The sequence below is a fragment of the Vicugna pacos genome, chromosome 18 (genome assembly GCF_048564905.1).
Source record: "Vicugna pacos chromosome 18, VicPac4, whole genome shotgun sequence".
Lineage (NCBI taxonomy): Eukaryota > Metazoa > Chordata > Mammalia > Artiodactyla > Camelidae > Vicugna > Vicugna pacos.
The window spans coordinates 22,187,392-22,304,308 of record NC_133004.1 but is presented as its reverse complement, the minus strand read 5'-3'; the positions used below and the strand labels follow the sequence as shown (position 1 = coordinate 22,304,308).

At 56.1% G+C, this 116,917-nt stretch overlaps 4 protein-coding genes and 1 non-coding gene across 8 annotated transcripts; 2 read left to right on the top strand and 3 right to left on the bottom strand.

Annotated features, from left to right (window-relative positions):
- Positions 1–8,665: 8,665 nt before the first annotated feature.
- CORO7 (coronin 7) lies at positions 8,666–63,342 on the top strand. Of its 4 annotated transcripts, none has more exons than XM_072942589.1 (29): positions 8,666–8,829; positions 11,182–11,278; positions 12,074–12,148; positions 15,627–15,697; positions 16,133–16,316; positions 18,953–19,029; positions 29,148–29,198; positions 34,868–34,954; positions 35,396–35,478; positions 54,465–54,593; positions 55,470–55,524; positions 56,061–56,118; positions 56,197–56,342; positions 56,428–56,520; positions 56,666–56,797; positions 57,237–57,363; positions 57,728–57,903; positions 58,414–58,522; positions 58,632–58,718; positions 58,799–58,941; positions 59,015–59,119; positions 59,199–59,284; positions 60,019–60,160; positions 60,251–60,340; positions 60,937–61,053; positions 61,317–61,452; positions 61,859–61,950; positions 62,483–62,569; positions 63,117–63,342. In XM_072942589.1, the coding sequence occupies exons 1-29, from the start codon at positions 8,770–8,772 to the stop codon at positions 63,132–63,134; spliced, it is 2,913 nt and encodes a 970-aa protein (XP_072798690.1). In that variant the 5' UTR covers positions 8,666–8,769; the 3' UTR covers positions 63,135–63,342. The 4 variants fall into 4 exon arrangements, with proteins under 4 accessions (XP_072798690.1, XP_072798691.1, XP_015094801.1 ...); XM_072942590.1 differs by lacking the exon at positions 63,117–63,342 and adding an exon at positions 62,690–62,820; XM_015239315.3 differs by lacking the exon at positions 54,465–54,593.
- Positions 39,775–50,597, bottom strand: VASN (vasorin). The gene is made up of 2 exons (XM_072942592.1): positions 50,460–50,597; positions 39,775–42,432 (listed from the first exon to the last, which is right to left on the bottom strand). Exon 2 carries the CDS (start codon positions 42,420–42,422, stop codon positions 40,389–40,391), a length of 2,034 nt encoding a protein of 677 aa, XP_072798693.1. The 5' UTR covers positions 42,423–42,432; positions 50,460–50,597; the 3' UTR covers positions 39,775–40,388.
- A 1,416-nt stretch (positions 63,343–64,758) lies between the features above and the next one.
- PAM16 (presequence translocase associated motor 16) lies at positions 64,759–71,968 on the top strand. The gene is made up of 5 exons (XM_006204321.4): positions 64,759–64,910; positions 69,976–70,060; positions 70,814–70,950; positions 71,308–71,373; positions 71,811–71,968. The coding sequence occupies exons 1-5, from the start codon at positions 64,908–64,910 to the stop codon at positions 71,895–71,897; spliced, it is 378 nt and encodes a 125-aa protein (XP_006204383.1). The 5' UTR covers positions 64,759–64,907; the 3' UTR covers positions 71,898–71,968.
- A 737-nt stretch (positions 71,969–72,705) lies between these two features.
- On the bottom strand, positions 72,706–92,798 carry GLIS2 (GLIS family zinc finger 2). Its single transcript, XM_072942593.1, has 7 exons — positions 92,722–92,798; positions 78,768–79,010; positions 77,753–77,925; positions 77,008–77,184; positions 76,793–76,926; positions 76,583–76,701; positions 72,706–75,617 (listed from the first exon to the last, which is right to left on the bottom strand). The coding sequence occupies exons 2-7, from the start codon at positions 78,937–78,939 to the stop codon at positions 74,818–74,820; spliced, it is 1,575 nt and encodes a 524-aa protein (XP_072798694.1). The 5' UTR covers positions 78,940–79,010; positions 92,722–92,798; the 3' UTR covers positions 72,706–74,817.
- A 2,498-nt stretch (positions 92,799–95,296) lies between these two features.
- On the bottom strand, positions 95,297–95,403 carry LOC116284153 (U6 spliceosomal RNA). Its single transcript, XR_004193914.1, has one exon. It is a non-coding gene; the product is annotated as a U6 spliceosomal RNA (small nuclear RNA).
- Positions 95,404–116,917: the final 21,514 nt, after the last annotated feature.

The following is a 116,917-nucleotide window of genomic DNA, read 5'->3' as shown; positions in this document are numbered from 1 at the left end:
ACCCAAAAACGAACTTAATAAATGTTGTGAGCACCTACTAGGTGTAACGCATGTTCTAGAATGTCGGGGATACAATGATGGATGACATACCATCCCTGCTTTGGAGGAGTGCACGATGAGTCGAGAGGGACAGGCTACTTAGCAACTAGATGACATGATCAGTGCTATCGTAGGTATAAACAATTACAGGCACACAGGTAAGAGTTTCTCAGACAGAGGTTGGGGCATTGGGGTGTCAGGGAAGGCATCTGAAAGGTTAATAACATTCAAGTTGGACTTTGGTGAAAAGTGCACCAGGTAGGAGTGGAGGGGGAAAGTATTCTAAGTAGCAAGAACTTCAAAAGCAGATGTCTAAAGATGTGAAAGTGCTTGCCCTGTTTCCTTATGCTTTAAACTTGACGCGTGTGACTAAGGATGAGGCTAGAAATGTAAACCTGGCCTAGTAAGTCCTGCGAAGAAGTTTCCACTTTCACACTCCCATCACCACCATCCCTAACAATAGGAAGGGAACCTGAAGGCTACAGGATGAGTTTAAGATGATCTGTGCTTCTTGCCCCCTCCCCCATTATGCAGGAAACTTTTATGTATGTGGATTTTAATCTGGGGTAATATCCATAGTGTTCATCAGTCAAATTCTCCACAGGCTGTGAGATTGAAAGGTTGAAAATCACTGGTCCGGTGAAGAACAGTTATGAAGCTGTTGTAAACTGCAAGGAATAGTTTAGAGTTTGGGCTAGGGAATTTAGAGGACTGAGATGAGCAAGGGGCATTTTAGAGAAACAAGGAAATGTCATAGGATGGGAAGTAGAAAAAGTTTTTTGTTTTTTGTTTTTATAGTCAACAAATATTTAAATGTCTCCAGCATAGTGGTTAAGAATAAGAGTATGGACTCTGGAGTCAGACTGCCTGGGATTGAATCCCAGCTCTGCTACTTAATAGCTGTGTGTCCTTGGGCAACTTACTTTACCTCTCGGTTTCCTTTCTCTAAAATGGGAGACATAATAGTAACTACTTAAAAGAATCATCTGAGGGGAGTGAGATAATCCATGTGAAGTCTTCATACTATACTTGGCACATAGTAAGTGCTCAATGTATGTTAGTCCTATGCTCCAGGCTCTGTGCTAAACACTGGGAATACCAAGCCGAATTCACACAGTTACTTGCCCATGGGAAGCCCAAAACCTAAGGGGAGGAGAGGAGGGAGCTGGTTGAGAAGTACAGCTTTCAGGAATAAAAGCTGAGAACAAGAGCCAAAGGGACTTTCATTTACCATCTCAGAGTGAGTTAGCAAGTAGAGGAGGGCTCACTAATATGAAAACTCTGTCAGCTTCCTAACTTCCTCATTTTGGGGTATTTTAGTCCCCCCAATTTATTTCCCCAAAGTGATTAACAGTGAAAATCCTCCACATTGAAAGGGGGTGTGTGTGTCCTTATTTTAGGGGATAGCAGGAAAGTTGATTGTTAGAGAGCCCATATTTCCTCTTATGAAGCAGAGAACCCCAAGGGAATCGAGTGTGTGACGGTGGCTACCAAAGGCAGGAAAACAGAACCCAGGACAGAACCCAGGAAGCCTCTGGCCAGACTCCCTGTCTCGGCCTGTGTGTGGTTTCTCTCACTGCTAGTCACCATAGAAAAATAGGAGATGACACAATTACTGAACATGGGTAGCTTACAACGCTTGAGAAGTCCTCACAGTAGTGGTCCTTGGTTTTCGCTTCCTGAATCATCTTGAGTTGATGGTTGTTTGAATATACTTTTTTGTGAAATGAATATCCTTTTTTAAAATGATCTCCAGGCCACAGTGATGCCAAGTAGGAAAGTAGCAGTTTTGGAGAAGATAATGAGTTACTGTTATTTGGACGTCTATGGGGCCAATTTCAGGCAATTGGTGGCCATGGAAAGATCTGAAAACCTTAGCTATGCTAAGAACGGTCTCCTTCTAGTTCCCAAAGAACTTTCTCGTGTTTTTTGTTTTGATACAATTACAACCCTGTGGGTAAGTAGGGCAGAGGCTATTCGCATTTTCACAAATGGCGCCGCCCTCCCAGCCCTGCAAAACAACCCCAAAATAAGCTCTGAAAAATCAGAAGACTTGTCCAAGGTCACACAGCTAGTGAGTCAGTCAACTAAGATCTAACAGCAAGACCAGATTCCTTTCAACTGTGTGCTTTCATAAATTGTGGTCGGTAGTTCTCAGTCATATATCCCTTGATAGTTTACAGAGCACTTTCTCATGCAGAATTTCATTTGCTTCTCACAACAAGGGGAGGCAGGGCAAGTATTTATTACCACCATCACCTGCAGACTTTCACTGCCATCCAAGGACTTCAGCTGTGAAGGAACACAAACGATCCATCCCCGTCTTGTTGCCATAAACGGGGATGAACACATGGGCCACACCTACCCACACTTTTAGACAGAATATGTCATGGGTCCCCTTCTCCTCCCGCCCCCTGACACTGCCCCCTTCTCCAATCTAAAGCCAAAAACTTTAGCTTTAAGGAGAAACAGATGTTACTTACAAAAGGCACACAAGTTTCGCAAGCATCTCCCCTTCTGCATTTCTCATTTTACTATTCCACTGGGCCCTTTCCAGCTTTCCTGAAGCGGGGAGATCTGTGAGACCCAGCAGGGAATTTAAGTATGGTCCTCCAGTGTGCCGGGCTGAAGGCAGAGGGAGACAAGAAGGTCTAATCCACGACTTCCAGTGGAAACTGACCATCTGAGGTACAGTGGGGCTGGCCAAGTCCATGGCTACGTGATGGATGGCTGTTCCTTCCCCACATGATTTAGGAACCCCTCCAGGGAGGGAGGAAGGGCCTAAGCCTTCAGAGGCAATAAAAGCTAGCTCAGGATTTCTCTAGTCATTTCCTTTCCTCCCCAAGAGAATATGGGACAATTCCAAGGGGCTGTGGAATGTGGGACCCAGATGTTCCCACATACGACCTCGGCAGTGGGTACGGTTCCCTGCAGAAGGAGGAGATGAACTATGTTCTCGCCTGGCTCCCCTGGGTATTCCCCAGTGGGACCTCCGTGCTAATGATTTCCCTTTAAATAAACCACAAATGGCCCCAGCTGCCAGCCAAATACTCTTCTGCCCAAACTAGGCTTAAACTTAAGCAATGTTTCACAAACCTGAGAAATGAAAGGAACTCTTATAAGGGGAAAAAACAAAATCACAGATGCTGAGAATAAACCTCTGGTTCCCCTGGTGATCAGTAGACTCCAATGTGAAAGATGTCACCTTAGAAAAGGACAGTCTTTTTTTATGAAAACATTCTGTAGTTGTGAATTATCATCACATAAGTTAAAGTTTGTGTTTCTGTTAAAATATTTTGCAAGTTCTTGTAAAAAAAAATCAAAAACAAATCACTGGTTGGAGTAAGACTTCATAGTCCCAAGAACACATGGGTACACCTCCATAAACAACAAAAGAATAACACAAGGTGCACTGTTAATGTTCTTCCCCATTTTTGAAATGTATTTTGTTGCTTCACTGTTCGTTCCTGTGCTGAAATAACTAGTTACCTTTCTGTGCTGTTCCTAAAATGAACAAGGCAGGGCTTGTGTATAAAAATGTTTTTAATGTGTATTTTAATAAACAACCATTTCAGGGGCAGATAACTAGCTTTAAATACTCTGTTGTTGGCACTGAAGGTGTCCTCATCCACCCCTCTCTTGCAAAAATTCTAATTTATGGGAACTACTGACTTCACAGAAGATTAAGGGAACATTATGGTGGAAACTTGTTTCTTTGGCATCACGGTTTAAAATAAAGATGCATCCTAAGGCTCTTTAATACTTTGGTGTGGATTTTTTGCTTTCTTCTTGCTTGTTCCTTTTCTTTCTGCTAATATCCCTTCCTTCGGTTACATGAAGTATTTTGAGTTTTCTAGGATGAGGACTTCACTACAATTCACTACAATTCCCAAATTCTTGTTCGTTATTAATTATTCTTGGAAATAGGACCTATGAAATTTAAATCATTCTGCCAGGTGCCAAGCTAACCAGACATCCTCCCCCTGCTGGAATTTGATCTGCCCTTTGATAGATTGCCTTTTATGGTAGAGTGGTGTCTTCTAGCATTCTTCTAGACAGACAGTGAAGTGGAGTTTCTAGGAGTGCAAAGAGACAAAGCTGATGACTTGCAGGCTTGAAGGACTGGAAGGTTCTTGCAGGCTGTCAGTTCAACTTTGCAATCCATGAAGTTATTTATTCTGCTCAAGTTTGCAGCAGCCTTAGGGCTCTGAACTCTACTAGAGTAATTTTCTCCAGCCATAATGGACCTGGGAACATGTGAGTTGCTCCCTCATCCTTTGATAATGTCCCTCTGGCTCTTCCCTCTCCCTTGCTGTGGCACTCAGGTTGGTCACCATGGCAACGGAAAAGTGGACATTCTCCTACTTTGCTTCCACCAGACCCCAGTTTGTGGAAATAGTCACATGACCCAGTACAGCCAGGGTTATGGCCTCTTTCTCTCCTGAGAGAGAAAAGGTCAGGGGTCACAAACCCAGGTGCCAGGGCCAGGCAGTTGCAGTAAAATAAGAGGAAGGTGGCTGTGTTTAAGACCACAGGGGCCAGAGGGACTGTGGTGAATTGGAAAACATGCTTCAAAAGTAGCAAGTGCTCCTCAGCTCCAGCCCATGTTAGCCATGTGGGCATGTGGCCCTAGTGTTGCCAGATCTTTCAGTGATTTTTCGCTTGTTTGTTTTTGTTTGAGGAGGGGAGGGTAATTAGGTTTATTTATTTTTAAAGGAGAGACTGGGGATTGAACCCAGGAACCCATGTGTGCTAAGCATATGCTCTAACACTCGAGCTATCCCCTCCCCCTAGATTTTTCAGTTTTTCAAGAGATACTGAAATCCAAGCTTTTTTTTTTAAAGCTTCCCAATTTTGTGGGGGGAGGCAGGGGCAGTAATTAAGTTTACTTATTTGTTGTAATGTAGATACGGGGGAGACTGAACCCAGGACCTCATGCGTGGTAAGCACACACTCTACCACTGAGCTATACCCTTCCCATCTGCCGAAGCTTCCCAATTTTTAAAATACTGTATGAACCAACTAAAACATATCAGTAGACCAGATTTAGCCCATGGCATGTCCATTACCTCTGGGGAGTAAAGTCTTTCACACTTTCTGGCTGCCCATTTAGGCCCATCTGACATAATGGTACATTCAAAAAATATGTAATTCAGGGATAACAATGAAGTGACATCAAGTGACAACAATTTTGGGAGGTTTGCAATGAACCTTTCCAATAGGTGTACAGTTGATTTATATATACTTTTTCTTGTGGGAAAACACACATTACATAAAATGTATCATCTTAACCATTTTGAGTGCACAGTTCAGTTGTATTAGATATATTAATAATTTTGTGCAACAGTCACCACCATCCATCTGCAGAACTCTTTCCATCTTATAAAACTGAAACACTATACCCATTAAACTCCCCACTTTCTCCTCTCCCAGACCCTGGCAACCACCATTCTACTTTCTGTCTCTATGATTTTGATGACTCTAAGTACCTCATGTAAGTGGAATCATACAGAATTTGTCTTTTTATTACTGGCTTCACTTAGCATAATGCCCTCAAGGTTTATCTATGTTGTAGCATCTTGCATATTTTCTTGCCTTTTAAAAGCTAATTATTTTATATAATATTCCATTAGAATGTATATCCCACATTTTGCTTATCCAATCATCCATCAGTGTACTTTTGGGTTTCTTCCATGTTTTAGCTATTGTGAGTAATGCTGCTATGAACATAGGTGTGCAAATATCTCTCCTGACCCTGCTTTCAATTCTTCTGGGTATATACCCAGAAGTGACATTGTTGGATCATGTGGCAGTTTTGTTCTTAAATTTCTGAGGAACTGTCATACTGTTTGCTCCAGTATACCATTGTACATTCCCAACAATGGTGTACAAGGGTTCCAACTACTGGTTCCAACTACTCTACATTCTCATCAACACTTGTAATTTTCTGTGTTTCTGTGTTTTGTTTTTTTCTTTTTTTGATAGCAGCCATCCTATTGGGTGTGAGGTGGCATCTTGTTGTAGTTTGGATTTGCATTTCCCTGATTAGTAGTGACATTGAGCATCCTTTCATGTGCTATTGGCCATGTGTATATCTTCTTTGGAGCAATATCTATCAAGTCCTTTGCCCATTTTTTAATTAAGTGGGGTTTTTTTGTTGTTAAGTTGTAGGAGTTCCTCTTTATTCTGGATACTAATCCCTTATTAGATGTACAATTTGCAGATAATTTCTCCCATTTTTGGGTTGCCTTTTTATTCTGTTCATAGTGTCTTTTGATGCATAAAAATTTAAAACATTTTCATGAAGTCCAATTTGTCTATTTTTCCCCTTTTGCCTGTACCTTTGGTGTCTTAGCCAAAAAAACCATTGCCAAATCCAAAGTTGTGAAGCTTTTGCCCCATGTTTTCTTCTAAGAATTTATAGTTTTAGGTCTATAGTTGATTTATATTTGAACCACAATATATAATGTCTGAATGTTCTCTTACCAGAAAGTTATAAATCAAATACTGTTGCTGAAAATAGGGGTTGCTGCATACTGTAGAATTAACCAAACAACCAACAGTAACTAAAGGATGGCTCTAAATGTTTAGTTTTTAGTAACCCAATTCTAAAAGTAATATCTGGTATAGAGATCACTCAAAAAATTAAAAATAGAACTACCATATGATACAACAATCCCACTTCTGGGTATATATCCAAAAGTATTGGGGTAGGGTATAGCTCAAGTGGTAGACCGCATGCTCGGCACCCAAGAGGTCCCGGGTTCAATCCCCAGTACCTCCTCCAAGCAGAAATCAATGAATAAACCTAATTACCTCCTCCTCAGAAAACAAACAATATAAGCAAAAGTACTGAAAGCAGAATCGCAAAGAGATATTTGCACACTCATAATCTTAGCAGCATTATTCATAATAGCCAAGAAGCAGGTGAACCCAAGTGACCATTGATGGACAAATGAATAAACAAATTATGTTTATATATATATATATATACACACACACACACACACACACCAAAATATTACCCTGCCTTAAAAAGGCTAGAAAGTCTGCCACAAGCTCCAGCATGGATGAATCTTGAGGACGTTACACCAAATGAAATAAGCCAGTCCCAAAAGGACAAATGGTGTATGATTCCACTTGTATTTGGTATTTAAAGTAGTCAGATTCATAGAAGCATAAAGTGGAATGGTGACTACCAGGGGTTGAGGAAGAGGGGGAAATGGGAGCTGTTGTTTAATGGGTATAGTTCCAGCTTTGCATGGAAAAGTTCTGGATATCGGTCACACAACACTGTGAATGTCTTTAATACTACTGAACTGTACACATAAAAATGTTAAATTTTATGTTTTTTGCCACAGTTTAAAAAAAAGCAATAGAAATAGCTATAGTGATTGAATATCTCAACCAACTCAAGGCAGGAATTCCAGAGTCTAAAGAGTATGTACCATGGGAAAGCTGTACTCCAGTGGCTGCCAGACTGCTTAGAATTCCAAATCCTAGGCCTCAGTCAACTCTACTGACATCCTATCTTTAGTTGATGGAGATCAAGGTTGTTCTTAACTCAGTAAGTGGCCTCTGAGTCACCACAGTTTACTTGTGAGAACTGAAAAAAAGAACTTGCATCTTTTGGCAATGGGTCCCTTCATGCCCTTCTCCAGGCCAAGCTTTCAGAATTACCCTTGGTTAAGGCCGCTGACTGCTGCAGGCTGCGGAGGGTGAATGCAGAGGGTGAATTTTCACAGCACTGTTGCGACCAATCACTTTCATTCCTCAGGTCAAAGTCCCTTTTCCAGACACGCCTGAGCAGGTGTTCTGTCTGTTCTCAAGCAGAAAGCGTATTCTGGAATCACGGAGTCGATTTTCAAAGCAAAGAGAAAGGCTTGTGGAATGAATGGCCCCAGGTGCTGCTCTCTTTTTCTCCAGAGTTGTCCGGGGGCTAAGCAGGTTAGGCACATTTGCTATTTAAGGGATTCCCCTTTGCCCTTATCTTCTGCCCTTTCAGCTTATCTGTAATTGATTGATTTCCTTCTAGGAACTTGCCCCACCGCGCCCAAGGCCTGAAGCCAAGACTTAGTCAAATAAGGAACGCTGAGGGCCCCATCTCCCCTCCTACCGAGTCCACCTGACCTAAGCAGGGTGGGTGGGATGCGGAGTCTTTAGAGTAGGCCCCACGGCTAGGGATTTGCATCAGACTTGGGCTCCCCTCCGCTGCCACTATCTGTGTGACCCGGGCCAGCGGTGCCTCTCTCCCTGAGAGCATTCCCTGTGTCCGTATTGGAGCTAGTTCATTTCTGCTCTCTCTCCTCCCCGAGAAGGGCGTGTCCTGCAGACTGGATAGACTCCCAGGGCAAATCCCTGCACACAAAATCACAGCTGTTGCCCCTCGTCCCACACGCCTGGCCGGGCCGGGGGCGGGCAGCGCGCTGCACGTGACCTCCAGGCCGCCTCTGCCAGCCCGTCGGCATCGGGGCGTGGCCTCGTGGGGCGGCCGAGCGGCAATTGGCCAGGGGGCGTGGCCTACCGCGCGCGCGCGCGGAGGAAGAGGGGCTGGGGGCGTGACTCGACGGGCCGGAGCCGGCTGCGATTGGCCGGGGGTGCGCCGGGGCGTGGCTGCAGGCGGCGGGCCGCGGGTGGGGCCGGAGGCGGCGGGAGTCGCGGCTTCTCGCGGTGCACCTGAGAGCCGACGCCCGGGTCTTCGAAGCTGCGCCCGTCGCAGTCCTCGCCGCCATGAACCGCTTTAAGGTGTCCAAGTTCCGGCACACGGAGGCTCGGCCGTCCCGCCGAGAGGTGAGCCCGGCCACGGTCGCCCCTTGCCCGGCGGCCACCCCTCCCCTTCCTCTTGCCCCGAGCGGAGACCCCCGAGCCCGCCTGCCCCGGGGCGCCCCCTTCAGGATTGGGCCCGGCGTCTGGTTCGCCCCGCCGCCTCATGGTGGTAAGAGTCTGGCGCTCCCGGTACATTCTCTGGCCTCCGGATGAGCCCCGCGGTCCGCTGGCCCGGCCGCCTCGCCCTGGGACCCCCAAGGCGGCGCAAACCGCCTGACGGGGCCGAGGCCTGAGGCCTGCTAGGCTGCCTGCCTTCCAGGCTTCCGGTCGGCTTTGCCTGAGAGCCGGGACTCCTCCTCCCTGCCGCTCCGATCGCCCCTGCCCGGGGCTGGGGAATAAGAGAGATGTCCCTCTTTGCCCTGGCCTCAGCAAGTCCGGGTGTGTCAGCTGGAGTGGGAGAGCTTCTGGCCAAAGGCGCGCCCCTCCCTCGGGTTTCCGCCGGTGCTTCCTCTCGTGGCTGGCTCTAGTGCTTCTGTTACTCAGGGTGATGCTGCCAGAGGCTGATGGGGCCTGGGGAAGCCCGAGCAGGTGGAGCCCAGACGAAAGGCTGAACCAGGTGGTGGGGGGCTCCTCGGACCTCCGGAAGGGCAGCAGGCCTGATGAGGAATATGTTTCAGAACTGATGCCAGCTCTGGTCTGCAGGGAAAACATTATTTGTAAGGCCTGGGAGTGTCTTCCAATCATTGGGCCTAGAAAGTGACCTCTGGTGACCCCAATCAGGGGCCATCGCACATCAGGGCAGCCTGGAGCAGAAGCCAGGTTTTCATCCTCTAGATGTTATCTTCTGGGCACATCCCTGCTGGAGCCACAATGGTGAACAAGACAGCGTTTTTCCGTCCTCTGGTGCTTACAGTCTCATGAGGGAGACAGCCAGCAAGCAGACAGGCATGCAAGTGTAACACATATTTTAATAAGTGCACTGAAGAACACACTTAGGGGCCAGGATAAAGATGGAGATGGGCCTAGAGGTGAGGTTAATCTCACTAGGATGGTCCAGGAAGGCTACTGGGAGGAAGTGACATTTAAGCTGAGGTGGAAAGGGTGGGAAGCAGCCAGCCATGGGAAGAATAGGGTAGGAAAGAGCCTGGTGGAAGAAGGAAAGTGGCCCAGGCTGGATGGAGGGCAGTGACAGGGAAGCATGGTGTCAGATGAGTCCAGAGTGGTCCTGCAGAGCCTGAGGACCACAGGAAGAAGTTGGGTTTTATCCTCAGTGCAGTGCGGAACCACTGAAAGTTTGAAGGGGGTGTTGGTGGTGGAGAGGTTCTCACATTTGCATCAAGACTGTCTCTCTGAGTGCAGTAAGTACTGCTTGGAGGGGTCTGGAGTGTACTTGAGGGGCCCTGGGGCTTGTTCCTGGGTGGGCCGCAGTCCAGCAAGGTAAACAGGCATGGAGCTAGGGATTACAGGGATAACTTACAACAGTTTATGTTAGGGAGATGGGAGAACAGGTGATCTGTTCTCCTTTTCAGAGATATTTCCTGCCACTGTATTTGTACAGTAAACATGAATCTGGAGGGAAGAATAATGCAAGATGATAACGTTCTACCTGTGGTGGGTGAACATTGAAATAGAAACTTGGGTAGTGGGTGTGGTTTCCGGGGTGCTGTGGGTGAGTGGGCTGGGAAAGGTGGGCAGGGAGGAGTGTCAGACGGCAGGGAGGAGTGCTGCACGGTGCTCTGACGCCAACAGAAAACAGAAAACGTTGGGACCTTGCTGATCTCAGTTTCAGGAAAAGTGTTCCTCTGCTCCTCGTCATGTGGGGGTGTTAACATCACTGCCTTTTCATGGGATGTGTTGTTCACCCATCTATGGGACTTTGTGGAAAGGCCTTGATTTCCCCCTATCTGAGCTTGGATGTTTCTCCTGGGGCTTGGAGGAGACCCTATGCTTGGTGAAGGCAGGCCTTCAGCAATTCATTTGAGGAAGTCAAGTCTGTCTTCCTAGGTGTTTACTTCCTCCTTTTTCTGTTTCTCTTTCTCGCTTTTAATAGAATAATCACCCCTCCCCCTCCCCACCCCAACACACACACTGCCCAGTTAGCCTCTTGACTTTGTCCAGCCTGATCTTTCTGACGGCTTCCTCCCACTTATTGGAGAACTTACTTAATAAGCAAAATCGACCCCTTTATGACAGGTTATGGTTTTAAGGACGTTTTGCATTTTCTAAAGAACTGTGTGAGTGGGGTCAGGTTTGATCCAAAGAAATGCATCTCCAGTGGTGCAGCTTTATGGTGGAGTTCCCTGGATTATGCTCTATGCCCTACCCCTTGCTTTAGGCAGAGCCCCAACCAGCATGTTTACTGTTCTTTATTTTCAGGCCTGGATCAATGACATTCGAGCAGGAACTACCCCCTCCTGTGGGAACCATATCAAGTCCAGCTGCCGCTTGATTGCATTCATTTCTGACCGTCCAGGTAGGGAGGTGAACATGGATGTGGAGATTTGGACATTGTCACCCTAGGTCGAGTGGAGCAGACGGGCAGACTTGTTATAGGCCAGAAGCTTGGAGGGGCCTCTCTGGGTTCAGAGGTCAGCACCATAAAGGGGCTTAGACCTCCACAGACTGGTCAGCGTGCAGTGGGCAGGTCAACTTCACTGCGCGCATGGTATAAACCATGTTGGCTATGGTCTTTAGGCTTGGCCAGAAAGGTGGGGAGGGGGCTGTCACTTTTGTTTCCAGCTGTTCCCACATGCGCTCATCTGGGGGCAACTGTAGTCAGTAGGAACACAAAATCTCCTTGTGTTAGTTGGGACTCTTGGTTGCTAGTGATAACTCAGGCCTCACATTGACTTAAGCAAAAGGGGATACCTTTTTGACTTGTATAACTAAGAATGCCAGAGACTTCGGGCAGAGCTGTATTTTACTGTATCCTGACCTCTCTCCCTGTTCCTCTGCTCTGCTGCCTTTGGGCGATAGCTTCTTTCTCAGGTATAGCTAAGAAAAGTGGCAGCTAGTAGCCCCAAACTGTCCTCTTTTGACCCACAGGGCCATAAAGAGACAACCTTTGTCCTTAGTGTCTTTGCACAGTCAGTGTCACGGAAGGCTCTTGCATGATGCAGAACCTAACCTTGGGCCAATCGCTCTGTCCGGAGGGGTGTGGTCTTACGCTTGGTGGAGGCTGTGGGAAAGTCCAGTGCTAAGCTTTTGGGTCTTGTGGCCTCTGGAAACCCTGGGCAGTGGAGTCAGAGCCCCCGTGTTTGTTTGACAGGTGTGCTGGGCATTGTGCCTCTGGAAGGCCAGGAAGAGGACAAGAGACATGTGACCCACTTGGGCTGCCATTCAGGTGAGTGGGGACTGGAGGAAACCTGGAACTCTTCCCCTCCCTCCCTGGGGCCAGGATTCATTCTTATCTGGTCCTGCAGCTCTGTGGCTTCCCTGGTCCCTCCTACTATCCTCACTTCACCTCCTGACAGATGAGGTCCAGATTGGAAGGCTGGTTCCTGGTTGCGAATTCCAGCCTGGGCAGAGAGGAGGGAAGCTTGGTGCTCCAGGTGGTCAGGCCAGAAGGAAGGGGATATACATTGGCCAGGGCCAGGCTCCAGGCTCCCTCAGAGGACTCAGCTCTGTGTGGTTCTTAGCCCTGTCTGCTCGCCTGGAGCCCAGCAGACCACCTCTCACCGCCAGGCATCCTCCCCAGCCAGGCTGCTTAGGGCTGTCCAGGGAGGGGGCTGGTTGTGCTGTAGGGTCAGAGATGGGCCCTCACAAAGAGAGCTTTTGTTCACCACTGCAGCTGCTTCTGGGGGCGCCCAGTAGCCCTCCTGGCAGCCCGCCTGTTTGAGGGAACAGTTTGCTCTCCTTGGGCTGCAACAGTACCGGCCCGGCTGCCTCCTCTCTCCCTGTCCAGCTGCGGTGGCCGTGAGCCCAGACCCTCTGGCCTGCATTCCCGGCTGCCTTTTGGGCAGCCCTGGGTGAGGGAAAGGGGCTGATCCTTGGTCCCTGGTCTGGGTGTGCAGCCCAGTGTAGTGGTCCTGACGATGATGGTGGCGGTGAATAAAATGACCATAGTGAAGATTGATGGAGAGCTCCCTGGGTGCTAAGTGTGTTATCTGTGTTTTGTCATCTAGTCCTATTTTAAAACTTAAAACAACTTTATTGAGGTCTCATTTACATACTATGAACATTACTTGTTTGAAGTGAAGAATTTGATGATTTTTATTAAAGTTACTGGGCTGCGTATCCCACCCCACGGCGTTAGAACATTTCCATCATCCCGGGAAGACCCCTTGCGCCTCTTGGCAGTTAGTATATGTCTCCCTGAAGCCCTGCAGCCTCAGATGTCCGTTGATCTTCCAGCCTCTGCAGCGGGGGCTGAAGCTACCGTGTGGCCAAATCTGGCCCGCTGCCGGGCTTTGTAAATAGTTTTATTGGAACACAGCCACACCTCTTCATTGACTTACAGGCTGTGGCTGCTTTTTCCAACAACTGCTTTCCAACAGTTGAGGAGACAGAGACCGTATGTCCCTCAAAAACTAAAACATTTCCTACCTCACCCTTCACAGAAAACGTTTGCTCTATAGACTGGCCTTTTCTGGGCATAAACGGACTCATACCATACACGGTCTTTCTAATCTGGTCTCTTTCGTTTGCTGTAATGTTTTTGCGATCATTTGTGTCCTCCAACGGAGACAAAGTCTGCTTTCTCATCCATTCTCATACATTTTTGAAGTAGGTTTTTAAGTAACCCATTTTTCAGCTAAGGAAACTGAGGCTCAAAGAGATGAAGAACTTAGCAGTGTGGGCACTGCTGCTGGCAGAGCCAGAATCGGAACCCGGGTTAGGCACCATGCTGTTTGCTTCTTGTTGCTTATTTCTCCTGGGGATGCTGCCCATGTTGGTGTTACCTATAAGATGGTGAGCTCCCTGTTACTGGGGGGCTCCAACTAGAAGCTGGATCAAGCTTCTATCAGCGGACTGTAGCCTCACTGTGGCTATCTGGAGCCTCTCCTTGCAGGAGCAGCCTTGCCAGGAAGCTGCTCTAGGGGAAACTGAGCTCCAGCTCCTCAGAACCTGCTTTCCAGGCACCAGGCACCATTCTGCCCTCTTAGGTGCTGATGCGGGGGGAGACTGTGGTGGTCTGGGTTCTGGCTGCCGCCCCACCTTCAGGAGCACCTTCTGCCCCTTGGCTCAGGGCCAAGCAGCCCTTTGGTCCGTGGAAGCAGAGTGCTAGGAAGCATCTTGAGAGTGTTTCTGCACGTCTGGGCTGTGGGATGGTGGCGGGGGCCCTGCTCTGACTCGGGAAAGGCCACGTGTTGTGCTGAGGTTGTAGGTTCTGAAGCTGGACTGCCTGCCTGACCCTCAGCCTTGCCCCTTCTTAACTGTGCAGCTCTGGGAAAATTAATTAACCTCTCTGTCCTCGTGTCCTCATCCTTCAGTTGGGGATGATGCTACAGTGCCACCCTGATGTGTTGTTGTGAGCATTTGGTGAGATAAGTGCATGCGAAGGACACAGGCCTGCTGTCACCGCTGAGCACTCAGAGCATTCTCATTGATGCCAGGCTCTGTCCAGTGAGGAGCCTGCAGGGTGGGGTGTCAGGGGGTCTAGGCTGGGGCTGTCCCAAGGAGTGCTTGTCCCCGTCTACCCCTTCTCCTCTTTGTTTCCTCTGGCCCGGATGCCCAGGGTCCAGCTCTGGCCTGGGAGGAAAGTGTACCTTCTCGGCCCCACTGGGGAGGCAGGCAGTAAGATGGTGACGCAGGCCTAGCTGTCCTGCTCACATCCTCTGCTGCCCCTCACACCTGAACCCTGGCCTGGCCCTGCCCCCTGAAACCATCAGTCTCATTTCCCCTCTGGGCTCTGGCTCACTCTGTGTGCCCCACCTCCCATCCTGGTCCCCCAGAGCTGAGGAGTTCAGGTTGTTTGGTTGCAAAGAACTGAGACCAACTCTAGCTTGCTTAAGCTAAAAAGGGATTTATTGGGAGACTCTTGGGGAGCTTCCAGAACTGAAGGAGCAGCTGGACACACAGGCCTTAGACAGCTCCCTCCCAGCTGGCTGACCTCCACCCAGGCCAGTCCCTAAGGCACCCTGTCACTTGACCTTCCCATTCCTGGCTTAATTCCCTCAAGAGACAACCTGGCTGCCAGGCTTGGGTCAGGTGCACTCCTACAGATGGGCCAGCCTTGGCTCCTGGGGTTGTCAGGGGGCAGAGAACTCCTAGGTCAGGCATGTCACCCCAGCCCCCTGCCTGCCTGATGTCCTAACCTGTTCCACCCTCTGTATTCTGGGTCCATTGTGCCTCCTCCAGGAAGTCTATCCTGACCTCTAACCTTGGGGTCTCTCCTGCGTGCACAGCCCACCTCTTGCTGCATTTTCAGAGACGTGTGTGTCTTCCCTGTGGATGTGATGAGGGTCTGTTAGGGTTAGGTGGCCTCTAGTCTGTCCTGTTTGTGAATCCCCTGTGGGCCCAGACTGGGGTCCGGCGCTTGTGTTCATTCACCTGAGCTGGGTATTGGGTGAATGCAGGTACCTGGTGATCCGAGGAGCTTCCTGCCTATCCTGCCAACCTCCCGATGCTGGGCACTTGGCCACCCTGGGCCGCAGGGCTCTTGGGGATGCCTGTTGCAGGCAGAGGCCTGTAGCATTTGCCCGCAGTTTCCAGAGGTGTCCTCCTCTTGAGGACTTTCAGCCTGCCACCACGTGGGCAGAGGTGTCAGCTCAGAAACCCTGGGCTGTGATTCCCAGCCTTGGGAGAGGTCATTTTGAGCTGGAAGCAGGACATTCTGGCTGGTACCCATCCAGCCTGTGTCAGCTGTTTCTCTCCCACAGACGTGGTCACGGATGTGGACTTCTCTCCTTTTGATGACTTCCTCCTGGCCACAGCTTCAGCTGATAGGACGGTGAGTGGAGCAGCTGAAAGAGCAGTTTGAGGCCCCTCCCACCCCTCGTCGGGTGCCTCTGAGCCCCCAAGGCCCTGCTGGTTCCCATCCAGCCCCTACTGCTAGGTTCCTCAACCCTCGCCCGCTCCCGTGCACTCCTTTGCGCTTGCCCTGAGCCGTGGCCACAACCTGTGTTCTGCTGCTGCCTGAAGGTAGCAAGGCTAGGGTGATGGGGGAGGCTCAGAGGAGACGGAGTACAGCCCCTGGATTCCCCCCAACTCCTGTGTCTTTCTCTCAGCCTCTAACCACACCCTGTGACACTGAGCCCCTTCTCCTCCCTCCCCTGACACAGAGACCAGCCCCTTGCCCCTGGGGTTAGGGAGCTGCTGGCAAGGCTGGCTGGAGGCAGGGAGGCCCCTCCCAGCCCTGAGCTCACGGACTCGCTCTTTCCTGCAGGTGAAACTGTGGCGACTGCCAGCCCCTGGCCAGGCACTGCCCTTGGGGCCTGGGCTGTTGCTGGGCCCTGAGGACGCCCAGGTGGAGGTGCTGCAGTTCCACCCAACTGCGGATGGCGTCCTGGTGAGCGCAGCGGGCAGGGCCGTGAAGGTCTGGGATGCAGCCAAGCAGCAGCCCTTCACAGGTACAGGCCGCACTGACTGTCCCTGCTGGGCAGCCCCACCTGCACAGCACTTTGTTTCTTTGTTCGTGGTTTTGGTAAATACATACCAAAGTTTCACATGTACCTGATGTGCATTTATGTACTCATGTGTATATGTGTGTGTACGTACATATATGCACGTATACAGACATATATATATGTGCTTCTAACTTGCTGCAAATACCCCATCCCTCCCCACTTCCCATAGACATCTGTTTTCATCTCACTTAGCTGTTTTTTCAGCTTTTTCCTTCATATGTCCAAATAACTTTCTTATACTGTTATTTCTTGAATTGTGTGTCATTTCAGTTCTGAAAACACACTACTGACTTCTGCCCTCGTCTGCCCTGGGAGATGAGGATTTTGCTCTCTTCACCCCCCCCCATGGTGCTTCTCTCATTTTCCCCATATGCATCGTCCTGGTCTGTTCGGGCAGCTATAACAAAATCCCACAGACTGGCTTATGAACAACAGGCATTTATTTCTCACAGTTCTGAAGGCTGGACATCTAAGATCAAGCCACCAGCAGGTTCAGTGTCTAAAGAGGACTTGCTTCCTGGTTTGCCGTGTTCTCTGGGTGTCATCTCCTAGAGGCAGGGGCGAGGGAGCTCTCAGATGTCTCTTTTATAAGAGCACTAAACTCTCATGAGACTCCACCCTCGTGAGCTTATCACCTCGCAGAGGCCCTGCCTCTGGATTCCATCACATCCGGAATCAGGTTTCAACATGTGAATTTTGGGTAAAGGGAACACAAACATTCAGACCAGGCATAGCTGTTGATAACTTTGGGTCCGATTCCTCAGTATTTGAATGGTTGTGCCCCTGCGCTGTGACCCATAGTGGAGCTCGGCATCACCAAATCCTGTCTGCAGAATCCTCTGTGTCATACTCATCCCCTTTTAGGGTAAAGACGAGAGGAGAGTTGAAGGACGGACTTGCCCCACAGGGGTGTGCAGAGTGTCCAAGTGGACTAAGCCTTCCATAATGATGTCCCCATCTCTGGGGCTGGGACCAGGGGCCATCAGCCTAATGGGGTGTCTCAGGGATTACCCCCTGACAGCATCAATTACTCAGAAGTCAGCCAATGCCTACCATGGAGTTGTCTTGTGCCACAAAGGACGTGACATTCAAGGTGTAGGCCTCGTCCCCAAGGAGCTCCTGGTGTAGTAAAAAAGTCCAGGCCAACCTTTGAAGCAGAGGTGAAGGTCACCAGGCAGTGTGTCATCCAGGAGTCACCCCAGCTGTAACGGCCATCTCTCAAGCTTTCCTCATGTGCCTGGCACTGTGCTGAGGGCTTCACACTGGGAGTGTTGCCATTCCCATGTTTCAGATGTGGTTAAATAACTTGACCAAGGTCATAGTGCAAGCAGGTGACAGGACTGGGATTAACCTCTGGGAAGTAAACTTGGCATAGTAGTTACCTATTGCTGTAGAACAAATTACCCCAAAACCTAGAGACTTAAAACAACTATAAACATTTTCTCATTTCACAGTTTCTGATCGTCAGGGATTTGCGAGCAGCTTAGCTTGGTGGTTCTGGCTCAGGGTTGTAAGTTGAGGTTGCAAGTCAAGATGTCAGCTGGGGCTGCCATCATCTGAAGGCTTGATTGGGGCGGAAGGATCAGCTTCCAGGATGGTTCACTCACACAGTCCCAGCTGTGGACAGAAGGCCTCGGTTCTCCCCCATGGGCCTCTGGATGGGCTGCTCACTGCATGGCAGCCACTTCTGGTGCACAGTCCAAGAGAGAGCAAGGAGGAAGGCACATGCTCTCCATTAGAAGCAAGTCACTGGGTCCTACTTACACTCAGAAGGAAAGGAATTGAGCTCCACATTTTGAAGGGAGGATGTGTTAGTTTCCTAGAGCCACTGTAACAAAGTACCACAAATTGGGTGGCTTAAAATAACAGAAATTTGTTACCTCGCAATCCTGGAGATTGGAAGTCCAAAATGCAAGTGTCAGCAGGTTGATTCCTTCTGAGGCCGCGGGGGGCAGTCTGTCCAGGCCTCCTCCCAGCTTCTGTGCCTGCTGGTACTCCGTGGCTTGTGGATGGCTATCTTCTCTCTGTTCACCTCGTTTTCTCTCTGTGCATGTCTCTCTCTGTCTGATTTCCTTTTTCACAGGGATGCTAGTCATATTGGCTTAGGGTCCATTCTAGTGACATCAGCTTAACTCGATTATCTGCCAAGACTGTTTCCAAATAAAGTCCCGTTCACAGGTGCTGAGGGTGAGGGCTTCAGCATCTTTTGGAAGGGGACACGATTCAACCTCTAACAGGAAGGGTATCAAATAATTTGTGGACAGGTTTTAAAACTGTCACACTGGGGGAGGAACAGGGCCAGAGTGTGTGTGACATGTCCAGAGCAAGCCTGGGCGGGAAGAGAGGCGGGCCCAGGAGCTGGGATCCTTGGAAGGGAAGGGAGTGGAGGCGTGGCCTGAGAGGGCAGGGCTGAAGGCAGCAGCCCCGGGGTGCTGTGCAGTGCCTTCTGGGAGGAGCTGCTGCCCCTGCCCCTGCAATTACCCCCAAGCCAGGCCAACCTGCACCCGCTTCCCTGTTGTCCTCATGCTTGGGATGGGGGGGACCCTGAACCCCTCCTGACCTTGGCTGCTTCTCTGCAGAGCTGGTGACCCATGGGGACCTGGTGCAGGGTGCCGTCTGGAGCCGGGACGGAGCCCTGCTGGCCACGACATGCAAGGTAAGGGTGAGACTTGAGTAAGTGCCTGCAGGGGCCTGAGGCCATCATGTTGCAGAGCACATGTCCCGGGCTGTACCTGCCAGGCTCAGCAGTACTTAAGAGGCAGCAGAAAACCAAGGCCAGGGTAGGCGGTTGTGAGCCCCTCCCCCACCTCAGCTGCCCTCATACCTTCTAGCTCATACCTGTCTCTCAAAGCTCCCACTCCACCAGAGGAAGCCCCACACTGGCCCTCTGGGGCTCCCATCTCAGCCTCCCCTGGCTGCCTGGCTGCTCTGTCTGCCTGCCTATCTGTGAGGGTCGTGTTAGACAGCGTCCATATGCAGTGCACTTTGCCAGCCCCCACATCCAGTGAGCAGGCCTCAGGGTCCTCGATGATGCCAGGCCCCATGCCAGTGGGGGCGGCTGGTGTGGGTTCAGGGATCATATGGATAAAAGAATAATTGTGACCCATGACAGTGACCCAAGCTGTGGAAGAGGGACATGAGATGCTTTGAGTGGTTGGAGAGGCTAGGGGAGGCATGCTGGTGTCGGGCAGGGGCAGGGTGAGTGTGCTGGGTGGAAGGAGTTACAGCTGCAGATGGGGAATGAGAGGGTGCAGGGACTGGGTGCAGGGCTGGGCCGGGCTGGGGGCAGAGAGCAGAGCTGCATGCAGAGGGTCACGCTGATTACTGTAGAAGCAACAGGAAAGCACTGGGGTGTTTAAAGCCAGAGGTGGGTGGCCGTGGTGTCAGGTGAGCAGATCTGCATTTCGAGGCTCCCCAGCTGCAGTGTGGACAGAGCATTTTCTTGGTGGGGTGATGCGGCGGCCAAAAGTAAAGGAGGAACAACCTCTGAGAGAGAGAGGAGCCTCTCGGGCCAGGGGTGGTGCAGATGTGGGATGTGACAGATATGGGAGACAGGAGACAGGAGGAGAGAGCTGTGGGGTTGGCTGTGGGCTGGCTGTGTGGTTGGGGGTTGTGAGGCTGGCTCCTGGGTTATGGGCTGGAGGAGGGCCCTGCCACTGAGACAAGGACAAGACGGGGTGCTCCTGGTGTGGCTGGGGGCCGGTGGGATTGGAGGCACCTGGGACCTCTGAATGGAGGTGTCAGTTGAATCTGTGGACTGGGCTCTGCCCTGCGCTGAGGCTGGAAGGGTGGGCGTCGTCTGTGTGTATGTGGTACCTCTAGAGGGACGCTAGGGTCCCCATGGGGAGAGGAAGAAGTGAGAAGAGGTGGCCCAAGGAGCCGAGGAAGGATCAGAACCTGCAAGAGAGACAGAAGGAGCCTCCTGGTGGGAGGAAGGAAGCCAAGAAGGACCAGCTCTCTGTTTCCTGAGACCCAGGGCTTCCCCGGGAGGTGGCCAGGGGCACTGGGAACAGTGAGTGATACCTACGGATCTGGGGTCGTGGGCAACCTTTGGGACCTTTTGAGGTATGCTGCTGCCTGAAGCCGTATGTGAAGGAAGGCAGGAGGTGAGGAAAGATCTGGCAAGGAAGGGTTTATCTGGGAAGTGTGGCTGGCCAAGGGGATAGGGCGACAGGAGCTGGTTGTTGGGAGGCAGGGTTGGGGACTCCTCTGAAAGAGAAAATGTGGGATCTGCATACTCAGGAGGATCCCATTTCCAACTTTCCCTTCTTTTCTCTGCTTTCTTGGAAGCCCCATTTCCCAGTCTTTATCGACTTTTCCCCATTTGATTTATTAAACTGTAGGTCCAGACACTGGCCTGAGCTCCAGGGGTTGAGGGGTAAATATGACAGGGCTACTGTTTCTCCAAGACCCTAAGGAGCTGCTGCTTTAGGCCGAGGCAGTCACACCATGTGGTTTGCTTGCTCAAGTTAAATGCTGGTGAGCACTGTGTTTCCACGTGTGTATGTGAGACAGACAAACACAGAATGAGACAGAGGGAGGAAGGAAAAAGCTGGGAGGAGAGCGGATTGTCACAGCAGATTTTTTTCTTGTGATCACCCAAGTATAGTAGTTTGTGCTTGTTTTACAAATTTTGGAGAGCAGTTAAAAAGTAAAGAAGCAAAAAAAAAAAAGTAATCCTCTCAGGGACAGTACCTGTCACCATTTTGACATCGTTCTGTATTTTTCCTGTATGTGTTGAAATCATACTCTCTACGTTTTTTTTTTTCTCAGCATAATAAAATTGTCTCCAGTCCATCAAAAACTTAACAAATGTCACAGGAAATATTTTACCATGTAGATTTACAGTTTACTCATTGGAGCTCCTGCTTGCAGAAGTCTGGGTTGCTTCTACTTGGCATCACTGCGTGACAAGTTGTCAGGTTTGAATGCATTTGTATATAGGGGTTTTTCTCTACCTTTATATGATTTTCTTAGCCTAGAGCAGTGGAGGGCAAACTTTTTCTGTAAAGGGCCAGATAGTAAATACTTCGGGGTTTGCAGGCCAAGCTATCTCTGTCAGTATCACTTTGTAACAAAGAGGCAGCTGTGGACACTACATAAATGATGGGTGTGGCCATGTTCCAGGAAAACTGCATTTGTAGAACCAGGTGGTAGGTTGGATTTGGCCCGCTGGGCCTTACAGCTTGCCCACCCCGACCTAGATTCCTGCCAGGAATGTTGCTGGCTCTAGGCTGTGAAGAGTTTTAAGATGGATAACATTTTCACCAGCTGCTTCCCCCAGGAGTAACGCTGGCTGCCCTGGGGCTGTTCTGCAGGTGTTGTGGGCTCCAGCTTGGGTTTGGGAGGAGACGTGTGTCTGTGGGCTAGCAGTCCGGCCCTCTGAGCCTGGAGAATGGATGGAGCAGAGACGCTTGTCCCACAGCTGAGCCCACAAGGAGGTGTGCGGAAAGCACTAGCCCCTGAGGTCGGGCCGGGCTCTGGGCTGCCTGCTTTTCCTCCCGCCTCACAGCTCCAGTGGTGCCTCAAGGGAGCAGGGCTGCAGCCCTGTGGCAGCTGGGTGGCTTGACAGAAGGGTGGCAGAAAGATGCCTTGGTTTCTCCAGTGATGGAGCAGCCCTGGGGCAGACACGTGTGGTTTCCACACCCCGTGAATATTCTGTAGCTGCCGCACAGATCAGCTGCCTAGGGCATGGCCCTGGAGAGGGAGGAAGGAAGCTGTGGGGCCCAGGGCAAGCTGGGGCCACTTCTGTCAGAGCTCACCCAGGCTGCTCCACCAGCACTCCACCCTGGGCTGCGGTACCGTTGCCTAGACCACCCTTCCCCTGAGACCTGCAGCCCACAAGGCTGGTCTAGCCTGTGGCCTGGAGGGAGGTGACGCCACTGGGCCTTGTGTTCTCTGCCTCCTGTCCCCTCATCTCCAGTCCCTCGCACCCCCTCTCCAGCCCCAGGCAAGCTGTCGGAGGTGCAGATGTCTGAGGTTTGATGTGGGTCATTTCCTGTGGAGCAGCCAGAGGCACCACCCCTCCCCAGAGCTCACGGCCCAGCCGGAGCCCCTGGCGTGGTTGAATCTGGTTCTGACGGGGCTTCGAAGGGACAGATCAGGAGTTGGGCATGTCTCCTGGGGTCCTGCCATGTTCCATGTTCAGAGGCAGCCAGGTGAGGAGTGCGGGCTGGGGGGAGAGTGGGGTGGGCTGCGGCTGAGCATGAGGCCGCGTGAGGGGTTTGTTCTGAGGGCAGTGGGCACCCTGTGGCTAGGGTGACGGTGGGGAGCAGGCCGGCCTCCAGGAGATGGGGCAGTGCAGGCCTTAGTGATGGGACGTGGGCAGGGAGAAGTGACTTCCCAGGGAAGGCCTGGCAGAGCCTGGGAGGACCTAGAGAGCCCTGGAGACGGGGAGGAGGGCGTGGAGTCCAGAGATTGCATGCAGGGGGTTTGTGGAGGTGCATAGGAACTGTCCTGTTGAGGCAAGGGGGCTGGGCACTGTCCCCACACAGACCAGTCCCTGGACATGCATGTGGCCGTGAGCAGCAGTGCCAGGAGGGGTGGGACCAGCTGTGAGCCCTGAGCACCCAGGGACGGAGGGTCTCACCACAAACCCCGCACCTGCTGCAGTCCCTGCAGTGCTGCTGGGACTGCTTGCTCCTTTTCGTAAGTTCACCCTGGGAACAGCTTTCCCAGGGTCTGGCTGGAATCTTGCAAGAGGAAAGGTAGGAGGAGGAGACCCCTCATGACACTGGTCTCATCCTCTCCCTCCCCACCACCCATGCTGAGCTCTGGAACTCTTGACTGGCCCCTCCTGGTCACTGAGGGGGGATTCACTGGTGTGGGAGTCTAGCCCCTTCTCCCCAGGGGTCTGAGCTCTACTTACCATCAAAACTGGGCCTGGTGCAGGGCAGGTGGAGAATGAGCACCCCATCCCATCGCATCCTGCTATCTCCTCTGGTGTGGTGACTCTGTGCCTGCTGCTGTCTTGGGAAGAAGACTTGGTGGAACAGGCTACAACTCAGAGCCCAGTGAGACTCTCCTGTCCCCTCTCCCCTCAGCGTAAAGTTGCAGGGATAAAGTGCACAGGTTTCTCAAGTGGGTCACTGGAGTCCTGCCATGTTAAGCTTCCCCAGTTCCTGGACCTCATTGCTCTACCTGTGAGGACACAGCACCTTGTGATGCTGTTGATCTGGGTGCAGCATCGCGGAGGAGGATGCTGTCCTCTCAGGCCATCCCCTGTGAGGAGTGCTGGGTGTCACCACGGTCCTGTATCCAGTGCCCCCTCCTTGGCTGTAAAGGGAGCCTAGGGGTCCTGAATGTGTGCATCAAAAGCTGGAAAACCTTGGGGAGTGATGGAGGGGTTGCATGTCAGGTGGAGGTGCCCATGGGCTTGTTCTGAATGCATGGGGGGAGCCGGTGAGTGGGCCAACTCTCAGCAGGAGGGAGACTGATCCCCTCCCAGGCCAGGCTCTGGGTTTGTTCACGGGACTGCCTGATTTGGGCGGGATGCGGGGAACACTCTGCTTCCATCAGAGCCTCCCTGGTCTCCACACCGTGCACCCCCCCAACCCCACGGGGAAGATCTCCCTGGCCACCTGGTTGGGACTCCCATCCTCCCATGGAGCAGTTCTGCCTCTGGGGCAGGGCCCAGGCCACCGAAGACCCTTCCTGCTCCCCTTCCAGCTCCTGCAGCCAAGGGAGGGGCAAGCGGCCGCTAGGGGGCGCGCCGGCCTCGTGGATGGCTAGGCTTGGCTGGCTGGGCCCCTACTCCACGTGGTGGGTTGTACCTGTGAGCTGAATGAGGATATTCTCCTCAGCAGCCCAGTGCCACCCCTGCTGCCTGGCCCTGCGGGCCCCACCAGTGCCATGCCAGCCTCCAGTGCCTCAAATGCTGAAATTCTGCGCTTGATGGCCCAGCTCCCTTTAGGGAGGTGCCCAGGTGCCAAGACTGTGACTCTGACCTGTGAGAAGTAGTGGGATTGGCATCCTGACCTAGACCATCTGGTCCCCACTGCTGGGAGTGGCCCTTGCTGCTAGGAGGCCTTCCCTCTTGCCCATCTTCTGTCCGGATCCTCTGTCTCCCACTGCATGCACCCCCCCTTCTGTCTGTCTCTTGCTGCCCTGTCTCTGTCCTCCATTTCTAGTTGTTCTTTCTCTGTCGCTTGCTGTCTTTTCTGTATCTACCTAGCTGTCGTCCCCTCTCTGTCCTCGCTCTCTGTCGTCTCTTGTTCTGTCTTTGTCTCAATCTCTCTCTGTCCCTCTCTGTTTTCCTCCATTCTCTCTATCTCTTACTGTTCTTTCTACCTGTCTCTGTCCTGAATCCTTCACTGTCCTTGTCTGTCTGATTTCTGTCTGTCTCTAAACAGCTTCTTCCTGAACCCGAGGCTATGGAGTGGACGGTGCTTCAGAGCTAATCCGTGGGCTGTGCCTGGAGCCCACCTGGCACATAGCAAGTCCTCAGTGAACTGCAGCTGGTCTGCATTTCCAGGGTGACCCTGGCATGAAGGGAGGCCTCTCCGGGCTGACCCCCCTCTCTTGTCTAGCTGTGCACTTGCCCACTGCCCCCCTCCACCCCATTCCCACCATTTGCCCTTGTCTTCCTTCCACATCACATCTCAACATCTTTGCTCATGCTATTTGTCCTCACTTAAATGCCTTTCCCTTCCCAGGGCAAGCTTGGCTTATCCTGGGCTTAACTCAGATCCACGTTCCTCTCTGAAGTTGCCTGTGACCACCTCTGGGTAACAGACACCAGCACTCGGTGCAGACGGTTTCTGCATCCCAAGCACCCAGGCAGGGTGGGCAGAAACATTGAGCAGATAGCGCTGAGTCTCCATACCCCCATCCCCGTTCCATCTGGCATCTGGGTGGGTTACATTTGTTACAGTTAAACCAACGTTGCTGCATTAACTGAAGCCCACAGTTTACATTAGGGTTCACTCTTGATGTGAGTTCTGTGGGTTCCCACAGATGCATGATTTCACGTATCCATCATTACAGCATCACACAGGATAGTTCCACCACCCTAAAAGTGCCCTGTGCTTCACCCGTTCATCCCTGCTTCTTCCCAAACCCTCAGCAACCACGGATCTTTTTGCTGTTTCTGTAAGATTTGCCTTTTCTCAAATGTCGACTGGAATGTCGTATAGTTGGAATCATATAATACGTAGCTTTTCCAGATTGGCTTCCTTCACTTAGTAACAGACATTTATGGGTCCTCTCTTTTTGTAGACTGATGAGTGTTTTTTTTTTAATTTGTGGTATAAAAACACGTATCACAAAATTTACCATCTTAACCATTTTAAGTACATAGTTCCAATATTAAGTATATTTGCATAGTGGTGAAACAGATCTGCGGAACTGAAACTATGCTCATTAAGCAACAACTTCCCTGGGCCCTCTCGCCCAGCCCCTGGTCATCATTCTCCTTTCCATATCTAGGAATTTGACTGCTGTAAATGCCTCATGTAAGTGAAATCGTACACTGCTTGTCCTTCTGTAACTGGCTCATTTCATTTGCATAATGTCCTCAAGGTTCATCCATGTTGTAGCATGTGACAGGATTTCCTTTTTCAGGCTGAATAGTATTTCACTGAATGTATACCATGTTTTTTTTAACCCATTCTGTCGGTGGACACTTGGGTGGCCTCTACCTCTTGGGCTATTGTGAATAATGCTGCTATGAACACGGGTGTTTAAATATTTGTGACCTTGTTTTCAATTCTTTTGGGTTTATACCCAGACGTGGAATTACTGGATCATATGGTAATTCTATTTTTAATTTTTTTGAGGAACTTCCAGTCTATTTTCCATAGCAGCGAAACCATTTTACATTCCCATCAGTAGTGCACAAGGTTTCCAACTTCACACATCCTCACCAACACTTACTTTCTGGGTTTTTTTGATAGCAGTCATCCTATTGAGTGTGAGGTGATATCTTACTGTGATTTTGATTTGCATTTCTCTGATGATTAGTGATAGTAAACATCTTTTCACATGCTTGTTGGCCATTTGTGTATCTTTTGAGAAACGTCTGTTCAAGTCTTTTGCTCATCTTAAAATTGAGTTATTTGATTTTGTTGTTGTTGTTGCTTAGTTATATGAGTTCTTTATAATGTTCTGGATGTCTACTTCTTATAAGATTGTTGATACGAAAATATTTTCTCATTCTATAGGTTGTCTTTTTACAATGTTGATTGTGTCCTGTGATGAACGAAAGTTAAGTTTTATGTAGTCTCATTTGCCTATTTTTGCTTTTGTTTGCTGTACTTTCAATGTTGCATCCAAGAAATCAGTAGCAAATACAGTGTCATGAAGTTTTTCCCCCTGTGTTTTCTTCTAGGAGTTTCATGGTTTGGGGTCCTTTTTATCACTGAATAATATTCCATTGTATGAGTTTGCCATCATGGCTGCTTCCGGTTCTGTGCAACTATGGTAAAACTACTATAAACATTTACGTGGATATAAATTTTTGACTCATATGGGTAAATAGTTGGCAGCGCAGTTGCTGGATCATATTGTAAAAGGATTTTTTTTGGTTTTGTAAGAAGCTACCAGACTGTCTTCCAAAGTGGCCTTACCATTTGCATTCCCACCAGCAATGGTTGAGAGTTCCTGTTGCCCTACACCCTCACCAGCATTTGTCAGTTCTTTTTAACGTGTCCATGTGTAGTGTGTAGTGGAGGCTCATTGCTGTTTTTGTTTACAGTTCTCTAATGGGATATGATGTTAAACATCTTTTCATGTGTTTGTTTTCCATCCATGTATCTTTTTTGGTGAGGTATCCATTCTGGTCTTTTGCCCATGTTTCAGTTGGGTTGTTTGTTTTTTTATTTTTGAGTTTTAAGTGTTCTTTGTATATTTTGGATATAAGTGCTTTCTCAGATATGTGCTTTGCAAATATTTTCTTCCAGTCTGTGGCATGTCTTGTTATTTTCTTAACAGACCAGACTTTCTTTTGCAGACCAGAAGTTTATAATTTTAGTAAAGTCCAACTTATCAGTTTTTTCTTTCATAGGTCATGTTTTTGGTGTTGTATCTAAAAAGTCATTGCCAGACCCAAGGTTACCTAGATTTTCCCCTGTGCTGTCTGCTAGAGGTTTTATAATAAAGGTTTACATTTTACATTTAGGTCTGTGATCCTTTTTTAGTTGATATTTGTGAGAGATGTAAAGACTACGTCTAGATTCATCCCTTTACATGAGGATGCCCAGTTGTTCCAGCACCATTTGTTGAAAAGCCTGTCTTTGCTCCATCGAATTCCCTTTGCTCCGTTGTTAAAGATCAGGTGCCTGTAGTTAAGGGGGTCTCTCTCTGGGCTCTCTGTTCTGTTCCGTTGATCTGTTTGTCTATCCTCTTGCCGATCACACAGTCCTAGTTACTGTGGCTTTGGAGTATAGCTGGGAAGCATCAGTCCTCCAGCTTTGTTCTTCTTCTTTAATATTTCATTGACAATTCTGAGCCTTCTGCTTCTCCATATAAACTTCATAGTCAGTTTGTCAATATCCATAAGATAACTTGTTGGGATTTTCATTGGGATCATATTGAATCTCTAGGACAGGTTGGGAAGAATGGACCTCTTGACAATATTGAGTTTCCCTATCCATGAACATGGAATATATCTCCATTTGTTCAGGTTTTTTTTAATTTCTTTCCTCAGAATTTTATAGTATTCCCCATGTAAATCCATGTATCTTGTTGGGTTTATAGCTAAGTGGTTCAGTTTTTTGGGTGCTAGTGTAAATGATACTGTGTTTTCAATGTCAAGTTCCAGTTGTTCATTGCTGGTTCATTGTTTTTCAAAATATGAAATTATGAATCTGTGCTGATTGAAACAAAATGGAGCCATGCTAAGGTGTGAAAAGGAAAAGCTGGTCACCCCTCACCTGCCTCTCTCCTGGTATCCAGCGTTAACACACGCCCCGGGCCGGTCAAGACCCTTCTCCTTGTTCAGCAGACTTGGAAAACGTACAGGAGTGTGGTCAGACAGATGGGGATTTCTGTTTGCTTTTACCGCAGCAGAATCATATCATGCTGTGTCGTTCTGTATCTTCCTTTTAGCACTTAACAGTTTATAGAGGCCAAGCCAATTAATCATCAATGGATACAGATTGTGCTTCCCTCCCCCAGTTCTTTATTCAAGTACCTTTGTGTACACTCACACACAGATTATTCCACAGATATAAAGCTCTTACACCAGCTATGGGAGGTGTTTTTTCCTTTTTTTTTTTTTTTCGGTTTGTTCCCACCCCCCCACCCCCGCCTAGGGTGTTCTGAACCAGTAATTGAGTGCTGAGTGATGGATGGATGTGTAAGCTTGCCATCCTGGTGAGATGCAAAGTTAAGTGTAGAAGTGATATCCCATGAACCCCTCTGGGCTGGGCCAAGCACAGGCCCGGACACACATACAGCAGCTGGGTAACCTAGAGTTTGGTTCTGAGCCTCAGTTTCTCCGTCTGCAAAGGGGTCATGGTGATAGCACACTTCATAAGGTAGTTGGAAAGATGGGGCAAGGTCATGCGTGTCACATGCCCAGCACCTAGTAGGTGCTCAGGAAATGTGAACTCTTGTCCCTGAGTTCTCTGTGTGGGTGACTGGGGCAGGAAAGGGGGCCTGCCCTTTGCTGTGAGAAGAGGAACTGGTCTGGGGAGGGATCACCCTGGTGTGTGTTGCCTGCCCTAGGTACTGGGGGAGGGAGATGGGACCATTAGTGCCTAGGGATGGGGGAGACAGGCAGGCCCCAGATACCCTCCCTGCCCTAAATGTGCTCTCTGTTTCCTGCTTTTCCAGGACAAGCAGCTGCGGATCTTTGACCCCAGAGCTAAGCCTGAGGCCTCCCAGGTGAGTTGTGTGGGCAGCAGGGCTGGGTTGAGGCCCCAGTGGCTCCAGTAGGTGTGGGTGGGGGCAGGCACCGCTGGTACACAGGTTCTGCCATACCCTGTGCCCCTGGCCAAGGCCTGCCGGGGACATGGGGGGTCACCTGGGAGGTGGCTCCCACTGCTGGAAGCTCTTTCTGGGAAGCGTGTGTTGGGTCCTGGGAGGGTCCAGCTTTGATCACAGGGTGGGGTGCAGCCAGGCTGCCCACAGGCCTTCAGTGGAAGCATCCTGTGGCTTCAGGAAGCTAATTTGAGATTCCAACTTCCTCTCCTTCTTTGAGACCCTCATCCCCACCCACTCTTCCTGGTACGGTTAGCAGAGGCCAGTTATGGAGGAGCCAAAGAAAGCACGGCCCCCACCTTCTGCACCCCTCCAATCTCACAGCTGGTGTTGGGGGCCCTGCCAGAACTGTGGGCCTCAGGCACCGAGTGTGTTTGGTTTGTGTGTGCGGCTGTGCATGGGGTGCATGTGGCCCTTCAAGTGGAGAGGCCAGGCCATGGGTTCACGCTACAGGCACGGAGCCCCCGGGGAATCGTTCATTCATTTGAGAGCAGCTTGATGCCAAGCACAGAATGTTCTATGGTGAACAAGACAGACATGGGACCATTGCTAGGGGGTTTCTCTTGCTGGAGTGGTTTAGTGCTTCCCTGAGGAGCTGAGGCCTGAGTGATGCGGACGGCCTGGGGTGGGACAAGCTTGTCCCAGGATCCCGAATAAGGGACCTGTCACCTGCGCTGTGGGAAGCCATTAGAGTTAATAAGCAAGCAGTGAGATGAACAGATTTACATTTATTTACTGATTTTTTGAAGAGTGATTTATTTATTTAGTTTTTTTGGGGGGAAGGGTAATTAGATTTATTTATTTATTTTTAGAGAAGGCATTGGGGATTGAACCCAAGACCTTGTGCATACTAAGCATATGCTCTACCACTTGAGCTATACCCTCCCACCCAGATACACATTTAAAAAAATTTTTTCTAGAAGCTGAGGAGCCTTCTTTTCTGAGGAAGTTCAGTTCAGGGCCCTGCTGCCAGCTCAGGTGAAGAGCTCCCCAGAGATGCCCCAGGCCCCGCACAGGTGCCCCCATCTCTATTTCTAGGACTTGTTCCTCACCTGGGATTGAGGGTAATCCACCAGTCTAAACCCAGCCAGGAGACAGAGAGCCTCACCCCCCCTTACCCACGTGCGCGTGCGTGCACACACGCAAACACACACGAGCCCCTTCACGCAGCCAACAGCTACTTTTTGCCCAAGACAGTGTGGTCTGTTCCAATTCTGGCTGGAAACTAACGGGAGGCCCATCTTGACAGGTGAACCCAGCCCAGCGGAAGTGGTTTCAGCCCCAGCCTGGCTGTGCTTCTGGTGAGGCTGGCTCTGGGTCCGTTGCCCTGTGGCTGGTGGTGGAGCTGTTTTGAGCCTCACGGCAGTGTAGGTATAAGCAGTGGGCTTCACTGTAGCCTTCTGCAGCCCTCCTCCAGTCTTTGCCTGGAAGAGGGATCCCAGGCTCAGCTGGAGGAGGGAGACTGAGGCCCCCTCTCCCAGCTTTCTCAGGTGGCCCTTTCCTACCCAGGCTTCAGGGCACAGTGCCTGGCACCTCCATCCCTGCCCCAGCTTGGCCTTGCCTGAGGCCAGCTCCCCTAGCCTGAGCCTTTTCCTCCTTCCTCCCCTCCTCCTCCTCCTCCAGCAAGAGGGACAGTGATGGTGCTGAGGTGGAGACGGCAGTGGCTGCCATCCAAGGGGCTCCACGTTCAGAGAAGAGGGAGGGAGAGGATCTGGTTCTGGAGGGAGCCCCCCTGAAGGGGTTTTCTGGACTGAGGCGACCTGGGAAGAGCGTGGGTGGCTCCCACCCCCTCCCTACTCCTGGGACTGTGCCTGTGCTCCGCTTGCTGGTGCGGGGGCAGCGGGGCCTGGAATGCTGCCCTCCGCCTGGCCCTGCCCCCCACTTCCGCCAGGGCATCTGGCCCACACCTGGCTTCTATTAGTAAAACCGCTGCTGGCGGCCTGGGTCGGTGTGAGCCCAGGGGCCAAATCGGGGGAGAGGCCTTCTGGGAGTGCCTCCTCTTGAGATCCTCCTTCCCAACTAGATGGGGCGCTGCCCTCCCTCCAGCCTCTGCCCTCCCTGCCCCAGGGTCTGTCCCCATAGCCTGGAGGCTGGGCAGAGGGCCTGAGGCGTCCTCCCTTGGCTGTTTTTGGCCCCGCCTCTGGTGACCTGAGCACACAGCAGGGGATGCTTGGGTGGCTCCCTCCTGTTCACACCCTTGCTTTCTTTTTAGGTTGCATTTATGTTGGGTTATTGTGTCCCAGGCCCTTGGCACACATGACTTCCTTCCACCCTCATGACCGTCCTATAAACTCAGCCCTTTGGTCATTTTTGCCCCAGGGTCACATGGCTGGGTGGCAGAGGTGGGTTCAGTCCATTGGACTCCAGAGCCCCCGGCCTCTCTGCTGCCCCTTTGCTGTGCCAGGGCCCCGGTGGGAGTGGCACCCCTGAGCCTGCAGCCATGGCTGTGCCTGAGAAGTAGCAGCCACAGCTAAGGGGGCACCCAGGGACAGTGAGGCTTCTGGACGCCCGTCTGGTGGCCAGTGGGGGCTGGAGGGCCTCTGGCATGGGCAGGCGGAACTGTGCCTTCCGACCACCCCGTGTGTCAGGCAGGCCTGGTGGGGGCCAGCATCTGGAGCCCAGAACTGGGCCTGGCTTAGGAGGGGTGTGGATGAGTGGTAAGGGTCTTACCACTGGGGAAGGTCCCCTCACCCCTCTTACCCAAGGAAGGAGCCCAGGGCCCCTCCTTCAGCCTTCCTGCCCCACACAGGAAGTGTTGCCGTGGCGACAAAGAGGGGGATTTGGCTGCACCGCGGCTGGAATGCCGGGTATGTGCCTGTTCCTGGCGCCCCTGTGCTGGGCAAGCTCTGCCTGGCCTCAGCCCCTCCTGTTCCCTCCTTGGGGCCAGGTGTTGGGGAGGGGGGGGGCACTGAGCAGGATACCCAGCTCCTTGTGAGCGGGAGACCCCAAGGCCTGGCCTGCAGGCTTGGGGATCACCACCAGCGCTTCCTGTGACAGGGTGTCAAGGTGCCTGCAGCCTCCCCTTTGCCCCAGAAGGATGAGAATCTGGGGATCTCCTCCTTTCCAAGTCCCAGTGAGGTCAGCTTGCCATTGTTTGAAAATGAAAGTCACTCTAATGATCTAATGACAGAGGGTGGTCGGAGGGGGGTCCTTAGCCACCCCTCCCCCATTGCTAGGGCTTCCTGTGACTCCTGGGCAGAATGAGCTAGGTGTGCCCACAGCGGGTGCACTGGGATAAGCCTACGCTCTGACCTTGTCTCCACTTCCTTGGGGCCATGCCCTCCAAGACCCAAGGCCAGGGTAGAGAGCTGTGGGGTGAGCAGGACACACCAGCCCACACCGCCCTGCCCAGCAGCCTGGTTCCCCCATGGGACCTCATCTAGGGCTCCTCCAGGGATGACTGCTGGGAAACACACGGTGCTTGGGGGCAGCCGGCTTCCTGGGCTCCTCCTGGTCTAGGCTCTGCTGCCTTCTGGCTGTGCCTCTGTCTCCTCTCCTGTCCTCGCCTCAGCTCCCCTTGTGCAGATAGAGAACAGTGGCAGTTAGCAGTGGCTATCTTGCTGGGCAATTTGGGGAAGATGGCTTCCTCTCTCTGGGCCTCTGGTTTCTCTGTTTCTCCACGTGTGAAGTAGAAAGGTGGGAGACGTGGGCCAAGGAGTGTGCCATCCCCAGCCAGTGCCTCTGGATGAAAATGCTCTTGCTGCCTGCAGGCTCTGCAGGCCCTGGACACCTCCGCCTCTCCCTTGACCCCAGTGCTGGCTCTGCTGGGCTCTTTGCTCTCCGAGGCCCCGACTCTTCACAGGTGCTGGTCCCTCTGCTGGCTCACGCCTGTCAATCCTTCACATCTTAACTCGAATGTTACGTCAGATCACTTCCCTCAATTATACTCTTATTGTACCCCATTACCATGCTTTAAAAAATGCCTGTTGACGTGTTCCAAACACAACCCTGGGTGCTTCACCAGTGTAAACTAGCCCTGGCACAGCCTCCACAGTGGGTCCATTATAGTGCTCTTTGTACAGATCAGGAAACTGAGGCACAGGGATGTTGCATAACTCATCCTGGGATGAGGCTGATAGTGGCAGGGCCTTCACCAAGGCGGTCTGACTCCAAAGCTTGAGCTCTTAAGCTCCACTGGTGACAACCTGGTGACATTGTTATTTCTGTTTGGTTCACATCTGCCTTTCAACTCACATGCTTTGTGAGTTTGGCATCCCTTTCTGTGCCGTTGACCATGTCCCCAGCGCCTCGTGTCGTATGTAGCTCAAATGTTCATATCACGAAAGACCAAATGAATAAGCAGCCCCGCTTCACCCAGTGGATGACCCTCCGTTTGAGAGGGGTGTGTCAGGCCCTACCTCCAGATCCTGGCACAGCGCCTCGCCAGGGGGAGGCCTGCACGTCTATTGAGTGCATGAATGCTGTGGGGGTGTGGCAGGAGCCATCTGGTCTGCTGCTCACGTGGGACATTTGCACACTGAAGAGAGGGCAAGAGCCCTTCTGACACTTCTGACTGACTCTGGGGCTTTGGGGGCGGGGCTGATCCTCGCCCCTGACCCCACAGCCCCTCTTGCATGGAGACAGGGATGTCAGGCCCAGGTTCTCAGGCTCCAGCCCTGGCTTCCTGTGCTGACTGCAGTGGGTGGGAAGGGAGTAGTGAGAAAAGCCCCTTGAAGGACACACGGGGCCGTTTCCGATGGTCTCCCACGCTGGGGTCGGCCTCCACGGGCTGGGGCGGGGGCGCTGGGCCAGCTCTTCACAGCCACCCCCCTCCCTCATTCATTCCCAAGGAGAACGTGGGAAGCTTGGAGGAAGCTGGCCACAGTTTGGGGTGAGCTATTTTTGGTAACAGGGTCTTTCGTCTCAGGCTCCAGGGGCCAGGGTGACTGGGAGGGAGCTGTTTGCATTTCCTCTGGCCCCCTCAGCTCCCTGCTGCCTGGGCCCAGGGGACAGGGCCGCCCGCGGTGTGAACTCGCCTCTCCTCCCCGGGGCCCAGGAAGCCTTCCTGCTGGCAGCTCCAGCGCTGCAGGAGGGCGATGAGGGGCACTTCTCTGCCCTCCCCGGGACTGTTCCCTAAGTTTGGCACCAGTGCCTCTCCTGGGCCCCCTGGCAGCGTCGGAAGGCAGCAGTAATACTTGTAATCCCTCGATTTGCACGGTGCTTTGTGGCAGGCCTGCTCCTGTCACATGTGGTCTCAGTCGATCCTCACAACAGCCCTAAGAAGCAGGCAGCCTGGGCCACGAGCAAGGAAAATGAAGTTCCAAGAGGGCACTGGGGTCCCTGGGGACAGTGACTGGCAGCCAAGTGCCTCCCCTAGGACACCTGCAGGGGCAAGGACGCACCACCGTCCTGAGCCCCGTCACTGTGGAAAGAGGGCATCCAGACAGGCCCTGTGGGAGGAGGGAGACTGAGCGCAAGCTGGCTGGCCAGGTCGGCCCTCTGGGTGCAGAGCTGTTCCCCCCTGGCTTCTGGGGGGCACTGACCTGGCCCTTCCTATCCTCCGTGGGGCTCTCAGGTGGGTGGCTCCCCCAAGGAGGCCTCTGTTGTTTAGCACCATCTCTTGCCTCCTCCAGAGCACACAAGCCCATGAGAACAGCAGGGATGGCCGGCTAGTGTGGACGGGCACCCAGGAGCACCTTGTGTCCACCGGCTTCAACCAGGTAGGGCTCCTCCCAGATGAGCAGGGCCCCTGCACTAAGGATTGGGGTGAGGCCGGCTCCTGGCCTGTCCATATACGGCCCTGCGTGCAGCCGGGTCTCAGAGCCCCAGGGGACCGACGGCTGCTGAAAACTGGCAGATTCCATTTGCAGTAGCTAAGCCTGACCCTGGGAACTGTGGTGGGCCCCCCCACCAGGGACCAGAGTCCATGGAGGGAACCGCCCCTTGTCCCTTGTCACCTAAGGGTTCTTAAAGGGGCAGGACATGAAAACCCAAGCTCTCCCTCCCTGGCATGACTCACCCCCACCCCCGACTGCTCTCCCAGCTCTGCTCTGGGGAAAGTGCCCCTGTGCCAGGCTCTGTCCTCAGTCCCTGGATTCCTGGGGAGCCCTGGGGCCTGAAGGACAGGCCCCTCTGAGCCTCTCTCTATCCCCTCCATGCAGATGCGTGAGCGTGAAGTGAAGCTCTGGGATACCCGGCTCTTCTCTAGTGCCCTCACCTCGCTCACCCTGGACACCTCTCCCAGGTAGGAGTGTCTGACATGTTGGGACGGCTGCAGGATATTAAGGGCCCAGATGGTGTCTAGGAACGCACACTGCTGGTGGTGGGGCAGGCTACCGCCCAGGGGTGTGTTTTGGCATTTGGGGAGGGGACTGAGACTCAGCAGGTGCTGGGGGCAGGCAGGGCGGGGATGCACATGATTTTGCTGTATTTTGGACCAAGCTGAGGACCAAGAAAGCTGAGGCTGTGATGGTGGGGTGGATGCAGGGTGACGTGGGGACAGGTGGGCTGGTAGGTTTGGAGGCTCCAGTGGCAGATGGAAGCAGGCCTTGGACCCGCAGCCTCTATGAGACCTCCTCCACCCAGGCCATGTGCTTCTCCCTGGTTGTCCTGAATGGGTTGAGGTGAGGGCGGTGTAAGCAGCCTAGAGGTACAAATGTACCTCATCCTTCCGTGATCCTGGAAGTGTGTGCATGAGGGTTTATGGTGGTGCCCTTGGGGTCCTGGCTTGAGCCAGCTCTGTGCAGGGACAGCCCAGGCACCTGGGGGACCACCCTGGCTGGGGCCAGAGAGGCGGGGCCTGGTCCCTGTTCACCTGTGACTCTTGGGGTGCCTTGCTGAGACCTGTACCCAGGCAGGGACCGTAAGGTCAGGGCCAGGACAGGGTCCTTGGATATCCATCTAGCCCCTTCCTCTTCTGTTTTACAACTAGGGAAACTGAGTCACAGGGGGCTCAGTGACCTGTCCAAGCTTCAGGAGCACCGAGGGCCGTGTCCAGGGCAGGGAAGACTGTTGTAAGTGCGCCTGCCAGGGCAACCCCAGCTGAGAGCCCCCAGAGAAGGGGTAACAGTCAGGGCGGCAGTGATCCTCCATTTCCATCCTCTCTCATAGCCCAGGGAGAGGCTGGGGAGCTGGAAAGGCCTATTTTGCAGATGAGGGAGGTGAAACTGAGATCCCCTACCTTCCTTAAAAGCACACAGTAGGTGGCCTCTGTCTGCTCTTGGCCCTGGGGACTTAAGGGGATGTTACCAGGACCCTCTGCACTGGAGGAATCAGAGTTCCCAGGCTTCCTGGCTTCATGTCTAGCAACCCCTCCCCTAGCTCTTATGCTATACTGGTATCTCATCCTCCACGCTTCCCCTACCAGGCCAGATAGCCCCCTTCCCTACAGGCCACCCCCACTGCAGAGAGGGAGCTGGCCCAGCCTGGAAAAGGGACCAAGGCACTAGCCATGAAGTGCTTCTCACCCCACCACTTCCTGTCTCCCAGGCTCCACCCCTGGTCTGTGTTGGTCTCCCTCCCCTCACGAGCAGTCCCTGCCCAGCCCCAGCGTGGCCCCTGGGGGAGTTAATGATGCCCAGACCCCATGGTGCCACTGGCCAAGGCTGACCCTGTAATTATAGCAGTTAAGAATAGCTTCGCAGGGCCAGCGAGGCCTGGAATTTCTCAAATCACTCCCAGATGGGCGGCCAGGCCAGTGTCCCGCCCCCTCCGTCCCCCAGTCCTGGCCGTTGCCCCACTGGGCCCACGCCCTTGGCGGAGGAGCCGGGACTCTCCAGCCCTCTACAAAGCTGGTGGACGCCAGGGATGCATGCCAGCCTCTAGGCTGGCCTGAGAGGTGGCGGGTCCCCTGATCTCCCTGGCTCCCTGGAAGGCAGAGCCCCTCTTGAGCCCCCTGGGGTTCTGGGGACTGCTGTGTGAACTGGACTAAAAGTGGAAAGTGCAGGGTGTCAGCTGTGGTTATGGTATGGGTCTCCACCACACCCTCTCAGTTTCTTCTCTGTTTTACAGATTTTCCGACTCAATTTGGGTAGAACAGTATGAGCTCTTGGAAGAGCTAGAGGGGGCGGGGGGGGGGGTCAGACACATGGCCCTCCTTATCCTCTCCCAGGATAGGACCCAGGGCCCCACCCTCCCAGGGGCCTTCGTCTCTGCTCCCACCTATGGCCTCCCTGGCTCATCCCTGTTGTTCATGGAGTGCACCTCCCCAGGAGGAGACGGGCCAGGGTGGGAAGAGCAGGGCGTCAGGTCCTCTCTGTAAGGCCGGGCTCAGGGGGCAGGTCCACAGATGGCTTCTCTGCACTTCCTGTGTGCTGGGCCCTGGGCAGTTTGGAGGCAGGGGTTACCGGCAGGGCCTGGGCTGATGGAGCAGCTCATGTCCTGGACATGCAGAAACACCACCTGTCTCAGGTACCCTGCTCCTGGGCTGGGTGAAGGGTCAGCAGTATCGAAGGCAGAAGGGGATTTTTCTCCATATGTTACCAAAGAGGCAGCTGAAGCCAGAGAAGTTGAGCCTCTGTTGAGGTCCCCCAGCAGCAAGCCTGTGCAGGGTGGAGGCTGGGACTCGGGCTCTGCTTCTTCATACTGAGGTGTCTGCCTCTGGCCAGAGGCACTGGCCCCACATCCCAGTGTGTTCCCTGGAGATTGGGAGCCCCTCTCCCCGCCTGGTAGCTTCTGCTGCTCATAGCAGCCCCTCCAACCCAAGGCTGGCAGTTTCCCCCGGGCCAGGGAGCAGGTGCTGGGATCCGTCCCTGCCACCTCTCCTGGCCTGAGATTCTCTTTTGTATAGGGTTTGTTGGGCCTGCAATGGGAGCAAGTGTAGCTTGGGTGACACAGGGCCTGTGGCAGCGAGGACCCAGCAGTTGGGGCTGGCATTTCCCCACATCTGCCCCAGTCCCTCGGCTGGGGCCATCAGGATCACCTGGGTAGTAGCAGCATCTTGGCTTGGTCCCCCACTCCTCCTGGCCCTCCTTTCATCCCCCAGCCCCTCATCTGATGGGACCCCCAGATACCTTTTCTGAGAGGACTGGCATGAGTGCCCAGCCCCCTTCCTTTGGGCCCCGCTACCCACCCCTGCTGTCCCACTAGCCAGGTTTAGCTTTGCAGCAAAAACATTCATTCAGCAGCCTCTGTGTTTAGCAGCAGCCCACAGGCCCACAATGGCCCCTTTGACGGGGCCGCTAAAGGGGAGGGCATGCCTCGCCAGAGCCGTTCCTCTAATGGGACCCAGGCCCACAGGAAATCCACCTGGGCTGCTGCCGCCACTGCCTCAGGAAGAAGGGGCCCCACCCAGGCCCACTGCCACCACCCTCTGCCCGCTGTGACCCACCACTCGCCTCCTCCCTTCTCGTGCCAAAACCCTTAGCAGCCGATAATTGAATCCAGAGCTTCGCGTGGCCGGGCCTGACTCTGCGCTGACATCAACGCCCAGAGCCACAGGGCCTGTTCCCCAGGCCTGGCTGGGCTGCCTCCTTCCCGCTGGGGTGAGGCTGGGGGCCAGGGACCATGACCCACGGAGGGACATGGGCATGGGGCCTCAGGGAGGCTCACTCCAGCCTTTGCAGGGCCACTTCCCTTCCTGCCCAAGGGTAACAGGAAAAGGTGCCATGTATCTGTCACTGTTCCGCAGCTCTCAGCACCTGATCCAGGCCAGGGCTGAGCGCAGTATCCCTGGCCCTGCCCCCACCTTAGCCTGTGGCTTCCTGGAAAACACTCCCAGTTCCGGGGTTTCTGGAAAGCCTGGGTACATCCCAAGTGCAGAGAAGGAAGGGGGCATCACAGGGATACCAGGCCTCCGCAAGCTGGACTCAGACCTTTGGTCCCTTCCCAGGGCTACCTACCCCTAACAGCCCTGGCTCGGCCCCTCCCTCCCCGCCCACCAGAGGGTTCTTGTTATTCAGAATCTGTGCTGCCCCTCCACCCAAGCCCCTTCCTGTAGCTAGAGCAGGAGGCTGGGAGCAAGGTCTCCCAGCCTGGGCCATGCGTGTTGCCTGGTCCAGGACCACCCACAAGGTCCTGGTTGGACATGGCTAGAGGCACCCCCTCCACAGATGAAGGCAGGCAGTGAACTGCTGGTCAGACCTGTCCCTGAGGGGGGACCTTTGAGGGTCCTCTTGGCCAGTGTCTGCCACAAGCATCTCCCCAGTCTCTCCTAGGAGCCCTGCAGCTCCTGTTGGCAGAAGGCTAGGCCTGGATAGGGTAAGGTTGCCCTAACTATTTCTCTGCCCTGCGGTTGGAAGTGGTCCTGCTCCCATCCCTGCTCCCACCTGGGATGCTGACTAGGGCTTGGTGCCTGCTGAGGAGAGGGGTCCTGGACCCCAGCTTCCCCACAGAAACAGCTGTCCCTTTATTTTATTTTTGTAAACTTTTTTTTTAATGGCAGTACTGGAAATTGAACCCAGGACCTCATGCATGCTAAGTATGCACTTGACTACTGAGCTGTACTCTCCCCTCAAGGGCTGCCCCTTTATGCCTATTCTGCGAGCCACCCTCCCTCCACCCAGTCCAGGTACAGTGGGGCCGTGCCGAAGAAACACACTCATTTCTTTTCATCCTTTATTTTTCTTACAAAAGGCCTTCATATTGTTTGTCTTACAAAAACCAAAGTCCTTGTCTCTGAGTTTGAAAACATTTTCCCATAATAAATGGGAAAGGATCTTTTATAAATATATTTTAAAAAACAAAAGCAAAACTTGTTCCTAAAGCATCTTGCTTTCCAGTTTCTTTTGTTCCTTCACTCCCTGGAGCCGAGGCAGGGCCACACACCCCATCCCTAACCTCACTCTCCCTCTGCTCTCTTTTCCGGGGGCTTCCTTCACTGGCCACCCAGAGCCTCCCTGGGGTGTGGGGCTTCGCAGCCCCGGGCCTGTGTTACCAGCACACGGCAGGGCCCGCCCCACCCCGGGGGTTGCATGTTGCAGAGGACGGGCTGATGCCATCCTTTAGGCACTCGAGTTGGGTCACACCTCAGAGGTCATCACCTGGGTCTCAGCATCTTACAGACTAGGAGACCAAGGTCCAGAGAGGGGTCACACGGCCCCAGTCCTGACGTGTCCTCGTTGTTCAGATCTGAGAACTTCCTTGGTCTGGCAGCAGGAGACTGGCCAGTCCCAGTGGGGCTGAGCACCTGGCCTCGGTGGTCCATCACTCCCAGGCTTAGATGTAGGGTTTAGCAGGGAGGGGCCCCTGTGGGCTGGGCCCCGAGTAGCCCATGAGCGGCACCTCACACTCAGGCCCTCCTGGTGGGGCTTCCCCACCACCCTCAGTTGCCTTGGGGCTTGGCTCCAAGGGGGTCTTCACCCCCTCCAACTCCAGGGGCCCGGCCCCCGGCCCCACCTGCCCTTTGCCCTGAGCCACAGCTGCTGCGGCCCGTCCCCGCCGCACACAGATGGCCGCCCCCACGGCGGCCAGCACGGCCAGGAGCACGGCGGCCAGGGCAGGCGCGATGAGGAGTGGCAGGTTGCCCTCGCGCGCCTGGGTGACTGGGGAGTGGTTGGAACGGACAGCTGGGGGTGTGCGGGCCTCCCCACAGGCCTCCTCGCCCTCAGGCACCCTCCCGGCCCCCAGGGGCCTGACACAGATGGAGTAGGTGGCGTTGGGCCGCAGCTGGGTGACTGTGTACTCAGCGAGTGAGGCGGGCAGCCGCAGTGTCACTGGCCGCTTGTCGGGACCAGACAGGTTGCGGTAGGTGAGGCGGAGGCTCCTGAGCTGCACAGGGCTGCCCTGCAGGTAGCGCTGCAGCCCCACCCGCAGGGAGGTGGGGCTTGCAGGCTCGATGCCGAGGGGCAGGGGCTGGGGTGGCCGTGGCGTGGCCGGGGCAGGACTGGACCTTGGCCCTTGCCTTACCCGGCTGTCACAGTACAGGCCGGTGAAGCCCTCGGGGCACAGGCACTCCAGGTGGCCCCGAGGCCCCAGGTGGCAGGTGCCCCCGTTGAGGCAGATGGATGCCGGGCAGTCCTGGGGCCAGGGGGCAAGCCCCACAGTTGGTGGAACATCAGATGGCAGGCTCTGGGCCTCGGTGGCAGGCTCTGTGGGGCTAAACCAGGTGGGAGCTGGGCTAGAAGGTGGGAATGTGGGCTCCCACACCGTGGGCCTCGTGGTGGGCACCGTGGGCCTCGTGGTGGTGGTGGCCGGGCAGCCAAAGTCAGCATAGTCAAGGTCCAGGAGCAGCTGGCCCGCGTTCTTGGGTGGGAAGTGGCAGCGCGTCTCCTCGGGGCTGGCCAGCGCCACACGGCTCTCTCGCACCCAGGGGCCAAACCAGCTCAGGGGGCACACACAGTTGAAGGGGTTACGGGCAGCCGCCAAGAGCCGTAGGCGGGGGAAGAGGCCTGAGAGCTCGTGCGGCAGGGCCTGCAGGCTCAGGTTGCTCAGGTCCAGCTCCTGGAGGGCCACCAGGCCAGCCAGGTCCTCGGGCCGCAGCTGGGCGATGCGCGTGTTGCCGGCCAGCCGCAGGCGCGTCAGGCCCCGCAGGCCACGGATGGCAGGCGGCACACGCTCCAGCTGGTTGTCGGCTACGTCCAGGTCGTGGAGGTTGCGCAGGCGGCCAAAGAGCCCCTCGTCCAGCCGCCGCAGCCCCAAGCCGGCCAGCCGCAGCGCCTCAACATTGGCGGTGTCCAGGCTGTCGGGCTCCAGGGCTGGGAGGCTGTTGTGACTGAGGTCGAGCAGCAGCAGGCGTGGCAGGCGCAGCGGGGGCAGCACCCGCAGCTCGTTGTCCTGCAGCTTGAGCTCCAGGAGGTGGTCAAGTGCATCGAAAGCACCGGGCTGGATGTGGTGGATGCGGTTCTTGCCCAGGTAGAGGCGCTCCAGGCGCCGCAGGCCACGGAAGGTGTCATTGGTGATTTCTCGCAGCCTGTTGGCTGTCAGGTCCAGGTTGCTGAGGTTGGCTAGAGGCTGGAAGACCCCACCCGGCAGGCTGGTGATCTGGTTCTGCGACAGGTCCAGGAGCTGCAGGCCCGGCAGGCTGGCAAAGCTGCCCACATCAAGTGTGGTGATGCCGTTCTCAAAGATGTACAGGCCCACTGTGTCGGGCGGCACATCATGAGGCACCGTGGTCCCCTGGCGGGCAGTGCAGAAGACTGTCTGTGGCTGGTTGCACTGGCAGCCTGATGGGCAGCCCTGCACCCTGGACCCCAGGGCTGGCAGCAGCAGCAGCAGTGGCAGCAACAGGCGTTGGGGGATCTTGGAGCTCATCTTCTGGTCCCTGGGAGCAGAGAGGAGAGGGGATACCATGAGTCAGGAGCCCTAGGGGATAGCCGCTCCAGGAAGGATGAAGGGAATTCCCAGCCCCCTTCAGCATTCCCTGCCTCCAAATCCAACAGCACACAGTAGTTGTGAGTCAGGTCCCCAGTGTCCTGGCTGGGTTCCTGTCCCAGACCCGTCACTCCATCGCTATGTGACTTTGAGCAGTCACATGACCTCGTTATGATATCAGTTGCTACTTCCTGTGCTGTCACCAGGGTTCGGTGGGCTGGTGCACACAGAGGGGGGCTGGCCCCCAAACACTCAGTGACCATGAATAACCTCCCTTCTTAGCCCCAGCCTTCTCACCTCTCTATGGCTGAGAGAGAACACATGGTCAAAAAGCATCAGATTCTGCCCCAACTCCACCCACCCCCCTCGCCAAATTCCCCCCAAAATCTCTGCAGAAGTGGGTAAGGAAGGAGTGAGAATGGTGGAGCAGCAGCCCCTCCCGCAGCATCTGGGAGAGACAGACGGGCGGGCAGGAGGCCGCGCCTGAGCGCGTAAGTAGAGAAGCAGGCTGCCCCAGGCCGCCGGCCCCTGCTGCCACGCTCGGCATCCTCCAAGTGAGGAGACCGCAGCGGGAAGACTTCACATGGAAACTATGGGATTGGTGTTTTTCCACTTGTGAAGTCAGACCTGCCCAGGACAGGAGCTGTGGGCCTGCGAGGATGTGGCCAGCAGGAAAGTTCCTGGGGGAGAGGGCAGAGGAGGGCTGGAGCCATTGGCAGGTGTCCCCTGTGGGAAGGGGGGAGGCACGGAATCTGGTCTCCAGATCCCCTGCCTCTCAGCTATGATGACAGAACTAGAGGTGAGGGGGGTCCAGCCTCCCTGGGTAGACCCAGTGCTCAGGTTGGGGGACGTTGGTTAGGTGGTGGCCCCAGAAGCAGTGCCAAGCCTCGAAATGCTCCACAGATTGGATCCTCTGTTGTTTCTCAGGGTCTGCCCTGGGCCAACCATTGAGCAAGAGGAGCAGCCCTCCCCATGTGCCAGGGGCACTGAGCATCTGCTGTCCCCTCGTTCAGTCCCCAGCAGCCACTCCAGGTGGAAGCTATTCTCCCCACACTCAGATGACAGGAGAAAGGGGGCTCCTAGAGGTGCAGTGACTTGCTGTTGTCACACTGCCGGCAAATCTGAGCTGGAGCCCAGGTCCTTAACCACATCCAGGTGCAGCTGGGCCTGCCTTCCTGACGTGGGCCCCAGTCCTGCCTGGGGTGGGGGTGGCTCCCCCAGCTGCTGCAGGCTCCCACTCATAGCTGGAACTGCCTAAGACATGGGCCCCCCTTCACTCAGGCTCCTGGGGGGAGCCCAGGGGGCCACTGCAGCAGCAGTGCCCACATTCTGGGCCCCTAGAGTCCCTGAGAGGCCGACACCCCTCCCCTCCAGGTGCCTCCTGCAAGCACAAGGGCCTTTTGTGCTGGGGCTCAGCCTCCCCTTCCCCCACACTGGCCAGCCATCCAGCCACAGCAGGTAGCACAGCCCCCAGCCCAGCCTGCCTTATACCCGCTGCGGTTGATCAGACTGCCCCTCCCCAGGTATGCGGGCTCCTGGAACGTGAGGCAGAGGAGGGAAGGTGGTCCCTGGAAGGCCACTGTGGTCTGGGGCCACCTCTGAGTAAAAGCCTGTCACCAGGCTGGGCCTCCCTAGGCCCTGCCTGCCTGCAGAGTCTTCTCTGCCTCTCAGTAGTTAAAACACTGATGACTACCCTTCGAGGCCAGCCAGAGAGGCCTTCCCTGACTCCCAGGCAGCGCCACCTCCTGTGCTCTCCAGATTGTACTGTCCCCTCCCTGAGGGGAGGCCCTGTCTGTTTTCGCTCCTGTGCACCCTAGAGCACATCTTTGTTGAGTCAACGGTGGGGCAGGGTCTCACACTCAGCCTCAGATGAAGCTCAGCCAGAACCCGGGAGGCCTCATGTGCCCCTGGCCCTGCTGGCAGTCCCGTCCCGAGGGGACTCTGTGTGCCGCACCCAGCCTCCTCCCCCGCGTGGACCCGCTCCACCCTCACTGACTCAGAAGGCGGCGGGTGGCGGGTGCAGCCTGGCCTCCAGATGTGGGCTGTGAGCGACCCCCGCCCCCTCATCCACGTAGGGGGTGAGCTGCCTCCCCTTGAATCAGCCCTCCTGGCAGGGGGTGGGGCAGGCAGGGTCAAGAAGGGAGCAGCCAGTCTCTGGAGTGGGAGGGGGTCCTACACGTGGCCAGACTGGCCACCCCTGCGGCTTCAACTCCCCCTGGGCCTCATATAAGGTCACGGTTAAAAGCTCACGTTCCAGTCAGGAAGCCCTGGGCCAGGGGTGTCCAAGCTGTGAGGCCACAGACAGCAGCCTTCTCTCAGTACCTCAGTTTCCTCATCTGTCCACAAGGGCATTTCAGAATTGACACCTCCCAAGACCGGGAGCACGGAACATCGAGCTGCCAGGCGTGGTCCCATTCTGCATTGAGGAAGGGATCAGCCTGGGCTCTGGGTTTCACTCCTGGCCCTTTAATCAGTAAAGCCACCATGGGGGAGGGAGGCAGGGAAGCTGAGGGTCTCTGGCTGCAGGGTGGCAATCTGGCTGAGCTGGTGGAGAGCAGGGGCTGGATCAGAACAAGAGCAACTGGCATTCTGGGCTGGGGAGACCCCAACAGGCAGCAGCTACTCTGCTTCCCACCCCCTGTGCTGCAGGGATGAGTGCTGCTGCCCACTCTACCCATCCAGCAAGGAGCTGGCACCAGGGCCTGGGAAAATAGCAGGCTGAGGGCTGTCAGCTCCAGGAGCTCTGCCACCAAGAGGGGACCCAGAGGGCGAAGACTGACGGTGGAGGGGACAGTTGGGGCAGCAGGAGACAAGTTCTACTCCTAAATAGCTTTCTAGATCCCTTCTCAACCATTGGCTTGTTTCTCACCAGCCTTGCTTCAGCCTCTGGAGTTGTTCCGAGCACCCAGGGGTTGTAGTTCTGGGTTGTTCTGTTTGTTTTAAATGGGGAAGTTCTTTTAACAAGTTCTGGGAGTGATCCCGCCTGTCTGGGCGCGTGCTGGTGTGTGTGTGTGCATTGGGGGTGGGGGTGTCTCTCTGGGGTCACGGCTGCCCTGGCCCTTGCAATTTCAGCAGCTCTGAAGGACCAGGGGCCTGGGCTTTGATATCTGATCTGCTGACTCGAGGCAGGGAGGTGGGACCTTTCCTGCTGCAAAGGGTGTGGGGAGAATTCTGGAGGCAGCCTGGGATTTGGCCGGGGGGGGGGACCAGGAGGTCAAAGTGTCCAGGGCCTCCAGCTGGACCCACCTTGGCCTGGCCCCACCTTGGGGTCCTCCAGGGAACAGTGCTGGGATGGGGTTTGGGGTCTGACATGACAACCTGGCCACAGCCCTTCACCTCAGTTCCCGTCTGTGAAGTAGGGGGGCTGGGTATAGCATCTGAGTCTCAGGGCTGTTTAGTTTGTACCTGGAGAACATTCTAAGTGGTCGGTAAACATTAGCTACCAAGAGTGTCACCCATAAAACCTAAGTCCTGCCTTCCACATACGGGGTGAGGGTGCCATGGTGCGAGAGGGGTTCCACGCATATTTCAGCACAGACAGGAGGCCCCAGGGCCGAGGGTGAGGCCTCCACCCTCGGGTGTGGGAGAGCCGGAGAAGCTGGGGAGAGCAGCCTGAAGAGGGGTATCTTTAGTTCTGGAAGGGGGTGGGGGGAGTGAGCTGTCCTTTGGCCGGCACCTTCAGCATATGACCTGGGGGGGCAGGGCGGAGCAGAAGGAGGAACTCTATGAGTAAAGACATCGTCATCTCAGCTCTGAGGAGGACCCAGAGTGTCCTCACCCACCCCCAAGTGTGGGACACACCTGGAGGCACCCACTCACACACAGGCCCTGGGTCAGGGAGGGAATGGCCAGTATGTAGAACCCTGGCTTTTGAGTGACCACATCAGACCTTAGGCTGGAGCATCTCAGCCTGGCTGGTGGGGAAAGAGGTACAAGCAGAGAAAGGCACACCCACCCCCTATACCCGACACTAAAGAGTGGGTACAGGGGTCTGGTGCTGCAGATCTGACCCCACGGGTCTGGGCTGTGGCTCTAGTGCCGGCCTGCCGGCCAGGCCTGGCAGCAGCCCAGCCCAGGAGTCTGCCAACCCCCCAGGCAGGCGGGACCATGCCGGCGGCCAGAATGGCTGGCTCCGGTTTCGCTGACGTGTCTGAGGAGGCTCCGGGCCTGAGCCAGGTCCACCAGTCTCCCCATCCCTGGGGAGCAGCAGCCCCTGGTCTAGCAGGTTGGGTTCTCTGTCCTAGACCCTCATGGAACGGGCCGAGGGGGCTGAGCCTCCAGTTCCTCAGAGACAGCCCTCTCTGTGTGGGGGTCCTAGCCCCGCCCTATGATCAAGCTGGGGGTCCCCACCAGTCTTGGCATCTCTGCCTTACTTAACTCCATCACCACTAGTGGTTGGTTCTGCTCATGCTACAGATAAGGTCCGACACTCCACGACCTCATCTAGGTCCCTTCTCTTCTGTCTCCCACCTATAGGGCTTCTCAGTCCCAGCTGCACATCAAAATCACCAGGAAGCTTTAGAAAGTTCCTAATGCCTGGGCCCCCCTACACCACCCCCAAGCCCAACCAATTAATTAAGAATTTCTGGAGTGAGAGTCAGGCAGAGTTGTGTTTTAGAGAAGCTCCTTGGGTGGGTCTCCCATATAGCCAGGTCTCAGATCCTGGGGCAGAGGGTTGCAGAGGGGGACAGTGTGTCAGCCCATCTCCCTGCCCAGGGAAGAGTGGATTCCTGAGCAGGCATGGCCAGCTGGCAGCACTAGAAGAGCAGGAACTGGGCTTTCTGCCTCCCCTTCCCCCATAGCAGGAGCTGCCTGGCCCCAGGTGGGTGCCTTCTGTGGCACCGTGGGTGACTTGCTGGCCGCCAGACCTGTCAGCCCAGGACAGGAAGACCGGTGACTAAGGCCAGTCCCTGACTTGAGCCCTGAGGGCAGCAGAACATGCCTTCTCACTCGGGAGAGGTGCCACTCTACTGAGAGGACACCTGCTGCCCCAGGAGCTATACTGGTGGCTGTGGCCCAACTTGAAATGGGCTGATCCAGATGCCAGTTGGCACACGCAGGTGTGATGCCGCTGGGACTGGCCTCAGACATGGGGCCTCATCAATGCCCTGTCCACACCCAGAGCCAAGCACATATCAAGTAAGGCTCTAACCCTGCAATTAACCTTGAATTTGCCAGAGGAAGACTGTAGTCACCAAGGGAGGCCGCCAGTCCCAAGTCAGCTAGGCCCAGGCTGTCTGGGTCTTGCAGGGTCCGAGAAGAAATGGCCCCAGAAGGGGTCTTACCCTTCTCATTCTCATCATGCCCAGGGTTCTCGGTCACCCTGAGGCAGAAGAGGCCCTTCCTGGGGTCTGTGAGCTGATCAGCGGGCAAGTGGGATTGATTAGGGGAGCCGCAACCTTATCTCTCAGCTCTCACTGCTGCCCATCCAGGCCCAGGGCCAGTGGGGCCCCAGTGGCCACCCCAGCCTCAGCCCCAGCCTCTTCTCAATGCAAGCCAGCTCTCTCCTTCCTCCTTAATTAAATCTCTCTGGCAGCCTCTGAGGAATGTCAGAGCCTTATTGCATTCCCCGGGAGGAGACCGGTGGGGGGTCGTCCCCAACCTTGGAGAGGAACTGGCCCCTCGCCTGCCCCCACCCCACCTGCCCCCACCCCCCAAACCCGAGGTGGCCCAAGGGAGCTTGCTCCAGCCTCTCCATACCCAGGGAGGCTGGAATGAGGAAAAGCGGGGGAGGCCCACAGGCCTAGCCGGCCAGGCAGCCCAGCCAGCTGAGGGAAAGCAATCTGGCTGACTCTGGAATGTGGAAACCGATAAAAGGAAGAGGGCTGAGCCCCCGCCCACCCTCGCTGCACCCCTGCCTGCCCCCAAACACAGCCCTGCTCTAGTCACGCGCGCGCAGACACATGCCCACGCCAGACACACGCCCACTGGGCTGTGCTCTGAGACACACACACACCCTCCCCCTTCTCCAAGAACTCTCAAATTCCACAGCAGTGAGGGGAGCTGGTTTTCTTGGCAGTACAGAGCCTTGGGCTCTCTGGCCCAGAGAGGGGACTATGAGGGGGGCTCTGGGAAGAATCACTAACCCTGTTAGGTGGCACTGCTGTCCTTCCCACAAGCTGCCAATGGTCAGGGATGCTTCTGTGGACAGAGGCTCACCCAGCCTTCTCTCTGGTCATCAGGGGCACTGAATGGCTGGCCAGCGCACTGAGGTGGGAGCTGCCTCCTGGGCCCAGCTGAGACCCTTGTCCTGATGCCAGGAGCTGCCTAGCCCAGGGGTGGGATCCACTTAACCCCCACAAGGCCTCAACTCTTTACCTGGGACTTGTCCCAACTGCCCTAGGGCTGTAGTGGGGATGTCAGGAATGGGAGCCAGGAACTGGACCCATCTCCTGCCCAGGGCATCTCCCTGGCCCCAGGGCTGCCTGGGCAGAGCACAGGTCTGGGCACTGTCTGAGAGACTTCAGACAGTTGAACTCCTCCTCCACGTTCAGAGTCTGGAGAGAGTGGTGCCATTCCAGCAAATTCCCTAAGACTTCAGCCCCCACCTGCCCCATCTGACCCTCTGGACCCACAAGTCCTCGAGTAGTTTTAGTCTGACGCCATGAGCCTGGGGGAGGTAGGAACAGGCAGTGCCCAGGCCCCCAGCCTGGCACGTGTGTGCTCATCCTCCCTCCCTGGGCCCGGGAGAGGCCAGATAATGGTCTGGAGGGAATCCAGCTGGGCTGCTCATTACCAGAGCCCTCTTCCTGCCTCTGACACTCTGTTTACAGAAGCTCCAGGGGCTGATTCCCCTGGGAGAAGACAGCAAACTCAGGGGAATGCTCTCCCATCCCCCCACCCACCCGCCTTAGCCTTGTTGGGCCCAGCTGGGCTCATACTGGACGTCATGGCCTGCTGGGCCCCCTGACCTCACTTGGAGGTCACCTGCCCAGCCACCCTTCTATGCCCCCAATGCCCGATAGTACAGCCTAGTGGGAAGGGACCTTTCAGACTTAGTCCAGTCCATCAGCTCTAGAAGCTCTTGGTTTGGGGAGGGGGACTCTGGGTCCTGGTGCCTCTTTCCAGAGCCTCACCTGGCCTCAGTGCAAAAGGTAAGCAGAGGGACATTCAGGGCCACTTCCTCCTTACCACTTTTCAGACTCCACCCCTCAGCCCCAGTGGGAGAGGTTGTCAGCGACCCTGGTGTGGTAATCGTTAACGAATAGGGGGAGGCAGAACGGTTGGCACCAATCCGCTGGCTTGCCAGTGACCACAGGGGACCTCAGCAGCCCTCAGGCCTCAGTGCTGCCAGCCCAGGGACACAAAAGACTAGGCTGGCTCCAGGCCATTGGGTTCACAGCCTAAGCAAAGCCCCTTCCCTGGCAGAGGCAGAGATGGGGCAGCCTGATGCCTGGAGTATGACCCAGCCTGCCAAGGTCTGTACCCACCTCCCCAGGGTTTCATCCGTGTGGCCCACCTGCTTCGACCCGAGTGATAGGGGCCCTGAGGACCCTAGGCCTTTGATCTGCACAGGGGCATGGGGGCGGGGACGCGGGTTGGGGGTGTCCATGCCCAGAACCAGACTGTATCACTCCAGGAGTAAAAGTAACCCAAGACTATGGCTTGGCCATCCCCTCAAAGGGATTTGATTCATAAAACTGGTCATGCCGGAGGGCCCAGCCGTGGGAGGAGGAAGCGGGGGGGTTTTATTTTGTCTGCTCACAGCCCCGCGGGCCCATGAGCCGCGTACACGCGCGCGCGCACTCCGGCGGTGGGGCTGTCGGCGCCCAGGGACTGCCAGAGGAGGGGGCGGGCCCTGTGCGCCCCTGGGTTGGCCCAGGTGATCGTGTCGGACTGGGGGCACAATCTGCCTGAGTGCGTGTGCACGCGGCGGAGGTGGAGGAGGGTCTTCGCGCGTGATCGGCGCGTGTGCACAGCCCGCTCCGTGGCGTCCCCGGTTCCCGCCCGCAGTACCCTAGCCCGGCAGACACTCACCGGGCGGCAGCGGCAGTGGCGGGAGCCGGGCGGGGCGGGCCGCAGCCTCAGTGCTTCCCAGCCCGGCGGCCGGAGGGGTCCGAGGTCCAGAGGTCCTGAGGCAGCCGCGTCCGCGTCTCCCGGCCCCAGGCTTGGGCTGCGGAGTCGGCTCGCGGGAGGCGGGTCGCACCTTAAGAGTAGGGGGCGGGGCCGCCTCGGGCTGGGGGCGGGGCTGTTCCCCATTGGCCGGGGCGGAGCGGACAGAGACCCGCCTTCCCTCTCCGCAGAAAGGGTCATTCCGCGGAGCAGCCAGGTCCTCACCTCGCCACCTCCCGACCAGGCGGGCGGGAAAGATCCCTTCAGGAGTCAAGAGTCCCGCAGCACAGTCTGGTCTGCCACTAGTTTGCAGTATAGCCTTGGGCAGATCCCTGTGTTTCGTGGAAAAAAAAGAGCGACTATTGAGTGAGATCAAGCGTCCCAAATCTGGATGCCTGTAACACACCAGGAAGGTGATAAAAACTCGAGGAATGGACCCCAGAGTCTGTGGAGACCTGGAATGGGGAACCTGGTGTAAGGGTCAGCCCCTATGACCTGTCCCAATCTGCCAGAGTTTTCAGGAGATACTGGAAGTCTGGATTTTTTTTTAGGTGAAATCTCTCAATGTGTTGTTGGTAGTTAATACCAATTTCAAAAACTCCTGGATAGGCCACACACACAGATCCCTTCTGACAGCCTGCAAAGTACAGTCTCCAATGCCAGATCCGAGTCCTGGGGTCCTTTTAGCTATGACAGCTTTCAGGACCTTGAGCATCCCTGGACACCTTCCCCATGTGTTAGATGAAGGGACTGAGACAGGAAAGGGACGTGACCGACTACCCACGGTTTCTGACAGCTTCAAGGCTAGAATGTGCTGGCGGTTGCTAGGCTGAAGTGGGAGGTTGGGTCTCGCCATCAGTAGGTGGCCCTTGATGAGGCAGAAGGGGCAGGGTGCCAGGGGCTGGACCAGTCCAGAAAAATCCCCTGCCTTGGAGGATTCCCGGAAAACGTTTTGCTCCCCTCCCCCCTCTGCACTTGTGGTCAGACTCATGTCTCAGGACCTTTGGGGACCCAACTCCACACCTGACTTTCAGACAGCCCCTGGACACCCACCACTCCCTCCAGCCCATCCTGCAGCCAGGGCCTTTGGCTGGGCCAGCTCGAGTCTCAGGGGGCCTGAAAGCTTGTCCTGGCAGGCTGAGCCACACCAGCTCGGGGGGTGGTGCGTGGATTTTGAAGGACTCAATCACCTCCAGAAGGCAGGATGCTTTCTGTATCCAGTCTCTAACAGGGATAAGCAGGGTCCAGCTGCAATAGCTACCTCCCAAACTTTCCCTGTCAGCTGTTTGCCTCCTCATGATTTCTCCCCCACGGGGCCCCTTCCAGGATGGGCAGGGGTCTGCATCTCATGCTTTTCATGTTATACATGGGTGTGGGATACTCCTTGTGAACTTCTGAACATCCCCTCTTTGGCCAGTGCTGGCCCTCAGGTGTGTTTCATTTGGCCTGTGTGGGAGTTTTTTAAAATTTGAAGCCATTGCCAGCATTAAAAAATCCAGTGGCTTCACATTAAAGAGGGACTTTCCAGCGTACCTTGAACAGGAACTCTCGGCCAGGGCTAAATGGCAGCTACCCTCTCTGACCAGAGCCCAGACTCACAGATTGCCCCAGTCCCCACCACTCCCAGTTGTCTCACAGCAGTCTGCTTAACTCGCTCGATTTCCTGAAGCATTTGAGTTTTGCAGTCAGTACTATGTGACTCCAGTCAGGCTGTCCTTGTGCCTCTGCCCTTGGGCCCTGTGTCCCTTGAGGCCCTCAGGAGGATCCACCCTGATTCTCCTCAAGGAACAGGACTTCCTGAAGCTCTCACCTCTGGGGCCCATACTTGCTGATAGGGAGATCTCACCTGTCTCAAGGGTCCATCCCTCACCCCTATCTTGTGCCTGGACTCACACAGGCCATGCTCCTATCCATCCAGTTCAAGGGCAGTTTCCAGGAGACCCCCTTCCCAGTTTGTCCATCCTTTCCTCATATGGCTTCAAAGCACCCCCCCTTAGAACCTGCTTCTAAGGGAGCAAGGGAGTAGGGGCAGGGCTTGGTCCGAGGGGGTCCCCACTGCCCAGCCTGGATGACAGGCACAGATCCAGGGGACCTGGTCTACTTTGGACCCATGGCAGGATGTCTAGGTGGTGGGTCTGAGTGGGAGGGATGCACTGGCAGGGGAACCAGAGGAAGTCTCTTGAAGCAGCTTTTCCTAACAGGCACACACAGTGGTACTTCCCGTGCTAATTGCAGCAGTATCCGGCAAGCTGATGGAATTAACAGGGGCTGACTCCTCCCCGACCTGACCCACCTGATATCACATTGTTCTGCATCTTCTGGGATGTGGGCTCTAGACCTCCCATGGCTTTGAGACCCCTAGACTCAGGTCAGAGCACTTCCCAGTGGCAGGCCCAGAGGCCAGCCCTCCCCACCACCATGCCATGGCAGCAGGAGAGGTGCCTATGCCAGCTCTCACCACCCCTGGCCCTGCGCCAGGTCAAAGCTTGGTTCTTCATTCCAGACCCAGACCTGGCTTGGCTCTCTTTACGAGGCCTGGGGTCAGGCCCGGGCCAGCTCTTGGCCAACCCTTGGGGCTGGGTGCCATGACCCCATTTCCTGGCCCGTGGCAGGCAGGATGCTTGGCGGAGCTGCTCAGGTAGTTCTGCCTGAGGCAAGGAAGACTGGCCTGACCTGTCAGAGAGGCTAGCCCTGCCCTCTGTGACTTCCTGTCCCCGCACCCCCAGTGCCTGAGTCAGTGGGCCAGCCAGCTAGGGCTGATGGGGCAGGGGTGCAGGGAGGCCAGGTCCAGCCTCTTCAGGAGGTTGGTTTAGAGCATGAGTGAGCCATCAATACCGTGATGAAACCCACAGGCCCATTCCCCAGTTCTTGCCAAGGCAGAAGCAGGGTAACAGGAGTTCCTTCCCAGCCCACTTGCTCTCAGACCCTTGTTTTCACTCTTCCTGCCTGTCTCCACATGGTGACCTCTACTCAGCACAAATCTGACCCTGTCTCTCTTCACCTAAGATGTGCGATTTTTTCATTGCTCATCCGATAGAGGAAGGCAGAACTCCCCTTCTGATATACTAGGCCCCATTTTGTGTGGCCTCTACTCACCCCATCCTGAGCCTCAGCCCCTTACCCTCACTGCCCAGGTCACCAGCCATGTCATCCACTCCTGTTCCTCCAGCAGGCGGTGTACACAGCGCCTTTGCACATGCTGCTGTTTTTGCCTGGAACACACTCCCCTTGACATGGTTTATTTCTCCTTAATCTTTGTGTCATAAGGAACACCCCTCCCCTGCGGCCAGCCAAAGTCAGTTTCTTCTGCCCCTTGCTATGTGTCCTCAGAGAACTTTTCCTTCATATGTTTATCTGTGGAATTGTCTCTTCCTCCCACACTAGGCCGTGAGCTTCTGAGAACAGAGGTGGGGTCTGTTCACTCATCTTTGGTCATACCTGCAGGTCTTGCTGAGGGCGGGGCACAGACCAGCTCACCAAAGGAATGAATGATTGTGGATGAAAGAGTGAGTGAGTGAAAGCCTGGTCAGAGCTGTGAAAGGACCTGCAACTGGCCCCACTGGATCCAGCGTCAGTGTGGGGGACACCTGGGGTCACAGGCCCACTTTGTACCCCTGCCTGTCCCCTCACCCATAGCAAGCAGTGGTCAGACCAGGTCAAGAGGGGCAGTTCTGAGCCCAGCTCATCCTACCGGGCCCCAGGTAATTAGAGGCTATGTTACTCACAGGTGACCGGCCCAGGGCACTCCAGGAAGCTGTGGAAACACCCGGGTCCCCACCCAGCTTCCCAGTCCACTCTGTGGCTCCCTTCCAGCAGGGTAGGGAGGGGAGGTGGGCAGCTAGCTGGGCAGGGGATGGGGTGGGCTGGGCCCTCTGTTGCCTGGAAGAGGGATGGAGGCAGCTGCCACAGCTGGGTCACTTCTGACCACAGGGACCACAGTGAGGACGGGGTTCTGTTTGAGGGTGAGTGTCAGCGTTGGAATGGGGTTCCTGGCCCACTGGTCCCCAGGGATGTAAGACCAAGACCAGAAGACCAGGAGCAGGAGACAAACAGATCAAGGCACGTGTCCAAGTTCTCCTGGGTGCCCCACTCCCCCCACCTCTGGGCCTGGAAGGCAGTACTTACAGGTCTGGGGGCTGCCAAGGGGCCCTGCTGGGCCTGGGAGGAGAAGGAGGAGTAAGTCCCTGGGCAGTGACTGGCTGTTGGCTGAGGCAGAAACCACAAAGCAACAGAGGCACTGGGGTCTTCCAGCCTGGGCTCTTGCTGCCAGCCTCCGCCCCTCCCCAGGGCCCCACCTCGGGAACAGGGGGTCAGAGAACCAACCTGGAGACCAGGCAAGCACAGCAGCAAAGGAGCCCAGGCTCCCGGCCCCTGACCCAGGCTGGGGCATGGGGCTCAAAGACAGCACTGAGGGGAGTTCTGAGCCTCATGTGCTGTCAAGACACAGGAGCAGGGTAACTGAGGAGACGGCCCCCAAGGGCGCCCGGGCTGACTGTGTTGGGTGGGGATGGAGGGAGTCCCCGGTTCCAGCACCCTGCTTGCCTTCCCGGGCCTGGTAGGCTGGCTGAGGAGGGACCAGGGACAGAGCATATGTGGGGGCTTCCTGGAGCTACTGAGTCTGGGGAGGAGATCAGGGCTAAGCTGCAGAAAGAGGGGGAGGCTTGGCTGTGCCCGGGGTCCTGCACTGTCCTGCAGTGAAGCAGCTGGGCAGACAGAGGACCCTGGGAAAGGAAGAGTGGGACGTGGGGTGTGCTCAGCATGTCAGTAGCACAGGGAGAAGGGATAGAGGGCTGTGGGGGACGAGGCTGCAGGCACCTGGAGGAGCCACGTCGCTCCTGGCCACTGCTGTGTCAGCCTGAGGCCCTATCTGGGGTCATGAGGCTCACAGCCCACAATGGCTGCCTTCATCCCACAACTGGCCCTCTTTCCCCCCAGGTCTCTGATGCCCCTACTGGACCTAGACTCCGGGCTCCTGGTCCTGGCAGGAGAGGTGAGCCCCTACACATGTAGTGTCCCCAGGGCTGGTGCCCTCATTTGCCAGACCGGACCCTGACCTCTGACCTGGCCAGCCAGCTAGGAAAGTGGGGCTTGCAGGTTGCTATCCAGCCCCCAAGAAGGAGGAGCTAGAACAGGGTTGCTTGGGCTCCACCATCATCAGGGGCTCCTGATGTCAAAGGCATGTGGGCCTCTAAGTCTCCATCCATGCAGTCAGGGTGAACGTAACTCTGTAGAACGTCAGCTTCCTGAGAACAAGGCTGAGAACAGAGCAGAGTTTGCACACAAAAGGCACTTTGTAATACTAAATATATACCCCTGGTGCTCACTCTGTGCACAGTGATGATGAACTGGAGGGGCAGAGTCAGCCAAGGGCTCAGCTCAGTGCCCAGCACACGTCAGCACCCAACTGATGTCTGCCATGGCTCTGTGCCTCTGTCCTTGGGGAGGGAGGGGCAGCTGGAGCTAGAGCTGGGCAGCCCAGGCCACCAGCACGGTCAGTCAGGAGCACGTTTTTTGGGCTTGTTTCAGGGCGAGAGTCAGCTGTACTGCTACGAGGTGGCCGCCCAGCAGCCGGCACTGATCCCAGGTAAGTCCTGCTTTTCCGCCCCGTTGCCCCCTCCACTCCCACACCCACCCTGACTGTCCTCCACGGTGTCCCCAACAGTTACCCAGTGCCTCCTGGAGAGCGCACTGCGAGGGGCAGCCCTTGTGCCCCGGCGGGCACTGGCTGTCATGGGCTGCGAGGTGCTCCGAGTCCTGCAGCTGAGTGACACGGCCATCGTGCCCATCAGCTACCACGTGCCCCGCAAGGTAAGGGGTCCTGGGCGAGGGGCTGCGAGGGCCTGGAGGGCCTGGAGGACCCGACCTCACCAGCCATGTGCCTGTTTTCCCCTAGGCTGTGGAGTTCCACGAGGACCTGTTCCCGGACACTGCAGGCTGTGTGCCTGCCTCCGACCCCCATGCCTGGTGGGCTGGGGACAACCAGCAGGTAGGACCAAGGCCTGGCTGACCACTCCCAGCCTCCACCACCGGCAGCACCGCATGCAGTCCAGTTGTGTGCCAACTCAGCTGCCGCATGTCCCCCATCCCCACCCCCCACTCCACCTGCCTTAACTGCTGGCCTCTCCTCACAGGTGCAGAGGGTCAGTCTCCACCCAGCCCGCCGGCCCCACCCCAGCTTCACTTCCTGCCTGGTGCCCCCTGCAGAGCCCACCCCTGATGCAGCCCAGCCTGCAGAGACGCCTGTGGGTGACTCGGACCCCAGCGTGAGTGCCAGCGTGGCCCCCCCAGCCTCCCCATTGTGGGGACCCCAAGTTAGGGCAGGAGTGTGTGGCCTGCTCAATGGTTTCCAGAAACACAAGAAGCATGAGTGAAGAAACTCAGTGTTCTCTAAATTGAGCAGACAGTTAGAAAGGGAGACTATTACATGAAAATCTAGATTTCTAGCTTCCCTTGAAAAATTGTAATCGCTCTGAGCCCAACCTCCCACAAAATCAGAAGCCAGCAGCTGTCACCTGCTGTCCCCTATACTGAAGCTCAGCTGCCCTCTATGTTACCACTGGCCTGTCGGCCTCTGCAACTGCGTCCCCACCCCACGTCCCACAATGGGGCTTCATGCCTGGCCCAATGTCCCAAAGCAGTGGCTCCAGCACCCCCTTTTCTCTTTGGCCAACCACCCCCAACCTCAAAGGTGCTTCTCCACAGGAGGGCTTCTCCTCCCCGCCCAGCTCGCTGACCTCACCCCCCACGCCCTCCAGCCTGGGGCCCTCGCTCTCCAGCACCAGCGGCATTGGCACTAGCCCCAGCCAGAGGTCCCTGCAGAGCCTGCTGGGTAAGCGCATGGTGGGGGACTAACCCCCTGCCACAGAAGCCCCGTTGGTCCCCACCCCAGCCAGCTTCCTCTGTACTGCAGTCCTGCCTCCCCTCCTGGAGGAGCCACTTCCTTGTGAGATAAGGTGAGTCTCCTCTGTAAAAAGATGGCCTAGACATTCTGAGATACCTCCAGTCTCGTTCCCAGGCACCATTCTGGGCGAGTTGTTTTGGCTGGACCAGCAGACGCCCGGGCACACATCCTGCACGATCCTTTCCAGGGAGGAACAGGCAGCCCAGACACAGGGTCCTCCTGCAGGACAGCCCAGGGTAGGCAGGTAGGGCATTCTCACCTCACATGGCCTTGTGTCCCTACTGCCTGCCAGGCCCCAGTTCCAAGTTCCGGCATGCTCAGGGCACTGTCCTGCACCGAGACAGCCACATCACCAACCTCAAGGGGCTCAACCTCACCACGCCTGGCGAGAGCGACGGCTTCTGTGCCAACCGGCTGCGTGTGGCTGTGCCCCTGCTCAGCAGCGGAGGACAGGTGGCCGTGCTCGAGGTGAGGGCCCCCCTCCATATCCCTGCAGGATGCTGAGGGCATCAGGGCCCCCAACAGCTCACATTCTCAAAGCACAAACTGCTTGCCCAGCAACCCCCTCATCCTTCCAGCTGCCCCATGCGGGGTGGGTGTGTGTGTGTGCATGCGTGTGTGCGCCACTCTTATCCCCATTTTACAGATGGGAGCAGTGAGGCACAGAGAGGCTCAGTAACTTAACAGGTCACATGCTGAGTAGGTGGTGGAGCTGGGATTTGAACCCAGGCCACCTGAACCCCAAGCTTGAGCTCTTCCCACCACTCCATGCTGCCCCCCTCACTTTCTGGGGGCCTCACAGTTGGCAATTGGGGCTCAGAGCACGAGGTAGCCGAGGCAGAGAGCTTGGGCCACCCAGTAGTGCGTCATTGGCTGCATAGGGCATGGGCCCAGTCATGCTGCTTACCCTGCAGCCCCTGGGGACCGGGCTCTTCTGCCTGTTTTTGATGGGCCTCGGGGTGGGGACACCTCCTACAGCTGCGGAAGCCTGGCCGTCTGCCGGACACAGCACTGCCCACGCTGCAGAATGGTGCAGCCGTGTCTGATCTGGCCTGGGACCCTTTTGACCCCCATCGCCTTGCCGTGGGTAAGGAAGCTGGGCGCTAGGCTTGAGGGAGGGTCCCGGGATCCTGAGTGGGGGCCAGGGAAGCCTAGGGGCCTTGGGTCCAGCAGTGATGAGCCTGCGCTTTCTGCAGCCGGGGAGGACGCCAGGATCCGGCTGTGGCGGGTGCCCCTAGAGGGCCTGAAGGAGGTGCTCACCATGCCTGAGGCTGTGCTCACAGGTTAGGTGGGCCCAGGTGGTGGCCAAGGGGTGGGCAGTGGCTCCTGAGGGGCTCAGCGTCACCCCATGCCTCACCCCCAGGCCACACAGAGAAGATCTATTCTCTGCGCTTTCACCCGCTGGCAGCTGACGTGCTGGCCTCCTCTTCCTATGACCTCACTGTTCGGATCTGGGACCTTCAGGCTGGAGCCGAGCGGCTGAGACTACAGGGCCACAGGGATCAGGTAGAACAGCTTTAGGGGCAGCCCACCAGGCACGGGGCTATAGGCTGCTTCTCACGTCCCCACCTGCCTCCAGATCTTTGGCCTGGCCTGGAGTCCCAATGGGCAGCAGCTGGCCACTGTCTGCAAGGATGGGCACTTGCGGATCTACGAGCCCCGGAGTGGCCCTGAGCCTCTGCAGGTGAGCAGGGTGGGCTGGGGATGGCCCTCAGACCTGGCGGGCGGCTCAGGGTTGGGCCTCATGTGCTGTATCCCGACAGGAAGGCCCAGGGCCCGAGGGGGCCCGTGGAGCCCGCATTGTCTGGGTGTGTGATGGTCACTGTCTCCTGGTGTCTGGCTTTGACAGGTGAGGACTTGGGGACCACCATTCCCATCCCCGGACTTGAGTAGCCACCTGTGTCCCCTCCCCCACATATACATACACCTGTCAGGCATGCAGAAGCTGTCCCCACCCCTCACTTGGATGGGTGGGTGGGTGCATGGATAGGTGGGTACGAGGGAGGGAGATGGGGAGGAATGCGTCAGCTGGGAGCCCAGTGGGATGAGAGCCATGCCTGCTGCAAGAAGCCCATGCCTGGTGGGGACCAGGTGAAACACACAAAACACAGAACCAAGCCTACTGGAGAGGTCTAATTGATGGACATCTGGGGCTCTGGAAGAAGGATCAGGGAGGCCGCCCAAGAAAAGTGTCATCTGAGCTGAGTCACAAAGGGGCTAGTAACCAGAGATGTGGGGGAGAGGGCGTTCAACTCTGGGTGGAATGACTCCAAGCCTGGCTGGAGTGCAGGGTGTGGAGCAGAAGGTGGGGAGTAAAGACCAGACTTAGCCGTAGTGGCCACAGGGCAGGTGCTGGGGCCAGGAGTGAGAAGGCAGAGGTCAGGGAAGAGGCAGGGCAGCAAGTGATGAGGAGGTTGCATTAGGCCAGGGCGGTGGTTCTGAGGCTGGGTCAGGAAGGAGGGTGGGCAGAGGCCTCTCCCACCTGGCGGCCCTCAGGCCCCTGCCCCACAAGATCAGGGTTCTTGCCCTGCTCTAAGGACCTGCTTCTGCCCGCCTTCCCCCCTCTCCCCTCCACCCCCGTAGTCGAAGTGAGCGTCAGCTACTCCTGTATTCGGCTGAGGCTCTGGCCGGTGGTCCCTTGGCAGTGCTGGGGCTGGATGTGGCTCCCTCGACCCTGCTGCCCTGCTACGACCCGGATACCAGCCTGGTGCTGCTCACAGGCAAGGTGGGTCGGGGTGCACAGGCAGGGGTGTTGGGCAAGTGAGGTTGGGGAGAGGAGCTAGAGCTGGCTACCTCACTGTTGCCATCCCCCCAGGGTGACACCCGCGTGTTCCTGTATGAGCTGCTACCCGAGGCTCCCTTCTTCCTGGAGTGCAACAGCTTCACGTCTCCCGACCCCCATAAGGTGAGCTCCCTGGTCCGCCTTCCCTTGGTGAGACCACGGGCTCCTCGCCCTCTCATGGCCATGTGGGGAAGTGCAGGGGCCTGTGGGGTCAGCCGGTCCCTGGGCTGAGGTGTGCCCAGCAGCCCGCGGGAACTGGTTGTTAAACTCAACCATCATTAAAAATTAAACTATGAAAAGGTTAGGTTTTATGAACCTGCAAATAAGTTACATTAAAGACCAAGCCAATAGATACTTAATTTATCACTTCCTAATTATTTTACTTAATTTTACTATTGTCTGTACTGTTGAGGTTATTTACATGTGCGGGCAGAAATACCATATGGCGGGCTGCTACTGCATGTCTCTTCCCAAATCTGCATTCACCTGGTCACGCTGGTGTGAAATTGACAACGGTGGGAGTTTTCATACCATGGAAATAGGCAAATGCTCCAAGTCAGGATGTTTTTCTCAAAGCTGGTGGTTAAACATCACACCACTGTCCAGGGATAGGCCCTGGTCTGGTGGTCCTAAGTGAGGGGTCCTGGCACCCTGGGGGCCCGGGTGCCCAGCGTGAGCTCTGGACTCCAGCCCCAGCTCAGACTCCCCTGCTACCCCAGGGCTTCATCCTTCTGCCCAAGACAGAGTGCGAAGTACAGGAAGTGGAGTTTGCCCGATGCCTGCGACTTCGCCAGACCTCCCTGGAGCCTGTTGCCTTCCGGCTGCCCCGAGTCAGGGTGAGGCTGGGGCCCCAGCACACCAACACCCAGCCCCATTCCCGGCCCCTGTCAGGGGCTTTGGAGCCTGACTTACCTTGTCACCAAACTGCCCTGCTCACTGCTCTTTGGGTCACCTGTCCTCCTTACTCTGCTGACATTCTGAAACACAAGGAAGCCCCAGATGGGGTCTGGGGTCTTGCCATGCCCCCCCTCCCTATGGATGCCTCTGCCCTGGGTCTCTGGTTGGTTCCTCAGGGCAGCCCCTTCCTCCCTCTCTGCAGAAAGAATTCTTCCAGGATGACGTGTTCCCAGACACAGCCGTGAGCTGGGAGCCGGTGCTCAGTGCTGAGGCCTGGCTGGGAGGTGCTAACGGGCAGCCCCGGCTTCTCAGCCTGCAGCCGCCAAGCATGACTCCAGGTAGGATGGGGTGGGTGTGGCCAATTATGAAGCAGGGGAGTGGGCAGGGGGTAGAGAAAGGGGCAGAAGGCCCAAGTCTGACCCTCCTTTCCTGCTGGCACACAGAAACCTCTAGTGCTCCCAGGGATGAGATGGCTGCACTCTGGGCTCAGTCTGAGGCCCTGGAGTTCAGGGCCCAGGCTCTGTCTTTCCATTACAAGCCCCCAACCGCAACACATATGCACAAGTGCACACTCACACAGCCTGGTGCCCAGGACAGGCCTTGTGAACCAAGGGTGGAGTGGTGTTAATGCCACCTCTAGAGTCTCTGCCACAGAATCCCCTAGGGGCTAGTACCAAAGGGTTGGGCTAGGAGCCCCCCTCACAGGGACTCTGATGCTTGGCGCTTGTTCCTGTCCCGCTGCAGTGAGCCAGGCCCCGCGTGAAGCTCCTGCCCGGCGGGCCCCACCCTCAGCACTCTACTTAGAGGAGAAGTCGGACCAGCAGAAGAAGGAAGAGGTAGGTGTGGGAGAGGGCTAGCTGCTGGGGACACGGGGTCCTGGCTGCACCTGGTGATTGCCCTTCAGTTCTCTAGTCCAACCCAGATTGGGACAGGAGCTGGTGTCACCCACCTCTCAGTTAGACAGCTTAATGGGGAGACATTCCAAAGCCCTGAGCTGACTACAGCTACCCCCAGGACACAGGGCTTGGGAAGCCAGACAAAGGCAGAGAGGGACCCCAACCTGGCCTGGCCCAACCCAACCAGATCCAAGTGCGCTTGGGATCCTGGTGCATATTTGAGCCTCTGAAGCAATATGCAGAGACAGCTGCCCTGTGACTCTGATGCTCCATGTTCCAGTCTCTCTGTCTCTGGCTCCCCCATCTCTGTTGAGATGTCTTTTGTAACAAAAACCATCAACTTTGTTGGGGCTCTTCCACAACCTTTAACCTTGTTCCACATTCTTGAACCCTGTGGTTCAAACCGGGATCTGACATTCTTGGGGTCGCAAGTCTTCTTTCCTTCCGACTTCTTCCCTGCCCACTCTCCCAGCTGCTGAGTGCCATGGTGGCGAAGCTGGGGAACCGGGAGGACCCTCTCCCACAGGATTCCTTCGAAGGTGTGGACGAGGATGAGTGGGTGAGTGCCCAAGTGGGCCGCAGCATCCCATCCATCCCTCCCTCACTCACCTCTGCAGCATGCACCACCCCTTCCCCAGGCCCTCTCAGCTCCCTCCCACATCTTGGTTTATCTCCCCAGGACTAGCCTGCCCACCAGCCACCTCTAGCCTCACCTGCTGCCACCTCCTAGAACCACCTGGTGCCCCTTGTACACCTCACGTCTCACCTTCAAACTGGAAGATGCCTCTTGGCCCTGGCACACCTCATCCTGGAAGCCCTGGCTTCATTTGGGTCTTGGGCACCTCCATGGCCTCTGGGCTGGGCCCTGCTGCAACTCCCATGGATTGTCCGCATCTTTGCTTTTTCTGGGACTGACTGCTTCTCCGCTGCCTGCTAGCATGTGGAGCCAGGGGCGTATGGGTGCGGATGGGGGCTTAGTGGCATGTCCCTGGGCAGGCGCTGGGCTCTCTGTCCCCTCACTCTGACCTGGGCTGGTCCCAGCTTGAGCTGGCTTCGCCCAGCACCTTCAAATATTACATGCCGTCTCATCTTGCCTGCTGTTCCAGTTCCGGTCAAGGGCTTAGGGGGCTGGCCCCCCGCCAGGCCGCTTGGAGCAGCACCAGCCTCAGGGGCCTGGGACCAGTCACTCTGCTCCCCAAGCTTGAAGCCAGGAGGAATATAGGCATCACAGGAGTGATAGCCCAATTGGCAGGGTGGTGTGAGCCCTGCAGGGACCACCAGCCTGCATGTGCCCTTGATGTTTTCAGCAATTAAACTTTTCTAAGCTGGCCACCTCTTGTGCTGTTGTAGTCTCTGGGCTGGCTGGAAGGGGAAGAGGACAGGAGTATGGGTGAGGGTGGTTTGGCCCTGGGCTCCCCTTTGTCCCAGGCCTCATCACTTTGCTCCTGCTGGGAGTTCATTCATTCATCCAACACATTCGTATCCAGCAGGGCTCTGGATGGTAGCTACTGTAATTAACAAGACTTCTCAAGGCGCTGAGTATAGTCTTACAATGCAGTGGGGAGCCAGACCGTGTGCAAATAAGCAAATAGTGTGAGGTGAGCTGTAAAGTAGATAAATTGCGTGAAAGGGCAACTGGGATGTGGGGGGAAACAGTAGTCAGGGTCTGAGAACCAACATTTAAGCTGAGAGCTACGACCTGAAGGCCACGAAGCCATGGAGAGACCCCTGAGAACACCTAAGACAAAAGGAAGGATAGCCTGGGCGCTGAGGGAAGGAAGAATTTGGAGTTGAAGGAAAGGAAAGAAGGCCAGTGATCCAGAGCATAGTACGAGGCAGCCCGACTTTCATTAATTTAACAAATGTTTGTTGAGTGCCTTCTGTACCAGCCACTCTTCCAGGTGCTGATGTCCAGGAATGGAGAAGAGGTGAAAGTCCTGCCCACCAGGAATCCACATTCTAGTAGGAAGGAAGATATAATAAACATAAAAATGAATGAATGATATAATGTAGAATATGATAAGAGCTTTAGAAAAAAAATTAGGAGGGATCAAGAATAGAGGTTTAAACCACGAAAGGCCATCTATAGTATGATTCCCATTTCTGTGAACATCCAGAGCAGACAAATCCAGAGACAGGAGGCCAGTTGGTTGCCAGGGGCTGGGGGTGGAGGAAATGGGCATGGAATTTGTTTTAGGGGGGACGAAGATGTTCTGGAACTAGTGATGGTTGCACAACTATGAATACACTAAAAAGCACTGAACTGTGTGCATTTCAAAAGTGAATTGTATGGTGTGTGAATTCTCTCTCAATAAAGCTGGTATTAGAAAAGCAAAGAAATGGAGCGTTGGTGGGTCAGGGTGGGCCTCCCTGAGAAGGTGACATTTGAACAAAGACTTGGCGGAGGGAGAGAGCCCTCCTTTCCAGACAGAAGGAAGCTGGACTGAAACCTATTTTGAAATTTTCTGTTTTCTTAAATATTTGTGAGAGTTTGGCACCTTACTTCTTACGTTTGTGAGGTGTTGTATGTTTATTGCATATCTTTTAGTCCCAAATATTTTGGCAAAATGAAGAGAATTCTCTGCCCTACCTGTGATCGAGGTTATCTTGCAGCTCCTAGCGCCCCAGGAAAAGCATTGTGACCGCCCATCACCAGCTCCCCTCGGTCTTCGAGCGCCGGAGGCTGACAGGCCCCGCCTCCGGAGGCCACGCCCCAACACCGCCCAGGCCCCATATTTCACCGCCCACACCCCGCCCTCCATGGTTGAGGCAACGCGCATGCCCTGCGCACGCGCTTTTTGCAGCCTTCCTTGACCTCTGACCCACCGGCAGGCCTTGAGTCGGGGCTGCTGGACCAGGAAGCCGGAGCCCGGGCCCCCAGAGGCAGAACGGCCGCCATGGTGAGGCCCGAGTGAGGGAGGGGACGGGGGCCGTTTCGGGACGGGGGCGAGGAGTTCCGGCCAGGCTGCGGGAGCTGTGCGCCCTCTGCTCGCCTGGCGGGAAATGGGGACCGAGGCGGGCGCTGGCGGCCGCGGGGTCAGGGAGAGCTATCTGGCTGGAAGGCAGGGCGGGCCTGGCAGGCCGGAAAATGCGCAGCAGGTGATGTGGCCGTGTGCTCCAGACACGTGCGAGCAGCCCAAGGTGGAGGCTAGTCCGGCCCGCGAGCCCCTGCTCTGTCCCAGACCATTTGGTGATTTATGGTGTCACCCATTACTGTCCCCATTTAAAAGCTGGTGAAACGGGCTCCGGGACTTTCACAGGAAAGTGGCAGAACTGGGACTTGAACCAGGCCCCGCGACACCGAAAACTGAGCGTTCCTGGGGTACCATTGGTGCCCAGAGCCAGCCCACAGATCTGGGCCACACTGGCTGGGTCAGGTCACCTGGGGACCTTTAAAAGTGCAGGGTCCTGAGCTCTATGGCTGGAGGTTCTCTCTCTTTGTGTAAGTTCCCCAAGTGATTTGGGACAGCTGGTTTGGGCAGCCACTTCTTAACTGATAGTGATGAGGTGAGAACTTACAAAATGCCAGGCCCTGAGCTGAGGCTTTTGTAGATTCCTGTTTAATTCTGATGATGTCAGTGCTTTCATTGTCCCCATTTTACAGATAAGCAACCCGAAGCTCAGAGCATCTGACTCCTCCAGGGTCGCTCATCCCATTTTGAGCCCAGCTCCTTCTGTGTCCTGAGACTACTTACTTAGCACCACATTGTTCCTGCCTTGAAATAGTCGCTGCCATTTTCTCAGGACCCTCCCTGATGTGGGTCTTTCACACACATTCACACGTTGTGTAACGCAGAGTCACCCCTGAGGGCTGAGTAAAATGTGGCTCTGGAGGAGTTTGTACCTTTAAGGAGAAAGACTAGTCTTTAAAATAGGACAGTGTGACAGTGTATTAATAGGACAAGAAAGAGTGCTATGGGAGGGTAAAAGTGGGAGGAGCCTGGGAAGATTTCACTCGGGAAGGGGGTGACATGAGCTAAGTCTTGAAGGATGTTGGTCTTTGACCGAGTATCAGAGTAGGAAGGACAAGGGTCAGGGTTAGTGGGTATGGAGTTTTTTGGAAGGATAATGAAAATGTTCTGGAATTACTGATAGTCATTACACAGCTCTGTGAATATTCTAAAGCACTGGATTGTTCACCTGAGAAAAGTGACCTGTATGGTGTATGAATTCAGAACTACAGGACTTTGGGGTAAAGAAGGAGTGCTGATCTGGGAGTTGATGGTGTGGCTGCATGACTTGTGAAGAGTGGTGAGGGGAGAGGAAGCTGAAGTCATTTGTAGCCAGACAGCTTGCGATGATGAGCTGGGGGGAGCGCGGACTTCACTGGTGGTGGCTGTGGCATTGGTGGAGAATTGTGTGTGTTGTGGGGGATGGCCAGAGCCCTCCTTCAGCAGAGGGAGTGGGAGGCACTTGGAAACCTCGTCAGACCTTGTCCCCTTCATTCAAACGTGTATTGGGCACCTGCTGTGCTAGCCACTGGTCCCTGGGTATATCATGGCACATGTGACAGTTGTGGTCCTAACCTCCCTTCTGCCTAGTTATGATGCCAGCAGCTGTTTTCAGGGGCCCTGGGTGGAAAGAGCCCCCTTTCTGTCTCCATGCGTCCTTGAGAAGGGGTTGAGTCAGTGGCCATGACTCTGAGCTCAAGGAACTGTGCCTCGAAGGGAACGTTGCACATCTGTCTGTCCAAAGCCAGGCTCCCTTCCTGATGCACTTGATGTGGGATAAACTGCATTCCTGAGTGCTTCCCAACCTCCCCTCACCCCCACTGCCTGTGGTCCTTTGCCCCAGCTGCAGGGCTTTGGTCCTGCTTTGGGCCACACTGCTCCCCAGACAGGAAAGCATGTGCCGTCCTCAGTGTCCAAGTCCTGTGGCTCTGACCTCTGCTCCTTGACCATCCGCTTGGCCTGAATTGGATGCCCTGTCAGCCAGTTGCTCTTGCCAAGGGTCTTCAAGCCCAAGTGTCAGTCAGTGGGCTGTGGGGTGTTTTAGGGCTTTCTGGGAGAGGCCTCAGCTGGTGGCTGTCTTCATCTCCTGTGGTAGCTGCAGCTGGCAGAACTGTGCCCCTCTGAATCATCAGCTCTGAGCACAGCAGACCCACAGCTGGCACTCAGCAGGCATCTGGGTGTTGAGTAGGTGGGTGAGAGACTTGGCTGCGCCTCTGATCTCCACACCATTCAGCACCAGGCAGGATCTGGTCTGGAAGCAGAGCAGCTGTTGAGCTGCTCTGGACCTGCCACTATCAGTCTGTCCACTTAGTTTAATTTGCCTTGCCTTCTGAGTCCTCGCAGCCCTCCTGTGAGGAGGGTATTATTCTGAAGAAAACTGAAGATCAGAGAAGTTGAGTGATCTGCCCAGGGCCACACAGCTGGCAAGAAGCGAAGCTAGGATCCAGGTTATATCAGCCTGACTAAAGCAGCCTTCTCACTCCTCGCCCACACGGCCTCTATCTAGCTCCTTGGGAATGTAGCCCAGTGTTGTGATTCCTCAGCCTCTCCCCTGAGGAGTCAGAGGACCTATCAAATGAGCAGCTGTGTTGGGAGCAGCTTTGTTCCTCCATGATGCCTGGCCATTGCCGGCTTTGTGAAAAACAGAGCAGTTGTAAATGAAAACCAACATTTATTAAGCACCTATTGTTTCATCATGCTCTGTGTCTGACACTTTAAAAGCATTATCTCATTTAATACCTGTGGCAGCCCTATTGTTGGGCCCATTTTACAGGAGAGGAAACTGAGGCTCGGGGAAACTGAGAGCTTGTCCAGGGCGCACAGCTAGGATTTGCACACGGATGATCTCAAAGTTTGCCTGTGTACCCACTACATCACTGCCTCCCCCAAGAGATGCCTTCCAGGGACCCTTGGTGGCTGCAGTGGGCCAACAGACAGCTCCCTTGGATGGCTGGGGTAGTCTCTGAAGCGTTGCAGGATAGCCTAGCCTGCCCCGCAGCCATGGAGCTCTGGCAGCAGGAACCACAGGCTGTTGTGCAGGGGGTGTTGAGGGAGCTGTCCAATGACAGCTTCTGCTCCTGGTGTTCATTATGTAGCAACAGTCACGCCTGAGTACAAGGCATTGTGTGACGATGGGGCTCCGCACAGGTGTTGCAGCAGAAGGAGGTGCTCTGAGGCCTGACAGGAGGTCCAGAACGAGGGAACCCTTGGAGTCACCTGCTGGCCAGTCAGACTGTCTGTCCCTCAGGAGGACCAGCTGTCCATCTCAGAGCCTCCTGTCCCACTTGGGAGAGGCTTTAGGCAAGGAGGGGGTTTGGGGGGAAGAAGCCAGGTGAGACTTCCAATGTGCAAAGGATCCTCATTTGTCTACACCACAGCCCACCTGGCTGCGGCCCCGCCCCTCCCTCTGATCTCTGGAGAGTCTTCACAGAAAGCAGCTTTGCTTTCTGTTGTGAAATACAAGGCTTATGAAATCTAAGCCCACTTCCCATGTATTAATTCCCACTAATGGCACAGAACCACATCCTGCCCTGCCCATTAGAGAGGCCAGAAAGGCCAGGTCTGGAGTCTGGATTCCACTGGAATCTGATGAGTCCCTCTTCAGCCTCAGGATTGGGTTCTGATCCTTGTCATGTTCAGTCGCCCTCCCTGCAGACCCTGGGATCCTGTGTGAGGCGGGCAGCCTGGGGGTGCCATGGCTGATAGCACTGGCTGTGGGTTTTCTGCCCACCTTCTCCCAGGTTCTAGCTGTGTGTCCTCAGGTTGGTCACTAAACTCCTCTGTGTTTCAGTGTCGAGTTGTTGGGATTAAAGTGCACAATGAATAGAGTATGTTTGGCACAGCACTTGGTACCTTGGCTAAATCAGTACTTGTTGACGGATAGGAAATCTTAACTATAAAAGAGTATGAAGAAGAAGGGAAACCACCTAGATGTGCCACGTGAGCAGTGGTGACCTGCAGTGAGCGCTCTCCCAGTGTCCTTTCTGCGCACATTTCACACACACGTGCTGTCTGTTTGTAATACTTGTAATCTTTGATCGCTGTAAGATCTGTATGTCTCCCATGTCAGCCGCCTCCCTCGTCTTACCTCTTACTATTTACAAGTCCCTGGGCTCCTGGCTGCTCCCAGGCATCCCTTACACTCTCCCCCAGTTTGGACTCACCCTTGTCCCTCTGCCTAGGAAGTGCCTGTATTCCCGTCATAATTCCACCTGCCCAGGAGAAGTGCTGTTGCCTCCCAGAGTCTCCATCTTGTTCCTGGGGTGTCCCTCTGTTGCCTTTCCGCGCCTCTGGTCACACCTGATGAGATGCCCCACTTTCCTCCCTGGTGCATTGGGTCATGTAGTCTTGGGGTAGAAGACCCTGTGCTGTGCTGTGGTGGAGGACTTCCCACAGAGCTGGGTCCTGTGTATCTTCGTGGTCCCAGTGCCAACTCTCAGGAAGCCTCTGAGTGAAGGAGTGAGCTGGTAACAGGGGAGGGACCTGGTCTCCCTCATCACTTGGTCCCTGCCGAGTTTGTCTAAATGCCTGCCTAGTGGGCTTTGCTCCTTGAAGACGGTGGTTGTTTTACTCTTGTTGTGTTGAATAGAATGGATTTGAATAGTGTTGGGAGTGTTAGAATGGCACTGCCTTTCTCCACCAGTAAAGTGAAGGCCAGACCAGCCAAGCTCCGACGCACAGGCATTGGCCTGCAGTGGCAAGGTGAGTGGTGAGTCTGGGGCCAGCCCCAAGTTCTGGCTCCCGGGCCACTTTGCCTTGGCTCCTGTCCACCTCTTCTGAAGGCCGAGGGAGAGTCCCATCTGCTTCCTGGGACTCTCAGGTTTACCCCTAGCCTGCTGTCCTGTGAGCCACCCAGAGCAGCAGCTTATCGGAGTGCTTTGGAGAAAGTGGCCTATGGTCTGAGTTTCCTTCCCTCAGCTCTTCAGAAGCCTGGCCACTCAGCCACCATGTCCAGGGTCCATCTCTGGGGGCCCTGAGAATGCGGCCTGCTAACAGGTGCCTGCTCTGCCCACAGGCCAAGTACCTGGCCCAGATCATTGTGATGGGCATGCAGGTGGTGGGCAGGGCCTTCGCTCGGGCCCTGCGGCAGGAGTTTGCAGGTAAGTGTGGACCCTGATTCCTTGGGCTGGGAGCTCCTGCCTGGGTCAGATTTTCCCCGTAGCTATAGGCCCTTTATACTGGGCCGGCTGTGAATGCAGGGACCCTCTAGGGTGGGGTTCAGGCAGCTTGCGGGGCCTGGGGCACTTCCTATTGGGGGCAGTACTGGACTTTGGGACCTTCCCATGAAAGGGAGACCTGGTGGAGCATTTAGCCAGGAGTCGGCACACTGGTCACCTGTTCTTGTAAATAAAGTTTTATTGGAACACAGACACACCCTCCAGCTGCTTTCAAGGCAGAGTTCAGTAATTGCAACACAGACTAATTGGCCAGCAAAGCTAAAATACTGATTTATTCTTTGACCCTTTAAGAAAAGTGTACTGGCTCCTGAATCTAAGATTGTTGAAAGGGAAGAGGTCATCTGAGGCAGCCTCCCTGGTGGCTTAGGCAACCGTAGGGCAGCTGGGGCTCAACAGCTATGCCACCCCTCCCATGATGTCACTCTGCTCCCCAACTTACTATACGCCCAGGATGAGGGGGCACAGGAGAGACGAGGGCAGGATCATCCTGTGGTCTGATGCTGGGTGTGACCAGACCCTGCCCCTGCCCTCCAGGAGGCGGAAAATCTGTCCTCACTTCACCACCCCCAACCTCGTACCCTAACAGTCCACTCCTGGAGAGGAGATGCCCCCTTGAAAGGCCCGGGGGAGCTCCAGGCTACTGAGGGCTGAGTGCTCACCCATATGTCCCCATAGCCAGCCGGGCAGCAGCTGATGCCCGAGGCCGCGCCGGACACCAGTCTGCAGCTGCCTCCAACCTCTCGGGCCTCAGCCTCCAGGAAGCACAGCAGATTCTCAACGTCTCCAAGCTGAGCCCTGAGGAGATCCAGAAGGTGAGACCTCCAGGCCAGCTCTGAGACAGGGAGAACAGAGAGAGGGGTGGGGAGGAGGGGAGGAGGCTGTCTGAAGGGCCAGCAGTGCAGGCTCTGCTGCAGCCAGCTGGGACTTGAACTTGCGGAGCCACTGTCACTTGGTGTTTAAGCCCAAGGCAGCAGTGGCAGAGATGGGGAGCCCCTCCCTCAGTGGGCACCTGTCCCCTTCTCTGTCCTTAGCCATCGCAGCAGCTTCCTGTGTTGTAGCGGGGCAGGGAGGTTGAGCCCTTTTGCTTTCCTCCTTTCTCATCTCCTAGCTTCCCCTGCCTCTGTAACCCAGAGACTGCACACCCTCTCACCGTCTCCCCTCCTCTGCAGAACTACGAACACCTGTTCAAGGTGAACGATAAATCCGTGGGTGGCTCCTTCTACCTACAGTCAAAGGTGAGTGCTGGGAGAAGGGCCTCTTCTCATGGTTGGGGACCCTCATTTCTAGGCAGTTCAGAGCTTGGCAGGGAGAGAGGTGTTCCAGGCTCAGGGAGGCCCCCCTAAACTGCTAGTCCCTCAGGCTGCCTGCTCCACAGGGCTTTGTTGGCCAGAGCCCTGTGTCATCCTGGACTGTGGTCCTCCCAGCAGCCGTGGCTTTGAAGGAACAGGACCACTAGCTGGTGGGGTGCTAGAACCAGCTCAGCTCCCTGGTGTCACTATGCCCTGGGTGCTGTCTCCCTGGAGAGGAGGCCCCTAGAACCCCCTCTCTGTTTATATTCCACTCAAGCTGTTACCTCTGACCTGCCCACTACTCTCCAGGGACTCCCAGCCGGAGCTGGACCTGGGAAGGGAAGGGGCCACCCTCCCTAACTTACTTGTGACTCCCTCCCCAGGTGGTCCGAGCGAAGGAGCGCCTTGATGAGGAACTCAGGATCCAGGCCCAGGAGGACAGAGAGAAAGAGCAGCCGCCCAAAACGTGACCACTCGGCTTCTCCCACCCACCCCGCCACTGCCTCTAATTTATAGCTCGATAATAAATGTCTTTTCCGCATTTCTTGAGTGCACACATCCAGATTCCAGAAGGCAGGCTGCTCTTCCATTCAGTTGTGGGGCTGTGTGTGCAGGGGAGGGGGAGGCAGTGATGTCCACCTCCCTGTTATTGAACCTTTGACACCCAGCGAAGCCAGGGTGGGCGAAGTTGGTGAAAAGCTGGCCAGCCTGTTCCTGCTGATCTGAGGAGAGCTGGCTGCATTCTGTCACATACAGACGCAGTCACTCCTGCTGTCACAGCGCCAGGGCCAGGCCCTCCCTCAGCATCACCGTCCTCAGGTCTGCCCCTGCCCGTCCAGCTGGTGAATGGAGCCCCCGGCCCCAAGCTCTGGAACAGGCTGTCTTTCCCTGAGCTGGGTTTGGCACTACCATCTCAGTAATCTCGGGGGAGAACCCCTGGGTGTGGCTGAGGAAGAGAAGCCTTCACCAGCCTCTCTGCATTGAGGCCAGGGAGCTGGCCTCCCCCAGAGCTAAGCTCCTCACCAAAGTCACAGTAGGGAGTGGCGGGTAAGGGCCTGAACCCACAATGTGTTCTGTCTCAGCACCCACCCCGCTCCTGCCCTTCCCTTCCAGCTCCCAGCAGCAGACATGTTGTGGCGCCCCTGGGGTCAGGAGGAAACCTCAGAACAGGGCCTCAGTGTTGCACTCTGGGTGGGTGACCCCAGAGCCAGGCACGGGGCTGTGAGAGGTGGTCTCCTGTCTTGTCACCCAGCTCCTGCACATCCAAGACAAACCATGTTTGTAACTCACTTTTATTGTTTCTTTATAAACTTCCTCTCACATGGAGGAATATATTGTTATAGTCATTAGCTTATCTCTCTTTTTTTTTAAACTCTATGCTAACAGCAATGGAGCCAAGAGGAGGAAAAACATAAGCTACGATAGAAAGGCACTTAGAACCTGTTAAAATACTGATATCCTGGAATGTGCAACAACAAACTGACAACAACACATACACCGGCCCCTTTGAGCCTGGTCTATCACCGAGTCACATGCTGAGCTAATGTCACTTTCCAGTGCCCTGTTCCTCTGCTCCCTGGGCTCGAGTCTCAAACCCCTCACCCCAACGGGGACTTAAGGCCTGAGGCCCTTAGTTGGGGTGGGGGTGCCTGGGTCCTGGGTGGGGCGTGAAGGAAGGAGACCAGCTCCCTCCAGCTTTTTTCACAGCCCCTTCGAAGGGCAGAGCCAGCACTGCCAGGCCCTGACAGTGGGCCGGGTCAGGGTGACCCCTCTGGGACAGAAGGGCGGTCCAGGAAAGGGTAGGGTCAGCAGAGCTGCTCAGAGGAATGGAGGGGACCCTGGAACCGCAAGGCTGCCAGGGACCCCACTGCTGTCTGGCAGCTCCCTTGTTCTGCAGATGGGGAAACAGAGGGCTTGGTTACTGCAGCCAAGCACAGGGCAGGCCTACGAGCCAGAGCTCCCTACGGCCAGGCCCACACCTCCCAGGACGCACCAGGCCACCTCCGGGGAGGGAGCAGCAAGGGCTCAGGGTTGGGGTACATACTGCCTCTCCAGGGCCTCTGGGAGAGCCCAGCTCCCTGGGACTGGACAGTGGATGGACTGTGGGTCAGGAACACCAGCATCCTTAGCTCATTCTGGCCCCCTGCACTGGGGGAGCAGGCAGGGTGGGAGCAAAGGAGAGACACCTAGGACAGTCTCAGTCAGAAAAGCCACGTTGCAAGTCCAGGCTCTTGCCTCTGACTTCCCCTTCCCAGGCGGAGGGGCTAGGTCTTCCTGTGACCATCCTTGGCTGCTCTCCCCTGCTCCAGGCTTCAGTCCATGGCCTCCAGAAAGCTCCCCTGCCCAGCACCAGCCTGGAGCTGGTTGTGACTTGGCACCCCTAGAACAGGAGCCATATCCCAGCCTGGGGTGGTCCCCAGCCAGCCTCCCGTCCTGACGCCCTGTAGCCACTTGTGCAGGATGGCACTGCCCCAGGCTAGGCCCAGCCCCACCTGTTCCCTGAGCTGGGCGGGCCCTGGGTCCAGGCACCACCTCTTGCCGCTCAAGGCTCCACTCCCCACACTCCCAGGGCTCCCCAAAAGCAGAGGGAGGAGGCCCAGCAGAGAAGCGGCAAATAAGTGGTCAGCTAGCCCATTACTTTGAGTGTCGGCCAACCCAGAGAAGGGGCCGACCCTCAGGCAGTGTGCTAGCTGCTTCAGCTGGCCAGCAGTGGGGCAGCTGGCAGAGCGGGCCTCCCTCTAGTAGCAGGGAGGCTCCTTGTCATAGGGGTACGGTGGCTTCTTCCTGTGGCTTTGCCAGGGCCTGCGTCTGTCTTGCTTTCCCTCTGGAGGGTGGACCAGAGGGAAAGGGGTCAGGAGCCCCCAGAGCAGGGGCCTGGTGAGGCTAGGCAGTGTGGGGTAGAGCCTTGATCTGGGGGCTCCTTACAGCTCACCACTGAAGGGACGGGAGGGAGCCCACGTTAGCAGGGAAGGCAGGTGCCACCCTGACTGCTGGGATGTGGCTGGCAGGTAGGCAAGGCAGGGAGGGAGGGTGACTTGCCCAGTTGGCCACTGGATGAGGGAAGCACCAGAGTAGGGGACCAGTGGGACCTAGGGATAAGTGGAGGGCAGGGTGGGGAGGGCCAGAGGTGAGCGACCTCAGCACCCAGGAGCAGAGCTCTCCCTGGCCGGCAGGCCCCATTCCCCCGGGACACAAGCAGTGACATAGCACCATCCTAGCTGCCCAGCTTGTCGGGGGCTGTGTCTGCCCAGGGGACACAGCCAACCGGGCCCCAGGGCAGGAGGGTATTATTGCTATTTCGCAGAAGAGTTTCCGTTCGTCAGGGGTTGTGGGGGTAGAGCTGGGAGCCGCTGGCTGGGCTGCAAGTGGTAGCTGTCCACTGGGATGGGTTCAGTTCACCACGGCTGGTTTGAGCAGCACGGAGCCCGGTGGGATAACCACCCAGCCTGGAGCGAGCGCCTCTGGGCTGCTGGCCGCCGAGTTGACACCCGTGGACAGGTCCAGCACGGTGCCTGGCAACAGGGGGAGTCCGTCGGGACTTGGCCGGGAGCGGCCGCTCTCAGTCCTCTCCAGGGGGGTCTTGTGTCCCTCCATGCCCAGGGCTCTGACCGGCACCGCCCCACGCCCCTTCTCCCCCTCAGCCTTGCCGCCAGCGGAGCCAGCGAGGAGGGAGACCACGGGCAGGCCCAGTCCGCCAGCCCCAAAGGGCGAGGGCAGCAGCGGGTTCTTGGCCAGATTGAGGGGCAGGACAGGGCTGGGCAGCCCAGGGCCCATGCCCCCCCCACCCCCACCGCCCCCACCGTTGCCACAGGCCAGGGCGCTGAGGTCAAGGGGGCCAGGGGCCAGGGGCAGCGGCAGGCCGGGCAGGCCAGGGCCTCCGAAGAGGGCAGCAGGGTTGGGGATGATGATCTGGGCCCCGCTGACATAGGGACTGCCGTCGGGGGCGGGCAGCGGCGGTTTGGGGGGCGGGCGAAGCTGCAGGAGCTCTTGCTGCTCGTGCGACACGAAGTGGCCGTGGGCCTTGATGTGCTTGCGCAGCGAGCTGGGGTCCGTGTAGCGCTTGTGGCAGCCGGGCATCTTGCAGTAGTAGGGCTTGTCCACGTAGTGGGTGCGCGTGTGCTTGAAGCGGTCGCTGGAGTTAGAGTAGCGCTTGTTGCAGCCCTCGTAGGGGCACACGTAGGGCTTCTCGCCTGCAGGGCAGCGCCAGTGTGAGGAATCTCCTGCCTCCTGGGCCAACGCAGCCCAGTCTCCTGCCCTTACCCACCCACCCAAGAGCCCCCAGGCCCCTCACCCCAGACCGAGATCTCCCTGAGAGCACGGGCAGTCTGATTTGGGAGGCAGTGTCCCCAGCACCTGGTAGGAGCTCTGACTGCAGGTGGGGGCAGCAGGGCATAGCCGCTGAGAAGCCAGCCTGGGGCCTGGCTGTGTGTGTGCCCTTGGACTCGGTCCCGTGTGTCAGACTGTGATGAGAGCGCCGACTTTGACAGATAATTACATGAAGACCCACTAGGGCACAGCCCACAGTGAGCTCTGCGTGAATGCCGACTGCCCTTGGCCCTGACTCAGCAAAATGGCTCCAGATTTACTAAACGGCTGCTGCTGCTGACCAGGGCTGGCCAGAGCCACGTGAGGCTGTGAGCCTTTGAAGTGTGGCCGGTCCAAACTGAGATGCACTGTGAGTGTAAAACAGACACCAGGGGGAGAATGCACGCCAGAATCTGTAGACTTCCTATGAGATGAAGAATTTTCATGTTCCGATGTTTTAACATTAAAATAACATTTCAAATATATTGGGTTCAAGGAAATGTATCATTACCATTCATCTCATCATGTATTTCTTTGTACTTTTTTTCAACGCCAGTGTTTAGGAAATTTAAAATTAGGTGTACAGCTCTGCCAGCCAGTGCTGGCCCTACTGTGTGCTGGGGTACACAGCACAGTGAGGAGCAAGGGGACATACTGTCTGCAGTCACAGGTGGCATGAGTCAACCATCATATGAACACAATGCCAGACGTGACACAGGAAGTCAAGTCTGTGCCCTGAGAGTGTGTGTCAAGGGCACAGAGGGAGAGGCTTCCCCAGCAAGGGGCGCTGAGCAGTGGGGTGTGTGCTTTGGCCCACCCTCCAGCCCCGCCCTCCAGCTCCACCCCTCACCTGTATGCGACCGGTTGTGGATCTTCAGGTTCTCCAGGCGGGAGAAGCTCTTGCTGCAGGTGGGGCAGCGGTGCGGCTTCTCGTTGGTGTGCGTGCGGATGTGAATGAGCATCTTGTACCTGCTCCCAGGAGGACACGGGTAAGGGGAGAACAGCTCAGCTCACTGCATACCCGAGCCCCCTCCCTCGCACCCCTCTTGCCCTCCCTCACCTGGCATTGAAGCCGCGGCCGTGGCGGGCGCAGCCCTCCCAGTGGCAGCAGTATCCCGCATCCTTCTCGGGCTTGACATGGTAGTCGTTGACGTGATCCACCAGGTCTTGCAGGAGCTCGAAGGGCTGGTTACACTGCGGGGCCAGGGTGGGTGCTGAACCTTCGTAGGGCCACTCGCCCCGGACCCTGCCCCCCTCTTCCCAGCCCCAACTCACCTTGGCCCAGCGACACACCAGCTGCTTGGGCAGGGGTAGCTCTGGCGAGAGGCACTTGTCCTTGGGGGGAGTGAGGAAGGAGGAAGCAGGCAGGTGCAGGGCACCCCCAGAGCCCAGAGGCAGGAAAAACTGGAAGGAACTGGGGACGCCATCCAGGTAGCGAAGCGGCTGGAGGTCCTGGTGGAGGGCAGGGGCAAAGCTGGTCAGTGCCCATTGGACCAGGGGACCCAGACACCCCCCACACATCCCCCATTTCCTGTGGCAGGTTGAGCTGTGTCCCACAGGAGGATATGTCCCAGCCCCAAACCCTGGTACCTGTGCACGAGACCTTGTACAGAAACAGAGTCTTTGCAGACCAGTAATCAAGTGAAAGGAGGTCAGACTAGATGAGGGGCCCTAAATCCAGTGACTGGTGTCTTCATAAGAGAAAGAGGGAGGTTTGTACACAGACGCACAGGGCAGGAGGCTGTGTGACAGCGAAGGCAGAGGTAGGAGGGATGCCCCTATAAGGCAGGGAACGCCTGGAGCCGCCAAAAGCAGGAAGAGGCAAAGAACGATCCCCCTCAGAGCCTTTGAAGGGAGCATGGCCCTGTCAATACCTTGATTTTGGACTCTGGCTTCCAGAATAATACATTTCTATTGTTTTAAGCCACCCAGTTTGTGGTCCTTTGTTACGGAGGCCCAGGAGATGAATACACCTTCCTTCTCTAGGACACATATCCCCTCCTTACTGCCCCCTCCTTACCGGGCCGGCAGGCACTGCAGGCAGGTCCCCGTTTCCCTGGCGCTCAGGGGACAGCGAGCTGCTACCATTGGGGGAGTCCAGCCCAGATGGCGGCGACAAGCTGAGGTCCACCAGAGGGGCTGCTGAAAAGCGTGCCTCTACCTTCTCAGGGAACTTGGGGTTCAGCAGGAAGCCTAGGGGACAGGCATGAGTCAGGGACCCCAGAACCAAGAGTCCTGGGGGGCCAGACCCTCCTGCCTGACTCCTCCACTGTGACCCTGGAAGCAGACACCAGCCACGCCATGCTCCCCCTCCCTGGGCCACCCTGGGACCCAAGAATCTGAGCAGAGCCTGTACAACTGGCAGATGTGCCCTGTGCCATAGTGAGAGCTTGGCCATTGGGGAAGATGGGGACATTTTACAGATGGGAATGGGCTGGCACACAGGCTAACCTGAAGAGGAACTTGAACCCAAGGCCCCTGGCTTCCCGTCACACTGTCAGGAAGGGAACTTTCTAACTTTTCCTGGGCCCCTTTCTGCCTCAGTGCTCCTTTCTGTAACATGAGAGGTTTAGGCTGCTTCCAGAGCCTTCCAGCTCAGATGTGGTAGGTCTGGTTCTCAGGGTCCACCGGAGGTGGGGCAGGAGGCCTGAGCCCCGAGCACACCCTGAGAAGTATCTGCTGGGCTCGGTCCCCAGTCTCTAATAGCCTGGCTGACCAGCCGCATTCCCTGGGTCAAAGGGCCTTTTGTTACTACCTGTGAATCCCCCACTGCCCCTTACCAGCTCCTCCAAATCCTCCCAGAGGCCTCACTGAATCCTGGCTCTGCCCTGGCAGCTTCATGAGCTGGGCAAGTCAGTTCCCTCCTCCTGGGGACAGTGGCACCTCCAAAGATAAACTGCTGGAAGGATCCAGGGAGTTTGGGGGCTCTCTAAGTGAGGCTGAGAGGGGCTGTGACTATGTCCTGGTGGACACACCTGGGATGTTTTTCCTATCTCCAGGGCTCAGAGACCGCTGCCCTATCCAGGACGCAGTACCTGAGGGCGGGGAGCCTGGGGAGCCCGGAGTGGGGCTGTCATCCACCAGGCCAAGCTCCCTGTGCAGCGCTCGGTGCCGGACTGCACTCAGTGTTCTCTCTCGCTTCTCTCTCGCCGCCCGGAGCTTGGTGATACTCAGCTTCAGGTCGAGCGGCTCGTCCAAGGAGTGCATGGTGATAGGGGCTGGGAGTGGGGGTGGCAGTAGGCAGTGAGGGGCTCCCAAACTGGTATTCAGGCAGGAACCTGGGAGAGGACAGGAGCTGTGCTGTGACACTGTGGCCCCAGCCTCCTCCTCGGGCTGCACCTGTTGAAGCCCACCGGAGCAGAGAGGCCGTGGGTGTGGGGTAGTGTGAAAGTTGTCTCCTGGGTAGACTCTGAGTGGCCCTGGACGCAGGCATCACAGAGAGCCAACCACCGAGCCAGATCTAACTCACCCACTTCCCACGAGACTTTTCTGGGTAGCAAAGTTCATAGAGTCCATTCTGCCATGACCAGAGTTTTAGAAATGCTACCTCAAGTTGCAGAGCTAGGAAGTGGCAGAGCCATCAGAATCAAGGCCAGATCTTCTCCCTGGAATTGACCAGGCAGGTCCCAAAGGTCATTTCTGACCGAATGGGAAGTCATGCCTGGTACACATACCTAGGGTGAGCAGGAAGACTCAGAACCAGGCCAGGAGAGCACAAAGTGTCCTCCCAGGTGGCCCTTAGAGTGCCTACTGGGCTGTGCCCTGTGCAAAGCCTGGTCTGGCCCCAAGGGTTGGGTGTACAGAGGTGGCCTTGCCTCCCAGGGGCGGTCCCAGGAGAGGGCCCCGCAGATAAGGGGAGCCAGAGGGCTCTGGGCCGCCACCAGGGGGCAGCTGGGGACTGTGGCCCAGCCAGACCAGCCAGGGAGGTGATCAGCTGTCTGGTGGTTAGTAAAATACAGACATATGTAATTTTTTCACTGGTGATAATATCCTTTTATTCTGAGTGGTGAATTTTCACCACTTTCTTAGAATTTCTCAGTGGTGTAATTTTCTTCACATATAAATGACCCAAGAGCAAGCTCAAATGGTCATTCCAAATTCAGTCTCTTTTTACAGCAATAACCTTCTCACATGCTGGGCAACGGTGTTTCCTTGTGTTTAATTGAGATGTTCACACCCTGAAAATCTATCTGCCAAACAAGCCGACACTACAAGATACTCCCTGTCTTTCCCGGAATCCAGATTCATCCATCTCCCCAACAAGCTCCATTTCTGCCAAGACACTCCAAGTACACAGGGAACAAAGCAGTCCCCTCCCTCACTTGGGACCCTCTGCTTCTGAAGAAACATCTCAAGATCTCAGCACATGGCTGACACTGGAGTCTCTTGAGTCCGGGGAGCGGGCTGCATTATCAGAGCATGAGCGGCTGCACTTGGCCAGGGGACCCAGGTCTGTGACTTGACTTGTCCCTGTTAAACTCCATCAAGTGGGAGCTGACACATCTGTTTGGATTTGCCCACAGGCCACGCATGGGCCAGGGGTTCCCAGTGATGCAGAAGGACTGGGACCAGACTGCCACCCTATCCCTTAGGAGCTCTAGTCCCAGGCAGGCAGGTGGGTGACAGTGATGGATAGATCTGGGCCCCCTCCACTCTTCTCTAGCTGAGTAGGGAGCTGCCCTCTGCCTGACATCCCCCCCCCCAGTTATGTCTGTCTGTCTGTGTATCTGCCTGTCCTTCCACCTGTTTATTTTTAGACACAGGCCCAGTCCAACCTCCCTGAAGGTCCTCTGTGCTGGGAGCCTGGAAAGGGAGGAAGGAAGTAAATATTTATGCTGATTAAGAATTCAGGAGCCAGGAAGGGCTGGTGGCCTGGTCCTTCAGCTGGCCTAGGGCCACAGGCCTCCCCACAGCCTCTGCCCCACCTGACCTTCAAGGGCAGGATGGTTTGGGAACTGGGAATTCAGACTAACATAGACTCTCACTGCCCAAGTAACATCCTTTGGCACCTGCCCGCTGCCCCCCCCCCCAGAGGGGGCCAGGAAGGAGCCATGGGCCACCTTGTTTTGAAGTTCTGCAGGAGGCACTGCCTCAGCCCAGAACTAGGGACGACCCCAAAAAGAGTCTCCCAGGGGTGGGTCTGGGGCCCAAGGTGGGGTGGAGGGAACTCCAGCACCTTCCTTGATCAGCAGGCCCATTCCCCAGAGACCCCACCCCACCCCCACTTCTTGCCACCGGGTTCTGCCCTGGGAATAGGGGTTCATTCTAATGGAAGCCAGAGCCCAGCCAGGAGGCCCAGCCTCCCCACTCCTGGGAAAGGAAGGAGCCCACCCCAAAAGCCCACAGCTCCCAGCACTCTCCCACTCCAGGCTGGCCCCACCCAGATTTTCCTCCTCATGGCGGTCCCACCCCAAGGGGAAGACGCCTATGATCCCCAATCCTGCTCTGACCTTGGCCAACCTTAAAGTGTCCCTGTCGGCCCCCCACCTCCAATCCCTGAGCCAGCAGTGGTCAGCTCTGGGCTCTGGCTCTGCTCTTTGTTCCTGGGCTGGGTGAAGTGAAGTGGGGCAGGCCAGAGTCAGGGTCATATTCTCCTGGGCCTTCCGGGCCCAGAGTGGGGACTTGGCCTGGAACCCTGGGACTGGCGCTGGGTTCACTTCCGGAAGCGGGCCAACCAGCGATCACCCGATTGATTTGGCGCTCAAGACAACCAGATGGTGGGGAGGTGGACACTCGGTGTCGTCTTCCAGGAAAGGGCAGGAACGCTCCGGAGGGTGACCTGCCTTGCTAAGAATATAAGCAAGTTTCTTAAGCAGAAAGGAGCCCGTAGTGGGCGGATGCCCACTGGATACTGCGCGGAGTCCCTCCCCCCTGGGAGTCTCAGTTTCCCGCTGGTCGCGATGTGACGCGATGAGCGCCCTGCTCGCTCTCAGGGTCGTGCGGTCCCGGAGCGCGGGGGCGGCGGGGAGGCGGCGCCGAGGTGGCCGAGCTGCCGGGCGCCGCTGCTCCAGCTGCGAAAGGAACTAATTAGGGCGGAGGGAGCGGGAGGAAGCGGCGCGGGACGAGAGTGCGCAGGGGCGGCGCGGGGACCACCAGGGCGGCGGGGGCGGGGCGGGGTCACCCCGAGGGTGGGCCGCGCTGGCCCTCGGGGGCCGGCACCCGCCCCGCCGCACCCGCCTGCCGGCCGAGCACAGACAATGGCTGCTATTGTGCGCCCGCCGGCCGCGCGCAGACGGCCCCCAGCTGCAGCGCCCCCGGCCCTACCTGGAGGCCTGGCCCACAGCCCCCCCCACCCGCCACCCCCAGCAGACCAGCGGGGCGAGCGCGGGGCGGGGCCGGCCCCCTACCGGCCAGCGGGCCGAACCTTCCGGGAAACTGAGGCCCAGAGAAGGCACAGCCTCCGCTAGCGTACTGCGGCGTAGGGTGGAACGCATAGCCGAGAGCGGGGAGTCACCATCCGTTAAACACCTACCATGTGCCAGGCACCGTCTATGAATTCTCTGAACACTCTAAAGCCATTATTGTGAGTGGCTGCGGTTGGTTTCCCTGCCGCACGGATGGAGAAACTGAGGTTCAAGGTCACCAGGCCAATGGGAGCAGGCAGGAATCTGCTCTGGACAAAGACCCTCCTCCTTGTGTAGGAGAGGGCTGCCGGCTGGCCTTGAGCCTGGAGGTGTTCCTGTGTGGCTGGAGGGAGTGGGCTTGGCACACCCCCCTGAGAAGCACTCAAGAGTCTTCTTGGCTGAAACAGGACAGGGCCCTCTGTAAGATGGGGGCCCTCTCTGCCCACCCAGTAGCAGCATGGGGCCAGGTGAGTGTAGCCAGTATAGCAGTGTTGTCAGGGCAACAAGAGGCACACCCCTTATTCCTGGGGTAGTCCTGAAACTGCCCTTTGGTCAGTGGTGGCCTGTCTGGCCTAGGACTTGGGGACAAGGGCCCAGGCGGTACTCTCAAAAGCCCATGTGGCTATCTTGCTATCGAATGGAAAGCAGAAGCAAGTCCCTGGCCTCCCTTGTGCCCATCTGCTCCCACCTGCTGGGAGGGTACTCTGTGTCCGATACAGGGACCAGTATTATCAGCATATTGGTCTTACAGGTGGGGAAGCAGGGCTGGAGGGGCATGGGCTCAGGTTACACAACTGCGTGGCAAGCTGGGGACTGGAAACTGGTTGAATATCACCACCATGGTACCAACTGCCAGTTGTAGGTAGTCGGACAACGTACCTGTGAAGGCAGGTGCTATTTCATCCCCATTTTACAGGTGCAAAACCTGAAGCTCAGGGAGATTAAGTGGTCTGTCCAGGGTCACACAGCTTCTCTGGCTGAGCTGAGTTTCAAGCCCAGGTGAGCATGTTCACCATTAGCCCGTCCTGTGCCCATGGATGTGGGGAGGGGCAGGCAAAGGGGCTGTGGCTTCCCACCCCCTCTCTGCCCAGGGGTTTATGGGAGCTAGGTGCAGAGCCTAGAAGGGGCAGCAGGCAGTGAGTGGGCGCTGGAGGGGCCGATTGGGAGGGGGCCCACAGGGAGGCTTGGAGAGCTGAGGGCAGATATGCTGCCAAAGCAAACGGCCCCACAGCCCCGCATTCCTGGGAACCGCTGCGGCTCCCTGCTCTAGCCAAGAGCTCCACCCTTCTCAGCCGCCCAGCCATGGGGGCTGGAAGCAGGGGCAGGCCTCATCTCAGGACCCCCCCATTCCTGACCAGGCAGCAGCGCAGGGCTCCAATATGGGTCAGACCACCTGGGTCTCTGCTTGGCTCTGCCACTTCCTGCCCATGTGACTTAGGGCAAGTCACCTCCCAGTCTGAGCCTCATTGTCCTCGTCTCTAAAATAGGATAATAATAGTATGATACGCCCTCCCATTGCATTTTGGGGAGAAATCAAATACAATGATGCACATCCAATGATTACTTAGTGTTTTCCATTAGTACGTAATGTTCAGCACCTAGAACAGTACTGGGCACATAGTAGGTGCTTAATCAAACTTGTGAATCAGTTGTCACCATTGCTGAGTCCCCCAGCCTTTGGCCAGTTTGGGGCTGAGGACAGCAGAGTGGGGAATGGCCCTCCTAGCTGTACCCACAGACATACAGTCTCATCAACAACTCGGAGCACCTGTGCTTCAGCTGAGTGTGTAACTAGACAAGCTGGTGCCCCTCAGAGAGCCACAGGCCTCTGCTATCCTGTGGAGTGGCCACAGCTGACTCTAGCCACGTTCCAGAGCCTGACTGCATCAAAGAAAAGAGCGCTGGGAGGCCCTGGAGAGCCTCTGAGCAGCCCTGGAAGGAGCAGGCCTCCTCCCAGGACCCAGCGGAGAGGCTTATTCTGAGGCCTCAGCTCAAGCAGGTCCCAGGAGAGGAGCCAGTGCAGGCAGCACTTCCTGAAAGAGTGAGGGGTTCGCCTTCCCTGGGAACCTCTCCCTTGGAAAGCAGACCCCTCCCCTACCCCAAGATGGGTGTTCAGCCAGCACCAGGGGCCTCCCCCAGATCCCCTGGAGTGCAGACCCTGCCCAGGTGAGACTGCAGGGGCCCCCAGGTGACCCAGCCAGGGCTGAGCTCTCTGCTTTAAGCCATGGGGGTCTCGGGAAAGCTCCCAGCTGGGCAGCACCTAAGCAGGAGCGCGTGCCAGGAATCCTCACTTGGGCATGTTTAGAGAGAGCTACCCAGAGTCAGGCTACCAGGTCCCCATGGATAAGGTGCCAGCTCACAGTGTGGAGATTCGGGGTATCCCACAGGGCAAGCTGGCCTGGCACCTGGCACACAGGAGGTGCCAGCAACTGGTAGCCCTGAGGATTCTTGTTCCTGGCCCTGGGCTGGGGGTGCCCCACATAAGAACTCTGCCTGCCAAGGTCAGCCAGATAATTCAGGCAGCACTGAAGCTGGAAGGGAAGCAGCTGGCTCCCTCATGCCCCTCACAGGCTTCCTGGGAGCTACATTTCCTTCCCTGATGCCAGCAGAGTGACTCTAGGCTGGGGGGACGGCGGTGGGGGTGGGAGGCTCACACATGGGCCAAGCCCAGACATGTGCACTTACACAGGCATGAGCACCTGTCCGACTCAGGGGCCAGCCTGGCACAGAGGCCTCCCTGGCCTGGTGGCTCCAGGCCCATCAAAGCGGCCCCCACCCCCTGCTGCCTGCCTGCCTGCAGCCACCTTTGCACAACTATGTCTGGTATTTTCCTGTCTGCCCAGCTTCTGGGGGGAGGTGGTGCGTGGGGCTACCAGCACTTCCTGCACCTGGGCCTCAGCCAGAGGCGAGCCCGCCAAGCAGCCCCCACGGCCAGCCGGGTGGCGGGCAGGGAGGGAAGGGCTGGGCCCAGGCCGCCCAAATCCCTGGGAGGGGCCAGCACCAGGGGAGCCAGACAGGGGTACACACCCAGCTAGGCTTAGGCACAGGCAGCTCAGGCCCTGCCAGGCAGCACTGCCACCCGCAGTGGGCGGGCAGGGCTGGGAACTCTGCCCAAGCTCTCTAGGGCATTGGCCAGTGTCCCACAGGACATGGATGGGCACCCAAGGCACCCCCAGACATACAGGCATATGCATATGTGCCACATCTATGCACACACACGGCACACACAGGACATGACAGGTAAGCAGCATCAGGGTCCCGGACCGAGGGGTCTCGGCTTATGGGTGGGAGCGGGGATGAGACCTGGTCTCCACAGAGAAGTAAACACTGGGCTTTCCACACTGAGCCTGGCTGCTGGACTGCAGGATGACCCTAGGAGTACCTCCCGAGTCCTGGGGACCACTGCTCATGGCCCACCTCTCCTGCTGCCCCAGGACAGGGACAAAGCCCACAGTGGACAGTACCTGCCAACTCAGAGAGCAGGAGGTGGGCCAGGCGGGCTCTGGACTTTGTTCCTTCCCTCCACCTCATTTACCAACCGCTCAGTTATGCATTCCAACACCAGGCGCTCTGCTGTGTTCTGGGGGGCCAGACTTCACGGAGGTGATCAGTGTCAAGAGTGGGCTGCTCCTATGGCGGGGCCGGGGGGGATAGATCCAAGTTGGCTCTGTGGACATGAGGTGAAGCTTTGGGGAAGAGGGAGCCATCGGGCCCTCACAAGTTCTGCGGGCCAGGAATGGCCAGCATGCCTCCCACGCGCCATCTCCATTCATCCTCCCGACCCTGTGAATTAGGTGCTGTTTCCCCCCTCTTCCAGGTGGGGAAACCAAGGCCTAGAGTGGTTCAGTTACCTGCCAAGGTCACAGAGCTTATAAATAGCACAGCTTGGATTCACCTCTAGGCTCCAAAGCCCACATTCTTTCTGTGCCCAAAAGTGCAGAGGCCTGGGGGTGTGGCCCCAACTGACCCACAACAAACCTGCCTATATTCAGTAGAGAAGGAGACTGGGCCAGGGCCTGGAGGTCATTGGGGAGCTATGGAGTGCTCTATACAGAAGAACGCCATCTTCCTTTCTAGCTCAGTCTCTTGTCTTGAGGCTATCCCCTTCAGGATCTCCTTTCTTAGGATTCCCTGCCTCCTGCCAGCCTAATTGATGTGCACCTCTAGGGTGCCAGCTCCTACCTCACTACCTCCAATGGCTCTGTATTCTCCTCCGGCTGCCACTCCTGTCCCATCCCCTCCTCCAGAAAGTCTTCCCTGATTCAACCTCTCTGGCCCTTGCCTCCTGCAGCTGTACATGGGCTGTTCTTCCAGGTAGCTGAGAGATGAGCAGAAGACCTGTCTCTGTCCCCCACTGCTGAGGGCAGCCTCCTTAGCCCTGCAGTGGCCCTGTGCTGCCTGCCACACTCTCCCTGGGTCCAAGTCCTGGCTAATACATTACTAACGCCACAATGTCACCAGCTCTTGAGCATGCCTTAGGTGCCCTTCCCTGCGCACAGAGCATCACATGCACTGCCCCCTGCCCCCGACATTCAGAGCTCTTTCCAAGAAGTGAGGCCTAGAGCAGGCAGGGATATTTCTGGGGCCTCAGAGTAGACTGCTGCCCCATTTCCCAGGGCCCCACACTGAGCCCACTCCTCCCATCAGAGTGAACTGGGCAGCGACAGGAAGTGCTGGGGACTCAGAGCCAGATAACCAGGCCTGCTCTGATTTGCTGTGGGCAAGACTCTGGTTTTCCCCCATCTGTAAAAGGAGGGGGCTGGCCTAGCATAGGATCAGAGCTTGAACATCCAAACCACTCCCCTAATGGCACCATCACACCTGCCTTTCACTTTTCCTGAAAACTTGGTATTCAGTGAATGTTTGTTGAGTGAGTGAGTGATCCACTGGTGGTACCCACCAGCCAGGTGAGGTGGTGGGGGGCTTAAGGCCCAAAGAGGTAAGTGGCTTGCCCGAGACGCAGGGCCTGAACCCTGACACAGATGCCTCCTGCCTGGGGCAAGGGACCCAGGGGGAGACCTGGACAGTGAGGGTGAGGTGGTCAGCATCACCATGGTCAGCGGGATGACCAGAAGGGCCAAGTTCCTCCACTTTCATCTTCTGCCACTCCTACCCAGCCCTGGCACAGAGCCGGCCCAGAACAGCTGGTCAAGACCAGGCCCAGCAGGGGCTCCGGCACAAACTCTGGACTCCACCCTCACGCCCTCTTCCCAGCCACCCCTGTCTCTCCCCTGCTCGTCCAATCCTGGCAGCAAAGCAAGTCCAGAACCCAGGGCAGCCTCTAAACCCAAAGGAAACACCCACTGGGAAGGGCCCTGCAAGCCTGGCCTCTTCCAGGCCCTTGGGGCCCAGGGCCCACAGGACCATTCAGGGTGTCCACTAGGAGGGGGTGGGGGGGGGCCTGGCTGGAGGAGGGTGGGGCTGGCAGGCAGCCAGCCAGCAGCACTGGAGTGGGGGGGTTACTTTAGAACAGGCAGCACAATGGAGGGCCCCACAGCCTTGGGGGAAGGGGGACATCACAGCTCTGGGTCAGTCAGCCTGGAAGTGTGGTGATGGGGATTGTAGGGGGGAGGGTCTGGACACAGGAAGGAGTGGCCCTGGGGAGAAATGGCCCAAGCAGGCTGGGACTTGCCAGCCAGACCCAGGTGGACGATGAGGGGAAGGGAGGGAGGCTTCCTCTGGACACAGCTGCCCCCATGTCAGGCCCATGCAGAGGACGGGGGGCAGTGGTGAAGCTGGGAGGACTCCCAGGCTAAACTGACACTTTTCAGGGGTCAGGGCCAGACAGCCCTAGGCTCTGGTCCCCCTCTGTCCCTCCCTGACCCCAAATGACATTGGGCCAAGCCCTGAACTCTCTGAGCTTCAGTCACCAGGCCCCCACCTCCTTACCCCCAGGTCCCAGTAGGGTGCTAGCCTGCTCTAACCTGCAAGTGTTAGAGCCCTGGAGGCTCCCAGGGCAGACCGGGCAGCTCAGCAGTCTCCTGGGGCCTCAGCGGGCTCCCACCTCCCTTGGCCATGACCAGAGGAGGGCCAGGGGCTGGGTCTGAACCCTTCCCCAGACAACCATCTGCCACAGCAACAGTACGTGTGCATGTGCAGGTCACGCTTGTGCATGTCGGGCCCTCCCTATGGTGGGTACTACCTGGCCTCTCCTTCAGGGAAGACAAAGGACCTAAGGAAGCCTCAGCCTCCCCCCAGTTACAGCGCTGCAAGAGCCTCAGGCCCAGCTGCCCATCCCCCCCCCAGGGGCATCTGGAGCAGATGGGAAGTCCTCTCCCACTGGAATCACCAACCATCTCTGTGCCCCCCAGGCCCCTCCCATCCCGGCTACCAGTTAACCAGACCCTCTGTCCCATCTGAGGAGGGGAGAGGGAGTAGAGAGCCAGAGCTCCCTGCTCTTCAAGATGCCCAGAGCCAGGATCTCTATCCTGCCCAGCCGGAGGAGCTTGAAGAGACACAGCCCAACCAGGACGCAGGTCCGACCTCTAGGGTTCCCTGGGAGTAGACTGTGTGGAGTTTCTCAGAGTTCCCCTGGAAGGGTTCCACAGCCCCAGAGCTGGACTGGGAAAGAGGGCTGGGGATCCATGCACAGCAGGGCCAGGCCTTGGTGCCCCGCTGGAGAAACCTGGAGCTGAGGCTGGGAGGATCAGTGCCAGGGAAAGGATGGAGGCTCGGGGCCCAGGGCATGCAGCTGCTCGGGCCAGCTGGGGCTCCCCTCAAGAGCAGGCTCCCTCCTGATGCCAGGCTGAGAAATTGGCCATGAGACCTCACCCCCACCCTCCCTAGCCATAGCAGAGCCAGGAACTCAGGCCCAGATGCCCGTTGGCCTTTTTCCATCCTGAGCCTCAGTTTCCTCATTTGTCAAATAGGGATCAAGGGGTCTCTCTCATAAGGCTAATATAGCAAGTGACAGATGACAGATGTCAGTGCCTGCACGGCCATCGGAAGGCATCCTGTTGATTTTCTCAGGCAGTTGTTAGAGGCGTTCCTCCTGTGCTTCTCTGTCCCCTGACCCACTTTACCTCCCCTGCTCCCATGCCCCGGGGACCTAAGCTGGCATTTGTATGAGTTGGAGAGACAGCAGGGATTTACAGGGTGAAGTTGGAGCCTGGAGAGAAATCTGGGTCTACCCCAGATTGTGCCCCTGGATAAGACACTCCCCATCCCTCACCCCCTCAGCAAGTCCTTTCCTGTCCAGGCGTCAGAGTCACCCCAACCCCAGCTGATCAGTAAAGCACTAGAGGTCCTGGTTGAAAGTGCAGAGTCCCTGCCCCCAGGGTGGGGCTGAGGCACACGTGTCCCAAGGGCTTTGCAAAAGCTGTGGTCTTCCACACCCAGAGCTGGCGGCAGGCTGAGTATGCCATCCCTGCCTGGCCCCAGCATTCTCAGAGGGCTGAACCCTGACTCGTGTCTGGGCTATGGCCCATCTCTAGGACCCTTTCAGAAGCCCTGGTAGGTTGGGCGGGGGAGAGTCACCTCTTCTGGCTGGCCCCAAAGTCCCTCCTCACCAGCCAGGGATGCCCCCTATCTCTGAGAAGGGTGCTTATCTGGGTGAAGAGAGGACTACCCAGTACCTTCCAGGGGTCACCCCTCTGGCCTCAGTCATCTGTATGAAACATAAAATGACAATAACTGAATAGAGGAAGGCTTCTATACAGCCTCAGAAAAGGCAGACTCCCCCACCCCCACTCCATACCACCCAGCTCAAGCCCTCTCCACCGCAGTCTGAACCGAATTTCCCACTTGGGTGAGGGGCCGCTTCAGCCTCCCCTGAGACACAGGACCCTGGGGCGGCATCCTGCACTGGAGGAGAGAGCCAGGAGCAGCCGTCTCCCTGCACCCCCAGCGTGCCTCCCAGAGCCAGGGGACCCCACCCCAAATGCCTCACAAAGAGCTCAAATGCACGCCCCAGTCCCACATCTGGTCCCTCAGCCACAGCTGTCGCCACCCTCCCTCATCCTGGGATTGCCCCAAACTCTGCCTGGCACTGTCCCCGCCCCCTCGCCCAAGTGGGAAATTCGGATTCCAGGCGAGTCGGGGTAGATGGAAATGCACATGGGAAAATGTTGTCAGGAAAACACATTCTTCCTTCTATACCACAGCTCAGACCCTGGGAGGATCAGGTGGCAGATGACACTCCCATGGCCTGGGCCAAGGCCAGGCCAGGCAAGGAGGCGAGAAGGAACTGAGGGCAGCAAGGTGGTGCTGAGAGGGGTCTAGGCCCCCTGACAAGCCCCAAGGAGGGACCCCGGCAGAGCTTTGTCTTCCCACAGGCCAGTTTGCCCTGTTGGCCTCCCCAGGCAATCCCAGCAAGGAGGAGAGCCCAGGCAGGAGAAGACATCACTGTGGCTACCCATCTGCAGCTGGGCTTTTTAGAAACAACAAAAGCTTTGGGGGTACTCAGTTCACATGATTGTTTAAAATGAGGTTTTTGGATGTCTGTGGCATCTAGTTATTCATACTGGCTACACCCACAGATAATTGAGAGTTGGCTTTTGTTGGCCTTAGCCCCCTCTCAGCACCCACACCCCCCTCCTCAGCCTTCTCATGGACTCTGCAGTTCAGGAAGCTCACCCTGTCTGAACTGTTGACTTTACAGATGAGGAAACTGAGACCCAGAAAGGGGAGGATCCTGATCCAAGGATCTTTGGGAGTTGGTGGTGGCGCAGCCAAAAGTCAAATCCAGGACATCAGACTCCCAGGCCTGGGGCTTTCCCCACTCACCCTCCAGGCTGTGGCCCATCACCAGCGAATCCCCCAAAGCCACTGACCCCAAAATCAGTGGTGCCTGGAAGTGGGGTGACTCACTGTCTGGCTTCCTGGGGCACCTCCTCCCCATTGGTGAGGGAGGAACTGGCAGGTGTCCCTGTGTAGAGAGCCAAAAGCAGGGAGAGTCCCCCCAGAGGTCCTGCACTAGGGTCACTCAGGGGCCAAGGAGCCCCAGCTGGAGGGATTTAACATCAAAGGTCAAAGGTCACAGACAGGGAAGGGCGGGCAGGCTTGGGGGTCAGAGGGTCAGCTCTAATGGCAGCTCCGGAAAGGAGGGGGAGGGGAAGGAGCTAAGGAAAACAGGGCTGCTTCCAAGGGGTCCTCAACCCCCGTAAATGGTGCCCAAGCTCCTGGCACTGCCTCCTGCTTGGCTGGCTGCAGATGGGGCTAAACCAAGCTGGGCTGGGCTGTGAAATGGGCTGGCGCTCAGAAAGGGGTGTCCTGGGAGGGGCCCCCAGGTGCAGCCCCTCCCCCAGTGCGGGCCAGGCCAGCTGGGAGGCCCAGCCTGGGCCCACAGGGTTGAGAAGGAGGAGCAGAGGGGAGGCTCTGAGGTTCTGGAGAAGGATGTGTGGGCTGGGCTGGAACAGCTGTGGCACTGTGGCATTGGTGCGGGAATTGGGGAGGGCTGGGCGGGTGGGCACAGTTTCCCTTTCCCTAAGCCTGGGGGCTGAGGAAGGCCCTGGGCAGCATAATGTCTTCCTGTCTTCCCTAGCTGCTGGCTAAGCCCCACCTTCCCTCCAGGATGCCAGGACCAGGCATGTAGGACCCTCAGATGGCTGCCTCCAAGGACCACAGCTCAGGCCCTGTGCCTGGCCCAGACGAAGAACCACGGGAGCCCAGGCCTTGGCCAGGTCCCCAGCTGGCCTGGCTGCCCCCTCAGTGTCAAGCGTTCCCTTCAGAGCCAAGATCCTGGGCTATGATGGCTGGGGGCCCAGGGCTCCTCCCAGGATCCCTTCCCGCTTCCCAAGCCCCAGGGCAGGGCTGGGCAGCTCCCTGCAACCATCACTGCCCAGGGTGGCCGGCCAGGCGGGCCCTCCTGGGCAGGCAGACAGGCGGCGTGCTGCCCTGCTGTGGCCTGAGTACCCGGCTGGGTAGGGCAGTGTGCCAGGGCCTCCAGGTGCCAGCCTGGATTCCAGCCCCATCCCAGGGGGCCTGCTGGGAAGCAGAACGCAGGCATCTCCCTCCTTTGGGATGCACCTGCCTCGCCCCCTCCTCCCGCCCCCTCCAGATCCTCCCCTAGGCGGGTTCCCCTGTCCTTGCCACTCTGTCAGGCCCTTCTGCTTGCACCCAGACAGCAGGGGAGGAACAAGTGCTGGACAGGACGCCAGCTCCCAGTCCTGACCCCCAGGGACGCCTCCCTCCCCTGGCCCAAAGAAGGCCGGGGCTAGCCAGGGGCAGCAAGGGGAGACTTCGCCGCACCAGGGAGGAGACACCTTTCAACCCTTGTCCGAGAAACAGCTACGCGTGGGAAGAGCTGGCTGCTCGGCTGCCCCAGACAACTTCGTGCCCAGGCTCCGGGGGGCCCCCCTCTCACCCCACAGCGCACCCCCACGGCGGTCGCCCAACTTCCCCGCCGAAGTTTGCTCCCGCCCGTGGCCCGGCCGCGGTTCGGCTGGCCTCCGGACGGAGGGAGGGAAGGAGGGAGGAGAAAGACAGAGACGGAGGGACAGGGCTGGGGAGCCGGCGAGGGAGGGAGCGCGCGAGCCAGCGAGCGAGGGAGCGAGCGCAGGGGCCCCGGCGAGGGCTCACAATAGCCCGGGGCGAGGCGCTGACGCGGGAGAGGGAGGCGACCCTCAGGTCCCGCAGTCCCCGAGCGACAGGCCAGGACCCCCCCCCGGTCCCCGTCCCCACGGCGCGACGCCCGGGGGCTTCCTACCTCGGAGGCGGGGGCGGTCGGGCTCCCGGCTGCGGGCTCCGGCGGTCAGGGGGCGGCGGGGGAGCGAGCAGGGGAGGGGGCCGGGCGGGCGGGGGCCAGGGCGCGAGGCTTACGGGGCACGGGCTCCCCTGGCACGGCCGCCCGGCTCCCGGCCGCTCCGCCACATCTGCAGCTCCGGCAGGGAAGGTGGCCGCGGCGGCCGGGCCGTGCGGGGATGTCTTAGAGAGGGAGGGAGGAGGGAGGAGGGAGGCGGCGGGAGGAGGGACCGGCGGGCCGCGGAGGAGGGGGAGAAGGAGGGGCGCGGGGGGCGGCCTCCCTCCCGCCTCCCCCCCCTGCTGCTTCCCTCCCTCCCGCCCTCCCAGCAAACCCCTCTCGCTGCCGCGGCCCCAGGCCCGGGGCGCCAGCTGCCAGGCGGGGCGTGCGCGTCTGGGGGAGGGGGCGGCGGGGAGAGGGCGCTGGGCCGGGGGAGGGGAGGGAGGGGGTACAGCGCGGCCTGGGGAGCCGACACCGGGAGAGAGGGGGCGCCAAGCCGCGGCCGAGTGGCGCGCGTCCTTCTCGGCCCCATCCTTGGGTCCCCCCCGCGGCTCCGCCCCCGGCCCGAGGGCAGCGCTAGGACACGGCCCGGAGGTGGCCTGGGGGTGGCGGAGGGAGGAACGGCCCGCCCTCGGGGAAGCCCAGATAGGGAGCGGCGCGCGGAGGACCGGAGGGAGGGCGTGCGGGCCCAGAGGAAAAGCCCCGAAGACCGGGAAGATGGAGGAGGTCGCGGAGGCTGAGGGGGCGGGGGCCCCTCGCCTCCCTCCCGCGGGGTCACCTTGGCCAGGCCCCCCGCGGCCCCGGGCGGCGGGGAGGGCGGCAGGAATGCCTCTCCGCGGGCCCTGATTTCTCCGCCCAGCTCAGTTCCAGGAACGCGCGGGCAGCGCCCGGCGGGCAGAGGCCCCGACTCCGGATTCAGGGCGGCGCGAGCCAGGGTTCGAGGCCGGCCTCAGCCCCTCCGTCCTGTCCGACGTCAGGCTAGTCCTCGCCTTGCTTTCTGCCTCAGTTTCCCTTATGGTGGAATAACGAGAAGCCCGGCCCCACTTGGTCCCCGCAGTTGGGACAACCTGCATCATCAGCCTGAGCGCCGCGGAGGTCCCTGATCGCTCCTGGGCCCTGGCCTGGACCCTCAGCGCCCAGCGCGGTGCCGGCGGTTAGGAAGTGGAATGCGTGGAGACACGCGATTGAGAAAGCCCGCACCCGCACCTGGCTAAGCTGATCTCTACCTCCTGAGGTTGAACCCCAGACTCGCGTTCTTGAATGTGTTTTGTTTGGGCCAACCCGGGTCCCTGCCCAGTTATCTTCTTGCTGTTCTGACGTCTGGTGGCAAATCAGGTTCAAAAACAGCCCTCCTGCTGTTGGCCAACCCTGCCGCCTCGCAGTTGTCCTTGAGGAGCCCAAGAGACGAAAAGCATCCTCTATAGGTGAGGCACCTGACTCTAGGTGTAATTTTCCTTCAATCATGTATTTAATGCCGCAGTCCCCCGACAGAGCCTGAGGCCCGTGGGTCTTGATCTCACACCATCCTCAGTGCTTGGCACATAGTAGGTGCTTAGGGCATGTTTTGCAGATGGACACAGAGTAGGTGCTCATTACATCTTAAGTGAATGTACATACAGTAGTGCTCAAGACTTGTATGAATAGACAGAATAGGTGCTCATGAACTGTTGGGTGATACATGAAAGGCCGGAGGCCCGGAAGGCGGTGATTTGGAGGTGACCTCCCCTGCCCCAACCCCACCCCACCCCGGTTTCCCTCCTGTGGATAATGTGGAGTGAGGCCGGGTTAAATATTAGCCGGCAGATGGTCCCCGGGGAAGGCTAGCTTCGGGACCTAGCGTCTACTAGGAGGGGTTTGTTAAGGGCCGACTCTTTGGGTCCGCTGACCAGCCAGTGAGTGGGGAGGGGCTGAGGCCAAGGGCCACAGAGTGCCCCCTCCCGGCGTCCCGGATCGCAAGGATTCAGCCCGCAGCGCGGCCCTGCGGCAGATGGCTTCACTTTGCGCGATCTTGGCCAGGCAGGGCTCCAGCTCCTAGTGAATGCTGGTGTACGGAAAAAAGGTACGCAAGGAGCTAGTTTTGGGGCGCGGATATAGCTCAGTGGTAGAGCGCGTGCTTAGCATGCCGGAGGTCCTGGGTTCAATCTCCAGCACCTCCATTAAAATATAAAGAAACAAACCTAATAACTCCCCCATAAATAAATAAGTAAATTTCCGGAAACAAAATAAAAGATAAAATTCATAGAATATGAATATAAAAAAGTTGGGCTAGTTTTATACCTGTTAAAAATGTTCATGGGATGCTTACAGGATCCAGGCACCCTGTGACAGTTGTGGGGACAGGGAGTGAACAACCCCAGCCATCCTTGCCCTCATGGGTTTTACAATTCAGCAGTAACTGAATAAAGTGAAATCCTAAGCTCCGCCCCACGAGGGGACCTAACCATCCCACAATGTGGCTTGACCATAAGAAACCTTCACCCACTCGACAACCTTTCTCACCATTTGTTTTTCTGCTCACATTTGTTTTCTTTTTTCTTTTTTTTTTAATATGGAATGCTTCATGAATTTGCATGTCATCCTTGCTCAGGGACCATGCTAATCTTCTCTGTATTGTTCCAATTTTAGTATATGTGCTGCTGAAGAGAGCACTGCTCATGTTTGTTTTCAAGAACAAGAACTTTGCTCCCAGTGAGAACTCTGACTTGAGATTCCCATGTTTGGGTGGTAAATAATACCATCTCCTTTCTGAGGTTGTTGTGAAGATTAAATGAGGTACATTCTCAACACATATTAGCGATCACTACCAGGTATCAAGATTGATCCACTGCTTTTCAGTTCCAGGGCTCAGCTGGTGTCCCCTTAGCTGCAAATATACCCCTAAATTTGGCTCCTGCAAATCCAACAATAATGAGGAACTCTATAACCTTGGTGGAGGTGACCCAACCAGAAACCTCCAATTTCCAGCCAGATCAGTTCTTTCTCTGTATCAGATGCTTTACTTTCATTATACTCACAACAACCCTGAGGGTGGGTCCTATTATTATTCCCATTTTATAGAGAGGGAAACTGAGGCTTAGATTTTAAGTAACTTGGCCTAGATCTTAGAAGCTGGTAGGAGGCATAGACCAGACTGCAGTCTCAGTTGCTCTGATTCCAAAGCTTGTGTCATAAGCTACTACCTCCTTGAGGCATCAGATAAGCGGTGGGATGGGGGTCCAGGACATCTCAGAGGGTCAGGCTCCCAGAGGGTTTTTCACAGTGTGCTGTTCTGGGAGGCAGCAACTGCTATAACAGTCAGGCGAATCTTGGCTTCCTCCTTCTTAGTGCATGGTGGGTGAAGAGGGATGTCCCCACAATCATGCCAGGTTTCCTCCCTCCAAGAGTCTTTATTCTGAGAACCCATCCTTTGCTACCTGCTCCCCCCCACCATGTGTTATGGACTATCTTTCCTTATTAGAGCATAAATTCCGCAAGGAGTAGGACACCGGGCATTATCTGCTTTGTTGCTCCCCCTTCAAGGGTCCTGCCCTGGCATATAGTAAATGCTTCATAAATATTGCTGTTATAGACTGAACGTTTGTATCCACCAGCCAAAAATTCATACGTTGAAACTCTAACCCCCTCTAAGTGTGATGATATTTGCACTTAGGTTTAAATGAAGTCATGAGGGTGGGGTTCCTATAATGGGATCAGTGCTTTTATAAGAAGTGGAAGAGAGATCAGAGCCCTTTCTCTCATTTCCTCTCTCTCTCCCCCCACCAAGTGAGGACACAGCAAGAAGGAGGCTTTTTGCAAGCAAGGAGAGAGTCCTCACCAGGAACCGAATCTGTCGGCACTTTGATCTCAGACTTCCAGCCTTCAGAACTGTGAGAAATAATGTGTGTTGTTTAAGCCACCCAGTCCATAGTATTCTGTTATAGCAGCCTGAGCAAGATAAATGCTGACATATTTTGGGCTGAATCTGCTCCTGTAATCCTTCATCAATAAACATTTATTGAACATCTCCTAGGTTACTGTTCACTCAAATGCTTATTAAACACTTATCATGTGTCCATTCAACAACATTTATTAAGGGCCTACTATGTGCTGGGCTAGCAAACCCATCAAGATCTTCAAGGAGATCTCTCAGTGTAGTGGGAATTCCCCACCTGTCAGTACCCAGAGGGGACGTGGCTCACTCATTCACACACAAGTATCTGCCCACTGCAAGAAGGGTGTCCTACACAGCATGTCTGCTTAGTAAATGGCTCTTCAATTAACTCACAATGCTAGGTCCAGCAGAAACTGAGCTGTATAAGTATAGTTTCTGTCCTCCCAGAGCCTTTAATCTCTTCGGGGGACTGGAAGTGAATAAGACAACATAGAGAAATGAGCCTCACGATGTAGGAGACATAGGAGAAATGACGGGAACCAGGATGAATGAATGGCAGATAATCCCAAGTTCTAGCCCTTGACCTTAGCCAAGGCATCAGATCCCTCTGTCTGTGAAATGGTGACCCTCATGTCTAATATGGGGCTATGTGAGGCTCAGAGGAGAGGGCAACAAAGGGCTCCCACCAATGCCTGGAGGGGAGAGAAAGTGCATCAAATGGTAGCTACTAATGTTATTAATGAAGCCTGCAACTGTAAGTGGGGGTTTAGGCACAAGGATGGAGCTGTGGCAGGAGTGAGATCAGGTTGACGTATTAACCTTGAGCTGGCAGCCTGGTGAGCGTTTTTCCCCTTTGGCGCTGGCTTGCCATGGCTGCAGGGCTGGGGCTGACTATGGGTGGGGTGTTTATTCTGGGAATCGGCCCTGGCTGTGCCTCACTCCCTGCTCAAGCGAGAGAGAAAGAAGGGCTTTGAGTCAGAATTGAGGGCCCTGCTGGGCCCAGCATGTATGACCCATCCCACCTGCCAGCAGGGTCCCTGGGCTGAGAATGCCCAGCAGGAACAGCCCCAAGGGCCAGCAAGGTCATTCCGGTTTGAGACACACTCTCCAGGTTGGGACTCAGCTAACCCTCTAGAGGGCCTAAAGTGCTCAGCTTTGGGAGCTCTGATGAGCTCCAGGATGCTCCAGGATGCTCCTGGGCTGGTGTGTGTGTGTGTGGCGCGCATGCACGGTATTGGAGGTTGGGGTGTCCAGCCCATGGAAGAGCCTTCATCAGGGCCAGCCACAGGGACATTCACCTGTGCAGTTGCACAAGCCTGACACTTAGCAGGGCTCATGCTTTGCTTAATGTTCTGCCATCGCCATCTTGAAACTGTTAATCATTTTTTAACACTGTTCAAAAATGACCTAGTCCACTTTCAATGGGTCCAGCAAATTGTGCAACCTGTCCTGCCCTCGTGCTTTGGTTTCCCGCAGTCTGTATGTAGCATCTCCCTTGAATGGGACATTCAGATCTACTCCTTAGCCACGCCCAGCCAGCCAGGAGTGGCTTAGGTAAGCCCATTTCTTGAAAGGTGGTGGGGAGCAATAATCGGCCGCTCTAACCTAACGGAATCAACCTTTCCTTAAAAGCCCAAGGCTGCTGTGTGATGGTGGATAAGTCGCTCAACTTTCTGAGTTTCTGGATCTAACAATATTATACTTAACTTAAGACTGTTGGGAGGGTTAAAAGAGGTAGTTCATATAACATGCAGTGTCTGGCACAGAGTAAGCGCCCAATAAATTAGAACTATTATTACGTTTTAAAAATTAGGATTATTACAGGCGGTAAATTGGAGGGAGGGAAGAAGGGAGGGAAGAAGGGAGGGAAGGGTCCGTCCCATCCCTATGGACCTGCCCCAGGAAGGAGGAGCTGCCCCTCTTGACCCCGCCCCTCCTGCCTTCTGAGGGAGGAGACTCCCCCAGGGCCGAGACGAGGGGGTGGAGGAGCGGGAGCGACACATTTTTGAGTCGTGACCAAGTGGAAACTCCCTCCCCGAGGCGGAAGCCGGGGGCGCCCCACTGGGGCCGGAGCCGCAGCCGACGCGGGATCCGCAGCCTGGGGGCAGGGCACCGCGGGAGACCTGGGCCCCGCCCCTCAAAGCATGAATATGAATAAGCCTGCCGGGGAGAGAGGAAGTGGGAGGCGGCCCGGACCCGACTGGCTCCGCCCCCGCCGCGGGCCTGCGGCCAGTGGGCGCGGCCTAGCCACGGACGCCCCGCCCCTCCGCCCCTCGCGGGGCCTCCTTCCGGCCGGCGCGCCCCGAACGTGACCTCGTGGGCGCGCGCCGCAGCCGCCCTGAGGGAGGCGCCCGCACCCCCCGCGCAGGTAGGGCAGCCCTTTGTCCCCGGTGCCGCCCCTCGGAGCCCCGGGTCTCGCCATCCTCCCTGGCCCGCGGCCTCCGCGCGCGCTTCCCCTGTTGATCTGGCCCCGGCCTGGCCGCTCTCTCAGGCGCGGCGCGCCCGCAGCCGGGGAGACGCGATAGGGGCCCTTTATTCACTCCGGCGCTGGCACCTAGGGTAGCGAGGGCTGCAGAAGCCCTGCCCTTATACGGCTTGTGTTCCCGGGCGAGAGAGGCCACCGAGGTGAATTAATAGAATGTCCAGTATATCGGATGAGTGTCAGGGTGAGGACGGACGCGGGGGACGGGCATCAACCAGGCGGCTAGCAGGGTCCCTAAGAAGGTGACTTTTGTGTCAAGCCCCGGAGGAAGCGAGGGAACAAGCCGGCGTCTGGGGTGTTGGGGGCAGCAGGGCATTGAGGCTGGTGTGGCTGGAGTGGAGAGAGGGGCAGAATGAAAGGGTGGAATCATAATAATGGCTCAGTGTTGAGCAAATGCCCAGCCAAGTGCTAGGTGCTTTATGCATATGTCCTTTAAGCCTCAGGACAGCCTGGACCTTGGCATTACTATTATCTGAGAGGAAATCAGGCCCAGGCAGGCTAAATAACTTGCCCAAGGTCACAAAGCATTGGAGCCCAAGCAGACTCGCATCATTGCCTGAAACACACCCAGGAGACCCAGGGTAGGGTGACCTTGACCAGGTCAGGTCCTCTAGGCTGCTCCTCAGTTTCCTCAGTGCCAGAGGGAGAAGATGTGACTGACCTCCTGAAGTGAAAGATGGGCAGGCATGGCCCTTTTGCTGACAGTCTGCCCGAAAAACGCCCACTTTAATTCATACCCAGCAACTAGGGCCCTGAAACCCAGCCTGAAATCAGTGCACAGAACGTGGGTGTAGCAGGAGCCTTCGAGGATGTCTGTTCTCCCAGGAGAGCCTTTTGTTGTTTGAGAAGCACTTGTCACCCTTCTGTGCTCTGGAACAGGTACGAGTGGCTTCAGGGAGGGAAGGCAGAAGGCTCAGAGCCTGGAAGAGGCTACTTCTGGAGGTGGGCTGTGGGGAGTCCTGTGCGGCTGAGTGCTCCTAGGTAGTAACAAAGGCGGAGTCAGCCAGGCAGGCCGTGTGTGCCGGCCAGCAACTACAGAACAAGCAGAATCACCCAAACATCCCTGTGAGCCTAGAGAGATTAACACACACACGAAACCCACCCATGTCTGCACTGGTAGCGGGTTCTCTGACTACTGCCCAGACCAGAGGGGAAGGGCCTCAGAGCTACCGATCTGGGCTCTGCTGGCTGGGCTGACCCTTCTCTCCTGTGGGAAGAGGGGAAATGTTTTCATGCTCTTGTGAAGATCTGCCTGTGCCTCTGATTCCGAGAAGTCTTGTGGATTCTAATGGGGCAAGAATGGCGAGTATTCTGCAGTTTCCCCTTCTCCAGCCTGGCACAGCCTCCAGCCATGGCTTTTGGGCTGTGGTGTGAAATGTGGCCCTGGGAGAGTTGGGAGAGTAACCCAGCCCTCTGTGTTGGAGCCTCAAGTCACCAGTCAGAGGTACTGGTGATATAGGACCACAGCAGAACTTATTGTCAGGCCCATGTTCAGAGAGGTTAAGTGGCTTGCCCAAGAGTGTACAGTTTGAAAGCAGCAGAGATGGCATCCTAGTCCAAACCATTTGACTCCAGAGCCCAAGCCCTTCCCCTCAGGGCACTGATCCACCCCAGGAGAAGGGACATAACTTCGTGCTTAGCTTGGAGACCCCCCCCACATACTTTGTAGGGGTGTAGAGGTGGCAGAAGGGACAAGGACCAAAGGGGATGGAGACACTTTCTGGTTTTCTCAGCCACACAGTCCCCGGACCTTGTCTCCAGGCCTTTATGTCTGTGCAGAATTAGTCAATCCCTTTTCAGGGTGGGACTGGTACAGGTGGGACCAGAGGCAACTGAAGGGGTGCCTGGGAGAGGGCTTCCTCCTCATGAAGTTTGGGGGTCCAGTGAATGACTCTGACTCTACCTGGGCCCCTGGGACCATCTGCACACTGGAGCTCTGGCCTCTGACCAGGTTGGGCGGGCTGGGAGTGCCCAGGTGGAGGGAGAGATGTGAGGTGGTACACGTGAGTTGTGAGACTCATGTGGATAGAATGCCAGAAAGAGGGGAGAGCTGGTCCTCTCAAGTTCCCCCCGTGGGTTGGGGCTCGTTTCAAACAGTCACTCTCCATGCGTTGTTGCCTACTGAGCAGATCCCTTGCTCCCTCCAGACTTCTCACTTCCCTAGGGATATTCTGAGTCTCAGAACCTCAGTGGGTTCTCAAACTGACAGGCTTACTGAACCAGTAAGGCCAGGGCGAGGCCCAGGGATCTGCATTTTTAATGAGCTCCCAAGTGGCTATGATGCATATGGTCTTCTGACTAAACCTGGAAAACCACTGTCCTGGACCTCTCAGCCCAGCAGCCATGAGAAGCCCCTTCCAGAGCCTTCTAGCAGATCGCAGCCTGATGCATGTAATTGTTTGCCAGGACCAAATTTAAATGCATTCACTCTTCAGTTGGGGCACTGTCATCAGCCGAGCTTCTCCCCTGTTTGAAATAAATGATGACGTCTCAAGCGATAGTCCTGCCTCCATCCCTCCCTTGCCAACTTTCCCAAAAGAGCAGGCTGGCCCAGTCACCCTCTCACTGCTCACTGCAGAGCTCTGTCCCAAGCTGTCCCCTCCTGTCGCTCTTCGCAGGAAGACGTTCTCTCAGCTGCTTCTCCAAAAGTCCTTGCTTTTGCTCACTTGAAGCCCTCTAGGGTCTGCACCACCGCCCCCTCTGCCTGTGGCCCCCTGAAACTGGGTATTCCCTAGGTTTCCCTCCTCGAGCCTTCTCTGCTTGATGCCTTTCCTCATTTGCAGTTGCACAGGCAGAAGTGAGGGGAACCCCATCTCTATTCTGAGAGTCCCCACCATTTATATGCAGTCTCCCGGGTGCACCAGGACTGCATTTTTAGGGGCTCGCTTGATACCTCCTCTCAGCCTGTGTGCATTGGAGCTCTTCCAGATTAGCTCTTTGACTTTGAGGGAATCTGGCCACACTTGTCACCTTAGGGTGGTCCAGCTGCTCTGGGTTCTGCGTGGCTCCTTTGAAGCCACATGCCCTCGTAGAAGAGAGTGCCTGCCACCTTTAAGGGAGCCCATCTCAGTAGCCAGGCTTCTCTGCCAGAGACTTCTGACTTCTTTCTGCTTTCCCTGGTAAAACTCTTAGTACCCCCTCAACTTCCTGACCCTTGAGCACCCCCCCCCCCCGCCGCCCCTGCATTGATGTCTGTCCTAGTGCCCCAGGCTTGCAGCCTTAGGGTCTCTTTTCTCCTTTCTTCCACCCCCCTCCCCCCAGGCATGTTCAGCTCTGCTTTGGTAGCCTCTCTAGTGTCCCTCCATCTGTCCTGTCCTCTAGGGGCCTCTGAACTCCGCAGCAACTCCCAAAAGGCCAACACTGCGCCTGTGGACATCAGCTGAATGGGCAGCTCCCCCTCTGGACCAGCCCGTTGGCACCTCCTCAGAGATGCACAGCTTTCGTCCATCTGTGTTAGGGGCCACATGGCATTGGGTCAGTCTCCTTGCCTGGAGTCAGGGGTCTTGGTTTAGATCTTGGTTTTGCCCTTCTCAGCCTTCTGACTGGACAGATTCCTTGAGCCCTCCATTGAAGCATTCTCATTTTCTTGTCTGTAAGGTCAAGGCTGGTAATGATAGTCCTGTCTCACAAGGTTCTTACTTTACCTCATCTCTGGAAGTCCTTGGCATGTAATACTGCTTGATCTTTATTACCACATTTAATCCTCAAAACCACCCTGTCAGGCAGAACGTCACTGTCAGGCCCATCTTGTAGATGAGGAGAGAGATGCTCAGAGAAGCCAAGTGATTGGTCCAAGGGTATCCAGCTCTAAAGTAGCAGAGCTGGGATTCAAGTTCAAACCAGTTCCCTCCAGAGCCTGAGCTTCTAACCACTAATCACGCCCCCCCATTCTCTTCTGTTCATTCGTTCATTCATTGGACAATTGTTGATGGTGCGCCTACTATCTAGGAGAATAGCAGTGAAGGAACAGACACCCTGCCCCATCTGTGGAGGCGCAGGTAGGAAGAGATGTATAGGAACTCCTGTAGGAAATTGCCCGAGGCCCCTCTTCCTCAATCCCTGCACAGGGGCAGGGGCACAGGCCAGGACACCCCACCCCCACCTCACTTCCCCACTTCTTTTTGTACCTAAAGTCCTGCAGGCATTTGACTGGATTTGGCTTTGACCTTTGTGAAGGAGGAAGTGGATCAAGGTGGAGGGCCTGGTGTAGGGCTTGGAAGCACCGAAATCTGCAGGAGATGGGGGCAGTGCAGGCATGAAAGGGGTGCATTTAGGTACCACAGTAAGATACCACTTCACATCCCCAGTGGCTGTCACAAAAAGGGAGGGGCAGTAACAAGGGTTGGGGAGGAGAGGGAGGACTTGGAACCCCCTCCCCTTGCTGGTGGGTATGTCAGATAGTGTCACTGATGGCAGTTCCTCAGCATAGAGTCACCCTCTGACACAGCGATTCCCCTCCTAGGTGTACACCCAAGAGAAATGAAAATATATGTCCACACGAACACTTGTAGTTGGATGTTCACAGCAGCATGCTTCACAATAGCCAAAAGGTGGAAATGACCCAAATGTCCATCAGTAGATGAATGGATAAACAAACTGTGGTGTGTCCACAGTATTCCTCTGCTGTAAAAAGGAATGAAGCACTGACACACGCTACAGTGTGGGTGAACCTCACAAACGTGATGCTCTGAAAGAGTCAGACACAAAAGGCCACGTATTGTGTAAGTCTGTTTCTATGAAATGTCCAGAAGAGGCCAAGCCATAGACAGAAAGTAGATAAGTGGTTGCCAGGGGTTGAGGGCGGGGGTGTTAGAGGACACCTGCTAAGCAGTGCAGGATTTCTTCTGGGGTGATGAAAATATTCTAAAATTAATTGTGTTGATAGTGGCACGATGTTGAAATACTGAAAAACATTGAACTGTATACTTTAAAATGGTGAGTTGTGCGGTATGTGAATTATATCTCGATAAAGGTTTTATTAAAAAAAAACCGGCCAGGCATCCGGGCATCTACGTTGATGGAGGGCAGCAGGACAAGGACTCACCTTGCTGAGTGATGGGCGACATTACTTGGGTTTACTTTGCAGTGGTTCTCGTGACGTGATTGCTGAGAAGTGACTCTGTAGGTAAGGTTTCCTTCTGGCCTCAGCTTACGTGTTACCCCCGAGAGAGGCCCCCATTCCCCTCCCTTTGTCACTTGTCATCCATCTCAGCTCTTCCTTTCTTTTAGAACTATTCCCACACTTCGAACTGTTTTCTGTCCGTGACTCTTGCTGGGCCGAGTTCTGTGAGGTCAGGGGCTTGTCTCTGTGTTGTTTGCCGTGTATTAGGTACTCAGTAAATACTGGTTCCCTGAATGAGCCATCCAGGCTGATAACTACTGGGGTAGGGGTAGGGGCTGTGAGGTCCAGGCTAGGGTCCATCCTCGCTGCAGGGGAGGGAGCCAGCAGGCCGGGTCAGGGTGTCTCCCAGCCCTAGTGGCTTTCTTTTTCTCTGTTCCAGTTCCAGGAGGAATGTCTCTGGAAAGGAAGCCCGAAGCCTGGTCTGGCTGGGAAGCGGGGAGCGGGGAGGGGAGAGGAGGGGGAGCGGGGGCCGGCTGGCCTGGGGAGGAAGTCTGCAGCCCCAGGCTGCCGAGGGCGCGGTGTCTGTGTTTGCACCTTTGGAATGTGGCTGATTCACTCTGGGGGGAGCCATGCAGCCACTGCTGCTGCCTTGGATCCGACATCTGGAGGCTGGATTCCAGGAGAAAAAAGATTCTTGCAAGCAGATGTCAACTTTGAAGGTCAAACTGAGCAATGGAGCTGAGGAGGAGGCTGAGCGGGTCCCACACCCCCATCCCTGGCCCCAGGATTCTGAGAGAGAGGTGAGGTCCCATCTGGAGCCCTGTCCTGGCTCTAAGGGGACAGCATGGGGCAGGGAAACAGCGTGAGTTCTGCAGTCAGACTTTCCTTCAAAGGCTAGTTGGTTAATAGCTCATGCAATGGTGAAGGCCAAGGGCCTAGCTGGTCCAGTGCTCAGCAGTGGTCCAGGGACACTGGCTTGCGTCTCCTGGCCCAGTGTCCTCTGTGTCACTTTACTCTTGGGCCATTGCTTCCCTGCAGACTCCCAGCTTGCCTCTCCCTGGGGCTCCAGCAAGACCCTAGGCTTGCCTATTTTGTTGGCCCAGTTGGGGCCCAGCTCATCCTGGACGCTGATGGGACAGGTCTGGGTCAGGAGTTTACCCCAGTGCATGGCTGACACCCCAAGAGCCACATAGAGAAAGTGGAAATTGGGGGTCCCCCAAAGGAGCCAGTGCCAGGGCATGGGCAGAAACAGCAGACACGCCTACTCTGCTGAGCTGACCCCATGGGCCTGGCTTCTGGGGCTTGTGCCAGGCCCTGTGCTGGGCTCTATGGCTCTTACCTAAAGGGGTGTTCTGCTGGCTAAGTTCCAGAAGCTCTTAGAAGCTCATTTTCTCCAACTGTGGAATCTCATAGGATTCTTTTCAGGATCCATTGAGACAATGCTTGCAAATTCCTCGGCACCTGCCTGGCCTGGAGGAGGTGTGATGCTAACTAGCCTAACTCCCTTACTCTTCTCAGTCTCTAGTGCTGTGAGATCTGCTCTGTGGGCTGAAAGGATGGTGCACACATATGTGCCTGTGTGCACGTGTGTGCAAGTGAGCGTGCAGGCCCCTTTCTCTTCTCCAGGGAGTTTTGTATTGTTTGGCTTCTCCCCGAGAGGGTTAGGGACTACCAGGACAGAGGGTGGAGGCAAGAATGACAGGCAAGGGGTGGAGGGAGAAGCGGGTGGGCCTCACCTGTGGGCCTGCAGGCCCAGGCCTGCCCCTGGGAGTCCTCTCCCTGTGCCCTCAGCTCCAGCTCTATCCTAGGAGTGGCTGCCTCTGTCCCTCCCTCCCAGGCTACAGCATAAGCCTGTCTGTCATTTGACCTTGGGGTGGGGGTGGGGGAGGAGGGGCCTGAATCAGGCTTGCGATTTCCTGTATTCTGTCTCCAGGAACCCTGGAACCTTGTGGGGATGGTCAGAGGGGATCCCAGGCCTGGGGTTTCTCAGAAGAGGAAACCCAATGCCCAGAGTAGTCTAAACCTCTCAAACACCTCAGGGGAAACCTGGAGCTTCTGCGAGGGTGGAGGGCCAGCCTCCTTCAAGCTTTTTGCAGCTATTTGTAAACTGAAGTCAAGCACCGCCCAGTATCCTCTAGTGCTTGAAGAGTGTGCCTCCCCTTCCTCCCTGAGCTCAGCGCCCTCCACTCCCACCAGCCCTGTCTGCTGGCATCCCTCTGGGACGCCACACCTGTGTGGGTGCCTGCTCTTCCTCACCAAACCAACCACGTCCTCTGACTCCCAAATGCCATCTCCTCGGATTCCTGCCAGCCTCCCGCACTCTTGGTTCTGTTTCTCTGGACATGGTGGGTTGAGTACCTCTGTAAGGAGCCTGCCACCACATCAGCCAATGCAGCAACGGGGCTCCTGCATCCATCACTTGTCCATGTCCTGCATGTCCTGAGTGTAACTCTGTGACAGTCATCCCAGGCTGCCGGGACCAGACTGCCCGCTCTCTTCTGGGTGTCAAACATTTTTTGATGTGTTCATCTAGTCTTTTCCATTATACAACAGAATCTTGAAGTTGAAGGACGTAGTAATGAGAGCTGCATTTTCTGTGCTCTAAGTGCTTTTTAAAAATTGCGATATAATTCACATACCATCAAATTCACCCTTTTAAAGTGTACAGTTCAGTGGGTTTTAGTGTATTTACTGAGTCGTGCATCCTTCTCCACCATCTAATTCCAGAACATTTTCATCATCCCACAAAAGGAACCCTAGCAGATTCATCAGTTGTGAGAAAAGTACCGTTCACATGGGGGATTTGATAGTGGAGGGGGTGCTGTGCACATGTAGGGGCAGGGAGTGTATAGAAAATCTCTGTACCTTTGCTCAAAATTGCTGTGAACTTAAAACTACTTTAAAAAATAAAATCGATTAAAAACAGAAACAAAAGGAAAAAGAACCCCCAACCCATTAGCTGTCACTCCCCATTCCTCCACGCCCCTGCTCCAACCACTGGCAATCACCACCAGTCTGCTTTCTGACTACAGATTTGCCTGTTCTGGACATTTTCATAAGTGGGGTCCTACAGTATGTGGTCCTCTGTGTCTGGCTTCTTTGACTGAGCATCATTTTCGAGGTTCATCCATATTGTAGTGTGTGTTAGTGCTTCATTCCTTTTTATGGCTGAATAATATTCCATTGTCTGGATAGATCAAAATTTGTTCATCCATCCATCCATCCATCAAAGGACATTTGAGTTGTTTCTACTTCTCATGAAGAATGCTGCTATGAATATGCGTGTACAAGTCGTTTTGAAGACAAAGGTTTTTGATCTTAGTGCTTTTTGACAAACACCTCATTCAGTCCTCACAGCACCCTTACATGTCAGTGCTGGCATGATCCCCCTTCTTTGGGCGAGAAAGTGAGGCTCAGAGAGGTGAGTCAAGGTCACAGCTGGAAGCTGTGGAGCTGGGACCCTCCTGTCCCCTGGCCAGCAGGCTCTGATGGTGCCTACTACAGTGCTTCTGTTTTTAGCAGAGCCTTGCCCAGCACTGTCCCACAGTTAATATTGCTGACTCTTCAAACAAGGGCCACTCAAACCTCAAGCCCCAGGAGGGCTCTGAGTGTGTCATCTGCTCAGTGGTGACCCTGTGGCTCCAAGGGGATGCACCTTAGGGAGGTACGAGAAGTGCCTACTGCCATAGAATCCTCATCCACAGGTCCTGGTGGGACCAGGCTTTTCCCTTGCTTCTCAGCCTGCACCACCTCATGGGGTACCAAGCCCCAAACACTACTGCCCCTTTTGTTCATTTGCAGCCGCTCTTCTGGGGTTCCTGGGGTGCCTTTCATCTCTTGCTTCTTGGGTTTGGCACATACCCGGGTGTCACCTGCTGGTGGACTTTGCCCCTTCCACCTGCCGGAGAGTGTGGTCTGGTGGGTAATTGCTGTCAGACAAACCCAGGTTCATGTCATCTTTGCCGCTCTGGCTGTGTGGCTTCGGGTAGGTTTCTAAACTTCTCTGAGCTTCTGTTTGCTCATCTGTCATGGGGGTCACAATAATATACCTGCTGATACGGTGGTTGTGGGATTGATTAAGGGAAGGGAGATGAGGGGCTCACATGGTGCCTGTCACCTTGGAAAGCCGCAGTTAGTCGTCCTCACTGCAAGGCAGCAGGCCTGGGTGGGGGCGGGGAGCTTTGTGTGTCTCCCTGCCTTTGGAGCCAAGAGAGGCTCCCATGACTCAGTTCTGCCCAAGAAAGGGGAAGTCAAGTCCATGCCTCTGAGGCTGGGGTCCCCAGGGACCTCCTGTCCTGCTCCCTTCTCTGACCTCTGCCTGTCTCCCCACCCAGTGCTTCTGGCAAAGCCCCATGCATTCTCTGCTGCTTGCCTGGGCACACCCTCCACCCCTTCCCCAGATCTGCAGCCAGGACCTGCTGCTCCGTGGCACGAGGGCTTGGATGCTGGCGTGACCGGGGACCACCGTGAGTGGGTGCCACAGCCCACAGCCTGAGGCAGGAGGGGCAGTGATGCGGAGGGGACCTGGGCCAAGGATGGGAGGGCCTCCTCTGGCCGCTGGATCTGAGCTGCAGGCTCCTGCCAGGGAAGCCCTTTCTCCTCGCTGCTGCTGCTCAGCCTTTCCCAGCCCTGCCCCTCTCCTGCTTCTCACATTTCAGCTTCCAAGTTCCTGGCATTGCAGCCACTGCTGCTGTGGTCACTGTACCAGACAGATGTTAACCCCCAGTGTGCTGGTAGGAGCAGCGCTGCCGCAAGGTCCAGAGGTGTTGAGGGGGGAGAGCACCATCCTGAAACCATCCTCTGCTCAGCCAGGTTCCCTCTGGAGAGTGTATCACATCTCCTTCCTCTCTGTCTGCCCAAATTTGAAGCCGAGGCCTTCCCTGACCCCTGGGAGTTGCTCCTTCCTCTGGCTGGCTGGGCACTGACCGTCAACCACAGACCATGGCCTCTGTATCTCCACAAGCCTGACCTTGTCATTTCACACAGACAGGGTTTTCTCCCTCCATACCCCTCAGCCCCGTCTTGCACCTGGCTTTACCTGAGCAGGGCTGGGCCACCAGGACCAGGTGAGCTCTCAGCCTGCAGGCAGTGGCACAGGCCGTCGAGGAGGAGCCAGAAGGGAAGCAGGCACTGGCGCAGCCTGGCTAGGTGACCTTGGGCAAGTCCCTGGGGTATAAGGGAGTTGGGGCCCGTAGTGTGGACAGAACAGGGGATGCCTGGTCCATGGCAGCGCAGGCCACTTGGGCCCACTAGCACACACGCATGCCTCCTGACATGACATGCCATGCCGGGGCTTAAGGCCCCCACCCCAAGGAGAAGTCCTCCCACCTTCCTGGCTGCCTCCCTCCTCGCAGCTCACCTGGGTCTACTTTCTAATTAGAGCAGGCCTCTGTTGCTCCCTGGGCCTGGCTGGTCTCAGCCCACCCTTCTCCATCCCCAGAAAAGACTGGCTGTCCTTCCTTCTCTCCCCACCCTCTTCCACTCCTCTGGAGGAGAACTAGCTGCCCAGAGGGACACTGGACAGCCTCTCCGAACCCAGCGGCACCCCAGCATCCTCTTCCCCTACCCCCTGCTTCCTGCGTGAACCCTTTCCTGAGCCCCAAATGCTCCCTCCCGGTTTCTTAGGGTGTCTCTGCTGACCTTTTGTCCTCTGGCCATACGCCCTTGGTGCCTTGGCTTACTTAGTCTCCTTTCCTGATGACCAGAGATCCCGATGTCCTGTCTTCTGTGTCCCCCTGCATGCCTGGTGGGAAGGGCCCAGGCTGGTGTCGGGTCCCAGCTTTACTGCTGGGCTGTGCCGCAGGCTCCCCATTGGCCTGGTGGGATGGTTATAACCGCCTCGTCTGCTTACAGTCAATTGAGGAAGTGGTCAGACAACCATTTCTGTCTGAAACCGAACCAGTCCAGCCAGGGTGGCCATTCGCTGAGTGTTTATAAAGGGGCTGCACAAAATTGAAGCAGATGACCTGGTTCCTCCTGGTTGATGTGTTGAAATGGAGAGGGACATTTCCCTGGGGGACCCAGGACAGGAGGAGCTGAGGGAGGGAGACGAGAGGAGGGCAGGAGTCTACCCCATGGGCTGCAGTGTCAGGCCTGGAGACACGAGGGGCAGGACCAGAGGTGGGGGCAGGGGACATGCCCCAGGTGGACTCCAGCCCCCTTTTCAAGGGCTTGCTTATGAGCAAAGTGAGCCAGGTTGGGTTCTTAGAAGGAATTGGGCATCCAGAGCTTAGGGCCTTTGGACACCTGGACAGGCCTGGTGCTCTGGGGATCTGCAGGGCCTTGGGGGTGTGGGGAGGTGGGCGGTCGGCCCTTTCACCCCAATAAGTGCCTTGGGTTCCCCAGTGTGTTCAGGCTCCAGCTTGCACAAAGGCATCATGTGTGCTGGGCGCCCCCTAGTGGTTGGGGTGACCCAGCCTTGTTGGCCCAGAGGTCTCCCTGTGATTAGAGTAGGAAAGGAGACCAGGGCGTTGGGGGATACTGGGATTTGCTCCAAACCCCAACAGAGGCATCTTATCCCCATCTGGCCTTCCTGGGAGCATTCAAGGTCCTCTCCCAGGCAGGGGATTTTTGCTTCTATGGGATCTCATCCCTGCCTCCAACAGCTGGTGTCCACAACCCCCCTGCCCCCCACCCCAAGCAGGCTGGAGTACCTGAAAGGCCATCTGGCCCGTCCATCCTTCACTTCTGGGCATGTTTGTGTAGAGGAAGAAGCCTCAAATTAGGTGGGGGCCCTAAATACCTTTTCAGGTTCCATTCCCAGTCCTCTGTAGGTCCCTACGGAAGGTCCGTAGCTTTCTCTGCACCTCCTTCATGCTCCCCCATCTGTGGTAGCAAAATTCTCCTGTGACCACCAATGACTTTTGCCCTTGTATACTCCCCTCTCATTGAGCATGCATGGAACCAGTGAATATGACCTACTCCCGTGATTAGTAGGTTATGTTATATGGCACAGTTGTCCTTGAGCTAAGTTATCCAGGTGGGCCTGACCTAATCACACAAGCCCTTTAGAAGCAGTGCGTTTCCTCCAGCTGCTTGCAGAAGAGGACATTAGAGAGATTCTAAGCAAGAGGGGGATGGATGCGTGGGACGCTCTCCGTTCCTCAGATGGAGGGGCCACCTGAGAGTGACCTCTAGAAGCTGAGTGGGCCCCAGCTGACAGCCAGCAAGACAATGGGACCTCAGTCCTATAGCCACAAGGAACTGAACCCTGCTGACAAGCAGTGAGTTGGGAAGATAATCCAAGCCTCAGGCAAAATTGAAGCCCTGCCTGACACCTCAGTTTCACCTGGCAGGACTCTTAGCTGAGAACCCAGCCATGCCACACCTGGCCTTCTCCTCGTCTGAACTGTGCGATGATAAATGGTGCTGTCTGACACCAAGAAATTTCTGGTAATTTGTTACACAGCAACAGGAAATGAAGGTGTTGTTATTTAAGAGAAGAACAGCATTCTAGACACACAAGTAGGATAAAAGTTTAAAAATAAGGAAATTCCATCTGCCTTTTGCACAGGTGCTCTGCAGAGTGGAAACCCACAGCGGCTGCTGCGCTCACCCAAGTCCTCCCTCCATGCCGCTGTTTACATCCACTTTCTTAGGGTTCAAATCTCTCACCTGAGCTTCCAAGCAGCCTTCCTAGGGCAGGTGTGTTCTGGGAAAGGAGGCACTGACGGCACCTTTGGAGCAGCCAGATCCCACTTTGGCTGGAGAAAGGAGCTCTGAACCCTGTGCTGTAGGGGATCCCTGTGATTTCTGGGGCTCCCTGGACTTCTGGACATCTTTGGGGTCAATAAAGCCATTTAAATATAACGCTTTATTTGATATAAGTCACATACCATTGAATTCACCCATCTAAACTGTACAATTGAGTGGTTTTTCGTACAGAGTTTTGTAACCATCACCACAATCAATATCAGAACATTTTCGTCACCCCCAAAAAGAAACCCCCCTACCCATTAGCACCCACTCCCATTTCCCCCTGACTCCCCCTCATTCCCTGGAACCACTAATCTACTTTCTATCTCTATGGATTTGCCTGTACTGGACATTTCATAGAAATGGAGTCACACGGTTTGTGACATTTTGTGTCTGGCTTCTTTCTCTAGCATCATGTCAAAGTTCACCCACGATGTGCCCTGTGTCAGTATTTTCTTTCCTTTCCATGCTGAGTAATACTGCATCAGATGCATGGATGGGTCAGTATTTTCTTTCCTTTCCATGCTGAGTAATACTGCATCGGATGCATGGATGGACCATGTCTTTTGTGTCCAGTGGTCAATAAAGCCCACTGATGACTCATTTCTCCTACCTGGAATTTGGGGGTGGGGCTGGGGGAAGGGGAGTAAGAGGAAATTTGGGGGATGGGACTGGACAGGCTTGGGATTGACAACACCAAGGAAGGAAGGCCAATGTTCTGAGGTGTCCCAGGCCACACTGCCTTCCCAGGCTCTTTCCCCCAACCCAAGCCAGCCCCTTCTTCACACCTGCTTTTCAAACCCATGTCTGCCCAGGGTCTCTGGCCCCAGAGTCTAGCTGCAGGTGGGCCGGCTGTCTGCCAGGGCAGGATGTGATAATCTGCACTTCTAACCAATCATCCATGGGCAGTTATTTCATTACAGTCTTCACAGAGACACCCCTTTTAAAGGGCAAATTGCAGGCTGATTTTCACACCGTGGGATCCTACCTGGGAGTGTCTTTACTGTAAAGTGGGCAAGCCCCACGTTCACCAGAAAAGCACCTTACATCACGCCTGCTTCCTCTCACCTGTGACAAGTTCTAGCAGGGAACGAGGGGAGCTTGGCCCCTCCCCTGCACATCGCCAAGCCCTGTCATTCTCCCTGGGCCAGCTCAGATGCCTCTGCCACTGCCACCTGTGGCAACTCAGTATCAGTGATAACAGCAAATACCACTTATTAATGCTACAACATGCCGGCTGTGTCACTGACTTGGGACAGCCTGCGAGCTAGGTGCTGTGTGGCCTCTGTTTTACAGACCAGGAAGCTGAGCCAGCTGAAGGAACTCACCCAAGGTCACCCTGATGACACCTGGAGCTAGGGTTGGGGAAGTACTTGGATTCTGAATCATACAGCACGGCTTCTACTCCTTCCTGGAACTCTGTTGTCCGAAGAGCAAGGAGTGTGCGTAGACAGAGATGAGGTCTGAGGACTGTGATACCCGGTGGGTATCTCAGGTGCCAAGCAGAAAAGAACGTCAAGAAGGTCCCAGACACAGTAAAGACAGAAAAGAGAGCTCTTTGGAGTCACCAGTGGGAACGGCTGTGGTGGAGTCCTGGGGCTGGATGGAGTGAGCAGGAGGGGAGGGTAAGCACAAGCCCCCATTTCAGGGAGTTTTGCAGTGATGGGGAGCAGTGAAAGAGGGGTAGCTGGAAGGGGATGTCTTGTGGAGTTTTTGTTTTTAAACGGGAATAAAGACAGATTATTCTTAGTGTGGGGGCGACTATTGGTGAGGGTACAAGGTAAGGATGCAGGAGAGGAGACAGCTGACTGAGAGACATCTTTGATTAATACACATCCTCCATACACTGACAGAGCATGGACACTCATCCAGACACAGGTCAGAGGGCAAAATTCAGGTACAGGCAGGAAGGCAGAGGTGATGACCGGACCGTGTGGAATTCCTCTCCTTCTTGTTTCTATTTTCTCAGAGAAACAGGACATGAGGTCATCAGCTGAGAGTGAGAAGGGAGAGGAGGTGACAGAGGTCTTGAGGAGAGAGGAAAAGGTGGGAGGGAGGATGGACCAGGGCAAGATGAAGGTATCACCAGCTGCCCCAAAGAGCCACTTAAGGACCTTGGTCCAGCAATTAAAAACAAGAGCAGTCAGCCAGGTTGTGGGGTTTCCTTTCCTCAGCACTGTTCAGCTCCAGGGGACAGAAGCAGGGCAGGTGGGGGCTTGGGCTCACAAGGGAGAGTGCATGCAAGGTGACTATATTGGTGAGCTGTGAAATCTAAGCTGGATGGGAGGGAAGTGAGAAGATAAGGAGAAAGGCATTGGTCGGATTAATGGGGTCCGTCAAACCACAGCCCATGGGTCAGATCCAGCCTACCGACCATTTCTTTTAAACATTTTTTTTTACTGTGCTACAATATATATAACATAAAATTTGCCATTTTAAAGTATACAATTCAGAGGGGTGGGTATAGCTCAGTGGTAGAGCACATGCTTAGCATGCACAAGGTCCTGGGTTCAATCCCCAGTTCCTCCATTAAAAAAAAAAGTTATAAAAAACAAAGTGTGCAATTCAGTTGCATTAATTATATTCACAATGTTGTGAATCACTATTTCTGAAAGTTTCCATCACGGTGAACAGGAACTCCATAACTGTTAAGCAATTGCTCCCCACCTCCCCTCCCCCTAGCCCCTGGTAAACTCTTACCTACTTTCTATCTCTATGAATTTGCCTGTTCTAGATATTTCACAGAATTGGAATCATACAACATGTAACTTTTTTTGTATCTGGTTTCCTTCACTTAGCATCATGTTTACAGGGTTCATCCATGCTTTAGTATTTAACAAAACTTCAGTCCTTTTTAAGGCTGAATAATATTCCCTTGTATGGATAGACCACATTTTGGGTATCTCTTTAACCACTGATGGATCCTGAGTGGTTTTCACCTTTGGGCTATTGCGAATAATGCTGCTGTGAATACTGGTATATGATTATCTGTTTGAGTCCCTGTTTCCAGGCTTTTGCATATATACCTAGGAGTGGAATTGATGGGGCACATCGTAACCTTTGCCAGGTTTTGTGACCCATGAACTAATGATGGTATGGTAGACAGAAAAATGGCTCCCAAGATGTTCATATCCTAATCCCCGAACCTGTGAATAAGTCACCTTGCATGGCAAAAGGGGCTTTGAAGATATAATTAAGGATTGTGAGGTGGGGAAATTATTCTGGCTTATCTGCGTGGGCCCAAGGTCATCATACAAGGATGACAGTGGGGGTCAGAGTCAGAGAAGGAGGTATGAGGACAGAAGCAGCTGGAGCCATGCACTTTGGAGGTGGAAGAAGGGGCCAGGAGCCAAGAAATGCAGGCAGCCTCTAGAAGCTGGAAGAGGGGAGCAAACGGATTCTACCCTAGAACCTTCAGAAGGAATGCAGCTCTGCTGACATCTTGATTTTAGCCCAAAATAACCCACGTGGACTTCTGAGTACCCAAGAATGAATTTGTGTTGCTTTCAGCCACTAAGTTTATGGTGGTTTGTGACAGTAGCAATAGGAAACTAATACAAATAACTTTTACGTGCCATTTACAGAAAAAGTTTGCTGATGCCTAATTTAGAGCAAGAAGGTGAGGGGGCAAGTCAGGAGCTGAGGATCAAGGGGATTTTGCTGAACACCCTCTGAGGGCTCCAGAGGACACAGTGGCCCGAGTTTAGGAGTTGGGAAGGGAGGGAGAGTGGATCGGACTAAGGGGTGTATGGAGTATACAGGGAATGGAAAATGGCCCAGAGTTTGGGGGCTTCTTGTGCTACTGTCGTGAAGTGGGTAAGTGATGGGAGAGCGTTGGAGGGGGGCAGTGGGGGCAGTGATGGTATTTCAGCCCTCGGGGCAGGAGCAGCTGAGCCAGGGCAGAGGGGGTTTGGGTTTGTGCATCTGAGACAGCAGAGGGCTCTAGATGAGAAGGCGCCTTTGACAGAAAGGGGAGGCCAATCTGAGTGACAGTGTGCTCACAGGACCAGGCTCAGGCTGGGTCAAGGCATTTCTGTAGGAGAAGAAAGCAAGGGGTAGACCCATTTCTCATTTGTTCATTCACTCAGGCCCTGTGGACGTTGTATACAGTTGTGTGGCCCTGTATCCTATGTTGTCCCCAGGTGTCATCATTCCTGTCCCCAGAGTGAAGCCTCCCAGGGACTGTGATGTTACATGGTTCAGGATCCGCACTTTAAAGAAACAGCCCAACAGCTTACTTTAAGGATGGGAAAACAATTGCGCAAAACTGCTAGGCATCTACAAGATGCTTGAAATATCTAATAACAATAACATTTCCTAATAATAACAATAATCCTTGTTATCAGTAGGAGTATTTCAATTAAGAGGCGCGATTTGGGCGGAACTTGGAAGGCGGATGGGATTTGGAAAGGCGGTGGGCAGGAGGGAGGACATTCCAAGGCAGGCGCGGTCTTCCTGAGCCAGGGGCCAACCTCCAGGAGTCAGGGGAGGGGACGCGGAAAGCGGGGACGGAAGCTCACGGTCACAGCGTCCCTCCCACCCCCGTCCCAGGCCTTCACCTCTAGTAGAGGGCGCACCCTGGCGGAGGAGCAAGTGCCGCACTGGCTTCGCCATGAATGGGAAGGGACAGCCTTCTGCCAGCCCAGGCCAAGGTGGGGCGGGCCTCCCGCTGTCCAGCCTCCCAGCGGAGGGGTAAAGCAAGAGGGGATTGGAGGGGACCCGGCAGCAGCCACTAGACCTCCTGCTGGTGCTGGCAGCCTGCCTCCCGGGCCGCTGCTGTCCTGGCCTGCCTCCACCCTTCCCTCCCCGCCGGGGCCCCTGCTTCCTAAGGCAGCCCCAGGATCCCAGGCGCCCGGCGCGCCCCCTTTACCCTCCCCTCCCCAGCTCTGGGATTCCCAGGCTCTGGAGCCCAGGCGGACGGCTAGAGGCGGGCAACGGGGCAGGGAGGGAGTGAGGGAGGGGGCTGACCAGCCTCTGAAGTCGGCCCCAAGTTACATGTGGGAAGCGGTGGCTGTGACGCAAGTTTCCAGGGGGCCCTGGGCTCGGAGGGAAC

Excerpts from the sequence above, each read along its gene's own strand:
- VASN (XM_072942592.1), bottom strand. The coding sequence starts at position 42,422 with ATGAGCTCCAAGATCCCCCAACGCCTGTTGCTGCCACTGCTGCTGCTG.
- CORO7 (XM_072942589.1), top strand. The coding sequence starts at position 8,770 with ATGAACCGCTTTAAGGTGTCCAAGTTCCGGCACACGGAGGCTCGGCCG. Across the intron at positions 16,317-18,952 it reads CAAGCAGCAGCCCTTCACAG|AGCTGGTGACCCATGGGGAC; the intron begins GTACAGGCCGCA and ends GCTTCTCTGCAG. Across the intron at positions 60,161-60,250 it reads TGGTGCTGCTCACAGGCAAG|GGTGACACCCGCGTGTTCCT; the intron begins GTGGGTCGGGGT and ends CCATCCCCCCAG.
- GLIS2 (XM_072942593.1), bottom strand. The coding sequence starts at position 78,939 with ATGCACTCCTTGGACGAGCCGCTCGACCTGAAGCTGAGTATCACCAAG. Across the intron at positions 77,185-77,752 it reads CTGCAGTGCCTGCCGGCCCG|GACCTCCAGCCGCTTCGCTA; the intron begins GTAAGGAGGGGG and ends GCCCTCCACCAG. Across the intron at positions 76,702-76,792 it reads GGCCGCGGCTTCAATGCCAG|GTACAAGATGCTCATTCACA; the intron begins GTGAGGGAGGGC and ends TCCTGGGAGCAG.
- PAM16 (XM_006204321.4), top strand. Across the intron at positions 70,061-70,813 it reads CCTGCGGCAGGAGTTTGCAG|CCAGCCGGGCAGCAGCTGAT; the intron begins GTAAGTGTGGAC and ends ATGTCCCCATAG. Across the intron at positions 71,374-71,810 it reads CCTTCTACCTACAGTCAAAG|GTGGTCCGAGCGAAGGAGCG; the intron begins GTGAGTGCTGGG and ends CTCCCTCCCCAG.